The sequence below is a fragment of the Lithobates pipiens genome, unplaced genomic scaffold (assembly GCF_037356315.1).
Source record: "Lithobates pipiens isolate NorthernLeopardFrog02 unplaced genomic scaffold, aLitPip1_a1.2 Scaffold_8, whole genome shotgun sequence".
Classification (NCBI taxonomy): Eukaryota; Metazoa; Chordata; class Amphibia; order Anura; family Ranidae; genus Lithobates; species Lithobates pipiens.
This window is the reverse complement of record NW_027507903.1, coordinates 440,128,862-440,273,040: the sequence shown is the minus strand read 5'-3', so window position 1 is coordinate 440,273,040 and position 144,179 is coordinate 440,128,862. Positions and strand designations below refer to the sequence as shown.

Below are 144,179 nucleotides of genomic sequence, written 5' to 3'. Positions count from 1 at the left end.
CCGATCATGAAACACACTCACACCTAGATCAGGGTTGCCAGCAATCCAGAAATTTATCAACAGCCTGTTAGAAAAACATGCTGACTGAAGCTGTCCAATAAAGTATATTTAAAGTGGTTGTAAGTGGTTTTTAAATTTTAAAATAACAAACATGTCATATTTACCTCCACTGTGCAGTTTGTTTTGCACAGAGTGGCCCTGATCTGCCTCTTCTGGGGTCCCCTGTCGGCACTGTTGGCTCCTCCCCGCATCGAGTGCCCTTAGTTTGGATTGTGGCGCGATGCCCCCGATCCGATGGACGGATCGGCCTCGGGGGGGGGGGCGACATCACGGGCTCCCTGGACAGGTAAGTGTCCTTTTTAAATGTCAGCAGCTACAGTGTTTGCAGCTGCTGACTTTAAAAAAAAAAAATTGGCTGGAACACAGCTTTAATGTATAGAATGCATTAAGGTGAAAAACCATGAGGGTTTACAACCCCTTTAAGTCAATATTTTGCATGCACTTTATGAGTGAACTGTAGGTTTTGCCCTAATCTACAGTGTGATGGTAAACTACCTGAGCATTTATTCTCTCATGCATGTTAAAAATGATCACACTTACAGCATCAATAATGCAAACTTGATATGCATAAAATACACAGGGGTTGATTTACTAAAGGCAAATCTACTTTGCACTACAAGTGCACTGCAAGTGCACTTAGAAGTGCAGTCGCTTTAGATCTGAGGGGAAGATCTGAAATCAAGGGAAGCTCTGCTGATTTTATCATCCAATCATGTACAAACAAAAATGCTGTTTTTTTTTTTCTTGCATGTCCCCATCTACAGCGACTGCACTTCCAAGTGCACTTATATTACAAAGTGGATTTACCTTTAGTAAATAAACCCCATAGTCTTTAGGAGCTGTCTAAAATGACTATTATGTATCAATTAAATGTTTAACCCTTCTGACATTTTTTTTTCGACTGCTCTTTGTGTTCGCATTCCTAAGAATGTATTAAGGAATTGAAATACCGAAAGAGGATAACAAGATACATAAACACAACATGATCTTGCAAAATCAAAACCCTGGGATAGATGAATGCAGAATGCTTGACAATTAAGTATTCTATAGCCACCTACTGGACACTGGGGAAACTGCACCTCTGCCGGGTTAGCCCCCCCCCTCCTCATATCAAAAATCTTATGCAGTTTGTTAGATCTTTGTTAGCTCAGGTTAGATCAACCATTGTTTACGTTAGATCTCACACAGAAGAAGCAATATTAACAGTTATTTGATGGGGGGGCTAAACAGTTAGTTATTTTGGAAGCTATTTGTTAGATCTGGTAAGATCAAGTGGTTTTAACGTTAGATCTCACATCATTTCAGAGATATTCCACATCAAAATAGATATATTAGGTGGTACATATGGACGGGTTAGCCCCCCCCCCCCCCCTTATCAAATTTTCTGGTCAAAAATCATTCAGGCTAATAAATATTTGTTAGATCCAGTAAGATCAAGTGGTTCTAACGTTAGCTCTCACATAATTTCAAAGATATTTCACATCAAAATTAGGTGGTACATATGGACGGGTTAGCCCCCCCACATGCAATTTTCTGGCCAAAAATCATTCAGGCTAATAGATATTCGTTAGATCCGGTAAGATCAAGTGGTTTTAATGTTAGATATCACATTATTTCAGAGATATTCCACATCAAAATAGAGATATTAGGTGGTACATATGGACGTGTTAGCCCCCCTTATCAAATTTTCTGGCCAAAAATCATTCAGGCTAGTAGATATTCATTAGATCCGGTATGATTGGGTAGTTTTACCATTAGATCTCACATCATTTCAGAGATATTCCACATCAGAATAGAGATAATAGGTGGTACATATGGATGGGTTAGCCCCCCCTTATCGAATTTTCTGGCCAAAAATCATTCAGGCTAATAGATATTTGTTCGATTTGGTAAGATCAAATGGTTTTAACATTAGATCTCACATCATTTCAGAGATATTCCACATCAAAATAGAGATATTAGGTGGTACATATGGATGGGTTGGCCCTCCCACATGCAATTTTCTGGCCAAAAATCAGTCAGCCTAATAGATATTCATCAGATCCAGTAAGATCTATTTGTTTTGACGTTAGATCTCACATAATTTCAGAGATATTCCACATAAAAATAGAGATGTTAGGTGGTACATAAAGTGGTTCTTCACCCTAAAGGGGAAGTTCCGCTAATCTTATCCCTCCCCCCCTCCGGTGCCACAATCGGCACCTTTCAGGGGGGTGCAGTTACCTGGATAATCCAGGTAACTGCACCCACTTCCGGCCAGACCGCCGCAGACCCCCGCAGACGCTCCGCCCCCCCCCCCCGTTGTGTTCTGGGAAACACACAGTTCCCAGAGACACAGCGGGGGACCATAAGAGACGCGCAGCGCGACTCACGCATGCGCAGTAGGGAACCGGGCAGTGAAGCCGTCATGCTTCACTTCCCGATTCCCTGACAGAGGATGGCGGCGGTGGCAGCAGCGAGACGAGCGATCGCTCGTCATCTGCCGCCGACATCGCTGGAACCTGGGACAGGTAAGTGTGATTTTATTAAAAGTCAGCAGCTGCAATATTAGTAGCTGCTGGCTTTTAATATTTTTTTTTTAGGTGCAGCTCCTCTTAAGGACAGGCTGGTCCCCCCTCATGCAATTTTCTGGTCAAAAATCATTAAGGCTAATAGATATTCGTTAAATCCGGTATGATCAAGTGATTTTAACATTAGAGATATTAGGTGGTGGTACATAAGGATGAGATTAGATCTCACATAATTAGAGACTTATTAAATGATTAATGAGGGGGGCTGATCCCCCTCTTATCAAATTTTCTAGCCAAGAAATCACCCCGACTAATTGATATTCATTAGATCCAGTAAGATCAAGTGATTTTTAAGTTTGATTATCCATAATAACAGGGATATTATGGATAATTGGTAGCAATGCACGGATATCCATATTAGTGTCTATATTGGAGCCGATAATTAATGAGCATTTTTACGTGTACCAGTGAGGAGTGCCATTGAGCATACCGAGGTATACTGAAATTATGCAGGACATTAATCGACAGGTATGTCCAAGCCCAGTGAAGCCTGAAGCACAGTGCCGGAAGCCAGAGGGAAACTTCAGAGGGCTCTGGTGAAGGAGCCAACTGGGTGCCCATCTACGGTAGCTGGCTCAAAACCAATGACACAAAGAGACAGCAGCGAAAGTCCAAACCCTTGCAGAGGGCCCCCCCCCCCCCCCCCCGTTGTTGCCTCCAAGCAACCCAGTGTCCAGTTTCCTTTAACACATGCTGGCTGGTGTCAGAGAGTCAATGCACACCAGACTCCCAGAACTTAGCGCAGACTTAAGCCTGATCAGAATCTCCGCAGACAGGAGCATGGATACAAACCACCGAACAGGCCAGGGCCAACACTTCCTCTATGCCCCCTGACAAGCTGGTGGGACCTTCTCCTGTTGTTCTCATCCAAGTAAAGGGAGTCTACACCAAGGCCCTTCTGGATACTGGAGCTTAAGTGACCCTTCTCTACAGAGACTTCTATGACAGGCACCTCAAGCACCTGCCTTTGCAGAAGTTGGAAGAGCTGCAGATATGGGGCATTGTGACTCAGAATTCCCCTATGATGGCTCTCTACCGATCAAGCTTACCTTCAATCCCTCCATGGCTAGGAAAGCCGATACTTTTGACACTCAGGCAGTGGTCTGCCCTCGCCCACCAGGGGCCAGTAAGAGTTCTCTCACCATAGGGACCAATACTGATCTAGTCAGAAGGCTGTTGACACCTCTTGTTCTGTAGCCAGGGAAAGCAAAAACAAGTGTGCACCCCATGCTGAGACAAGCTTACCAGCGCCTGGTACAAAAACAGAACGCTCCTGCTGAAGCAGTGGGAAAGATCTGGTGCTTGGACCAGTGTGAGAGGTGTTACAGCCTGGTAAAGTGGCCTATTTACGAGCATCTGTCAAGCTAAATTGAAAGCAACCAGGTCCTTTCATTGTCCTTGAATCGGATGGACAGAGAGAAGACATGGGAGTGGAGATAATTCCCAAGGTGGTTTCAACAAAAGGGTTGCAAAGAAGCCACGGGAAGATCTTGGTTAGTGTCCACAACATAACAGCCTCGCCAGTGAAGATGCCGGCTCAGATGTTGCTGGGACAAGCGAATCTGGCCACCCCAGTCTGATTTTGTGGGGGAGCAAAGGATGGGATCTCTGTGGAGGAGTTCTAACCGAAGAATGCTCCCCTTTTGCCTGAATGGAAAGAAAGGGCCAAGACTCAGCTCTTGAGATGGCAGGCTGCATTCTCCAAGAATGAATTTGAAGTGGGGTGTGCAAAGAGTGCCCTATACCGGATCCATCTCTTCAAGTGCATAAGCCGTTCAGAGAAAGAGTTTGATGTATTCCTTTAGGGCACTTGGAGGCTCTGCGTGAACAACTGGCAGAGTTGAAGAGGGCAGGTATCATCCGAGAGTCCCAGAGTCTATGCGCTTCCCCAATAGTGGTGGTATGGAAGAAGTGGTTCCCAGCCTGTCATGAGCGAAGTGGTTCAGCATGCTGGATTTGAAGACTGGGTATTACCAAATTCCCATGCACTCTGAGGATCGGGAGAAGACCATTTTCATCGCCCCGGAGGGGATCTTTGGATTTGACCGTATGCATCAAGGCCTGTCTGGTGCCCCAGCTAACTTCCAAAGGCTAATGGAGAAGACCGTGGGTGACATGAAACTGATCGAAGTGTTGGTGTACTTAGACAACATCATTGTTTTTGGTAAGACCCTGGAAGAGCAAAAAGAGCTTCTGCAGAAGGTCCTGAAGAGACTCCATGATGAGGGGGTTGAAGCTGTCTCTGGAAAAGTGCCAGTTTTATCAACCCTCAACTACCTTGGCCACATTGTGTCTGCTGACGAAATGGCCACCGACCTCCAGAAGATAAAAGCTGTCATCTCCTGGCTGAGGCCTACCAACGTGACTGAGCTTAGGTAGTTTCTGGGATTCTGCTTTTATTACAGAAGATTTGTCCAGGGATTCGCTAAGATGCTGACCCTGATCTGGCGAAGCCTGTCAGATTAGCTGGAGGGCCCAGAAAACCCAGAGAGTCCATTCAGGAACAATGGACTCTGAAGTGTGAAGAGGTTTTAGGCAGCTGAAGTGAAGCCTAACAACCACTCCAGTCGTGGTCTATGCAGATCTAACCAAGCCATATGAGTTACACTTTGATGCCAGTCGAGATGGGTTGGGTGGGGTGCTATATCAAGAGCATGACAGCCATCTACGGCCTGTTGCCTACATGAGTCGGAACTTGGCCCCCACCGAGAACTACCCAATGCACAAACTTGAGTTCCTGGCCATGAAGTGGGTGGTGGTGAATAAACTGAGGGATTACCTGTATGGAGCGGAGTTCCTGATCAAGATCGACAACAATCCTCTCACCTACATCCTCACTACCACTAAGTTGGACGTCACGGGTCAAAGATGGTTGGCTGCTCTATCAGGGTTTATTTTCAGCCTGAAGTATCAACCGGGGTCGGGAAACAAGACTAGAATGTGTTGTCAAGAAGGCCCCATTGCTCCAGAGACCCTCCAGAAGAATAGGCCCAGCTGACACCTGAAGGGGTACAAGCCTTATGTCAAGGAGCAGAACATCAACCTGGAGTAGGATCCAGGACGGAAGAGGTTGGAGTGCCAGCTGCTGGTGTCCCCAGATATTATTGCAATGTCACCAAGTCAGGGATGAAGGTCTGCCCAAGCTTTCAAAGAAAGACCTGCGGAGGGACCAGTTGGAGGACCCTCCCTGTAGCTTGGCATTGAAGGCTTTGGAGAGCCAATGCCCTGACTTGCTCCTTCCTGACTCCCCGAAGGAAACCAATCTGCTGCACCAAGAGTGGGATCAGTTTAAGGTGCACAGAGGGTTGGTCTACCGAAGGGGTCCCTCTGACGGTTCTGAAGAAAAATGGCAGCTATTCCTACCTGAAAAACATAGGGAGACAGTATTAACTGCCCTACATGACAACCATGGCCACCTAGGGCCCAAGAGGACTTTTCACTTGGTGAGGGACTGGTTGAGGACTATTGCCACTCTTGCATCAGATGTATCCAAAGGAAGACTTTGCCTCACTGAGCTGTCCCAATGGGCCATCTTCAGAATCTTGGACCCATGGTGCTGGTGTGCATTGACATTCTGTGCTTGGAGCCTGATCTGAGCAGGCAGGGAAATATCCTGGTAGTGACTGACCATTCCACTGGGTATGCCCAGGCGTTTCCCACGAGGGAGTAACAAGCATCCATGGTGGCCAAGATCTTCGCTGAGTAATTCTTTGTGCACTATGGTCTGTCCCAATGCATCCACCCTCATCAAGGGAGAAATTTTGAGAGTAGTCTCATCAAGAGACTTTTAGACCTGTTGGGCATCAGGAAGTCTAAAACCACCCCATATCATCCTCAAGGAGATCCTCAACCAGAGAGATTCAACCAAACCCTCCTGGATATGCTCAGAATTCTAAATTCAGAACAAAATCTGTACTGGAGCAAGCATATAGTGGCTATTGTGCATGCTTATAACAGCACCGCCAATGATGCCACAGGTTACTCTCCTATAGTTTGATGTTCGGCCCATGGGCCTGGCTGCCAGTAGACTTGGCCTTTGGCACATCCCTCGACCATACCTCAGCAACTACCCACAGATGGTATGTGGATCGCCTGCAGAGACGTCTGAAAATCGGCTATGATAAGGCTCAAGCTGCCTCATATGCCTGAGGACAGAGAAACAAAATAAACTTTGACCTCAGGGTACAAGTGCAGGACCTACAGCCGGATGACAAGGTACTGCTGAGAAATCTTGGTGTCCCTGGAAAGCACAAGTTGACTGATCACTGGAAGTCACAGCCTTATATCGTTTACAAGCATCTGCCAGGACACCCAGTATATCAAATCCGGCCAGAGGGAAGCACAGGCCCGCTGAAGACTTGGTATCGCAATCATCTGTTGCCTCTGTCAGAAGCAGTTCACGTACCACCACAGCCAGATTTACAGTCCACACCCACGGCCTCTCAAAGATCCCGGCCAGTGACTAGATCTCATTCTGTACCCCTTGCTGAAGATGAAAACAGAGACGATGAAGAGAAAGATTGTCTGTGGCCATCTCAAATGCCAGGGCCTGCCACCCCCCCACCTTTTCTTCTCCACCCAAGGTGACTAAGGTGACTCTCAGGCCAGAGGCTCCTGAATTTGTACCTCAAGTTTTGAAGAGTTGGAAGACACTCAATCTTCCCTGCTGACAACTGATCCCAAAGACTTTCCATCCTTCATTGAGGAAGCTGAAGCTGATATGCAGAAAGACCAGTGTGCCTGTAACCCTAAAGAACAGCGAGAGCGAAGGATTATTCACCCGCCCAAAAGACTAAGATATGATACTTTGGGTGAAAGCTCTGAGGAGGTCGTTCTCATTGTAAAAAGGACTCTTGAAGTAGCTGACCCTTCCACCGCAGATTTGGTGGTGGACAATCCCAACTCACTGTCAGGGCTGGGCTCAGCCTTTCCTTCTCTGAGCTGGCCGCTCAGCTGTCGGCTAATTGTCAGCTTCTATCTCTCCACAGTTACTCAGCTGTTGATGATATCCTGCTCATCAGTCCTGCCTACTTAAGCCATCCAGTCCAGAGGATGTCTGCCTTCACCTTGGTCAACATCACAGAAACAATCTCCTGTTCAAGACTTGCTTTGCTGACATCCCTTCTGGCTCCAGATCCTGCTTGCTGTTCCACTACAATGATTGCTGACTTTTAGCTTGACTGACTTTTTGTTCTTTTTACTTTTATTATTAAACAAGTGTGATTTAACTGTACTTCTGTCTCGGCCTGATTTCTTGGTTTCTGACACTCACCCCCTGGCACAACTAACTGGACCCTTCCTATTAAGGTGGCCTTTAGGCAGGACAACCTCCCCTCCTATGTTAATTGGTTGGATTTTCCTTTGCAAGAACGGGGGCCAACTAAAGGCCTGTTGGTCTGAGGAGAGATCACCATGAGGCAGGGAGGTGTGAGGAGAGACTACAGGCACCCACTGAAGAACCCTCCAAAGACTGTTCCAGAGACCATCCAGAGACGGTTGAAGATGGATGTACCTTCTGTACCACCGAATATCTCTATTTTTATGTGGAATACCTCTAAAAGTATGTGAGATCTAACATTAAAACCACTTGATCTTACCGGATCTAATGAATATCTATTAGTCGGAATGATTTTTGACCAGAAAATTTGATAAGGGGGCTAACCCATCCTTATGTACCTCCTAATATCTCTATTTTGATGTTGAATATCTCTGAAATGATGTGAGATCTAACGTTAAAACCACGTGATCTTAATGGATCTAATGAATATCTATTAGCCTGAATGATTTTTGGCCAGAAAATTGCATGTGGGGGGGCTAACCATCCATATGTACCACCTAATATCTCTATTTTGATGTGGAACATCTCTGAAATGATATGAGATCTAACGTTAAAACCACTTGATCTTACCGGATCTAATGAATATCTATTAGTCTGAATGATTTTTGGCCAGAAAATTGCATGTGGGGGGCTAACCCGTCCATATGTACCACCTAATATCTCTATTTTAATGTGAAATATCGCTGAAATGATGTGAGACCTAACTTTAAAACCACTTGATCTTACCGGATCTAACTAATATCTATTAGCCTGAATGAATTTTGGCCAGAAAATTGCATGTGGGGGGGAGGGCTAACCCATCCATATGTACCACCTAATATCTCTATTTTGATGTGAAATATCTCTGAAATTATGTGAGATCTAACGTTAAAACCACTTGATCTTACCGGATCTAATGAATATCTATTAGTCTGAATGATTTTTGGCCAGAAAATTGCATGTGGAGGGGCTAACCCATCCATATGTACCACCTAATATCTCTATTTTGATGTGAAATATCGCTGAAATGATATGAGATCTAACGTTAAAACCACTTTATCTTACGGGATCTAATGAATATCTATTAGTCTGAATGATTTTTTGCCAGAAAATTGCATGGGGGGGGGCTAACCCTTCCATATGTACCACCTAATATCTCTATTTTGATGTGAAATATCTCTGAAATGATGTGAGATCTAACGTTAAACCCACGTGATCTTAACGGATCTAATGAATATCTATTAGCTTGAATGATTTTTGGCCAGAAAATTGCATGTGGGGGGCTAACCGTCCATATGTACCACCTAATATCTCGAACATCTCTGAAATGATATGAGATCTAACGTTAAAACCACTTGATCTTACGGGATCTAATGAATATCTATTAGTCTGAATGATTTTTGGCCAGAAAATTGCATGTGGAGGGGCTAACCCGTCCATATGTACCACCTAATATCTCTATTTTGATGTGAAATATCGCTGAAATGATGTGAGACCCAACGTTAAAACCACTTGATCTTACCGGATCTAATGAATGTCCGTTAGCCTGAATGATTTTTGGCCAGAAAATTGCATGTGGGGGGCTAACCCGTCCATATGTACCACCTAATATCTCAATTTTGATGTGAAATATCGCTGAAATGATGTGAGACCTAACTTTAAAACCACTTGATCTTACCGGATCTAACGAATATCTGTTAGCCTGAATGAATTTTGGCCAGAAAATTGCATGTGGGGGGGGGGCTAACACATCCATATGTACCACCTAATATCTCTATTTTGATGTGGAATATCTCTGAAATTATGTGAGCTCTAACGTTAAAACCTCTTTATCTTACCGGATCTAACGAATATCTACTAGCCTGAATGATTTGTGGCCAGAAAATTTGATAAGGTTTATGGACTTTTTATTATTACTTTACACAAGGGGAAATTAAGTTTCTTTTTTTGATGTATGGTTTAGCATATATGAGTGTTAGCACCTTCCCCTTTTTTTCTTTTTAGGAGTGTAATTTCTGTCTGCTGCTTCATTTCTCTGCTATCAGCATGAATCACTCTAGTTTTCTAGACACCACAAGAAAAAAAGGTGAAATGGAAGGAACCTCCAGTTGAGTGACAGCCTCAGCTCTGTTCCTGTGTGCTGATGTGTGTGTGTGTGTGTGTGTGTGTGAACATATACAGTTGTGTGAACATGTAATTTAAAGGTGTGATGGAAGATGTCTGAACCCAGAATGTCAGGTGGGTTGAAATGTTCACAGGGTCATGGCTATGTAGAAGAACAAGTAGTCCTCAAAGGGGCCATGCTACATTTGGGGGTTCATCCGGGATATCTTCTGCAGCTGGCCCTAGTCAACCTAGACAAGAGCCATGATCCACGTGAGAGGCAGCTTCTATGGCTGCTGGTGCATTAGGCAGAGCCCAGGGAGCCCGAGTGGAGCAAAGAACTGTCCTAAAGATCTCAGGAATTGAATGCACTGAGAGGGAGATTTGACAGTGGGTGAGAGCTCTAGCTCCAGGTTAGAAAGCCTACATCATGGATGTGGAAGTTGAGTACAACCTGGACCAAATCAGGATACTGTTGGAGTGGCAGGAAGAGATACCTGTGTGCTTCCAGGAAGAAGAGGTACGCCTGGCTGAGAGGGTTACTGCCAGGGGGATCCACCTGAAAGTGGGGAGGAGACTGTGGAAAGGCAGCCATCACAGAGGGCCCAGGAGAGGGGCTTAGGATTAGTTGGGATCGGTGCCCCCCGTTTCCTTCTACATTGATATGAGCCGGCTAGTTGATAACTTAGTTAAGAATGGATCTGGCAATGCAAATCAGAGTTACTGGAGGCTCAGATTTTTCTCAGGGCAGTTGCCGATGCCTATCGGTGAAGATGAGTTTGAGACCTGGATGAGTCAGGCCATTCAAGCTATGGAGGAATAGAGTGTACCCGAGGCTGTGAAATGTCAGCAGCTCAGTGAGAGTCTTCGAGACCCTGCTGCCCATGTAATCCGCAACTTGAGAATGGGAAAGAGAACCTGTATTGCTATGGACTACATAGACACTTTGTATGCTGTATTTGGAAGAGTGGAAACAACTGCAGATCTGATGTATAAATTCAATCACACTCATAAACTGGTAAAGGATTAAGAGGTAGGGAGCCCTGGGAAAGAAAAAGCAAAACGTATTCAGCCTGCAAGCACACTGCACTATTACAGTAAATTTAAAGCCCAATTTTGGGCAGTTAAAAAATTATAAAAGTTATGCCCCCAGCTTTTGAAGGAATTAATGCTTGTTTTCTCAAGAATAATCTGATCTGACACCATGTAAAAGTGACCTAAACTCATGGTCCTGCAAGGATCTCTCCCTATCGGCAGTGTTGCCAACCTACCAGATTGCATTTCACTGACATGACACCCAAAATTTACTGGCACAGACAAGTTTTTACTGGCATTTCCAAAAGTTACAAAATTACAGTTTTCAGTGAAAATTTCAGTATTTACTACAAACACTACAATATGCAATTAACAATGTGATTTAATGTAGATATTAAAGCAAAAAACATATTTCCTATTTTATTTTCGATATTGTAAGTAAGTTGCTCAGGGACAGGACTAAAGGCAAGAAATTAGAATGGGCGGCACACACACACACACACACACACACACACACGAAATTGACTCTCGAAGTAACACTGACAAGAGTGTACAGCAGCATAGATCACCGACACATTCCGTCCTGTGTAAGGATGAGCTCAGGCGTGTTCACACAGTCCATGTGCAGAGCCCGCAAGGACATCGGCACTGCGCTGCACTAATCACAAGCAGTGAGACATTTCCCGATCTCTGCAGCCGTGCCTGGGAGGCTCTGCACGTGGGCTATAATCAAAATATAATCAAAATAAATACAACATCTCTTAGGGCACTTTCACACTCACAGCACCCAGGTTTCGGTGGGAAAGCGCCACTATTTTTAGCGGTGCTTTACCGTCGTTTTAGCAGTGCTTTTCGGCCGCTAGCGGGCGAAAAAAGGGTTAAAAGAGTTAAAAGCGGCGACAAAGCGCTGCTGCAGCAGCAGCGCTTCGGTGGCGCTAACCATTGATTTCAATGGTCAGAGACACTTTAGGAGTGGTGTATACACCGCTCCTAAAGCACCTCAAAGAATCTGCTAGCAGAACTTTTTTTACGTCCTGCCAAAGCACCGCTCCAGTGTGAAAGCCCTCGGATTTTCACATTGGAGTGACGGGGGGAGGCGCTTTACAGGCACTTTGCAGGCGCCTGTAAAGTGCCTCAGTGTGAAAGGGGTCTGATTCATGTAGTTAATATATTCAACAATAGAGCAGAACCAGGCCCAGCAGTTTTCAACAGGCACTTTGCAGGCGCCTGTAAAGTGCCTCAGTGTGAAAGGGGTCTGATTCATGTAGTTAATATATTCAACAATAGAGCAGAACCAGGCCCAGCAGTTTTCAACGCTCACCGTAACAGATCTTTGCCATATGTATCCTGTTTCCCTTAGGACAGAAATATCCTGTAATCTCACATCCTGTTTATTAAGAGGCTGCGTTATTTAGAAACATCAAAATAAAAAAGAGAGTTTATGTAGATATTTGGGGCTTAGTATTCTGTGCCTGAAGGATGTGGAGTTAAATGAAGCAAGACAAAATCTTAAAGACAATTGTATATAACTGAATGTAATACAGATATAAGTAATGCACATTCTCACATTGGCCTTTGCTATGAAACCTATTTAAAGTGGTTGTAATACTCAGACATGAAATATAAACAAAGCATATCCCTTTATAGTGTGTACTTGTCTCAATTAAGAGCACTAAGTGTCATTTCTGAACAAAATAACTAAAGGCGTCTGCTTAATTATTAAATAAAAATGTGAAGCTGCCACCTTTAATCACTTAAAGCGGGATTCCACCCTAAAGTGGAACCTCCGCTGATCGGATCCCTCCCCCCCTCCGGTGTCACAATTGACACCTTTCAGGGGGGAGGGGGGTGGAGATACCTGTCAAAGACAGGTATTTACACCAACTTCCGGGCATAGACTCCCGTGGGAGTCTACGCCATTTCCTGCCCTGCCGCGCTGTCTGCTGGGACACACACGGGTCCCAGTGACAGCGCGGAGATTTCCTATTGCGTGACGCGACTCGCGCATGCGCAGTAGGGAACTGGGAAGTGAAGCCGATTCGCTTCACTTCCTGATTCCCTCACCTAGAATGGTGGCGGCAGCAGCCGAGAGCCAAGCGATCAATCGGCCTTGGCTGCTGGCATCGCTGGAACCCGGGACAGGTGAGTGTCCATTTATTAAAAGTCAGCAGCTGTAGTATTTATAGCTTCTGGCTTTTAATATTTTTTTTTTTTGGTGGAATCCCTCTTTAACCACTTTCAGACCGGACCAATTTGCTGGTCAAAGACCAGACCACTTTTTGCGATTCGGCACTGCGTCACTTTAACTGACAATTGCGCGGTCGTGAGACGTGGCTCCCAAACAAAATTGATGTCCTTTTTTTCCCACAAATAGAGCTTTCTTTTGGTGGTATTTGATCACCCCTGCGGTTTTTATTTTTTGCGCTACAAACAAAAATAGAGCGACAATTTTGAAAAAAACGCATTATTTTTTACTTTTTGTTATAATAAATATCCCCCAAAAATATATAAAAAAACATTTTTTCCCTCAATTTAGGCCGATACGTATTCTTCTACATATTTTTGGTAAAAAAAATCGCAATAAGCGATTATTGATTGGTTTGCGCAAAAGTTATAGCGTTTACAAAATAGGGATAGTTTTATAGCATTTTTATTAATAATTTTTTTTTTTTTTTTTTTTTACTAGTAATGGCGGCGATCAGCGATTTTTATTGTGACTGCGACATTGTCGGGGACCCATCGGACATTTTTGACACATTTTTGGGACCATTGTCATTTATACAGTAATCACTGCTATATAAATGCAGTGATTCCTGTGTAAATGACACTGGCAGTGAAAGGGTTAACCAGTGGGTGGCAGTGTAGGGGTTAAGTGTTCCTAGGGGTGTGTTACTAACTGTGGGGGGGTTGGGCTTTCATTTAGTGTACACTGATCTCTGCTCCAATCACATGGAGCAGAGATCAGCGTCACTAGTTGCTAGGCAGAATGGAAAAATGTTGTTTATACAGCATTTCCTCCATTCGGCCGCTCCGTGAGACGATCGCGGGGATGCCCGCGGCGATCGAGTCCGCGGGTCCTGCGACCGGACTCACGGGGGTCCCGACCAGCGAGGGAGCGCGCCGCCGGCGGCGCACTCCCGATGGCAGGGCGGCAACGAATATTGGACGTACATGTACGCCAATATGCCTGCCCGTGCCATGCTGTCGACGTACATCGTCGTGCGCTGGTCGGGAAGTGGTTAAGGACCAGGCCTATTTTTGACACCTGTTGTTTACAAATTAAATTTTTTTTTGCTAGAAAATTACTTAGCACCCCCAAACATTATATATTTTTTTCAGACACCCTAGATAATAAAATGGTGGTCGTTGTAATACTTTATGTCACATCGTATTTTAAATTTTTTGGGAAAAAATAAATTTTTATGGATGAAAAAATAAGAACAAAGTAAAGTTAGCCCAATTTTTTTCTATAATGCGAAGGATAATGTTACGCCAAGTAAATTGATACCCAAGATGTCATGCTTCAAAATTGTGCCCACTCGTGGAATGGTGACAAACTTTGGCACTTAAAAATCTCCAAAGGCAATGTTTAAAAATTTGAGTTATAAAACTGTTAAACTGGTAAAAATCCCTTGTAATAGAAAAAAGCATGACAGGACCTCTTTAATGTGAGAACTGGGGTCAAAAAGGACAAAAAGTGATATAGTGGCAAATCCACTGAGGAAACCACTTTTACCTTAAAGAGGACCGCCCGTCTTTGAAGAAAATACCAGGGTTATGGCAGCTATCTTCTGCCATAACAATGGTATTTAACATCAAAGGACTGACGTATATTGATGGCGGGCAGTCCAGAAATGCTTAAAGCGAAAACAGCAGGAGTCCAGTGTGTCCCTGTTCTCTGTTTCAGGGATGAATCAGATCTGATTTTTTGCCTGAATTTGGACCTAAAACAGAGTCAAAGATGCACAGGACTCTTGTGCAATCCATTCCGTTTGAGTCAAAAGTACTTTCTAAGTCCGCCGGACTTTACGATGAAAAAGTCCGCTGGAGACCACACACGATCAAATTGTCCAGCATAATGCTTCGATCGTGTGTACGTGGCATAAGTCATCCAGCACCAACACATCGCTTGGTGACCAGTGTGCGTTCTAAAAAATGGAAGTTAGAGCTTGACGTGATGTCACACTGGAACAGGAAGTTACGAAAACACAAGAGCCTCCTACATAGTAATATAAAGGTCGCTAGATTGATGGTGAGTGTGCATTTCACACAGAGTCTGGTGATTTGTGGTGTGACACACCATGGATCTAAATGCACGGTGATGGTTTTCATTGCATGTTTATGGACTTTTTATTATTACTTTACACAAAGGGAAATTAGGTTTCTTTTTTTTGATGTATGGTTTAGCATATATGAGTGTTAGCACCTTCCCCTTTTTTTCTTTTTAGGAGTGTAATTTCTGTCTGCTGCTTCATTTCTCTGCTATCAGCATGAATCACTCTAGTTTTCTAGACACCACAAGAAAAAAAGGTGAAAGGGTCGAACCTCCAGTTGAGTGACAGCCTCAGCTCTGTTCCTGTGTGCTGATGTGTGTGTCTGTGTGTGTGTGTGTGTGTGTGTGTGTGTATGAACATATACAGTTGTGTGAACATGTCATTTAAAGGTGTGATGGAAGATGTCTGAACCCAGAATGTCAGGTGGGTTGAAATGTTCACAGGGTCATGGCTATGCAGAAGAACAATTCGTCCTCAAAGGGGCCATGCTACATTTGGGGGCTCATCCGGGATATCTTCTGCAGCTGGCCCTAGTCAACCTAGACAAGAGCCATGATCCACGTGAGAGGCAGCTTCTATGGCTGCTGGTGCATTAGGCAGAGCCCAGGGAGCCCGAGTGGAGCAAAGAACTGTCCTAAAGATCTCAAGAATTGAATGTACTGAGAGGGAGATTTGACAGTGGGTGAGAGCTCTAGCTCCAGGTTAGAAGGCCTACATCATGGATGTGGAAGTTGAGTACAACCTGGACCAAATCAGGATACTGTTGGAGTGGCAGGAAGAGATACCTGTGTGCTTCCAGGAAGAAGAGGTACGTCTGGCTGAGAGGGTTACTGCCAGGGGGATCCACCTGAAAGTGGGGAGGAGACTGTCGAAAGGCAGCCATCACAGAGGGCCCAGGAGAGGGGCTTAGGATTAGTTGGGATCGGTGCCCCACATTTCCTTCTACACTGATATGAGCCGGCTAGTTGATAACTTGTATCTGGGAATGCAAATCAGAGTTACTGGAGGCTCAGATTTTTCTCAGGGCAGTTGCCGATGCCTATCGGTGAAGATGAGTTTGAGACCTGGATGAGTCAGGCCATTCAAGCTATGGAGGAATAGAGTGTACCCGAGGCTGTGAAATGTCAGCGTCTCAGTGAGAGTCTTTGAGACCCTGCTGCCCATGTAATCTGCAACTTGAGAATGGGAAAGAGAACCTGTATTGCTATGGACTACATAGACACTTTGTATGCTGTATTTGGAAGAGTGGAAACAACTGCAGATCTGATGTATAAATTCAATCACACTCATCAACAGAAGAGAGAGAGCCTCTCTGGATACATCTCCCAAGTAGACAGAATGTTACACCAGATTATCTTTAAAAAGGGCATTGATCCCAAGGATGCTGACCAAGCTTGTTTAGATCGGGTTTTAGAAGGGGCCCAACTGAACCATCCTATTGTCTTAAAGTTACTACTGAAGAGAACCAAGGTGGTACCCATGTATCCTGAGTTGATAAGAGATGTACGGGAAGAAGCTTTACTGGAGGAAAAGAGTCAAGGAATGAGAGAATTGAGCTGCTAAGAGGGAGAAAGTAGCTGCCTGAACTGTCCATGTTGAAGCAGGTTTCTCAGATGAGGACAGTGAAACAGAGTCAGAGCAAGCTGGGTTGGACTTGGACCAACTGACTGATGACCCAGGTAGCTCAGGCCCAAACTCATATGTATTATGCTCTAATGCAAGTAATGGAAACCCAAGCAAAGGTCCAAGAACAAGGATTTCATCAAGGGAAATCAAAGCTTTTCCGAGTGCGAGAGAAGAAATGTTATAGTTGTGGAGAAGTTGGACACTTCCAGGCTGAATGCCCCAAGGCTGGAATCAGTCCACGATCTTACAGAAGCTGCTTTTTCAAAAGCTGGCAGGAAACTCCAAGGAACATCAGTGAAGGAGCTATTTGAGAGTCCCAAGGGAAAACTGTCTACTACCCTTACACCCCCGCCTGTTAAAAGAGAAACTGGACATCCAAGGAGGAAAGACGGATGCCGAAAAATCAATGCACAACTTTCTGATGAAGTTATTAAACCGACTCTACCACACTCAAAGAAGCTGATTAGAGCCCAGACTATAGAGCCACCAGCTAGAAATCTGCATAAGAACTTGGTAGGGCCTTCTCTGATAGTCTCAATACAAGTGGAAGGTATCTATACTCAAGCTTTGCTGAATAGAGGAGCTCAAATGACTTTGCTGTATAGGGACTTCTATGAAAAGTACTTAAAGCACATCCCTTTGTGTAAACTCAAAGAGTTGGAGATTGGGGATAGGTACCAAAAAGTGCCCATATGACGGGTATATCCCTATCAAGATAACCTTTGATACTTCCTTGGAGGGAAAACTGTAAACTTTTGACACCTTGGCTGTTTGTCCTCGACCTCCTGGGGCAGGCCACAATTCTCTGCTGATAGGCTATAGCCAATCTGGTGAGAAGACTACTCACTCCATTGGCCTTGGAAGGTGCTCCAGTAGGGAAGATCCATCCTCAGTTGCAGCAAGCTTTCCAGCATGTGCTGCAGGAAAAGAAGGCCCCTGCACAAGTAAGAAGACTATGGCGATTGGATACACAAGAAAAGGTGTTGAAGCCTGGTGAAAGAACCTGCATGAAGGCTACTGTCAAGCTATCATGGGATCAACTGGGTCCCTATGTGGTAGTAGAAGCTGATCCACTGGAGGAAGATAGAGGAATAGAACTGGTCCCAGAGATCATACCAAGGCCCTACTGAGAAGTGGGGGGAGAATCCCTGTCAGTATGAGGAATGTAACCAGTCATCCAATCAGCCTGAGGCCTCGTTTGGTGATTGGGAAAGTGGGTGCTGCTACCCCGGTAACAGGGAATGATTTAGTCCAGAAGAAAAATGAAAGAGAAACCACTGTTCAGTGCCCAAATCTGTCCCCCAGTTTGAAAGAGTATTAAAGCTCAGTTAGCCAGATGGGAGAAAATGTTCTCAAAGAATGACTTTGATGTGGGTTGCGCCAAGAGTACTCAACACCGAATTCGGCTGAGTGAAGATAAGCCCTTACGAGAAAGAGCCTTACCAATTTCTCTGTGTGACTTGGAAGACTTTGGGAACAGTTGGCAGAACTGTAGAAATCGGGGGTCGTTAAGAAATCCAGGAGCCCTTATGCCTCCCCTATCGTGGTTATGAGAAAGAAAAATGGGTCCCTCCGGATGTGTATTGACTATTGAACTTTGAATGGGAGGACTATCCCAATTCAGTACACAACTCCCCGTATAGAAAAGGCCCAACAATGCCTATCCGGAGCTAAATGGTTCAGTGTACTAGTTCTGTAGAGTGGATATTTTCAGATACCTATGCATCCGGATGACCGAGAGAATACAGCCTTTATCAGTCCTCTAGGATTCTTTGAACTCGACCTCATGCCACAGGGAATAACGGCCCCCACCACCTTCCAGAGACTGATGGAGAACACAGTGGGTGACATAAACTTGATAGCAGTTCTAGTGTATCTGGATGACATCATCGTGTTTGGCAAAACATTGGAAGAGCATGAACCTCGACTGGAGAAAGTCTTTCAACGGCTACACACAGAAAGGCTGAAGTTGTCATTAGAAAAGTGCCAATTTTATCAGACCTCACTTACGTATCTCGGACATGTAGTTTCATCCAAGGGAGTAGCCACTGACCCTCAGAAGTTAGAAGCTGTTACCTCCTGGACTCGCCCCAGCACCGTCACTGAATTAAGGTCGTTTTTGGGTTTCTGCCCCTACTATTAAGCTTTGTAAAGAATTTTTCACAGACTGCCAAACCGAATCGAAGGAGTACTAACCGCCTATCAAGGATTAGAGCACCGTCATAGAGGAGCATCAGGGACCAAAGCCGGAGTACCAAGACACTACTGTGATTTGACACAGGTGCGTAGTCAAGAACTGCCTCAGTTAACTAGAGAAGACATGAGGAGAGATCAACATGAAGACCCATTGGGTAGCCTTCTAAAGAAATATTTGTCGGTTTGGGATCCCCAGATGCTGTTAAATAGTTCCATTGAGGGAGCTAAGGTGGTCTATAAAGAATGGGAACGAATGAGGTTGGAAGATGGAGTCATATAATGGAGAGGCCCATCTGAGTAACCAGAGGGTGTTCATCAACTGTTCCTCCCTGAGAAACATAGATCAGTAGTGTTAGGTGCTCTTCACAATGACATTGGCCAGCTAGGGCCAGATAGAACCATTGGTCAGGAAATTATTCCATTGGGGTCCATGAGGGCTGAAGTAGAGAGTTACTGTCGCTCTTGCATCCGGTGCATCCAGAGAAAGACCTTGCCAATTAAGGCAGCCCCAATGGACCATGATTGATGTGTTGGGTAGAAACTAAATTTCTTCCAAATGCCACCATTTTTTGTTTGTTGGACATTCCAAAAACTTTTTTTTGACATTTTAAAAGCCAAATTTTGAAAATGCACATAACATGTGCTATCTGCCATCAGGGGATATCAATGTATGCGTTTTGTGGGTGCAACCCCTTTCTCGTAACTCTAGTAGGTAAGAGGAAGGGGTTGCACCCCCAAAACATGTCCACTGATCCCCCCATGATGGAAGATAGCACATGCTGACATTAGGCATGAGATCAGGAGGGAAATACCCATTTGACTCCCAAATTTTCAAAATTTGGCTTTTACAGGGGTGACATCACCCCATCTGTTGAAGGCAATATCAAGCCATTTTTGACACTATAATGTCTGATATTACCTTCAGTTTTTCTACGTTGAACTTTGTAAGTTCCAGAGTTTTGTATGTTATGTTTAGAAACATGCGTGTTTATGCAAAAAAAAAAAAAACAATTGTAAGAAAGTAACTAAACTAAAAAAAATTTACATCAAAATTTTATAACGCACATGTGAATGTGCACAGAGTAGAAACTTTGATAACCAACAATGTGTGGCTTCTTCTTTCAATGCTCAATACCAGTTTTTGAAGTAATGTTGTGTTTACAGTGACATTGGGGCTTATTTACTAAAGGAAAATCCACTTGGTGCTACATAGTTTCATAGTTTCATAGTTAGTAAGGTTGAATAAAGACACCAGTCCATCCAGTTCAACCTGAGTGTCTACAATTGTCCCTGTACATTGCACACTCACATTGGTCCCTACCCTCAAGGAGCCCACAATCCAAGGTCCCCATTTATATACTAGGGCCAATTTTTGGAGAGAAGCCAATTAACCTACCTGCATGTCTTTGGACTGTGGGAGGAAACCGGAGTACCCGGAGGAAACCCACGCAAGCACAGGGAGAACATGCAAACTCCAGGCAGGTAGTGTCATGGTTGGGATTCGAACCAGTGACCCTTCTTACTGCTAGGTGAGAGTGCTAACCACTACACCACTGTGTCGCCCTTACATGTGCACTAGGAGAACCTAGGAGACAGCCAAAAACAAACAAGCAATAAAGAAAATTCAAGATTTTATCAGATCTTATTTACACATTGTCTGGCATAGCAATGGCCTCCCTACCCATAATATAACTTACATATTTGTGCCAAATTTCACAGGTGCTTTGGGGTGCCAAACCAGGATGGCCAGTATCCAGGCCTGTCAGGGGATTCTCAGGAAGTCCGGCCTCAGGCCCAACTGAGGCAATATAATTTTGGGCATTGTTCCTTAAAAATTGTGCAATATGCCACAGGATAAGATGATGTGGTTGAATTTGTAGTCCAAAGATTGAGCGACTAGGGAATCCTGCCTCTAATGAAATAAAATTAGCACTCACCGGATATATTGCGGGGGGTGTAATCAAACAAAATACTGATAAAGGACTAGAAAAATAATAAACAAATATGATACACACACCCTAAAGAGTTAAACTACATATATTTTATTCGCTATAAAAGAGCAAAATTACAGAAGGCACCACCAACAATATCCTATAAGCCCTAATAAAAATCCACAAGAAGATCCCTGTTACAAGGGATAATTCTTCAATGGTCATCCAATTCCCCCCAAAAAATTATTAAAACTGTATGATAGATGGGCCAATATTTCTCCTCTCATTGGAGAGTTGATTACTCACACAGTGGGTGACTCCCTCCCTCCCCCAATATAAGGCACCCCCTATATACACCTATAAATACCCCAAGCCACCTAGGGCGAGATCTGATCTGGATAATTCCTAAAGGGTACAGTGTGATTCCGTAACCCCAGAAGTAATTCACACTATTCCTTTCTGAAATTATACAGCCACTATAACCAGAAGGTTAAAAATACATACGTATGTCATTCCTGCAGTCGGTCTATCTATCTATTGTCATTAAAAAAAGCTTGCTGAAACAGTGAATCATCCCGACTGAAAAGAGAGGACAAAAAGAGTGAGAAGGAGAAATATTGGACCATCTATCATACAGTTTTAATAATTTGTTTGGGGGAATTGGATGATCATTGAAGAATTATCCCTTGTAACAGGGATTCTTCTTGTGGATTTTTATTAGGGATTATAAGATATTGTTGGTGGTGCCTTCTGTAATTTTGCTCTATTATAGAGAATAAAATATATGTAGTTTAACTCTTTAGGGTGTGATTTTGTAGTCCGCCATATAGATTGCTATCAGAAACAGGCAGAACCGGCTGGCTATTATCCCAAAGGTATTCTCAATGACTCTTCTTGCTCTGGCCAGCTGGTAGTTAAAAACCCTAATCTCCGGGGTGAGGGTCCTTTGGAGGAATGGCCTCATCAGGTGCTCGCCCAGCCTGAACGCTTCATCAGCAATAAAGACAAACGGGTGTCTGGAGATGTTGGTAAAACTCTGAGCAAAAACTCCTCCATCCGACATCCGGCCATTCTTCCCCACATCCACATAGAGGAACTCATATTGTGCCGACACCACTGTCATTAACACTATACTAATATAACTATAAGGAGTTTAATAGTAAGACCTCAAATGGGGTGGTGGCACAAGGTGGATGTGCTTCCCATCTATAGCCCCTCCACAGTTGGGAAAGTCCCATTGGTCGGCAAAGTGGGATGCCACAGTCTGCCATTCCTGTGGCATTGAAGGAAACTGTGGAGTCAAAACAGAAAAAAAAATCTAATTAGACACAAACCTTCTTGGCTGACATCAGTAACATTTATTTTAAGGAGTATTTCAAGACAAAAATATAAGGTCTGCTTATCAGATTCCTCACCCCCTCTGATGGTCCATTGTAAAAAATTTAAGGGGGTGGGAGGGTTCGAGCTGGGTTTGGGACCCCCCAAAAAAGCCTATGGCGCTCTGCCTGAATTTAAGGACACACATATCATTTGTACACATTTTAAGGGGTGTTTAGGGTAAAGCACTACAATGGAGCTGACAACATTCATTGTTAAGTCACTAGTCTAGGTGTATATGGGCCCAGGATAGCATGCTGGGGAGGTTATTGAAGGCAAATATGCATGTAGGCCAAACAAAGAGCATTAAATGCTTACAGCATGCATGAGGATAAAGGGGACATGCACAGCATATTCCATTCATGGTAATTAGGGAATGATGAAAGAAATACAATACATTAGCAAACTTTAAATACATAGAATGTGATGTTAAAGGAGAAAACTTACCCTAATATAGTCCCTTTGCAGGACCCGAATGATGGCAGAACAGGTCTCTGGAATAATGATCCCCAGAGCCTGGGGGGGATGCCTGTCGAGAACTTGAGGTCCTGCAGACTTCTCCCAGTTGCCAAATACCGCAACGTGGCAACTAGCCTCTGCTCGGGAGTCCTGCTTCATAATATAAGGGGACAGAAAGTGAAAGTTAAACAGACAGTGAAAAACGGGGTCCGTCATCCTGAGAAAGTTCCTGAAATCATCAGGATTATTCTCCTGGATCTCAGGAAGCAAAGGCATATGAGAAAATTGGTCACGCTGGAGCAACCATTTCTTGGTCCTCCCCACCCTGTTCATGGACTGGGCTTGGGTCAAAGTATGAACCCCAACAAGCCCCCACACAGCACGAATGCTACGACGAGTACGTACCCGCAACATGGCTTCAAAATGGTGGGCTTGTCAGAACAAACTAACAGAACACACTGAAGAACAGCCAGGCCTGTGAAGAGCGATCTGAAAATCAGAAACGAACAGACAAGAACACACTGAAAACCAGATGCGAACTGACTACACGCACTGAAAAGGAGATAAAAACCCACAAGCACAAACTGAAGAGCAGTAACGGACTGAAAAGCACAAATCATCTCTCACCAAACTTCTACTAACACGAGATTAGCAGAAGGAGCCCAAAGGGAAGAGCATTGGCTATTGAACTTCCTTTTTCTAGTCCCATCGTACGTGTTGTACGTCACCGCATTCTTGACAGTCGGACTTTGGTGTGACCGTGTGTATGCAAGACAGCTTGAGCGGAATTCCGTCGGAATTCCATCGGAGAAACCTTCAGAGTTTATTCCGATGGCAAAACCACTCGTGTGTACGTGGCATTAGGGACAGCTGACATCCTTCTGAGGAATGCAAGGTAGATTAATGGGCGCCACACACTTCTTGAATGCAAACAGATTTATTGTCTCTTAAACAGAACTGTGGGAGAGAGCTTTAGGGCCAAGACACCCTTTAGTAGTTGGAATGTTAATTTAGCAGACTCCGAGACTTTTATAGGCAGAAAGCCATGCAGGAAAAGGCATCCAGCAAGACACCACATCTGCATAAGTAGGACCGCTGTCTCTTATGGCAACAATCTTCAAACAGTTTCTAACTAGGGATGAGCTTAATGTTCGGGCTGAATATAAGTTCAGCCCGAACATCGTGTATTTGCCCGTTCACCGAAGAGCGCCCCATAATGCACTGCGAGATCACAGTGCATTGCTGTATGATGATTGGCCAAAGCATGCACCTGACCTGCATGCTTTGGCCAATCACAGCACCCTCTGCTAAGACAGCCATAATTGGCCAAAGGCAGGGTGCCTTTGGCCAATCATAGCTCAGGGGGACTAAGTGCATGCCCCACACTATATAAGGCTGCTTACACGGCTCTGTGTAGTGTTGTTGGTGTGGACAGAAGTCAGGGATCAAAGTAGTGGAACAGCAAGCAGAATCTGGAGCCAGAAGGGATGTCAGCAAAACCAGTCTTTAAACAGGAACGCAGGAAATAGTTTCTTGTGTTGTGATCAAGGCAAAGGCAGAGCTCCTCTGGACTGGTTGGCTTAAGTAAGCAGGACTGACGAGCAAGATCATCAACAGCTGAGTAACTGTGGAGAGAGATGGGAGCTGGTAATTAGCTGACAGCTGAGCGGCCAGCTCAGAAAAGGAAGGGTTGAGCCCAGCCCCGACAGTATGCCCTCCTCAACTCCTCCCCCTCGGAGGACCACCAGGCTTGAGGGGAAAACGTCTATGGAAATCTCGGAGGAGGACAGGGGCATGTACGTCCAAGGATTAGACCCTGCGCATCTGCGGTCAGCATGGAGTCTGTACCTATCATTAGCATGACGCAAAGCCTCATGGACTTGTGCCCAAGTAGAACGAAGACCACGGAGATGCTCCTCTAATGCAGGAATACTCTGAGGAACAAAGGAGTCAGGCAACGTGGAAGGTTGGAAACCATAATTGGCCATAAACGGGGACAATCAGGAAGCAAAATTGTAATAGGTCTGACCAGTTGTTATGATGGTCAGAAATATAGCAACGTAAGTATTGATCCAAGGACCGATTAGCTCGTTCTGTGGCCCCATTAGACTGCGGGTGATACGCAGAGGAGAATGCAAGCTGATATCCCAACTGTGCACAAAAGGCTCACCAGAACCGGGACACAAACTGACTACCCCTGTCCAAGACAATCACCTTGGGTAGCCCATGTAAGCGAAAAAGATCTCCCGAGCAAGAATGGAAGTCAGTTCCTTAGACGGGGCAACTTCTTAAGTGGAATACAATGACACATATTTGAGAACCGGTCAACCACCATAAGGATAACTGTGTTGCCTTGGGAGTTGGGTAACTCTACAATGAAATACATAGACAGGTGGGTCCAGGGCCTCTCATTGGGTATGGGTTGTAGGAGGCCCACTGGAAGGTGTTGCGGAGTCTTTCTCTGAGCACACACAGAACAGGCAGCTACGAAGGCAGTTACATCAGCACGTAGCCTAGGCCATCAGAATTGTTGGGAAATGGCCCAAATGAGTTGATTCTTCCCAGGTTGGCCAGCTGCCCTGGGTGGTAAGTCTGGAGCATGGCAGTACAGAGACTCTCTGGGACAAAGCAGCGGTCACAAGGTTTGTCAGGAGGAGCATGGAGAAGGAGAAGTGAGACTGGTGTGAACCTTAGCCAGAATACGATCAGGAGGAATCACAGGAATCGGAACCGACTCCAACTTGGGATAGGAGGAATATTGCCATGACAAGGTGTCAGCCCTTACATTCTTAGTACCAGGTAAGAATGAGACAATGTAATTGAAACTTGACAAGAAAAGAGCCCATCGCTCCCTTCTGGGAGAGAGGCGTTTAGCCTCAGACAAGAATGTAAGATTCTTATGGTCAGTAAGAATAAGAACCGGCACAGTGGTACCTTCGGGGAGATGTTTCCATTCTTTCAGGGCTAAAATGATCGCTAACAGCTCTGTCACCAATCTCGTAATTGCACTCAGCAGGTAACAATTTCCTGCTACAAGTCTCCTGCTTCACATCTGCAGGCACTCGTGTTCCTCCTGGCCCTCGGTTCCCTCTGTTCCACTTCCAGCGGGACCAGGGCTGGAGATACAAGGGAGGCCGACCTCGTCATTTCAGTCTACTATCGGGTACGTGACACATATCCTTCTAGTGCTGGGCACCAGTGACTGACATCACATCTATGAGCCCGACCAAAAATGGTTGTGGCATTAGTAGTGTTTTGGACCGGCGATTCCTATGTGTGATGTGACATCTGAACTACACATCCTAGGGATCCTTGCCACAACCCGAAGAGACTCCTGGGAGGAACTATAAAAGAGTCTGGAGATCCTTGCTGCACTCTCTTCTTCCTGGGCCTTTCTGTGCGGGGAGAGAGGCTCCAAACCAATCAATAAACGCTTATTGCGGGTTTTTGTTTACCAAAAATATGTAGAAGAATACATATCGGCCTAAACTGAGGGAAAAAAAATTGTTTTAAGTTTTTTTATTGTAGCAAAAAGTTAAAAAAATTTTTTTTTTTTCAAAATTGTCGCTTTTTTTGTTTATAGTACAAAAAATAAAAACTGTAGAGGTGATCAAATACCACCAAAAGAAAGCTCTATTTGTGGGAAAAAAAGGACGCCAATTTTGTTTGGGAGCCACATTGCACGACTGCGCAATTGTCAGTTAAAGCGACGCAGTGCCGTAAAATTCTTCCGGGGCTGAAGTGGTTAAAAAATAAAATTGGAAAAAAATTGTAAAAATGAAAAAAAAATAATGTGACACCATCCAAAAAGCATTGTGAAAAATGAAGAAAGAATTAGTAAAAATAAATAAATGAGTTTGCTGCCTTCCTGAAATTAGTTTTTGCAGGTTGGGATGTCTGAGCAGCACCCTAGTGATTAGGAACAGGGCTGCTGGAAAGGTAAATATATTACCTGTTATGTCTTCTCACATTGCTATTTGGTGCATGTAGTATAAAATGTGCATAGAAAACATATGAATGATAAAAATATGGGAGATTGAAATACAGAGAGTGACAGGTTCACTTTAACAAGTTGGTGGGCGGGGCGGAGGAGAACGTAAGCCGATCTATTACGTAACTACGGAAAAGTAAGACGTTCTCCGCCCTGGTCATGTGACCTCGAGGGAGGGGTTCTATGTAAAATGGCGTCGCTTCTTCAGCTGGAGAGAGTGCTGTATTTGGTGCACGGTGAGAAAGAAATTCGAGCGCCGTTATCTCAGCTCTACTTCTGCCGATACTGCAGTGAGCTGCGCTCTTTGGAATGCGTCTCTCACGAGGTAAATAACACGACGCCCTTTTTCCTCTAGGGTGATCCGGCATCTCTGAGAGCAAAGGCTCCTGGAACTAGCCAATAGCGCAGCAGGAAAGACCTACGGCTGCAGTCTGATTGGTTACTTAATGCTGCTAAGCCGCTTTCCCCGCCTTCCTGTGAAGTGGAAGTCTAGGAGGGAATGGGTGGGGTTTTAGTATTCTGTGCGCTGATTGGGGGACTGCGATGTCAGTCACTGTCATGGGCCTTAGAATGATTTGGCATGGGTTCTGGGTGTGCTTTTTTTTAACTAGAGGCCGAGTCCTAAGCGATGATGGTGGCAGTGTACGGATACACTGTCTGTGAATGTAGAGCTGGAAGCTGTACAGTACAAATCCGGCTGTTGAATCTCTGTGCTGAGCTTACGTGTGTCAAAACAAACCTAGGCCTCATACACACAGTGCCTGCCAGATCCGATCTGTCTGAGCACATAGCCATGGTGGACACAGGCCTGCTGGACTGGGTCTACTCTGGTTGTATTCCTGCTGCTTTACACAGCTGTTTATCAATATTGATCATCTAGCAAATTAACATCAGCCCCAAAAGGTTTTACCTCCTTCATGAAGATATTATTATTATTTCATCACTATGCTACTTTTCAAAGCAGTGTTCGGTGCTCCCCCCCCCCCCTCTCTCTCTCTCAAAATGTAAAAGTGAGCATCTGAAAATATTGCAGCTGCTGACTCTTAATATCAGGACACCTACCTGTCCAGGGAGCCCGCGATGTCCTCACCCAAAGCTGATTTCGGTTCGACTCCTGGGTGCTACCGCCGCCATTCCTGGTAAGGGAAACTGGCAGTGAAGCCTTTCGGCTTTACAGCTGGTCCCATACTGTGAATGGGCGAAGCACAACGGCAGAGGAGGGGGACCAACTCCTCAGGGATTGTCAAAAAATGGTTATCTGCCCCTCCCCTGAAAGGTGTCGGAGGGGGGGGGGGGGGCGACAAACTGTGTATGATCTCTCTCTATATATATATATATATATAGATAGATAGATAGATAGATATACACACACACATTAATTTCTAATGGTAATGGATCAGTGACTGATAGTATGGCGGACAATCTGACACGAACTGCACTTTGTGGGAACTGGCTTACACTGATGCTAAAACAGTAGTCCGTGCTAATAATATACATTGACTGGGAAGGAGGTAACTTCTGGGACATTTAAAGTGTTAACTGCCTAACGCTGTGTAAAGTGTTTTACTGTGTGGTGCTTTTACTAAGGGCTAGTTCCCACCATATCTGTTCCAGTGTGTGGTGGGTTTTTTTTTTTTTTTCCTTCCCTCCCTCTTCCTCCTGAGTGGAAACTCGGATGATTCATTCCAAAGCCATTTAATCAGAAGTCCTTTAGTCTATAGTCCATATAAAAATATTATAGCAGTGTGACTTCAAGGCAACTTCAGGGAATGCTTGGGTAATCTTCCTGTAATGTTGGATCTAAATCACAACAATTAAAGAGGTTGTAAACTCTATTAAAAAAATAAAATAAAACCCTGTGAGACAAAGGCATAATGAGCTAGTATGCATCACATAGCTCATTATGAAATGCTTACGGTACCTTAGATCGAAGCCTTCCGACAGCTGATATTTTCCCCAGAGTTTCTTTTGGGCTCCAGTGTTGTAGGGGGCTGGAGCTGAGATGTCACTCCCATGCATTTTCGCGGGAGCCGCTGTTCACGGCACAGGGCTCGGAAGGAATGGCACCTGTGACATCCCGTGTGAGGTCGCTTCTGTGTTTACAATCAGGAGACTGGAACAAAGCCATTTTCGGCTTTGTTCCAGTCTGTCACTAGGCACCGGAAGAGCCGGATCATTGATCGGGTTTCCCGGTGGGACGGGAGGCCTGATCAGAGCGGTGGGAGCAAGCAGCTTTTAGCCGCGTCGGTTGTTATCCCTGGAAAGCCAATCGCCCGCTCTAAACAATGGTACTGGGATGATGCCTGCAGCTGCGGGCACCATAACCCCTGAAAGCAGAGTATGCACATCTGCGTATGTTCGGCGGGAAGGGCTTAAAGTCCGATCGTGTGTCAGAGGCTTTATTATAGGCTTGCCTATACGTGAATATCAGCAGAGGAAGTTTTTATTTCCTCTAAGATGAGGATCTGACTTGGAGCTTGTGTACACTGCAGCTCAAAAAGCTGCTTTTGCAGGCATTTGAGCTTTTTTTTTCAACTTGAAGGTGTTGTGATCAGTGCTATAAAAATGCACTGATTACTGTGTAAATGACACTGGCAGGGAAGTGGTTAAACACTAGGGGGCAGTCAAGGAGTTAAGTGTGTCCTAGGAAGTGATTCTAACTGTGGGGGGGGGGGGGGGGGGTGGGCTTCCCCATCGCATGACCGTGATCACTGCTCTTGATGAGAGGGAGCAGTGATCTGTCATGTCACTAGGCAGAATGGGGAAATGTCTTGTTTACATAGGCATCTCCCCGTTCTACCTCTCCGTGACATGATCGCGGACACAGGTGGACATCGAACACTGTACGAGGCGCATGCGCCCACTAGCCCTGCAGATTAAAGGGGATGTACAGGTACGCACATTTGTCCACCGCTCCCATTGTGCCGACGTATATTGGTGTGCGGCAGTCGGCAAGTGGTTAAAGTGGTTGTAAACCCTTACAGACCACTTTGACCAAAGGTAAGTCTAAATTAAGGCTTACTTGTAGGTTCAAGAAATATCTCCTAAACCTACACGGTTTAGGAGATATTTGCAAAAAGACAGGCACCTCTGTCTATGGAGCATGTGCCACAGACAGTGGCGCACTGAGCTCCCCTATGCACCAATATAGCATTCATGCACTTTCTTTGCAAAAATATCAACGCTTTCCATAAAATCTACAGACAAAAACCTTACTGTCCTCCATCCATGATTCTAAATTTATCTATTGCTTCTGTCTTGCATCCTAACAGACTATAGGTTATGACAGGGGTTGACAAATTTGCTTGGAATCTAGGAGCCAGCTTAAAAAGTTAGGAGCCAGGTCCGTGACGGCGATCCGGACCTGTCCCTGGCCTGACATGGAGACGAGTGAGGGGAAGATAGCAGCGCCGTCGCCGCCCCCCCCGTCTCCAAGTCATTGCCCATAGCTCTTAGAGGGAAATTTTTTTTTTTTTTTTTTTTCAAATGACAATTTTTTTTTCAATTGCATTTTAGTGTAAATATGAGATCCAAGGTCTCTCTGACCCCAGATCTCATATTTAAGAGGACCTGTCATGCTTTTTCTATTACAAGGGATTTTTACATTCCTTGTAATAAGAATAAAAGCGACACAACATTTTTTTTAAAAGAACAGTGGAAAAAAAAAAAAAGTTAAAATAAGCAGAAAAAATAATAATTTTTAAACGCGCCCTGTCCTGCCCGCATATAAAATCGGTGTTCGAACCACACATAGGAGGTAGCGCCGTGATCGGTAGAGCGAGAGCAATAATTCTAGCCCCAGACCTCCTCTGTAACTCAAAACGTGCAACCTGTAGAATTTTTTTAAACGTCGCCTATGGAGATTTTAAAGGGTAAAAGTTTGTCGCCATTCCATGAGCGGGTGCAATTTTGATGCGTGACATGTTGGGTATCAATTTACTCGGCGTAACATTATCTTTCACAATATAAAAAATAATTGGGCTAACTTTACTGTTGTCTTATTTTTTTATTAACTAAATTATTTTTCCCAACAAAAGTGCGCTTGTAAGTCCGCTGCACAAATACGGTGTGACAGACAGTATTGCAACAACCACCATTTTATTCTCTGGGGTGTTAGAATAAAAAATATATATAATGTTTAGGGGGTTCTAAATAAAGGGAAGAAGAGGCAGGTAATATAAAACAGGCAGAGGAAATTTCATTAGCATTGCTGGTTTGTCATACCAACAGCGACCACAAGAGGGCGCCAGATTCCATAAGGAATCGTAGGACCGCAGAAGGCCTCAAAGCCGCGGCCTAAATTTTCGGCCGCCGGCGGAACGGCCCGACGCGATCACGCTGGGGGGGTCCACAGAGACAGGATACCCCCAGCTGTGCTGCCCCAGGCGCGAGGTCGCTATTTCTAGTCGCCAATGCGACCTGGCGCCCGGGTTTTGTCGAGCCCTGGGTTATGAAACAGTAAGGAGTTGACCAGCTGATCCAATTAGCACACATCCTGCATCATCCACCCTCCCACTCCCAGCTGCACTTTGATTGCATTTCATAAAAAACAAAAAAACAAAAAACAGTGGTCACCCTTCTCACTAAATACACTATGCAATCTGATTGTGTATGGCCATCCTTTTTACAAGTACATAGAAGGGACAGGAACACTCATCGACAGGACATCGACCCAATTCTAATGTTTTTGGCTCTATACACCACCACAATGGATTTGAAATGAAACAAGATGTGCTTTAATTTCAGGGTATTTTCATCCAAATCATCAGAACGGTGTAGGAATTACAACAGTTTGTATATGTGCCTCCCACTTTTTAAGGGACCAAAAGTAATTGGACAGATTAACAATCATCCATCAAACTTTCACTTTTTAATACTTGGTTGCAAATCCTTTGCAGTCAATTACAGCCTGAAGTCTGGAACGCATAGACATCACCAGGCACTGGGTTTCATCCCTGATGATGCTCTGCCAGGCCTCTACTGCAACTGTCTTCAGTTCCTGCTTGTTCTTGGGGCATTATCCCTTCAGTTTTGTTTTCAGCAAGTGAAATGCATGCTCAATCGGGTTCAGGTCAGGTGATTGACTTGGCCATTGCATAACATTCCACTTCATTCCCTTAAACTCTTTGGTTGCTTTCGCAGTATGGTTCGGGTCATTGTCCATCTGCACTGTGAAGCGCCGTCCAATGAGTTCTGAAGCATTTTGCTGAATATGAGCAGATAATATTGCCCGAAACATTTCATAATTCATCCTGCTGCTTTTGTTAGCAGTCACATCATCCATAAATACAAGAGAACCAGTTCCATTGGCAGCTATACATGCCCACGCCATGACACTACTACCACCATGCTTCACAGATGAAGTGGTATGCTTTGGATCATGAACAGTTCCTTTCCTTCTCCATACTCTTCTCTTCCCATCACTCTGGTCCAAGTTAATCTTGGTCTCAACTGTCCATAGAATGTTGTTCCAGAACTGTGAAGGCTTTTTTAGATGATTGGGAAACTAATCTGGCCTTCCTGTTTTTCACGCTCACCAATGGTTTACATGTTGTGGTGAACCCTCTGTGTTCACTCTGGTGAAGTCTTCTCTTGATTATTGACTTTGACACACATACACCTACCTCCTGGAGAGTGTTCTTGATCTGGTCAACTGTTGTGAAGGGTGTTTTTCTTCACCAGGGAAAGAATTCTTCGGTCATCCACCACAGTTTTCTGTGGTCTTTTGGTGTTGCTGAGCTCACCAGTGTGTTCTTTCTTTTTTAATGATGTTCCAAACAGTTGATTTGGCCACACCTAATATTTTTGCTCTCTCTCCGATGGGTTTGTTTTGTTTTTTCAGCCTAATGATGGCTTGCTTCACTGATAGTGACAGCTCTTTGGATCTCATGTTGACAGCAACAGATTCCAAATGCAAATGGCACACTTGGAATGAACTCTGGGCCTTTTATCTGCTCCTTGTAAATGGGATAATGAGTCCAGTTAATGTTTGGAAGTTTTAGTCCATCTTTTTTCTTTCTGGATCCAGACATGGGTTAAAGGTTCTGGCAGAAGTTGAAAGCAGCAGCCAGCTCAGGAGAGCACTAAAAATAGCGCCTGAAAAAAGCCTCAGCTGCAATCCCAGTGTGAAAGCCCGAGTGCTTTCACCTGGGGCGCTGCGCTGGCAGGAAGTGTAAAAAAAAAAAAAAAAAAATCCTGCAAGCCGCTTCTTTGCAGCATTGTAGGAGTGGTGAATAAAGTGCCCCTGCCCATTGAAATCAATCAGCGGCCGCTAGTGGGGGTTATACGACGGTAAAGTGACGTTAAAAATAGCGGTGCTTTACTGCCAATGCCGGGAGTGTGAAGATGCCCTTAGAGTGGGCGCCTCCCTTTTTATATTTTTGCAAAAAAAACTACATGAATGCTATATTGCACATAGGGGAGCTAGAATTTAGAAAAAAAAAAAAAGGGGTGAACTTTGCCTTTAAAGTCTATGGGCACAGGTCGGCTAGATGTTGCCTTTAGGCTGGGTTCACACTGCTGCGGGGGGGAGATCCGGATGTGATTCGCACCGCAAATCACATCCGATCTCCGTAGCGATGCGAGTTCAGCCATACAGATAGTATGGCTGAATTCGCAGCGCTCCCGCAGCAAACTCGCACGGGACCCTTTTTTTGGTCCGCAACAGAATCGGATCGCATGGGGGTTCACACCATGCGATCCGATTCCTGTGCGAGTCGGCAGATCGCACTGCGATATGCGGACGGATCTGGGGGTTATATTAACATAACATTGACACTCCCAGCCGTCCGCATAGGGCAGTGTGAACTGCCGGCGGGAGGTGTGCGATGCGGGAAAACGCCGCGGATTCGCGGCGTTCCCGCATCGCAGCGGTGTGAACCCGGCCTAAAAGTTGTACAGGAAACTTTTCTGAAGTTGGAGCAACTTCAGTAGTGCAAGAAAAGACAGCGCTCACTGACTAAAATAGGACATGACACTATTCGTATTGCAAGACCTCGCTCATTAAAATGTAAAAAAAAATAAAAATAGAGAGCAGTTCTGGAAAAGCATTCTTTGGACGGATGAAACTTAAATTAATCTGTACCAGAATGAGGGGAAGAAAAAGTGTGGAGAAGGCTTGGAACAGCTCATGATCCAAAGCACACAACGTCATCTGTAAAACATGGTAGTCAGTGTGATGACATGGGCATGCATGGCTTCCAGTGGCACTGGGTCATCAGTGTTTATTGATGATGTGACAGAAGCAGCCGGATAAATTGAATGAGATCTACTGTCAGCCCAGATTCAGCTAAATGCAGCAAAGTTAATTGGAAGGTGCTTCACAATACAGATAGACAATGATCCAAATCAGACTGCAAAAGCTCTGGAGCTTTTGAAGGAAAAGTGGAATATTCTGCAATGGTCGAGTCCATTACCTGATCTCAACCCAATTAAGCATGCATTGCACTTGCTGAAGGCAAAACTAAGGGCAGAAAGACCCACAAACAAATAACTGAAGACCGCTACAGTTAGAGCATGCCAAAGCACAAAAAGTAATTTAAAAATAATAAAAAATTAAATTTTGGACTCCTCTAACCAGAACACCTTTTTTCCATGTGGCCTCAGAATCTTTAAGGTGTGTGTGTGTGTGTGGTGTGTTTTTTATTTTTATTTATTTTATTTTTTAACAGGGTGGATTTGATTTAAATTGTTTTATTTTTAAATCGTGATTTAAGTCCATTTTAAAAAGCCATTTTAAAGTGTCATCTCTGTCCTGCAGTGGCTCCTCCTCTGACCCGCTGTTGATTCACTGACAGTCTTGTTCACTTTAATGGGAGGGCTGGTGATGCGGCAGTGACGCAACAAGGTGAGGGACATGGCAGCAGCAAGTGAGTGGATGCCTGCTAACAGGCGCTGCCATGATGGACCTGAAATGATAGGTGCTCTTTAAATGTAAGGACTTATTACTGCTGGTAGTTAGAATTTTTAATGTTTACAAACCATATGAAGTATTCCTATTTAGAATAATAAGCTATCAGGTTAGTAAAATGGCGATTTATAAGAACCGATTCAATCAGTTTGTAATGTACATAGATTTGCAAAACAATGGGATAAATGAAAATTCCTGCACTTTGCTTTATCTTATGGTTACTGTGAAATTGTGTGAATGCAATCTCGGCTTGCAGAGCTTGCATTCATTGAATGAGTTTACCAAAAATGTGTAAATATTGTAGAGTATACAGCTTCATAACTAAGATCCGTTTCATGCTGATAAAAACAAAATTCTTAATGTATTTTAAATAAAAAATAAATAAATAAAAAAAACTCTTTAGATAGATGGAGGTGTTGTTTTTTTTTTTTTTTTTTTTTTCTTCTCTTCCAAAAGCATTTTTATTAGAATTTGAGTTAAAATCTGATGTATAATATTTTTTTAACCATTTCCTTCCCTGCCCATAGTCAAATGACGTCCGCATGTCAGACTGACTATGTAGCATGGGGCGTCACAATTCAGAGGGGTGATGAAGATATTTTGGAATTCATAATATATAAGTAATGATTGAATCAAAATCAACTCAGTACATATGGGAATAATAGTAATCCTTTATTCAAACACTGTCAGCTGAGATAGGGTAAATCATCTCAGTCGGTTTTTAATTAATTTATTTTTTATCGACTTTTCCCTGGCTTTTGGTGCTGACAGGATCGCCCACGGCTGGAAATTCAGCAGGAATCAGATGAATGGGCAGCCTTAGAAAGCATGTACAGCTAATGTATCTATTAACGTGTATTTAATACAATTTTTTTTTTTTTCTCCACAGGTCGACTCGCACTACTGTCCCAGCTGTTTGGAGAATATGCCGTCAGCTGAGGCAAAGCTGAAGAAAAACAGGTTTGATGTCTATATTTCTGTTAATTTCCTAAACATAACATGATGTAGGTGCTTGCTTTTTATGGGTACCAGTTAAAAAAAATAAATAAAATCTTGTAAAACCAGACCTTGAGTGTATAGACCACACCTAGCCTGCAGAGAATTAGGCACAAAGCTATGATGCTCATGGCTACTATGTAATGCATTATGTTTTATACAGCTTTCAGAACAGATATTACTGTACAAAAAAAGTTTTTTATTTATTGTGCAAAGCCACAAAAATGAATCGCACAACCTGCAACAGCGCTGTGGATATTTTTTGTATGCCGAATGTCCACTGCCAGTTGGTTGACTTAGCCTTTTGAAAGAGTATTGATGCAGTTAACATTAGAGACATTTACAAGGAATATAATGAGTTTTAATTGGTTTCAACTTGGGGAACAAGCAAGGAGAAATGTAATGTACAATGGGCAGCAGGTCTGTGCATCAGTATTAAAAAAAAAAATGGCTGTGGGGGATGCAAGGGCAGGGAGGACACAGGCCCACAGATTTGACATTGTGTAATCAGACTTTGGTCAAATTGAGCTCTTATATTGTCACGGTTTTAACTTGTTGCTATGGGTTTCTGTGAGCATTTAAGAGTTTATTTATTTTAATTTTTTTGTCTGACTGAATATTTTTTAAAACTATCCAGCCTGCCTGTATAGTACAGAATTTTTAAGTGCGCTGTATAAAGCTTCTATGGAGAGGCATAGCTTGTCTACTCTTAAAGTGATTGTAAAGTCTTTGTTGTTCGTTATGGGGAAAAAACAAACATGTTATACTTTACCTGTTCTGTGTAGTCGTTTTTGCAAAGGGCAGCCTGGATCTTCCCTCTTCTCGGGTCTCTGTTCGCTGCTCCTGGTCCCTCTCTCTCTCCTGTCGAGTGCCCTCACAGCAAGCGGCTTGCTATGGGGGCAACTGAGCTGCAGCTCCATGTGTCCATTCACAGAGCTGCCATTCGGCCCTGCCCCTCTCTCCTGTTTGGCTAACCAATTTTGACAGCCGCGGTAGCCATTGGTGCCACTGCAGTGTCTCAGCCAATCAGGAGGAGAGATGGATGGATGGCCAAGGGACTCGTGTACAGAGATCGGTCTTGGGTAAGTAATAAGGGGTGCTGGGGAGGCTGCTACACGCAAAGCATTTTTATCTTGATGCATTAGGATAAAAAAACCTTCTGCCTTTTTACAACTGCTCTTAAGGTCTCGTGCACTCTGCTGCTCCTAAACTGACATTTTTGGGTCTTTTTGCCTAAGCCCCTGAATGCACCTCCTTGCACACATAGAGGTTGCTTTACTAAAACTGGAGAGTGCAAAATCTGGTGCAGCTGTGCATGGTAGCCAATCTGCTTCTAAATAGCTTGTTCAATGAAGCATTGACAATAAACCTGGAAGCTGATTGGTTTCTACGCAGAGCTGCACCAGGTTTTGCACTCTCCAGTTTTAGTAAATAAAGCTCACAGGTTTTTAGAGGAGTTTAGAGGCAGTCAATGCTCCTTCTCTTGAACGCAGAAGAATCCAGTCTACTTGATGTGAAAAACCATCTGGTCGCCCAACTACTCATGGGTTTATCTGTATGTATTTCTACATTATTTTGGTTAGTTCTGGTCATAATAAACATAATGCACATGCAACCACTATACATTCTCAACGATTGCATTGATAGCTTTGTGGTTTGATTTGTTTTGCAGATGTGCCAACTGTTTTGACTGCCCCTGCTGTATGCACACACTCTCTACCCGGGCCACTAGCATTCCTGCTCCACTTCCTGATGACCCTGCCAAAACCACCATGAAAAAGGCCTACTACCTGGCTTGTGGGTTTTGCCGCTGGACTTCCAGAGATGTTGGTATGGCAGATAAATCTGTGGGTAAGTGTTCTCTTTTCTCCAAGTTTGTATCACGCTTGTCCTGTTACACGTTTATATCACCTAATATCTGATGGGATTGAGTGACACCATTAGTGGTGTGGTCGGTCATCAGTTTGCGAAACCGCTGGAGGATTGGCGCACGGGGAGGGGGGAGTAAAAAATTATGGTGTGCATGTATCAAGGTAAACGTGTTCTATGGCTGTATTTGTATGACTGTTTGTTTTTTCCCATCAAGTAATTATAGGGTACATTTCTACTAAACCCCCCCCAAAAAAAAAGACAGCTTCAGTGTACTTTGACTTACAGTTGATAAAAACCAAAATCATAGAAATCCTTTTTTGTTTTTTAAATCTCATCTCCACGCAATATTTAAAGGAAGTGTCATCTTGGTTCTTTTTTTCAGCTAGCGGTGGGTGGCAGGAACCTGAGACCCCATACACCCAGCGGGTAAGCAGATTATGCCTTAATGCAACTTAACACTGCATTTGACTAATAAAGAATCCTTCAGTGACCTTACACATGCAAGTTGGCACAAAGCTTGCTGTTGTTCTGCGTTTGTGTCAAGATGATGTCATTACCTTATCAGTGTCTATGGTAGACTTGATGTTAAATGTGATAATGTTCACCGCAAGCCATGTCTTTTCTTGATCTAGATTTCTTCTCAGGCTATGCCTTATATGTGAAAATATATTTTCTGTTGCTGTCTTTTAACTTTGTGCATTCTCTACTCTAATTTTGGAGAGTTATTTAGGAGTATATAAATAAAGGGAGGACAAAGCACCCAACTACCTTCCCACACACTACTCTCCTTATTCCCTTCCTTTTTTTTTTTTTTTTTTCAACAATACTGTATTTGTCTGAAAAAGCCCTATGTCTGCACTAAGTTGATCTGGCCAGAGCTTAATAACAATGACTCTCTTCGCCTAGAGGGGTTAAGCTAATCACTTGCTCCTCTCCATGCCTGGAAATACTGTGGGGTGTGTGGTGTGTGTGTTTTTATTTTTTTATTTTTATTTTTTATTTTTTTTATTTATTTTTTTCTGATAGCTGAACAGTGTATAAGCATGAAGGGGAGTGTTATTTAACTCAACTTACTGCTTTTACCACCGTAAAATTGGTTAATTTTTTATCAGGTCTTTTTCCCGGTCTCCAAGACCAGGGAGATCTGAAACTATTTTGTGCTGCAATATGACTGTAAAAGGTCATGTTGATGCAATCTTGTTGCCACTCTGTGCCAAAACATTAAAAGGTTTGCGATTGAATATTAGTTTTCTGTTCCTATAGAGAATTCTGTATGAATCTGGTGACATTGACTTTTTAAAGTGAACATTTGCTTATGGTAGCTAGAACCACCATGGTCACAGCACAAATTCACCTTTTTAAGAAGTATGGGAATGTAAGAATAGGTAGTACATGCTTGCCCTCATACCTGCATTGCATTTATTTTCCTCAGCCTTTAGTTTTTGCAGAATAGTCTTTTTGAAGAGTCCAGAACTGTTTGTTTGCTCTGTGAAATGGGCAAAATGCTATGTGTAGAGCATACCTGTGTATAGTACATAGAGGGAGGCTCACAACTCCCCCACATCTAAAGTGACCCCCCATATGTCCCCAGAGTCTCCTCTTTAATTCCACATACAAATCATCACTCTGGCACTGATCCCAACCCCAGTCCCATCAACTCGCTCCCTGTCATGTTGGTTGAATACTAAAAATGCCAAAAAAAACTATCCCCTATTTTGTAGAGGCTATAACCTTTGCGCAAACCGATCAGTATACGCTTATTGCTATATATATATATATATATATATATATATATATATATATATATATATATATATATATATATATATATATATATATATATATATATATATATATAGAGCACAATATTTCATAGCACAAAAAATAAAAACAGCCGAAGTTGATCAAATGCTACCAAAAGAAAGCTCTATTTGTGGGGAAAGAAAGGACTTTAATTTTGTTTGTGTGCAACATCGCACAACAGCGCAATTATAGGTTGAATAAAGACACCAGTTCAACCAGAGTGTGCGTGTCTAAAATTATCTCTATATGTTGCATGGCATTAAGATGCTCCTCCATTATATATCATTTTTTTTTAATTTGGTACCCATATAGCGCCATCAATTTACACATAGATCGCACGCTCACATCAGTCCCTACCCTCAAGGAGCCCACAGTCCAAGGTCCCCCAACCCACATTCATTCTAATTGTCAGTTAGTGACGCAGTGCCGAATCGCAAAAAGTGCTTTGGTCAGGAAGGGGATAAAAATCTTCCGCGGCTGAAGTGGTTAAAAATGTATTCTTTGCGCTAGAATTTTAGCAGGAAAGTAGAATATAATACACTGTACAGAGCACTATCGCTGACTTCTACACTAACGCTGCTGCTTTCCTGAATGTGTGCTGAGATCGTTCGGTCTGCAACGGAGGGGAGGGGGTGGGAGGACGGGAGCTCTGCGTGTTGTGTAAAGTCTCGAACGAGCAGAGAGCCCAGAGCCAATATCAATCACACAGATGACAGGAAAGGGGGTGGATCCAGACTCCCCATTGTCGGTATGACGCTTCAAGCAAGTCTGTAGACCCTCCCACAGGTAATTTTAACTCTATTTTAACAGGGTGCACTTCTGAGAGGAGAGTAAAGACTTGTACATACTAGCAGCTCATAAGGATTAGGATTAAGCAAAAAAGGGGAAACCCATACTTCACTTTTATGAAGAGCTGCTGCTATTGCCTTTTATTGACCCCTTTTTAAAGGTACATCCCTACACTTCTGTCACTTGATATGTACATGCTTGTGTCACATCAGTTACCCCTGAAATTGTGTAGAGAAGATAAAGGTAAGCATGTTATCAAATCTAGTCTACAGTGCCGACTTCAACCACTTCCCAACTGCCTCACGCAGATATACTGCAGCAGAAGGGCACGTACAGGCAGATTAATGTACCTTTACATTTCCCTTTAAGAGGCGACATGCGGGCACACGCCAGCCAGGAGCTCCATGATCATGGGTCCTGCTGACTCTATGTCCGCAGGCATACTTGCAATCGTCTCACAGTGAGGAAGAACGGGGAGATGCTAATGTAAACAAGCATCTCCCCATTCTGCCTAATGACACTGTCACTGATCACCGCTCTCTGTAAACACACAGCCCCCACAGTTAGCATCACTCCCTAGGACACACTTAACCCCTACAGCGCCACCTAGTGCTTAACCCCTTTGCTGCCAGTGACTTTTTTTTTTTTTACAGTAATCAATGCAATTTTTTTTTTTTTTTTTTTAGCATTGATCGCTATATTAATGCCAGTGTTCCCAAAAATGTGTCAAAATTGTCCGATGTGTCCTCCAGAATGTCGCAGCCACGATAAAAATCACTGATTGCCACCATTACTAGTGGGGGAAAAAAAAAAAAAAAATTTTAAATAAAAAAAAATGCCATAAAACTACCCCCCCCCCCCCCCCCCCATTTTATAGATGCAATAACTTTTGCGCAAACCAAAAATATGTAGAAGAATATGTATCGGCCTAAACTGAGAAATTTTCTTATTTTTGGGGATATTTTATTATAGCAAAAAGTAAAAAAATAGCGTTTTTTTTTTTTTTTTTTTATAGCGTAAAAAATAACCGCAGAGGTGATCAAATACCACCAAAAAGCTCTATTTGTGGGGGGGCACGTCAATTTTGTTTGGGAGTCACTTCGCACGGCCACGCAATTGTCATTTAAAACGACAGTGCCGAATTGCAAAAAGTGCTCTGGTCAGGAAGGGGGTAAATTCTTCAGGGGCTGAAGTGGTTAATACATCTCATTTGAGCAGTTTTGCCTTTAAAATATATTTTGCTTGTGCTCTAAAATGTATTTTATTATAAATGTTGTTGTGTGTTTTTCTTTTTTTTCTTTTTTTTTCTTTTGTGGTTCTCATTGAAGATCAACAAACTTTTGGAGTATTACCAGCAACTGGCACAGAAAGAGAAGATTGAACGTGACCGTAAGAAGCTGGTGCGACGTAGAAACTACATGCCCCTGGCATTTTCTGTAAGTGCACCTTTCATTGGGTAAAATAATTGAACAAGGAATGATGAGCGTGGTTTTGCTTGAGATTGTGGTCACAGCTGACGTTGCCTTTTTTGGTGGATTATTTTCTAGGCTGGCCATACAAAGGTAGAGATGTGGAAAGAAAAAATTGTTGCATTCTAATGTTCTATTAGTTTCCCATCCCCTCTTATCTATAAAGTCAGGATGTACAAAAAAAAAAAAAAAAAAAAACCCACATGCCTGGCTAGCCATCAGTGTTTTCTAGAGATATGCCACGTCACCACAGCATGCTTGGTCCTGTGTCACCAAGGGGGTGCTTCACTTTCTGGCTGCAAAAAAAACGAATAGACAGCAAGCCCTTTGGCGGTGTACATGCACCATAAAAGTACCCTATGGCCTCCTGGAACATGGGTATCCCAGGAGGCTGTGGGCAATGTACACATGGGAAGAGGGGTTCCCAGACAAGTTATTCCCCCTAAGCTGTCGGTGGATGGCCAGGAAGAATTTTATATAAAACTGAGTTGGGTAAAGTACTTTAGGCATACCCAATTAACTTATTAAAAATTGTACAAAAACGCATGCAGTTCTGGAATTTTAAAACCAATGTTTCTGCATTTTGGGGAGAAAAGAAACCTGTAAATTTTAAAATTTACTGAAATGCACGCAGTGACTTGTATTGTTGCATGCAAATAGATGTACATGGGCCTTTTAATCTCACTAGATCAAATATTTTGCATCATTGCTTGGCCAGAATTGAGCATTTCAGACAGTGGTTTCATAATTTCCTGAACCATACGCTTTCTGATTGGTGCAAGCTTTTCTAGCATTGGGTGTTGGCTGTTGTATGGCTAGCCTAATCTAATAAGGCAAGGATTAATGTGCAGGATGGTATCTGTCTGTTTTTTTTTTTTTTGTATTCCTAGCTGTTTTACTGAAGGACCTCCATCTCTATAATTAATTTTCAGAAACCAACATTATCATGGCTTTCATGACAAATTCAGAAAATTAGACTGTGTTCTCACTCCTCCTTCCCTTTTTTTTTTTTTTTTTTTTTTTTAAGCAAGTTATAACTGAGCAGATCTAAACATGTAATGGAACTAAATAAATCTGCTCCCATAAACCAATAGGATATTTATTTCTACAATTCATGTATCGGTCATGTTGATGTAGTATTGGAGGAAACTGACCCAGTATGGGTTCTTCTGTCTACTTGCTGATCTTAAAGTGAAGCTGTGTCCAGGCGATGACCATCCAAGTCTTTGATTATTATCTTTAAAACAAGCCCTCACTGACCTCAACTGCAGACTTTGTGGAACAGTTCTTGAAGTTGTTCTATCAGCATTGCGGCTTACCCTGATCCCTGTTACGGATTGAGCCAGTGTGGTCACTAACCAGCCCAACTATGGGATCACTCACCCAGATGTCTTCTCACTCCCAATAGTGGCAGTTGCTATTTGTGGTGGTGGGGGTTGAGCTGCAATACGCTGAAATTCTGCCAGTTTAGCAGGGACCTGCCAAATTTCCAACAGTGTGTAGGCAAAAGGACACATTGGAATTTTTATTTTTTTCTATTTAGGACACCATGTCATAAATCGCTGAGTAAAGAGAGTTATGAACTTCATTAACATAGGTGGGAGTTATCCTTTTTAATGTGCCTAATAGCTTGATGAACCCTTATGTCTTCAGCAATGTTACAGTTCTTTTGTCTGTCTGACTGTCACTCTTTTTTGTTTTTGCCTTTAATTGCATTCTGGTTAATGTTGGAACTACTATACAGCAACACACTATTCATGTAGCGGTAAGTTTCAGGCCTTCTCATGTCTCAAAGTTTCGCTATCTGCACCAAAGCAATGACCAACATACAGCTTTATTCTAATATTTCAACGATAACAATATCTACTTCGGAGAATGCTTTTTAATCTTGTCATGGCTTGTCTTGCATGGTTGGCATACATTAATGTCACATGTTCTGATGCTGTGCCACTAAAAGTATCTGCCACTTACAGGACAAGTATGGCCGTGGTACGAGGCTCCAGCGTCAAAGACCAGGAGTTCCCATCACACCCCTATCTGGGCTGACGTAAGTAAAGAACTATTGTTGCACGTATACTGTGCAGTTTCCAAGGTAATCTAATAATGGTGCACTGAAATTTTAAAAATTTTGGTACCGCTCATGAAAATTCAGGATGCACTTGGCCGAAACTGAAAATGACAGTTTTAAAAAAAATATATGTTCTAAGATCACTGCCTTGCCACATCTTAAATTTTAAGTTTGACAACAGAAGAAACCATTGAGTTGGACTTTAAAGGCAAATTTGACCCACGTCATTTTTATATAAAAAAATAAATAAATAAAATCTAAATTTTATTTATACATAGTATTTGCACAGACAAAAAAAAACAGCATTTCAGTTAAAACCATGTAGTCACATATATGCAGAAATCGGCCGATTTCTGCATATGTGAAATGCATGGTTTTAATTGAAATGCTGTTTTTTGGTCTATGCATTTTCTCTTATTTTATGTAAAGAAATATTTTTATATTTATAAAAAAAAAAAAAAAATTTGCAAGAAAAATGCATCCCTTTTCATTTCTATGTACACTATATTGCCAAAAGTTTTGACTTAAATCAAGGTGAACAAATATCTGCTCTAACTCAAAAAGCCAAAAAAACAGCAGCCAGCACAGTTTGCTGATTCATCAAACAATAATAAAAGGTCCAATAGTGTAGCGCTGAACAAAAGTTTTAAATGCGATTGTCCATATAAAACAAATGTGAAAAAAATCAATAAAACATTAGACGTGATTGTCCATATGAAAGGTGACGTGAATCCTCCACCAAGATTCAATGTGCATATATAAAGCGCAGCACACCCACGTGCTCTCAATCCGCTTACCAGAATTTGAAAACAGGCATATAACCATGCGATTCAAGTGGTAAATGGTAAATTTGGATGGCACACTCCAAACTTGATAGATGGATCATAGTTAACCAGGTACATCAGTTTCAGATGGAGCATAAGAACTCACACCAGTGTATGGATTAAACAATCACCAGAACATACACAAAATAAAGCAACAATATTGACTCCTGTAAGAGTAAAACACTTGAGAGTTTATTGTAGTCTACTTACAGGACAGAAACAACATCAAGACCTATAAAAAATCCATGGTTCACAACGTGCTTGCATCAGCCAGCCCGACGGGCGATTTTTATTTTATTTATTTTGTGTTTGGGTCTAGAAGAAATGAGACTTAAAGTGGAAGTTCATACTAAAATGCCTACATCTATAGACACCCACGATCTAACACTAACCTATCTAGCCATGTAAAGAGAAAATAAGTATGCATAACTTTTTTTGAAGCCGATCTCCAGTGGCAGAAGCTCTGCAGAGGCCACGGCCGACAACGGCTGTGAAATGAATGGGCAGTGACATCATCCATAAACTTACTATGGGGCTTCTGTTGTCGGATGTGTCCTCTGCACCCGCCCATACATAGAAGCCGCAGCTAACAGCTGTGTGTGGGACCGGGTTGGCTCAGCTTCAGAAAAGGTATGTATACTATGGGTGGTGGGGGGTTTTTTTTTATTTTTTTTTTTTATTTATTTTTTTTGTGCTAGATCATGTGTGTCTAATAGATGATGGGATTTTAGTTTTTAGCATGGACTTATTCTTTAAAGGATAATTTTCACCTTTTGGGGTGAACACATTTTTAGCAGCTGCTCCCCTATTTATTCTTTTTATCTTTAAACCCATTCAGTAAATTTAACTATGTACAGCGTTGTGATTAGAAGTTACAAGATAATAGTTTGTGGCGTCTTCTCTTTCCAGTCTGAAGGAAGGGGAAGATCAGAAGGAGATAAAGATTGAGCCAGCACAGGCAGTGGATGAAGTGGAGCCTCTCCCTGAAGACTATTACACCAGACCTATCAATCTAACTGAAGGTAACAGTTTTGCTAGATGGTGGCATGTTTAGGAATATCGGGCTCAATCAGAAGGGATCAGATCTCCAATTTAATGAGCTGTTTATATTTTGTGTTTGGAAGGTAAAACCGTTCATGATGTTTCCATTGGTTTATGTGCTCAAGTCTGCAGAGGGATGTATGAACCAGCTACATCTGTACTTGTACAGTCCTGAGATCTGCCTTGAGCATTAGATATTGCCAACATTTGGAAGCTGTGCTAGTTCTGGTGCAGACACATCATGGGGTATAATTCTGCAGAGGTGCTGTCTTTTCCTTCACAGCAGCATTCACACTTGGAGAGGGAGGGACAGCTAAATATGCCAATCGGGCTTTGAAGTATTCATGCATGCTGGCAGGAGCAAATTCCTTATCAGTGGGTTTCTTCTCATTATACCACTGTATTTCTTTTACTAATGGGGAACGTGGTGTCACCCTCCTGGCTATACTGTTTTTGCAGACCTTTAGCACAAAAGTGGCTGGACAGAATTAGAAATCCATTGTCGGACAAGATTTCACACATTTTAAACTGTGTATTTAGCTTTTTGCCTGCAGTCCGTTTAGGGCAAAGTGAAGGTGTCAGCTGATAGCCCTTCCCCATCAAGCTGTACTCATCAGTCCCTACCCCTCATGTGAGCCTTCTCTCCATTGCTATAGTGTGTGTGTGTGTGTGTGTGTGTGTGTGTGTGTGTGTGTGTGTATCCTGGTTATGGGGGGAGCATGCAACCTCCTTGTGACAATGCTCATTAACCAATTGCCAATCACAAACGCTGTCACATGGGGGAAGGAAAGGAACTTCATTCCACTGGGTAAGCTGCAACACCACCAAGGGCTTTGGGTAGGAAGTGTGGATTGGTGATTATCCCCTTACCAGCAAGTTGTCAGCAGACACTGTTATGCTGCCCTTAATGGGTAAAGTGACAGCGTCTGTCATCCTCTCAGATGTCCTCTGTGTAAATGTTGACTCTATAGTGATGGCTTCCTCGTCTTAGCCACAGCTCACTGTCTTTACTTCACACAAAAAGATTCTCACATTATACTCCTCCTTCTTGTGGTAGTTACTACGCTGGACCAGCGCCTGCTACAGCCCGACTTCCAGCCCATCTGTGCCTCTCAGCTTCACCCTCGCCACAAACATCTCCTCATCAAGAGATCTCTCCGATGCCGGGTATGTCAGTCCTGTAGTTAATCCTAACATGGGAAGAAGGAGAGTGCCTAGAAAAATTGTGTGATTAAATGTTATTTTGTCACCCTTGTGTCTTCCAGAAATGCGAGCATAATCTGAGCAAACCAGAATTTAACCCCACATCTATTAAATTTAAGATTCAACTGGTGGCAGTGTGAGTATCTGGATACCTAGCTGGACAATAATTGTGTGTGTGTGTGTGTGTGTGTGTGTGTATATACATTTTTGACCACTTTTTCACTACAACTAGCCTAGAGAAAAATATTTGTAAATTAAACTAGTCTGTATTTAGCCTTTGTCAGGTCAATTATTCTGATGTCAAATTTGGTTTTAGTCAGTCTTTCGACTAAAATGCAATTTTTAGTCATCTAAAATCTCCAGTACATTTTAGTTGCCAAATCTTCAGTACCCACCTGAACGTCCACATTCCGCTCTGTCAAAGCGCCAGCCCCCTGACACTATCGGCAAGCTGTATTGATGCAGGCTCTCTGCCTGCTGCCTAGGAGTTATGGGACACTGCTCTGCAAGCCATAGAGAAGGAACTCCTCCATTGCATTTTTGTATCTGGATTTTTCATGGTGAATATTTCCCCTCCCAGCAAGTTAGTGCTTAGCACTGTGTATAATACCAGCCTCCCCAGAGCTTCCAGTTTGCCCTGTGCACTCCCTCACTCCCATTTACTTCCCCATCCTCACTTTCAGCCTACCATTACAACCCATGGAGTGTACAGGGTTTTTTTTTTTATTTTATTTTTTTTTTTTTTTATTTTTTTTTTTTTTTATATATGTTAAAGTTGTACTTCTGTTTGTTAAACTAATATATGTGTGTGTATATATTATATTTATTTAAAGACATATATCACACAGTGGCAATATCTGTGTCTGTTGTGCATATTCACAGCCTAATACCATAAATGTTCGGGGGTGTGTTTTTTTTTTTTTTTTTTTTTTTTCTCTCTCCAGGATTATACAGTGGTGAAAATAATTATTCGATTCCCTGCAGTTTTTGTAAATTTGCCCACTTGCAAAGAAATAAAAGGGTTTTATCATTTTTGTCATAGGTGTATTTTAAATGAGACAGAATATCAACTAAAAAACACACAAAACAGATGCTATAAATTTTGAGTTGCAGTTCAGTGAGTAAAATACGTATTTGTTCCCCAAGCAAAACATGACTTTGTACTTGGTGGAGAAATCCTTGTTAGAAAGCACAGAGGTAAGACGTACGTTGTAGTTGGTTACGAGGTTTGCACATATCTCAGGTGGGATTGTGGTCCACTTTTCACAGATCTTCTCTAAATCCTTGGTTTCTTGGCAACTCAAATTTTCAGCTCCCTCCATAAATGTTGTATAGGCTTAAGGTTTGGAGACCGACTAGGCCACTCCATGACCTTTTTAATGTGCTTTTTCTTGAGCCACTCCCTTGTTGCCTTGGCGGTATCATGCGGAAAGACCCATCTTCAGTGCTCTGTTTGAGAGCAGAAGGTTCTCATCCAAGATTTTACAATACATGGCCCTGTCCATTGGCCCCACTCAATGCAGCGAAGTCAGCCTATACCCTTAGCAGACGGCCCCAAAGCATAATGTTTACACCTCCTGTGCTTGACTGTAGGCATGGTGTTCTTGGTGTCAGTCTGCATTTTTTTTTTCTTCCTCCAAACACAAGCTGAGTTAATGCCAAAGAGCTCAGTTTTGGCCTCATTTGACCACAGCACTTTCTTCCAATCCTTCTAATGACTGTACATGTGTCTTGAGGGAGGGGAAAAATATCAGTTTTCCATGAAATCTAGTCACTTTCTTTTTCTTGTCCTAATCCAAATTTTTATTAGTAATGTCTTTTCTTCCTCATCAGAATTTAACGATCACCCTGCTCACTAAATACACAATTTGATTGCATAGTGTACAAAGATGTTAAGGATTTAGGACTCAATGTATAACATTTGTATTTTGTGTGTGTGTGTTCTGTATGTTTGGTTTGATATTCTGTCTCTATCATTTAAAATACACCTATAACAATTCTAGACCCTTCATTTCTTTGTAAGTTGGCAAATTTACAAAATCTACAGGGGATCAAGTAACTTCCCCCCCACTGTAGAATGAATTTGGAAATTCTAGAGACATGCTTAAATAATGCATTACAGTTTAAACCCATTAGATTTTAGTTGACTAAAATGTATTGGAGATTTGTTGGCTAATTGAAAATTACAATTCTTGTGTTTTTTTTTTTTTTTTATTTTATTTTTTTATGTCAACTTTTTATTTATTTTTTTAATTTTCGGCACTGAAATCATGCAGCTGACAAATATATTTGCATTGATTAAATTAACTAACCCTGGTCAGTTCAGTATTGACAAGTTTTGTGCAGTGTTGTTGGCAACAGGTGCAAAAAAGCCACAACATTGTTTTGTTTTTGTAAAATATATTTTTGAGACACCGATTACAGGCAGTCCCCCAGTTACAAACGACTCCTTGAAGTTGTCAAAAACAGAGGGAAATAACAGGAAGTGAGGAAATCTACACCTAGGAAGGGTAATTCACTCCTCTTGGCCCTTGTACACACGGTCGGACATTCCGCCAACCAAATCTGTCAGATTTTGTCCGAAACTGTTGCATACACACAGTCGGACAAAGTTGTCAGAAAATCCGATCGTACTTAACGTGATGACGTTATTTCGTTAGGACGGGACTACATTCAGGCTAGTAGACAATAGCTTTGGTTTAGGAATTTGATCTGAGCACACGTGGCACTTTGTCCGATCGGAATTCTCTACACATGATTGGACGAAGTCCGATCGGATCCTGTTGTCGGGGAAAATATAGACAAGTTGGAAAACTTGGTCCGTCGGATACTCCAAAGGAAACAGTCCTATGGAGACTACACACAGTCGGATTATCGGACAGCTTCCGTCGGAATGTCCGACCGTGTGTACAAGGGCTAAGAGGTATCGTGGGAGAAAGGTGTCTCTACTCAAGATCCATCCTTGTTTCCACAACAACCCAAAACTTTCAAAATCCATATGTCATAGGGACAGAAAATGAGGTGAAATGTTCTGAACTGGGGCACAGACAGCAAAAGAAATGTTACAGGGGTCTTAACCCTTCCAATGCTATCTAAAGAACGTAAACCTTATTTTTTTGACTGATGTTACACTTTAAAAATGGACCTGTTCCAGCTTGTATACAAACTCAACTTGGGCTCTGTAGGTTTGTTCTTGTTTGTAACATGGGGACTGCCTGTACAGAAATAAAGCGCTCCAAATTGTATTTTACTTTTAAGTTTATAGCCTTTAGTATCTATCATCCTAATTTGTTGACTATCATTGATTTATGCAGGAGCTATGTGCCAGAAGTGAGGATTATGTCCATTCCAAACTTGCGCAACATGAAGGTCAGTATTGCTTTTGAGTTCTTGATGTACTATTGAATTTTCAAAACTGGAAAACAGTGAAGACCAGTAAAAGCAGAACACCACCCAAAAGGGGAAGTTCTGCTTTAAGCACTCCTCCTAGCCCAAGGGCGCCCCCACCACCACATTTTGTATATAATTTTTGGGGGAGCTTCCGCTTGGATCAGAAGTTCTCCTCTCCCCTTTCTCTCCCTGCACTCTTCTGGGACATATCACAATTTCCAGAAGACTTCCGGACTACCTTCGTTTAGTTGTACTTGCTCCCACCACCTTCCTTGCCTAGACCACAATTTATCTACCCTTGGCACATTTGCCCCACATTCAAACACCTGAGATACAGGTCATATAGGCTACGGAATCTGTCTCTGTGCAGTATGGGGAAGCTGTGGGTGATCTGAAAAGTGCCTGTCAGCTCCCAAATGCATGATGGCGGTGCAAAGGATTGGAAGCCTTGAGAAATATCTGGTGCTTGGAGGACCGTGCTGGACTTGGGCTAGTGAGCATGTGTTAAAGTGGTTAAAAACCCCTTTTGTCTTTTATCTATAGGCAAGCCTAGAATAAGGCTTGCCTATAGGTAGTGGAAATGTCTCCTAAATGTGTGCCATTTAGGAGCTATTTCGCTTGTAGTGTGCAAATGTCATCGGCGCGTGTGCTGTAACTGATGTCACATGGCTCCGGCCAGTCAGAGCCGGAGCCCATGGCCTTGGAAGGAAAAGGGGTGAAGATGGACACGGCCTGCACAGGGGACATCACAGGCTTCGTTTTGCAGGTAATTTTTGCATAATGGGCTAGTATGCGATGCATACTAGCCTATTATGCTTTAAATTTGCAGGCCTTGCGGGGAGCAAAAGAGGAAGTAAAACCCATCGGGGTTTACTTCCTCTTTACAAGTCAGTAGCTACAGTACTTGTAGCTGCTGATTCTTTTCCTCAAAAGCCAGATGAAGTTCCTCTAAAATTGACCAGGCATTTCTAGTGTTACTGGCGTAAGAAAGCATCCATTGAACCCCAGTAATCATGTAGCTAATGTTCCTTAAAGCGGAGCTCCACCCTAAAGTGCAACTTCCGCTCATTGGAACCCATAGTACAGGTATTTGCACCTACTTCCGGCATAGATATCCGCAGAATCTGCAGATATTTACGGCACTTCCTCCGGGTCCCCCGCTGTCTGCTGGGAAACGCGCGGATCCCAGAGACAGCAGGGACCATCCTTATTGCGCAGTGCAACTCGCGCATGCGCAGTAGGGAACCGGGAAGTGAAGCCGCAAGGCTCCACTTCCTGATTCCCATACCCAAGATGGCGGCGACAACACCCGAGAGCCGATCGAGAGATCGGCTTCGGGTGCCGACATCGCGGGCGCGCTGGGTGGGTAAGTGTCCTTATTTTAAAAGTCAGCAGCTGCAGTATTTGTAGCTGCTGACTTTAAAAAAAACAAAAAAAAAGGCGGAACTCCTGCTTTAAAAATATAACAAACACTAACTCCCCTCCAATGTGAGATGGACAGGAATGCGGTGACGATTAGAGGCCTCCTTACCTTAGGAAGAAGGCAGATCAGGCAGACATTTATCCTTGCTGCAGCTCCTGTCTTTGGGGCTGTTGCTTCTCCAGGCCGAACAGGAAGTGGGTCCTGACTAGGGCCCAATTTTGTCCGGGAGTTCTTAATAAAAATGCCATAAAACTCCCCTATCTTGTAAACGCTATAACTTTTGCGCAAACCAATCAATCGCTTATTGCGATTGTGTGTGGTGGTTTTTTTTTTTCTTTTACCAAAAATATGTAGAGGAATACGTATCGGCCTAAACTGAGGGGAAAAAATGTTTTTTTTTATATATTTTTGAGGGATATTTATTATAACAAAAAGTGAAAAATAATGCGTTTTTCATTTATTTATTTTCAAAATTGTTGCTCTATTTTTGTTTATAGCAAAAAAAATAAAAACCGCAGGGGTGATCAAATACCACCAAAAGAAATATCTATTTGTGGAAAAAAAGGACGTCAATTTTGTCTGGGAGCCACGTCGCATGACCGAGCAATTTTTCAGTTAAATCGACAGTGCCGAATCGCAAAAAGTGGTCTGGTCTTTGACCAGCAAAATGGCCCGGGACTGAAGTGGTTAATTGGCGCCCCCTACACGTTGTTCAGTCATGTAATTTAATGATATAAAAAAATTTACTTTTTCCTTTTTAATTTGCAGCGATGTTTCTGTAAACTGCAAATGCAATATGGCTACCTGGAGGTGTCATGTATGCAGATGGTGTACAGAACACCCCCCTGAAAATGTCATTTCCTGCTTGTGTGATTTGGCTTGCTGGGTTTTTTTTTTTTTTTTTTTATTTATTTTTTCCCCCAGAATACTGTACTAAAATATAAGTCAGATTTTGGGAATCTCCTTCAACAAGTTACATTTTTGGTGAGATAGACATCTAAAGGGATGTAGACCATGCCAATTTCTTAATGAGCCCATGTGCAGGAGCTGATTGCTAATTATAAAGTTACTCCCATACAGATTCATTCTTCAGAATAAGAGTTAGGAATCTGCAACAAAGTTTGTTAAAATGTACATAGATCTCCCAGAGGAAATTCTGTTGCACAAAGCAAGTATAGACGTGTGTGTTTTATTTTTTATTTTATTTTTTTAGAAAAAAATCCTTTTAGAATGTTAAATTGCACACTGCAGAGCTGAGGCTGACAATCACAACTTGGCTGCTGGAGATCACCCCCGTCGCCATATATTTCTCTTGGTGTCCGGAAAACTTGTTCGAAGTTATTCATGCTGATAACAGAGGAATGAGACAGCAGACAGAAATTACACTTATCGCTCTTAATTGAGACAAATGCACACTTGGAGGGATATGCTTTGTTCATAATTCATGTCTGAGGTTTACATCTAAAATTAAATATAATTTTGTCAATGTAAACATTTGTGTTGCAGGAGAGCCAGGTTCTGCTGACGCTGACTAACCCAGTGGAGAACCTAACACATTTGACACTAATGCCATGTGAAGAGGGGGATCCCCATGACATCAACAGTACCGCTAAGGTATACTCTAAGTAACAACTTTTTATGTATTTTTAATGCTATAGATGGTACTTAAAAGAAACTATGTGGTCATTGTGGCATTTGAATATTTTTTTTATTTTTTTTTTATTTATTTTTTTGCATAGAATTAAAGTTTCCCACTGGGGTTTTCCCTTGACTTATTGTGGCACTAACCTGCAGTGAAAGCATTTTGTTAGAATGGGTAAAGGATAAATCCCCTGTCTTGTGGGTTGGGTTGTAGGGTGTTTTTTCTATTTTAAATTTTTTTTATTTTTTTTTGATGTCGGAGATTTAATTTTGAGATTGAGGAATTGAAAATTGTTCAATCCTTCCTTGTGACTTGCCTTCAGCCTGTCCGGCTGCCCACTCCTCTGAACTCTTCTGGGTTGAAGTGCAAAGCTCCCTCAAAGATCATCTTCTGTATTCAGCGGCTCTAGGAGTGTCAGATGTTGACACCCCTTCTGCCCTTTTTCGGTTTTCTCTGCCAACCCTTACGTCCCTACAAGACGCAGCTGCCAGCAGAAGGAACCACAATGCACAGCAGGGAACAAGGTGTCTAGCACATTGCAGGAAGCTTGCTGAATGCAGATCTTTGCGCCAGCTTTATTCTTTAAACCAGAAGGTTTGGTTATGAGGGCAGAGGGACTAAGCTGGCTTTCTTTTTAAGAATGTCTTCTTTTTTATTTTTATTTTTTTAGATTCAGTTTACACCTGAGTGATTTGAATAACTTTTATGTAGAAGTGCTTCAACACTTAATATAGGATTCCCAATAGATCCCTGGGTGCCTATCACACCTGAGTGCTATGTTGCTTGAAGCTTGAAAGAGTATTTGAGGTGGTTTGGGGTCGAGTCATGTGTTTTTGGTACCTATGGACTATATTGGGAGAGCCACAAAAATGAACATGGTGTGTATTTCACTCAGTTTCTAGCTTCACCTTCATATAGTCTCTAGCTTTTTCTTTTGGGCAAAACCAAAAAACGGTAAGGCCTGAAAAAATGCATGTAGGAACGTGCATTAAAAAGGCTCTAAAAATGCTTAAAGAAGCTCAATTGTAAAGCTAACCATAGGGAGTAATGCATTTCAGCTTTGAACATGGCGATTCAGGTGCTTATGGTATATTCTGTTGGTATACAGAAATGCATAGTACAGCCTTTTTTGCCATTTGCAGGTGGTTGTACCTACAAAGGAGCTGCTCCTGTCTGGAAAAGATGCCGCTGCAGAGTATGATGAATTGGCAGAGCCGCAGGATTTCCAAGATGACCCAGAGTAAGCGACCCTGTTAAATTAATCTTGACTGTCTAATATCATGATCTACTGGTCAATGTTCAGCCTCTCCTAAAAGTTATACTTTACATTCAGTCTTGAATATGTATTCTGTATTGTTACATGACTAACAGCGATTTATTTTCTGCAGTGTTGTCGCATTCAGGAAGGCCAATAAAGTGGGAGTATTTATAAAGGTTACCCCACTGCAAGAAAAAGGAAGAGTGATAGTAAGCTTTAAGCTTAAGCATGACTTCAGAAACCTGGCTGCTCCCATCCGACCTGTAGAAGACAATGAGGCCACCTCTGAGGCTGTGTGGCTGACGCATCATGTAGAGCTTGACTTGGGACCTGTGGTACAGACGGCTTCCTAGAATCAGCAGTGTTTTGTTTGTTACAAGAACATGTTCCTGGGGTATATGTTCATCTCCACCTGGAGGCCACATGTGGAGAAAGAGCTAAATGGTGCACTTGTGCTTGGAGGTTGCTGGCTAGCTCTGTCTGTAAGCAGTTATTGTGGGAATTCACTACTAGGTCACCCCTAATCGCTTTAACACTGAAACAATAGATAAAGTAGCTGCGAAACGCATAATCTGTATAATGTACTAGAAAAATGACAGTTGGGTAAGAATATTTGGTGTGGCTCAACATGCTACTTCTAACTAGAGCCAAAATGCAAGTTTTGAGCTGACTTGTCTTTTTAATTCAAGTCCTTTGTAGTAATTTGTATTTTGGTGGTTGAAAATTCTGTGCATAGTGCAAAAAATAGCGGTCGACTGTAACTCATGACATCCAATCGGACGCTGACTTTCATCAGATTGACTAATGCAGGGGAATCTTTTTCTGATTGGCTGCTGTGGGATACAGTACTCTATTGCTACTTGTGTTATGCTCCATTCTTTACAAATTAGTGCTTTTACTGTTGTGCATCAGTTTACACTTCTGTAAATTTTTTACAGATAATTGTGAGAGAAACAGGGTGTTAAAAGCCTCGCCATCTGTTTGTGTATGCCATATTTGTAAGGCAGCGCAAACAAATGAAAAGCCATTTTAACACGGACACCACATTTGTTGTTGTCCATTATACCGGACTATTTTTGTAAATGCTCCTAATATATTTTAAGCGATTTTGTTGCATTACAATTATTTAGTTTTTTGTTCTCCCACTAAAAGGTGTGGAGGGTGTTTTTATGCAGAGTGGGTAAGAACTGGAAGATGATGATTCCTGTGTATTGGGGTCTTTGAAGGAAAAACTGTCTAAACATTTTACATTCCCCCTTTCTAGCAGTGCAATATGAAGGAATGAAAGAAAAACCTAGCAACTGTTCAATTCATTCTTCACACATTTTTGCATTTTAGTAAGTTATGTCTGAGCTAATTTCAATAGTCCAGGATTGGAGATGTCCTCAAGCTCATCTTTTGAATGTTTTCAATGCATTTCCATTGCAGCAGCCTTTTTATTTTATTTTTATTTTTTTGTGCCTTGATGCCTGCTTGGAAAGGGTAGTACTGAGACAGGATTATGACCATTTAGTGCCACCTTTTCATGTGCCGTGCACTAAAACCATGTCATTACTATTCAAATAAATAAAAGCTGTTCCCATGTTTAGTAGTTTCAGTCAGCAGAATGGCAATGTGCACTTTATGACTTTAAAGTTCATCTGCATGGTTTACGGAGGTCATGTTGGGTTGCGTTTACCTTGGACCGAGAAAGAGAAATTACAAGCGATCTACAATACTTGCAGTTTTTGCCCTGATGATGTCGTTTGTCCTTAGATATTATTATTTTTTTCATAGTGGGTTGTCATATCACATATATGAAATGCGGTCAGCCTTTCTGCACCTTTATAATAACTGTCCCTGCGTTCTGTAGTTAATTAATTTGCAGAACTGTGTGATTGAATGACACGGCCATGCTGTTTTCAAAAAGTGACAGCTAGTACTGGGGAACTTCTCCCCATACTGCTGTCACGGGGATGGGAATGGGGGGGCTAATCTGTCTAATCCATATAGGGCACATGGACTCCCACAGTTCACCATTTTGGTGGCTGACCTTACTTGGCCCATTTGCTGCATTGCAGCATTTTTTTCTAGGAAAGGTAAGCGTTTTTTACTGTTGTGCTCCCTTATTCATCCCAGCAAGACTGAACATAGCTTCTTGTAAATTTTGAAGCATTGGTCCAAATTAATGATAACCTCGAGCTTTACAAACCTCAGCTCCTGAAAAAAAAAACACACTTCAAGTCTGTGCACAATCGTGCGTTAAAACGCACTTGTATTGTGTGAACAAGGCATATAATGAACAGTTGTCTTTACATTAAGAGTAGATCCGGACACCTGGTGTGAACAAGCCCCAATAGATTTTAAAGATAGGCTTGCTGGAGATGGTATTTATTATTAGAGTAGATGTTTGCTGGGTTGTTCTAAAGAATATATTCTGTACATGGGGAAGTTAAAGCAAACCTAATGTATTGAGCAAGCTCACAGTATGGTAGAGCCTACTGAAATGTTGCAATTGCCAAATAATTGGTGATAGAAAATTGTCTGGTTTTGTTACCTTCTAATTGGATCTCCAGCTCTAGAAAACATGGCTCCATAGAGGTATGAGCTTTTAGCATACATGTTGAGAACATTTAGTATTGCTCTGTAATGTAAATCCAGTCCTGAACTGACTCTGCCAAATATATTACCTTAACTGAAAAGTGAACTGCTGCATGTCCTTGAGCTCTTTTTTTTTTTTTTTTTTTTCCTGATAATAGGTTACCCTTTATTTGTAGTTTATTATCCATGGTGTTAAGGAGAAGGGGTAGCTTCTTGGTAATGATTGCCTGTTCCCAGCCATATTATGTTTACACTGTCACCACACCTACAGCATGACTTGCAGGATTAGCCTATATTTATTATGAGATAATAGTATTAAAAGTGTCTGCAGCCTATATTATGTCGGCACACAACGTTCTGCTGTGGATTTTTTATTTTTTTTGGGCTCTAGAAATATATAATTACTGTATGGGTCTGTGAATACAAGTCTACTCTGGATAAGCAGTTTTTTTTTAAGGGCTGTTTATAATATCACACAAAATGTTGTAAAGTCACATATCATTTTGTCATGGGAAGTCATTTTGATGCTGATTCTCTTCTGAGATCTTTATATCTTTTTTTCCTAATGACATTTCACAAAGACATTGACTTTTCAATGCTAGTATGGATAGAAATGTATACAGAAGGCATTTCACAAGCTTACTGTACAGTGTATTTCAGTTGCTTTATTCTCCCCCCCCCCCCCCCCCCCCTTTCCTTCTTCCTTTTTATTTTTTTTTTTGTGATCTATTTGCTATGTAAGATCTTATACATTGGGCTAAGCAGTGCAGTGCAACAGTGGGCTAAAGACTGAACCTCAAATGGTATTTTAATTTAAGTGAAGGTTGGCTTTTTATTTACAGACCTACCAATCACCAGACCAAAAAAGGGGAGGGTTTACTAGTAGTAGACCTTTCAGAGAAGCAGAAAAGTACTTTTGTAGTGAACCTATTCTTTGCCCATAAAGTAACAGGCTAATTTTAATGTTTGGCTCCTGTTTCTTTGGCTCTATTTATTACTGCGAGCAGAGACCATGTTTGGTACATTCAGGTATAGGGATCATGTGACTTCCTTACTTCAATAAAGATGTTCAAAGCTTATGGAATGCTGTGCTGAAGGTTTGTAAATGCTCTCTGTAGATATTGTTATTCAGACTAGCATTAGCAGGTTGCGGTTCATCTATCAGCCTATAACAAAGAACACTTTGCACTTGCATTCACATTCTACTGAATAATTAGCAACTAGGAACATTTCAGAGACATATTGTATATTGTATGATTCACCACGCTTCCATGTAATGTTGTGACCGTACAGTGTCAAAAGTAATAAAAAAATAAAAAAAAAGTGTGTGCTTCCTTTTTCATAAGTGAACTGAAAGCAAGACGTTTCATAAAATCTCAGAGCTTTCTCCTGTGGGCTGGGGAGGCATTTCAGTTTTCTGATTTGATCATATCTTTTCTTTTGGCTAGCCACCAATGCTAGCTGTCATTGTGCAAATAAATTTTTTTTTTTTTTTATATAATATATAGATATTTAAAAAAAAAAAAAATATATATATATATATATATATATATATATATATATATATATATATATATATATATATATATAATTTAACTGTTAGCTTCTGAGCATTAATGCCAAACTAGTCAAGCAAATTTTCCTTGATGTGCTACATGTTTGACAGAAGACAGATTTGTGGATGCTCTTTTATACAGTGAATCTGGAAAGTATTCATAGTTTCATTCTTTCCACATTTTGTTACAGCCTTATTTCAAAATGGATTATATTTTATTTTTTTCCTCAATTCTACAAACAATACATGTTAATGACAACGTACAAGAAGTTGTTTGACATCTTTGCATATTTTATACATAAGTATTCTCAGCCTTTGTTCAATACGTTGTTGAAGCACTTGTTGGCACCAATTGCAGTCTCAAGTATGATGCTGCAAGCTTGGAACACCTATTTTTGGCAGTTTCTCCCATTCTTCTTTGCAGGACCTCTCAAGCGCCATCAGGTTGGATGGGGAGCTGTGCACAGCCATCTTAAGATCTCTGCAGAGATTTTCAAGTCTGGGCTACTCAAGGACATTCAGAGTTGTCCCATAGCCACTCCTTTTATCTTTGCTGTGTGCGTAGGGTCTTGTCCTATTGTAATATTGAACCTTTGCCCTACTCTGAGGTCCAAAGCACTCTGGAGCATGTTTTTATCAAGGATGTCTCTGTACATTGTTGCAATCATCCTTCCCTTGATCCTGACAAGTCTCCTGGTCCCTGCCGCTGAAAAACATCCCCACAGCATGATTCAGTCACCACCATGCTTCACTGTAGAGATGGTATTGACCAGGTGATAAGCTGTGCCTGGTTTCCTCCAGCCATGATGCTTGTCATTCAAGCCAAAGAGTTCAATCTTTGTTTCAGCAGACCAGAGAATTGTTTCTCGTGGTCAGTCCTTCAGGTGCCCTTTTTTGGGCAAACTCCTGGTGGGCTTCAATCTGGCCACTCTACCATACAGGCCTGATGGGTGGAGTGCTGAAAATATGGTGGTTCTCTCCACAGAGAAATGCTGGAGCTCTGTCAGTGACCATTTGGGTTCTTGGTCACCTCCCTGACTTAAGCGCTTCTCCCCGATCGCTCGGTTTGAGCTGGCAGCCCACTCTAGAAATAGTCCTGGTGGTTCCAAACTTCAATTTACAGATGATGGAGGCCACTGTGCTCATTGGGTCCTTCAGTGCTGCAGAATATTTTCTGTGCCTCAATAAATTCTTATCTCAGGTCTACAGACAATTCCTTGGACTTTAGGGCTTGGTTTGTGCTCTGACATGCACTGTTAACTGTGGGACATTATATAGACAGGCATGTGCCTTTCTAAATCATGTCCATCTGAATTTACCACAGGTGGAAGCCAATCGAGTTGTAGGAACATCTTAAACCCCCCCCCGGCGGCATTCCCGAGTCTGGCTCAGGGTGGAATTTTTATACCAAAAGCGGTAACCCCCGAGCCAGACTCGGGATCGCATCGCTGAATGCAGGAGGACACTTACTTACCTTGTCCCCTGGATCCAGCGATGTCCCTCCGCTCGATTTAATCACGGAGCTGATCTCCGTTCCCTGCGAGCATTGCGACACATGGGGATGGAGATCGGCGCCAAATTCAAAAACTGAAACACACAGTATAATGTAATCCTACAGATTTACATTGCTGTATACAATTATTTCACATCCCCCTATGTTCCTAGTGGTCTGCCCAGTGTCCTGCATGCAGTTTTTTTATATTATAAAACTGTTCTTTATGCCTGGAAACTGGAGATTGTCCATAGCAACCAAAACTGTCACTTTACATCAAAAATGATTTTAGGCCAGCTAGAAAACAGCGATAATAAATTGGAATCACTCGCAGAATTGAGTGATAGCGATTTGTGGGGAGATCCGTCATCAAATACTGAAAAGTAATGACAGTGACAATTCTGCAACTGAGCAAATTTCAGTGTTTTTGATTTGATTACATTATTGAATAATTTTTATTATTTGGTATAATTATTATATTATGATTTCATTTTTCAAACTTTATCATACCCGGGATGTCTGCTAGACTCTGGTTTGGACAGATTTAAGTGAGTTATTGCTAAGAATTACAGGACTACAATATAAAACACCAAATTTTCATGCAAAATAATTGTACCGCTTTCAGCACCTAAAATCCGAAATCGTACCGCCAGGGAGGTTAAGGATGATCAGTGAAGACTGCCATGACACTCGAAATTGAGCTCAGGTGCTAAGTCTGTGAATGTACATATTTTTTTATTAATTTGCTAAATTTTCAAACTTCTTTCACTTTGTCATTATGGCATATTTTGTATAATTTTTTTTTTTAGGAAAATTATTAATTTAATCCATTTTGGAATAAGGCTGTAACATAACAAATTGTGCAAAAGCGTGAAGCAATGTAAATACTTTCTGGATGCACTGTAGTTGGTGAAGTTTAGATACACCTTTCTGATAGTGTTGAACAACTTGGTGAGCTCATTTTGGTTGAGGAAACAAAATCTGTATGGCCCGTTGCCGCTATATGTATCCCCCCCCCCCCAAAAAATGGTCTGTTTGCTCCCCAATATGTTGTATTGGGGGAGATCCTTGTTAAAAAATTGAGCATGTTCTATTCTAATGCAGCAATGTAAGGTAAAAGGAAACGTAATGTATTTTCCTTCCACAATGGCCACTGTGACGTTGTATGGCTGCAGCCCATCAAAAAGGAGATGTAGTACACAACTTTTTAGGACATTAACAGACCAATGAGAAGCCAAACTTGTTTTGGAAATGTGGTGCCACAGCTCCATGGATCCACTTAATTTTTGGGAGGCAGCCTGGAAAAATTCCAGGAATGCAAAGAGCTGGAGAAGATAGCCCTGGTTTCATCACTGTATGTGGAACTACATGGCCCCAACTTTTCACCCCAAAAAAGATCCACGGAAGAGGTTCTCAGATTTATTGGAACCTTTAGCCCCCAAGATCGGGGACTGTGCTGCAGGAGAATTTTAGTGGACAACCACCAAAAGTGACAGTTGGTTTTCCTTTTCCCATTGGTTGAGTTCTGTAAGGACAGAAAAGGAATGTTAATCCATTATAGCTATGTACTAGTTAGAAGTTGGCTGGACAACTACAACATGTATGCTGACATGTTGGTGTCTGTCAACGACCATTTACTGTTACCGTGGGCAAAAAGTTTTAGGCAGGTGGGAAAATTGCTCTAAATTAAGAGTACTTTCAGAACTAGGAAGTGTTAATCGTTTCTTATTAGCAAAATGGAAAGTAAATGAACAGAAGAAAAATCCAAATCCCAATCAACATTTGGTGTGATTACCCCTTTTTGGCTTCATACTGACATCCAATTCTTTTAGGTACATTTGCACATAGTTTTTTTTTTTTGAAGGCACTCAGCAGGTAGGTTGTTCCAAACTTGGAAAACTAACCACAGATCTGTGGATGTAGGCTGACTCGAGTCATTCATGTAATCAGACACCATGATGTTGAAATCGGCGCTCTATGGGGGCCAAACCCTCACATCTAGGACTCCTTGTTTATCTGAAGATGTTAATGAAGTTGGCAGCATGTTTGGGCTTGTCCTGCAGAATATTTGGAGGGCCAATCACATGCCTCGCTGTTATAGCATACCATTGTTGCAAATCATATGCTTATGGCATAAGTATCTACCTGTATTTGTCAGAATTGAGGACACCATTTGATCTCAACCAAATATCCAACTCCATTTGCACAAATGCAGCTCCAAACTTGCAAGAAACCGCCACCATGCTTCACTGTTTGCAGAGAATCATTGTACTGCTCTCCAGCCCTTTGGCGAACTAACTGCTTCCGGCTACAGCCAAATATTTCTCATTTTAACTCATCAGTCCAGAGCACCTGCTGCCACTTTTCTATGCCCCTGTTTTTGTTTTGTGCATAGTTGAATCACTTAGCCTTTTTTCCATGTTGGAGGTATAGCTTTTTGCCTGCAGTTCTTTGGCGCAACCCACTTCTTTGGACAGTAGATGTGTGTACCTTGGTGTCCCACTGATTTCCAGCAGTTCTGTGCTGATGGAGATCAAAATATGGTGCAGCTCTGCATAGAAACCAAATAAGCCTTCTGTGTTTTTGTCAAAGCTTAATTGAACAAGCTGAATTTAGAAGCTCCAGTTTTAGTAAATCAACCCCACTGTGTCTCTTATCTGCTGCATTTATTTTCTTTGGCCAACCACCGTGTCTACAGTCCTCAACATTTCCCTATCAATGGTGTCTTCACTGCTGAAAAATACAGGTACATACTTTCACAAAGATCAAAAAAATATTCACATGGTTTCTATTGACAAGGGTCATCGGGTTGGTATTTTGCTATTAAGTGAGAAAAGTGCCAAAAATCTGGTCCAAGATCCTCTTCCAGGCTGCAACACCCCACCACTGCGGTTGCTTCAGTTTTAATACTGGAGAAACCAGTCACCGGAAGCTCTCCTAACCGCCATTCATGACGGTAAAGAATTGCTGTGAGCCCTGGGTGAAGCAGCATTTACCAGTTCAGGCATGGATTCAGGTCCTATTGAGGATAGGAGCCCTGCTGAAGATGAGCTTGAAAAGTGGCACTTTGTTAAACCTTACCATAGTTATTGTGAATAATTTGAGGTGTATTAAAAAACTGTTGCAGGCAGGGCTCCATTTATTTAAAAGATTAAAATGGGCAATATAATCACGGCTTCCTGATGACACATGTATGTATGTGAAATGCGTAGAGGATTCTGGGTAATTGCAGACATCACTTCCTGTCACAAACCCGTACCAGATTGAGGCTTGGAACGTACGTCGAACTTGAGGAACAAAGCTGCATAGCGGAACCCTAAAACAAACTGCTGGAAAGACTTAGTGCTGGTCCTAAGGCACTTTAAATTGTGAGTGCACATGTTATACAATCTGGATATTAACTTATTGGTCAAAATTAATTTTATAGAAATATGTTGTGCAATGATGGATGTTTAATTCTTATGACGTACCGAGACTGACGTGGAAATATGAATAGCACCTAGTGCAGGGATATGCAATTAGCGGACCTCCAGCTGTTGCAAAACTACAAGTCCCATCATACTCTGCCTCTGGGTGTCATGTTTGTGGCTGTCAGAGTCTTGCTATGCCTAATGGGACTTGTAGTTCTGCAACAGCTGGAGGTCCGCTAATTGCATATCCCTGACCTAGTGGTTAACTAGTTGGAGGAACGCCAGGAAAGTGGAGTGGTTATCCCAATATGAACCAAAGGCAAAACTTTTTTCTAGGCTCTGGTGAGTGCCCATTTCAGAAGGTGGTGGTGGCACATGAAGTGGTGAAAAGTTTCTGTTATAGAGCATGGATGAAAATTGGAGCATACCGTATATACTCGAGTATAAGCCGAGATTTTCAGCCTCTTTTTTGAGGCTGAAAGTGCCCCCCTCGGCTTATACTCGAGTCATCGCCGTCTGCCTGCCCGATCAGCGGGTCGAGCAGACAGACGGTGGCCATTCTACTATTCAAAAGCCACGCCTCCCTCTCTGTGATAGGCGGAACACTCAATTTCCCAGCAGTCAGTGTTCCGCCTATCACGGACATCCGCTCATTCTCATACTATGGACGAGGATGAGAGGATGTCCGTGATAGGCGGAACACTGACTGCTGGGAAATTGAGTGTTCCGCCTATCACAGAGAGGGAGGCGTGGCTTTTGAACAGAGGAATGGCCGCCGTCTGCCAGGAGGAGAGCGTGGCACACAGAGGCTGCAGATTGGCACAGGTAGGCAGGGATGGACGGACAGCACAGGGACGGACGGGACACAGGGACGGACACAGGGACGGACGGGACACAGGGATGTCTCACCCTCGGCTTATACACGAGTCAATAAGTTTCCCAGTTTTTTTGGGGTAAATTGGGGGCCTCGGCTTATACTCGGGTCGGCCTATACTCGAGTATATACGGTAATATGACCGTTGAATGTATATGTTTAATGGAATTGGACTTTGGGGATTACTATAAAATACCTATGTTCTGGGCAGGGCTGTCTTAATAGCATCATGGGCCCCCTGGGCAAAGTAATGCTCTGGGGCCCCTACAATGGAGACAGCACGGCTAAACAGACATCAAGCAGGGAGGAGGCTGATCAGCGGAGCTTCCCCTTTTGGGTGGAGCTCTGCGTTTAACTACATGAACAACCATTCTGTACAGCAAAGAAACAGTGAGAAAATACTACATACATAAAGTAGCAACAAAGCTGTCCTGTGTATATAATATATCTGCTAGACTGATGCCTCCCCAGCTCTCTGACCCCTCTACACCCCAGATATCCCCCCAGCACTCTGACCCTCTACACAGTGCATGTAAACTTTTGGCTATGTCCCCAACTCCAGCACTGGACTCGACTATACCAATCAAGCAGGCAGATGGAGGGGCGGTGGAGGAAGCATCCCTCCGGGCATTCCAAGCCCTTCGGTGCAAACAGTGCTGGACAGCTGGGCTCATCATGACACCATCCACAATGCTACTTCCGCAGGCAGGCTCTCAGTGCTGCTGACTCAGCAGCTTCTACCCCGCGCCCTCCGATTCCTGAGCATTCAAGCTGCATGGGATGGGGTCAGAGCATCACTGGTGCTCTAGGCCCGCCCCTCCCTGCTGGCTGTGAAATAGGTATCATTCTGTACAGCACGGTGCACCACTGCCAGTCTGCCTCCCCTGTGTATCCATCACTCTGTGCCATCATGGGGCCCCCAATTTTGGGGCAGCGTGGGCTCAAGGACCAGCTGCTTTGGGGAAAGTGCAGGGGCCTCCCATGCTGCTGGGGCTCCTGGGCAGTACCCACTGATTAAGACAGCCCTAGGTTGTGATATTTTGCACTTTATAATTTGCACACTATATTGATCTATTGACACATTGCACTTTATAATTTATAGTTTTTGTTTTTTTTACTGTTAAAGTGGTTGCAAACCCTTACAACACACTTTGACCTACAGGTAAGCCTAGATTAAGGCTTACCTGTAGGTCCAAGAAATATCTCCTAAACCTACAAGGTTTAGGAGATATTTTCTGAAAGACAGGCACCGCTGTCTACGGCGCATGCGCCGTAGACAGTGGCGCGCAGGCACACTGAGCGAGGCACCCTATCAACGGCGATATGGCGCGCGTGGTGGCTCCCGTGCGCATGCACAGGAGTGACGACATCGTGGCTTTGCCGAATGACAGCAGCGGAGCAGCGAGACCCACCGAGAAGATGCGCCAGACTACAGGGGACAGCGGTGACATCGCTGGCTCCTGTGTCAGGTAAGTGACACATAATGGACTACTATGCGATGCATAGTAGTCCATTATACTTTACCTTTGCAGGGAATGAAAGAGGAAGTAAACTCATCAGGGTTTACTTCCTCTTTAAGGCTGGCATATAAGGTATAGACACCTTATCAGTGGTAATATTGCACTAGCTCTTTTTGGATCAGTGCAGTTACACTTTTTGAATATACTCAGTCATTTAGAAAAAAAAAAAAAAGGCTCATCCCAAGTCTTAAGAAAGGAATGACCAGAACCACTGTGCATGCCTCCAGATGGACTGGTAATATGTCACTAGGGCCTGCTCATGTGATTTGAGAGTTCCCCCTCCTCTTCAGAGGTGACTGTCTGCTTCAATCTGTGCATTGTTGTATACCAGGGATATGCAATTAGTGGACCTCCAGCTGTTGCAAAACTACAAGTCCCATCATGCCTCTGGGTGTCATGCTTGTGGCTGTCAGAGTCTTACTATGCCTCATGGGACTTGTAGTTCTGCAACAGCTGGAGATTTGCTAATTGCATATCCTTGTTATATACCATCTATTTATCAGAGTTATGTTCACTAGCTTCACCTCCAATTATTATTGAGGGTCCTGGTTAGTAGTACTGGTAGGGATACTTAAGATATTGGCTTACAGGGCTAGCTATTATCCAGCCATCAAAGGTACATGTCTACAACGCTGTACTTTCACATCTTACAAAAAACTGAACTGTACAAAGGATGATACTGCTCCTATGCTCTTAGGCTGGAATGCACGCTGTGTTTGATATCCAGAAGTGCCACTTGGCTATGCCTTCCAACTGTCACTTCTGGCTCTGGTTCATTGTAGTGAAAGTTCCAGCACATAGAAGTCTATAGCAAGCTACCACAGAGCTCATAAAGGCCGCAAAGCTTTTGGCTGGGTTCACTCATATGCAGCCGTGGGTTTGTGCCTGGGATCCGGTGCGTCCTGTTCAGGTACGCATCAGGGACATATTTTTGCCTGAATTTGCACCTGAATCTGACCCAAAGACACACAGGACCCTTCTTGAATGCGGACCGCGTTCTGCCCCAGACCTGTGTGAACCGGTTCCATTGGGAGCCTGTCATGCGAATTGGTTGCGGGGTAAACCCGTATCAAATGCGCATATGTGTGAACCCAGCCTTAAGCCTCGGTTCACACAGTGAAACGCATGTGAATCAGACAGGAACCGCACCAGGTTCATGTGCAATTCACCTGCTATTCAGTGTGCTGCGATCTGGGCCCATTCATTTTAAATACATGCACCAAAGAGGTACATTCCCCTTTTTTTTGGTGCTGCACTGCATCCAGATAACATGGTCATTTTGTTCTGCTTTAATAACGCTTACAAGAATTATCCACCCTAGCCAGTGATAGGTTCGTGAAGGAGAAGTAGCACTAATAAGCTCATCTCTACTCTTGTTCTATACTCGCTAATCTTGTCCTGGGAGCCTGTTCCTTGTCAGCACATTTGCATGCAGCACACTTGATTAGTGCCTAGTTTTACCTCCTCTCCCCAATATGAGTGACGCTGAATAGGGGATAAGTGAGCAGGGGTGCAGGAGATCTAATTTTAAGGATAGGATCATTTTAAGGGTTGTAAAAAAAAAAAAAGGCTTGGTAGGCTTTTACAAATACACCGAAATAGCCTCCAGTCCAACATCCTTGTATGTCCTATTAATGTCCTACAATATTTTACGATGCCTGCTATAAAAATCCCCTAACCAAAATGATTTCCTTCCAGTAGGAACAGCATTGCTATGCTGTCAGGGAATATAGTAATAACTGTAGTCTGTATGTTTAATCTTATGTGTTATTGGTTAAAACAGCCTGGAAGGCATGATAAAAAAGGATGTAAAAATTCCAAGTGATACTGAATTAGACATAAGGGCCAGTGAGGTGCAAAAGAAGTTTTTATTGCGCTTTAAAATAAGATTTAGGTGTGTACATACAAAAATAAGGTGTTAAATGCAAGTGTTGTACGTGATTTTTATTTCCAATGGGTACCCTCGGTGAATGCAGATTAAGCATAGATATAGCTTTGAGTACAAAAATAAAAAAATGTATATCAAATGCTATGCCTTGGAATAATGTTATAAAAGGCTGGTGTTTTTTTTTTTAAACACATTTCACAACAATGTTAGAAACTTTCTCTACAGTAAAGTCCTATTCACAAAGCTAGCCTGGCCAAAGGTTTAAAGGAGAACTATTTAAGCACTCTATAATTTCAGACAAACGGCACTGGCTTCTGTTAAAAATATTGGATACTTTCCAACTGAAAACCACACTTGCGCAGATTAAAATTTTACAATCTGTGTGTAACCTTGGTGGGAGGGTATGGTGAAGCTCTAGGCCAGAGCTGAAGTTGGATTTAGCTGAAACTGAGCCCACTGTGTGTGATGTCTGTGGTTGTGACATGGACATTAGATGATCATTTTCTCTGCCGCACAGACTGATGTTAATGGCTGGTCTATGGAGGAGGAGGGAGCAAACCCCTGAGCACCAGCTTATCTGTAGTGATAATCACTTAATAGTGATTCGTTGTAATAATCCATTTGAGAAATGATTTTGTCCCCCAAAAGTGCTGAGACAGGCCCAGTAAGGAGAATTCAATGAGAATCTACAGCTATTAGATTTTAGTTTGACCATAACTGCCTAGAATGATCCTGATGATCAGAACTAGAGCCAGTCTTCCTCCTGGTGTATAGGACAACTTGAATGGTCATTACCGAATCCATTAGGAACATCCTCTGTAACTGATACAAAAAAATATCAGTTGCCTAAGTCTAAAGCCTCGTACACAGAGTACAATTGTTGGCAGGAGATTGTTGACAGACTGTTGTCCTAAAATCTTACTGTTAGTATGCTTCTTTTAACAATTGTCTAATTTTCCGCCAGCAAATGTTGGGTGATAAGCTAGTAAATTTTTCGGCGGACAATGGTTTGACATCAGATTATCGACTGGTCAGTACACAAATCACACAAAAGTCGAAAGTACAAACATGCATGCTCAGAATCAATGGTCATCAAACATGAAATTAGCAGAAGGGGCCCAAAGGGTGGCGCACAACAGCTGCAATTCCTCGTAGTACATCACTATGTTCATGTTTGTGGCACGACAATTGTGTACCGTTAGTATGCAAGACAAGATCCTGGCACACTCCCTTTTGACAAATATCAGATGCTCGGTTGGCCAACAATCATACCGTGTGTACGGGGCTTAAGACTTATTGATTTTGTGGTCTTCAAAATCTAAAGTTATTTCCAGCATCATGTTACTTACCAGCAGAAGAACCAATAGAAATAAGCAATATAAATGCAACATAATGTCAAGGTAATATCCTTCACAGAGTTGAAGCATGTAGTGAAAGGGAGAAGCAACGCCGCTCCAGGTGAAATAATTCTCCCTCTAATGACTGGGCGCTGGTCCAGTCTGCGGTCTGAGCATAGAATCCAATGTGAGAGACAAGATGACCGCACTCCAGATTATAGAGGATGAAAAACTTTATTCCATAAAACCCTAAAAGTTTTTCATATCAAGACATCATGATACAGACAGCAGCAAAGGTTTATGCGTTTTATGAAAAACTTTGCTTAATCATAAGGTTATGACTAAGTGATATGCACCAACTCTTGCTGCTGTCTGTCTGTATCATGATGTCTTGATATGAAAGACTTTTTGGATTTTATGGAATAAAGTTTTTCATCCTCTATAATCTGGAGTGTGGTCATCTTCTCTCTCACATAATATCCTTCACAAGCAGCCTTACAGACCACATACCATGGCTGTCATCTTCAGCCTCTGGCTCACTGCTTAAAGGGGTTCTGCACTCAAAATACAACATTTGCCCATTCTGTTGCCTATAGTTAATATATCTCATAATGCCACCTGTTTTTTTTTTTTGATTCACCTACCTTTTGTAATCTTCAGTACTTTATTTTAAACCCCTGCGGCGATGGGCGGTCTCTTGCGGCGATGGGCGGTCTCTTGCGGGGATCAGCGTAATTTCCTGTTGAAGCCCGCACTGTCTCCTGTGATCTCGTTCGTGTAATCCCAGGAGACATTGCGGCTAATGCACCCGACATCTCGCGAGATTTCGGGTGCTACAGCCAACATCTCGCGTGATTTTGGTAATTACAGCCGAGATCTCGCGAGATCTCGGCTGTAATTACCGAAATCACGCGAGATGTCGGCTGTAGCACCCGAAATCTCGCGAGATGTCGGCTGTAGCACCCGAAATCTCGCGAGATGTCGGGTGCATTAGCCGCAATGTCTCCTGGGATTACACGAACGAGATCCCAGGAGACAGTGCGGGCTTCAACAGGAAATTACGCTGATCCCCGCAAGAGACCGCCCATCGCCGCAGGGGTTTAAAATAAAGTACTGAAGATTACAAAAGGTAGGTGAATCAAAAAAAAAAAACAGGTGGCATTATGAGATATATTAACTATAGGCAACAGAATGGGCAAATGTTGTATTTTGAGTGCAGAACCCCTTTAATAAGTTAATAACCAAGAATAGGTAAGCAAGCATTTAAAGGGAATATGTCATTGTTTACTTTAAAAAGCCACCCTTGCCTTTGATATATTCTCGATCAGTGATTTGTCTAGCAAAGGTAAGAAAATGGTAGATTCTTAAACAAGTCAGTATTATCACTCATACCTGTCATGAAAGGTTCATATTCTTTTATCTCCCTTTGTTTCAGAAACCTTCATTTCTCATCACCGATTGCATTTACAGTGGAATATTAGCATTAGTCATATTAATAGTGTGGGACCTTAAATTGATACTAAACACACATGGTTTAATTTTCATTGTCTCTTCTATTTCTTTATATGGTTGATGGCACTGTAATTCTTAAAATAATAATAAAAAAAAAATCAAGTACCTTTTTCCTAATCAATATACAGCTCTCACATGACCCAGATCTTTCCTAGCTTGCCTGCAGAGAAACATAAGCAGGAGGAGCTTCTAGTCCGCTGCTGCTGGTCAAATGTAAAAAAAAAAAAAAAAAAAAAAAAAAAACTTTTGGAATAAAAATAAATAATTAGAATTAATAAACTGTTTTCAATTGCCATACAAATACATATTTAAAACACATCTTTATTATTTAGTAGAAATTATATGTGTGGATGGATTTCTGCCAGTCACAGGCTGTGTCACGCCCCACCAGCCTGTGTTTTAGAATTTGAAGGAGGTGAAGCCACCATTAATCTACATGTAATATCCTGCCCCATTGTGATTAGCTGGTTATCGTGCTTGGAGGAGGAGGGAGGGAGTGGGCTGTCATTTACAACTGTGTATACACCCACATGTGTGACTTTATAGTCACATGGGCTGCTCAGATGTGATGAGAGGAAATGCTCAGCATAGAAACTCACTAAAAGCTGAGCATGTGCGAAGTTTCCACCACAGCTGCAAAATCCCTTGCTTAGTGTTTCTCAACTCCAGTCCTCAAGATGCCCCTACAGGTCATGTTTTCAGGATTTCCTTCAGATAAAATTGCTGTGGTAATTACTAAGGCAGTGAAACTGATCAAATCACCTGTGCAAAATAATGGAAAGCCTGAAAACATGACGTTTTTGGGTGCCTTGAGGACTGCAGTTGAGATTAGGGACATGAGCAGCAGGATCAATTCGGTTTTTTTTTTGTTTGTTTTTTGCAGAATACAGAAAACAAATAAACAGCATGTAATACACCATTTATGGTAGTGTTTTTATCATGAGGGCTTAGTGACATTTTATGTGGCTGTATGATTCCTGGTAGCATTGCTCTTTAAAGATTAAGTGCTGCTAAAATCAAAAACATAGCACAAGGGACATGAATATAAAGGGGTGGGTCCTGCGCAAATCGTGCCACTCAAATAAAATACACAAATTCAAAATAATATAAATATGTGCATACATACAATGCCGTGAAAAAAAATATAGTCCAAAAAACAGCACGCATAAAAATATATAAAAAATATATAAAAAAATGGAAAAAAGGTTTAATGATAGAACAATAATAAAATGTCCGCTACTCAAGGCTCCCAGAACTCTCACCTTTAAACGAAGTGAATAAGCAAATCAAACAAACTCCAGGATTCTCTTATTTCATTCATAAATAATAAATAATAGCCATCAAGCAATCCAAAGGAGGGATGCAATGATACAATTCCGCCACTAGAGGGCCAGTCCCAGCTTCCAGAATAGCTGAAATGGATCTTCACTTCTATTTCACAGTGTATGGCTCAAAATAAGAGAGAGGAGGGGGAGAGAGAGAAACAGGAGACTTTAAACGAAGTGAATAAGCAAATCAAACAAACTCCAGGATTCTCTTATTTCATTCATAAATAATAAATAATAGCCATCAAGCAATCCAAAGGAGGGATGCAATGATACAATTCCGCCACTAGAGGGCCAGTCCCAGCTTCCAGAATAGCTGAAATGGATCTTCACTTCTATTTCACAGTGTATGGCTCAAAATAAGAGAGAGGAGGGGGAGAGAGAGAAACAGGAGACTTCCATAGTGTAGTAGTTTAAAAAACAGCAGGTAAATTTATTAAAAAGCAGTAAAGACTCTCACATTTTAATTGCAAAAACAAGCACAATCAGGAAGAGGGTATAATGACAACTTCCTCCCGCCTTACTCTACTTCCGGTTCGTCCTCTGGCCAATCCCTACGCGTTACGTCATGTGACTTCTTCATGGGGATGCATGGGGATGCAGCATCCCCATGAAGAAGTCACATGACGTAACGCGTAGGGATTGGCCAGAGGACGAACCGGAAGTAGAGTAAGGCGGGAGGAAGTTGTCATTATACCCTCTTCCTGATTGTGCTTGTTTTTGCAATTAAAATGTGAGAGTCTTTACTGCTTTTTAATAAATTTACCTGCCGTTTTTTAAACTACTACACTATGGAAGTCTCCTGTTTCTCTCTCTCCCCCTCCTCTCTCTTATTTTGAGCCATACACTGTGAAATAGAAGTGAAGATCCATTTCAGCTATTCTGGAAGCTGGGACTGGCCCTCTAGTGGCGGAATTGTATCATTGCATCCCTCCTTTGGATTGCTTGATGGCTATTATTTATTATTTATGAATGAAATAAGAGAATCCTGGAGTTTGTTTGATTTGCTTATTCACTTCGTTTAAAGTCTCCTGTTTCTCTCTCTCCCCCTCCTCTCTCTTATTTTGAGCCATACACTGTGAAATAGAAGTGAAGATCCATTTCAGCTATTCTGGAAGCTGGGACTGGCCCTCTAGTGGCGGAATTGTATCATTGCATCCCTCCTTTGGATTGCTTGATGGCTATTATTTATTATTTATGAATGAAATAAGAGAATCCTGGAGTTTGTTTGATTTGCTTATTCACTTCGTTTATAGGTGAGAGTTCTGGGAGCCTTGAGTAGCGGACATTTTATTATTGTTCTATCATTAAACCTTTTTTCCATTTTTTTATATATTTTTTATATATTTTTATGCGTGCTGTTTTTTGGACTATATTTTTTTTCACGGCATTGTATGTATGCACATATTTATATTATTTTGAATTTGTGTATTTTATTTGAGTGGCACGATTTGCGCAGGACCCACCCCTTTATATTCATTATTTGATAGTTTGTGCTCACTATTTTGTCCTGCTGCATTTTTTAGTTAGCATTTGCACTTTATATCACTCAGGCTCTTTTTCACAGCATCTGTGTTTCATTATATCTGATTTTGGATTTTGTTCCACTTTAGTCACTTATTACCACTTAGCGGCGCGAAGGCTGACCACTTTTAGCACAAGGGACATAACTTAGTAGGATGCATCCCTTGTGCAGATTCCTCTTCTTTTAGTAGAAAGCACCCCCCTCCCCAATCGATCATCTCCCATCCTCAATTATTGGTTTATGTTCCATTCGTAGAAGCTGTAGTATAGAAAGGGTGAGCTCCCTTAATGAGACCCTGTGACGCCCCCTTATTTATGTCCCTTGTGCTGATTTTTCTTCTTTTTTTATTTTGTCTGCACTTTAACTTTAGGCAGGGTTCATACATATGCGAATTGTATGCTGGTTTCCCCACATCCAATTTGCATGACAGGAGAGTGTGACCAGTGCTCAATGGAGCTGGTTCACACAGTTTTGGGGCAGTCCGCATTTAAAAAGGGTCCTGTGCGTCTTTGGTTCCGATTCAGGTGCGAATTCAAGCAAAATTCGGACCTGATTTGAACCTGAATTGGTGAGCAGGAATGCACAGGACCCCATGCTGTGAACCATGGCTGCACATATGTGAACCCAGCCTTAAGCAATATTCTGTGTATGCCAAGATGCTCATGCTTGATGGGAGAACTGGGGAGGGGATGGTGGCAATAAGGCATAGGCACCACAGCAGGCCAGCACTAGTAAGACATGTTGGGTTGGTAGTCTGGAGTGGAGATCTTTCATCAAATTGCAAGTGCAAGAAGGAGGACTTGCTGCAGTGGCTCCTTTACAGTTGTCATATGAGCAATGCATAGCGCTACCAAAGAACCTGATTATGGAACATGTGAAGATGTGTCAAAATAAATAATTTTATCAGTCCTTTAGGAATGCCCACCTATTCCCATGCCCTTCATTTAATCCAGTACTGTAACCATGTTGCATTGTTCTTTAACCCAAAATAATCTGACTTTCCAGTGAAAGTGCTAATTGGTTGTGTTGGCCTTCCAAGGCCAAATGCTCCAAGTCCTTCCCTGATGCTTTACTGTGTTTTGGTAATATCAGCGAATAGTAATTATAAAAGAAAATACAATTCTTGTAGGGAAGCACTAAATTTACAATATATTAATGATAAAATATAGTGCTACAGCATAAAATGCACTGCATATGGTCGACGGGCACCCTCTGATGCAACATTGTACCCAAGGAAAGCCCTATAAACGCTGGATTCCTGAGTTTAAGATAAATACGCATTTCTCCTCCTCTACTGAAGACTTATCACAAGGCCAGGACATTGTCACATGAAGAACAGAAGGCATAACTAGCCTTATAGAAAATATTCTAATAGGTGGGCAGACTCTCTGTAAATATACCATGTAGCACTGAAGGGTACCTGCCAACCAACTGCAATGTTACTTTGCTTTTTAGTGTCATACAGACATACTTAAAGCACAGTCTGAGCATTTGAGTATACATACTCATCAACTAATGCAAATATTTGTATCTGAACTACTTTTAAGCAAAGCAATGTGAAGCAATCTGTACACATTGTCCTAACGCCTCAATTCAATCTATAAGTCTGCTGATTCAGGCACAAAGGCCATCGCCCACCCCCGAGGTGCTCGGTTGAAGCTGGGTCTTTGGAACATGAATTGTTGTCCGCTGGGTAATTCTTCAATTTGAGCTTGAATTTCCTCATAATTATAGGGAGCTTCTCCGCCATTAACTACAGATAGACTCCCAAAGGGTAATGGAGCTCTGAAAGTAAATAAGACATAAACCTTTTAAACAAAAATTGTTCATTTCTTTTGACATGCATATTCACAAATCCAAAAAATTAAAATTTGAAAAAAATAGAAGTGATTATGACCTGCTGTACATGGCAAAATAACCCTTGAGCATTTTTTTGCAGCCCATCAGGTTCCTTGTAATGCAATAAATACTACTATCTGTAATTTCCCCCTAGACTCCTATTTTATATGACCTTGTAATTGACCACATTTATTTGTAAAATTATTTGGACCTCATGTAAAATCCGGCATGTTTCTGATGCCTAATGCTTGGTGCTGCTTTTCTTGCCACAAGACAACCTACGGAGAGGAAGTATGAGGCTTCTATAGTTGACCTCTCTTTGTAAAAAGTTTTTTGGCTTTCATGCTAATTGAATATCTCCAGTGCTTCCCATGTCACTAAATTGGAACAAGTATTCAGGTTAGGAATTTTGGCTTCACTCTAATTTTAAAAATCTGTATGCTTGTTCTGATTTATTGTCCTAAAGCCAGAGACAGACATTAAGCATCTTCCAAAGGAAGCTGGCAATCAAAGTCACATCATTTCTTTTAGCACAAATTTACGTTAACATTCTCCTGATCCAAAACTTAATTTTTTTTTTAACAAGAACTTTATTGAAAAATATTTTTGGAACAAGACTATACAATAATAGTGCTATTACAAGAATCAACCTAACTTTTAACCTAGCCCTTAAAATGAACACTTCAAGTACTAGAGTGACACTAAACTCTGGTTCAAAATTTTTTATTCAAGTATGCATTCTTAAAAAAGTACTTTCTGTTGCCCTTAGCCTCCTCCAAATCTTCAAATCCCTTCTTTTTGCTGTCGTGATCCCTGCTAAGAAGAGTAGTTACCAGTGGTGGCCCAACCATTAGGGGTGCCCGGGTGCAGCCTCCTCTCTCCACTCCACCCCCCTATATGGTAATGGATACATTCATGCATAGTATTAATCTATCCGTGGCCACCCTCTGTTCATGCGTCCGGCCCCTTTTAGGGCACCGGGTGCATGAATTACAGTGGCAGGGTTTTTTTTTTTCAGCACCTGATTAGAGCCAGAGTGTCAGGGCTGGCTTAGCCCTTCCTTCTCTGGGCTGGCCGCTCAGCTGTCTGCTAATTGCCAGCTCTCTTCTCTCCCCACAGTTACCAGCTGTTTCCGATGATGTTTGTCTGATCTGCCTACTTAAAGCCTTCCAGCTCACTTCACCTCTGCCTTCGCTTTGGTCACATCACAAGGAACCATCTCCTGCTGTTTGTTTCAAGACTGGCTTGCTGACATCCCTCCTGGCTCCTTATCCTGCTTGCAGTTGCTCTACTTGGATCCCTGACTTCTGGCCTGGCTTAGTACGCGATCTGGTTTTTGAACTTTGGACTGGCTGACTACCCAATCTGGTTACTGGACTCTGGCTATGCTTGACTACGCTTTTTCTATTTACCTTTTTATTTTTATTAATAAGCAAGTGTGATTTAATTGTACTTCTGTCTCAGTCTGATTCATGGTTTCTGACATAGAGGCTGTAATAGGCTTCATAATTGGGTGGGCTCGGGATGCAGAGGAGGCGATCTAATCCCACCCAGGTGTGTTACAACAGTAAATTAATATTTGCTGTTGAAACACTGATCCTCAATCGGTCCATTCAGAAGCAGATGTAAGATCCATTTTCCAATTGGAGGAAGGAGAAGGGAGGAAACGGGATCTGCCATAATGACCCGGGGAACGAGAGGCTGCAGGAGAACAGCAGGAGAACTGGAGGATGCCAAGCAGGGGAAGGTGCCGGTGATGGATAAGTGCCAACTGACCGACCCGGGGGGGTGGCATACTGTTGCCGCCCCCCCCTTAAAAAAATTCCACCGGCTGCTACCGGTAGCTACGTGTGTTCTCCATGGACTCAGTATCTTGCTAGCTCCTGAGATGGACTAGGGACTATTGACTAAAAGATGTGTAGTATGCATAGGGCACATAACTGCAACTAACGCACACTGCTCAGTCCAACAAATAGAAATGGGGGCAGGAGCTCACAGAGAACATTACAAGGAGGCAGAAATACACAATAAGATACAATTTAATTTAAAAAAATATTACACGGCCATTAAGTGGGGGATATGCAGAGATTATTTTTGGAGAATAAAGATGGTGTCAATTTATAGTATATGTTGCCAGGTGCTGGACTGCAGAAACATGGGGAAGGAGACATTTCCCTCTTTACAATCAGTTTACTTTAAATTTCTGCTGTTATGCTGAATGTGATGTTGCATTATCCCCTCCAGTCAGCAGATGGAGAACTATAGCCAGAAAAAAAAACCTATGGAATCATATGAACAATGCTGAGGATCATGGGATTTGAAGTCCAGGAAATTAGCCATATTGTGGAGCTTATGGAACCTTTGCAATAAACTTTACAAGAGGCAGTGAAGCAAAGGTTTGACTGTGGAACTGCTTTTCTGAGGCTGGCTGGTTTGGTTCCCTTGGTGCCAAGAGGAAGAACTTATGAAAGCACATGTGCTGCATATCTGACCAGACTTCTGAGAGGCCAAACCAGTGGAGACACCCAAGTCAGCACAGCACAGACTGCAACGTTTGCATCTGCTCTGTTGCCGCAGGGAGACCAGAGCACCCTCTTCTTCCCACTGCTGAATCTCCAGAGAGACGGAGGGCCCCACCTCTTTCTACAGTGAGAGATCACAGCCACACCACAGGAACTGGTGAGAGGGCACTGTACATTGTTCACAATGCTAGCAGTTTCTGGAGACAGAACATTGAGTATACCACACCTATTCTACACCTATACTGCATGCTGGTTTATTGAATCTGTTATTAGGTGCACTAATGCTTCTTAAAGGGCCCCAATGATAGCCAAAGGAAAAACAGCATAAAGGACTGCCCCTTCTGTAAAACGATCCTGTGAGACCCCTTTGTTTCCTTTTCCCCTTTCCTTCATTTCTATGGACAGTGCACATCAAGTTGGTCTATACATAGCATAGTCACCATTAATGCATTTTGGCAGTATAATTCCTGTGTTTGGTAAATCAAATATTATTACTGCTTACTGCTGCACTTTAGGTGACCTTGCTACTGTTTATCCACTTGAGACCCGCACTACGTCTATTGACGTCATGGGGTTTTGCTGGTTATATCTAAATGATGCCTGAGGCCACAGACATCATTCAGATATTGCCGTTTTCAGCCGGCGGGTTCCCTACACCATAAGAATGATCATAGCGGCTTGATCGTTCTTACGGGCGGCGGGAGGGGACGCCCCCCCTCCCGCCGCCCTCCGGTGCTTCTACCGACTCACCGTTTCCATCGGTGAGTCGGTCACAGGATCCGCCGGCCCCAGCAAGTGATAATAGAGATTTCCGGCGGACTAGATTGTCCCCGAAGTCTCTATGATCGTTCGGAGGCCGGGCACGATGTTATGACGTCACGCCCGGCCTCGGTATTCAAATTAACGGCGCCGATCTGGCTAGGAAGCCATGATCGCTTTTTTTTTTTTTTTTTTTATTCTTCCCAGCCTAGAGGTGAGATATGGGGTCTTATTGACCCCATATTTCACTGTAAATAGGTCCGATCGCGCCATATTCCTATTACAAGGGATGTTTACATTCCTTGTAATAGGAATAAAAGTCATCAATTTTTTTTTTTTTAAAGTGCCCCTGTCCCCGTGAGCTCGCACACAGAAGCGAACGCATACGTAAGTCCCGCCCACATATGAAAACGGTGTTCAAACCACACATGTGAGGTATCGCCGCGAACGTTAGAGCGAGAGCAATAATTCTAGCCCTAGACCTCCTCTGTAACCCAAAATATGTAACCAGTAAAAAAATTTAAAGCGTCGCCTATGGGGATTTTTAACCACTTAAGGACCGCCGTATTGCCATTATACGTCATCAGAATGGCACAGGCAGGCACAAGCACGTAGATGTATGTGCCTGCCTTCCAGCGGGTGGGGGGTCCGATCGGACCCCCTCCCGCTGGATACCGCGGTCCGTTTCCCTCCGGGAGCGATCCGTGATGAGGGGATGGCCGTTGGTTCACATAGGTACACATAGGTACACAAACCCCCCCCGATCCCCCCCCGATCGCCCCCGATCCCCCCCGCCCCCCCTCCCCCCCAGTCACAGTGTCACTGATTGCATTGATCATTTCTTTACTGATCAATGCATTCAGTGTCAGTTGTAAAAGTAAAAACTGTCAGGGCAGTTAGTGTTAGGTCCAGGGTAGCCCCCTATCACCCCCCAATAAAGATTTAACCCCCTGATTGCCCCTAGAGTTAACCCTTTCACCCCCTTTTGCCTGTGTCACTAAGCGATAATTTTTCTGATCGCTGCATCAGTGTCGCTAGTGTCGCTAGGTAGCTAGTTATTTTTTTAGGTTCACCGCCAGGTTTTTATAACGCTAGGTACCCCGATATACTACCCAATAATGGTTTTAACATCCTGATTGCCCCTAGTTAACCCTTTCACCCCCTTTTGCCACTGTCACTAAGCGATCATTTTTCTGATCGCTGCATCAGTGTCGCTACTGTCGCTAGGTAGCTAGTTAGTTTTTTAGGTTCACCGCCAGGTTTTTATAGCGCTAGTTACCCCGATATACTACCCAATAATGGTTTTAACATCCTGATTGCCCCTAGTTAACCCTTTCACCCCCTTTTGCCAGTGTCACTAAGCGATCATTTTTCTGATCGCTGCATCAGTGTCGTTACTGTCGCTAGGTAGCTAGTTATTTTCTTAGGTTCACCGCCAGGTTTTTATATCGCTAGGTACCCCGATATACTACCCAATAATGGTTTTAACATCCTGATTGCCCCTAGTTAACCCTTTCACCCCCTTTTGCCAGTGTCACTAAGCGATAATTTTTCTGATCGCTGCATCAGTGTCGCTACTGTCGCTAGGTAGCTAGTTATTTTTTTAGGTTCACCGCCAGGTTTTTATAGCGCTAGGTACCCCGATATACTACCCAATAATGGTTTTAACCCCCTGATTGCCCCTAGTTAACCCTTTCACCAGCGATCACAGTATAAGTGTCACTGGTGACGCTGGTTAGCCAGTTAGTTATTTATGTTCCCCATCAGGTTTTTATATAGCGCCAGGGACCCCCATATACTACCTAATAAAAATTTGAACCCCCTGATTGCCCCTAGTTAACCCTTTCACCACTGATCACCGTATAAGTGTTACGGGTGACTCTGGTTAGTTTGCTTTTTATAGCATCAGGGCACCCACCATTTATTACCCAATAAAGGTTTAACCCCCTGATCACCCGGCGGGTGATATCAATTAGGTTTTAGGGTCAGGGTCTGCGTCGCCCCAGGCAGCGCTAGGTTAGTGCCAGTACCGCTAACACCCACGCGCAAAGCATACACCTCCCGTAGTGGTATAGAATCTGAACAGATCAATATCTGATCTGATCAAATCTATACTAGCGTCCCCAGCAGTTCAGGGTTCCAAAAAAACGCATTGTTAGCGGGATCAGCCCAGATACCTGCTAGCACCTGCGTTTTGCCCCTCTGCCCAGCCCACCCAAGTGCAGTATCGATCGATCACTGTCACTTACAAAACACTAAACACATAACTGCAGCGATCGCAGTCAGGCCTGATCCCTGCGATAGCTAACAGTTTTTTTGGTAGCATTTTATATTTAAATCCGGAAGGCAGTGCTTGGTTTTCGGGGTCCCGTACGTGGCTAGGCTCCCAAAAAGTCCCCCACATGTGGTATCCCCGTACTCGGGAGAAGCAGCAGAATTTATTTTGGGGTGTAATTTGACTTCTGCCCATAGCATGTGTGAGCAATATATCATTTAGTGACAACTTTGTGCAAAAAAAAAAGTTTGTAATATTCCTGCAACTTTTGGCAAAATATAAAATATTCCATGGACTCAACATGCCTCTCAGTAAATAGCTTGGGGTGTCTACTTTCCAAAATGGGGTCATTTTGGGGGGTTTTGTGCTATTTTGGCATTTTATGGCCTTCAAAACTGTGATAGGTAGTGAGGAGTTAAATCAAAAATTTGCACCCTTAGAAATCCTGAATGTGGTGATTGGTTTTCGGGGTGCCGTGCGCGACTAGACTCCCAAAAAGTCCCACACATGTGGTATCCCCATACTTGGGAGAAGTAGCGGAATATATTTTGGGGTGCAATTCCACATATAACCATGGCATGTGTGAGCAATATATCATTTAGTGACAACTTTTTGTAAAAAAATATTTTTTTTTATTTTTTGTCATTATTCAATCCCTTGGGACAAAAAAAAATATTCAATGGTCTCAACATGGCCCTCAGCAAATAGCTTGGGGTGTCTACTTTCCAAAATGGGGTCATTTGGGGGGGTTTTGTGCCATCTTGGCATTTTATGGCCTTCAAAACTGTGATAGGTAGTGATAGGTAGTGAGGAGTAAAATAAAAAATGTATGCCCTTAGAAATCCTGAAGGCGGTGCTTGGATTTCGGGGTCCCGTACGCGGCTAGGCTCCCAAAAAGTCCCACACATGTGGTATCCCCGTACTCAGGAGAAGTAGCAGAATGTATTTTGGGGTGTCATTTCACATATGCCTATAGCATGTGTGAGCAATATATCATTTAGTGACAACTTTGTGCAAAAAAAAAAAAGTTTGTAATATTCCCGCAACTTGTGGCAAAATATAAAATATTCCATGGACTCAACATGCCTCTCAGTAAATAGCTTGGGGTGTCTTCTTTCCAAAATGGGGTAATTTTGGGGGGTTTTGTGCTATTTTGGCATTTTATGGCCTTCGAAACTGTGATAGGTAGTGAGGAGTTAAATCAAAAATTTGCACCCTTAGAAATCCTGAAGGTGGTGATTGGTTTTCGGGGTGCCGTGCACGACTAGACTCCCAAAAAGTCCCACACATGTGGTATCCCCATACTCGGGAGAAGTAGCGGAATATATTTTGGGGTGCAATTCCACATATAACCATGGCATGTGTGAGCAATATATCATTTAGTGACAACTTTTTGTAAAAAAAAAATTTCTTTTTTTTTTTTTGTCATTATTCAATCCCTTAGGACAAAAAAAATAAATATTCAATGGGCTCAACATACCCATCAGCAATTTCCTTGGGGTGTCTACTTTCCAAAATGGGGTCATTTGGGGGGGGTTTGTACTGCCCTGCCATTTTAGCACCTCAAGAAATGAGATAGGCAGTCATAAATTAAAAGCTGTGTAAATTCCAGAAAATGTACTCTAGTTTGTAGACGCTATAACTTTTGCGCAAACCAAAAAATATACGCTTATTGACATTTTTTTTACTAAAGACATGTGGCTGAATAAATTTTGCCCCCGATGTATGACTAAAATTTAGTTTATTCGATTTTTCTTATAACAAAAAGAAGAAAATATCTTTTTTTTTCAAAATTTTCGCTCTTTTTCCATTTATATCGCAAAAAAAAAAATCGCAGAGGCAATCAAATACCATCAAAAGAAAGCTCTATTTGTGGGAACAAAAGGACGCAAATTTCGTTTGGGTGCAATATTGCATGACCGCGCAATTACCAGTTAAAGCAGCGCAGTGCGAAATTGGAAAAAGACCTCTGGTCCTTAAGGTGTTTATTGGTCCGGAGCTGAAGTGGTTAAATACCAAAGTTTGGCGCCATGCCACGAGCGCGTGCAATTTTGAAGCGTGACATGTTGGGTATCTATTTACTCGGCGTATCCTCCTCTTTCACATTATCAGAAAAAAACACGTTCGAAAATTGCTGCGCAAATACCGTGCGAGATAAAAAGTTGCAATGACCGCCATTGTATTCTCTAGGGTCTTTGCTAAAAAAACATATATAATGTTTGGGGGTTCTATGTAATTTTTTAGCAAAAAGATTAGGAATTTTACATGTAGGAGAGAAATGTCAGAATTGGCCTGGGTCCGAAGTGGTTATGCTGATCTTATGCCTAGTCCTCATCACTAATCACCCAGTATACTAAATTGTGCTATTACCATTGTTAATCTATTTCTAATCTATTTCTAATCTATGGTTAATCTATTTCTGTGCTTACTTTGGTACAAACCATATCAGGTGACAATATATAAAATTTTCCTTTACTAACTGGATCTGTGCCTGTTTCTTTTAAATATTATATGTACTGGGTATATTATATGTACTGGGTACTAAGTATTACTTAGTGATTTTCTGTGATATTGCATTCTTTGTACACCCAATCTAGTGTATCAGAGGTGCTAAAGTTCTTCAGGAGGTTGAGGACCCATCCTAACCAGCGACTCCTATGGAGGTAGCGCTACATACATCTTATGTTTTTAGATTGGGATACATTTAAACTCGTGTTTTTTTTTTTTTTGTTTCTTTTTTTTTTTTTTTTTGCTGCTTGTGACTTTGAATGGTTTACCATCATATCCTGCCCTGGAGATGCAACAGTAAGAGGAAATCTTGAGCAAGATTGATGATTCTGCACCCTAACACTTATACCGCATACACACGGTCGGATTTTCCAACGGAGAGTGTTCGATGTGAGCTTGTTGTTGGAAAGTCCGACCGTGTGTATGCTCCATCGGACATTTGCTGTCAGATTTTCCACCCACAAATGTTTGATAGCAGGTTCTCAAATTTTACACCAACAAAACTTTGTTGTGGGAAAGTCCGATCGTGTGTACACAAGTCCGCGCACAAAAGTTAATGCATGCTCAGAATCAAGTACGAGCCGGAAGCGATTGGTCTTGTAAAACGTAGCATTCATAATGGAGATATCACATGACTACTGAACTTCCTTTTTATATGCTTGTCATACGTGTTGTACGTCACTGCGTTCTCATGTTCGGAATTGTTGGCCTACATTTGTGTGACCATGTGTATGCAAGACAAGTTTGAGCCAACAACCTTCAGACAAAAATCCACGGTTTTGTTGTCAGAAAGTCCGATCGTGTGTACGGGGCATTAGGCTTAATGTACACGGGATGTTTTTACAACCTCTCCTGAACAATTTAATTTGACAGATAATAACCCATGTTTAAAACGTCCATTTTGCCACTTTTATATGTTGTGTTTAGCGGCTTTTTTGCCACGCTTGTGTTTAGAAGCGTTTGAGAAAAAACAATATATATATTTTTTTCAAAATAGTCAAAAATGAAAAACACCTGTAAATAAAACTCATGTTCAGATGCGTTTGGTGTCTTAAGCGTTCGAAACTTCGGCGTCTGAACTCATTTTTTTGCCTTCAAAGAAAAGCCTCTAAACGCAACTGCCTAAAAACTACATTAAACAATAAGATAATATTGGATGAGTTCAGGGGCAGCTGAAAAACGCATCCAACTGCCTCTGAACTTCCGTTTACCAGCAGAAGGGATGAGCTTCGAGTTCGAGTCGAACTCATGTTCGACTCGAACATTGCCTGTTCGCCTGTTCAGCGAACAGTGAACAATTTGGGCTGTTCGCGGCAAATTCGAAAAGGCGGAACACCCTGTACAAGTCTATGGGAGAAATCTAAAGTGCTAATTTTAAAGGGTAATATGCAGGTTACTGTCCTAAAAAGTGTTTGGGGACCTGGGTCCTGCCCCAGGGGACATGGATCAATGCAAAAAAAGTTTTAAAAACTGCAGTTTTTTCAGGAGCAGTGATTTTAATAATGATTAAAGTGAAACAATAAAAGTGTAGTATTCCTTTAAATTTCGTAGCGGGGGGGGGGGGGGGGGGTTTCTATAGTATGCCTGTGAAGGGGCGTATGTTTCTGGTGCTTAGAACTGTCCCTGCACAAAGTGTCATTTGTGCAGGAAAAAAAGTCTTTTAAAATCACTAGCGGCTATATTGTCGGCTCCCCGTAATACAGAGAACACTCAAATTCATTCATTCATTCATTGATAAAAAAAAAAGCGTGGGGGTTCCCCTAAATTCAATTACCAGGCCCTTCAGGTCTGATATGGATATTAAGGGGAACCCCGTGTCAAAAAAAAATAAAAAATTGACGTGGGGGTCCCCCTAAATATCCATACCAGACCCTTCAGGTCTGGTATGGATATTAAGGGGAACCCCGCATCAAATTAAAAAAAAAATTGACGTGGGGGTCCCCTTAAAAATCCATACCAGACCCTTTATCCGAGCACGCAACCTGGCAGGCCGCAGGAAAAGAGGGGGGGATGAGAGAGCGCCCCCCCTCCCTCCTGAACCGTACCAGGCCACATACCCTCAACATTGGGAGGATGCTTTGGGGGTCTGTGACCCCTCAAAGCACCTTGTCCCCATGTTGATGAGGACAAGGGCCTCATCCTCACAACCCTGGCCGGTGGTTGTGAGGGTCTGCGGGCGGGGGGCTTATCAGAATCTGGAAGCCCCCTTTAACAAGGGGACCTCCAGATCCTACCCCCCTGTTTGAAATGGTAAGGGCCTACCATTTCACAAAGAAAGTGTAAAAATGGTTAAATAAGACAAACACACTTGAAAAATTCCTTTCTAATGACGTATGGGTGACCCGCCCCCCTCTGATGTAACGGAAACCTGCCTTACATCAGAGGGGGCGGGGTCACCCATACGTCATTGGGGAGCCCCTGGCTTCCCTCACCAGCGTCAGAGGGGCGTGGTCAGGTGACGGGTGGCCCCACCCTCCTAATATAAGAAACGTCAGCCCTGGAATCCCCGCAGTGTCTCCGCAGTGGAGACAGAAGACGGATGTATGGACAGCGCTGGACTGAGAGATCCCCCGTCGCTGGATATGATCATCCATCGCTGGACCCCGGAGATTCGTCGCTGGATAGCAAGATTGGATTAGCACCGCTGGAATCTTTTTTTTTTTTTTTTTTTTTTTAATAAAGGAATTTTTAAAAAGTGTGTTTGTCTTATTTAACCATTTTTACACTTTCTTTGTGAAATGGTAGGGGTACCCCCTTACCATTTCAAACAGGGGGGGGCGGGATCTGGGGGTCCCCTTGTTAAAGGGGGCTTCCAGATTCTGATAAGCCCCCCGCCCGCAGACCCTCATAACCACCGGCCAGGGTTGTGAGGATGAGGCCCTTGTCCTCATCAACATGGGGACAAGGTGCTTTGAGGGGTCACAGACCCCCAAAACATCCTCCCAATGTTGAGGGTATGTGGCCTGGTACGGTTCAGGAGGGGGGGGCGCTCTCTTGTCCCCCCTCTTTTCCTGCGGCCTGCCAGGTTGCGTGCTCGGATAAAGGGTCTGGTATGGATTTTTAGGGGGACCCCCACGTCAATTTTTATTTTTTATTTGATGCGGGGTTCCCCTTAATATCCATACCAGACCTGAAGGGTCTGGTATGGATATTTAGGGGGACCCCCACGTCAATTTTTTTTTTATTTGACACGGGGTTCCCCTTAATATCCATGTCAGACCTGAAGGGCCTGGTAATTGAATTTAGGGGAACCCCCACACTTTTTTTTTTTATCAATGAATGAATGAATTGTTGGCTAATACAGAGAACACTCATTGAGTGTTCTCTGTATTAGGGGAGCCGACAATATAGCCGCAAGTGATTTTAAAAGACTTTTTTTCCTTGTGAAATGACACTTTGTGCAGGGACAGTTCTAAGCACGGGAAACATGCGCCCCTTCACAGGCATACTATAGACACCCCCCAGGTACCACATTTAAAGGAATATTACACTTTTATTGTTTCACTTCAATCATTATTAAAATCACTGCTCCTGAAAAAAACTTCAGTTTTTAAAACTTTTTTTTGCATTGATCCATGTCCCCTGGGGCAGGACCCGGGTCCCCAAACACTTTTTAGGACAGTAACTTGCATATTACCCTTTAAAATGAGCACTTTAGATTGTGAACGTTCGAGTCCCATAGACTTTAATAGGGTTCTAAAGTTTACACCAAGTTTAGGTCTGTTCGCAGGTTCTGGTGCGACCCGAACAGGGGGGTGTTTGGCTCATCTCTAACCAGCAGCAGTGTACATGAGGCCCCCACTTAACACCCTGCTCAGTCTTCTGAAATGGGTTGACTTATGCTCCCTTTTCTGCCTAGGCATTTGAACATGTGATTTCTGCTATAGAGGTGAATCAGCAAATCTGAACTTTGATCCTTCATGTCAATGTGGCCAAATGCCCAGTGTTTTAGAAATGGAAGAGCTGGAAAGTATTTCAGCCTTGCTTACGCACCTTAGTTGTATATCCCAGCAAGATTCTTAAAACCTTTAGGCCGGGTTCACACTGGAACCGGCTGTGGCTCGCACAGGAGCGCTATGCATCCCTGTAACCCATTTCAGGGACGAATCAGGGCCGAATCTATGCCTGAATTCGGCCCTGAAACGGAGCCAAAGACGAACAGCGTTTCTGTGCAGTACACACCGCAGCCGTAATGGAGATATGTGAACTGGCTCCATAGGGAGCCAGTCACATTCTCCTGCTATGTGAATTGGATGTGGGGAAAGCACATCTAATTCGCATAGGTGTGAACTCGGCCTCAAAGGTAGTATTTGGGCATAGGCCCACTTTGAAGCAACCTTTTAGGACTCTCATAGTGAAGAATCATACACTTACCTGTTATGGGTTCGGTGTGTGACATTTAGTGGTGTTTTTGGAGGTGGTGGTAATGATTCATCACCGGGTATGACATGCTCCACTGAGTGGCCCTCAGTCCAAGGGCAATAGTAAGGGATGGCTGTGTTGTTGAACTTTTCATATGGCACTCCCTTTAAAGGTCCAGAGTAACCTGTTATTAGACAGGCAGGAACTCAATATACATCATCATCAGGACATTTTTAAACAAATTAAAAAAAAAAATTGCAGAAGAGGAGCCAGAATATTACATGCATGCCAACAGGACCCTAGTGTTTCTGTGATAGAGCAGTTGGAAAAAAAATTAGCAGCATGGCCTCACAATCTCCAATGCTGGGTAATGTAAGAGCCCTTTTACCCCTCACAAACCTTACTTCCATTCTAATAACACACATTAAGCAGATGCAACAGTGCTGAAGTCATTTGTCTCTGACACCAACATTTTTGCCCCTCTAGGGAGGGGGACCTGTGTTCTTCTCTGTTTAATTGACAGACATGTTAGACAATCAGAGGATGAGAGGTCACAGTACACTTCCCTTAACTAGAGGGGAGCTGTACATAAGCTTGCCATAAAAGAGAGGGGGCTTACCAATGCTGGGGCTTATTTTAGGGACCACTGTAGATGACAGTAGGGAAGAGGTATGAATATTTGGGAGTAGACAGGATCTTTGGATGTAGACAGTGTCAGGTGCCATGTGGATCTGTGGCATGGTTAGATCAATCCGTGCTTAGAATATGCATATCATACATTCTGCACCTTCACCTTTCACTCCTAATGAAAGGTGCAAGGCCAACGGAGACACTGTATAAATATATGAACTGAAATCACCAGTACACCAAAAGAGTAGATCTAAAGATTTTACTGAGATCTTAATTGCAAAACAGCATGAACTGTGTTTTGCTATTGAGGTCTCAGGAAGAAAATGCGATCTACTCTTTTTAGGCGTGGTTGCCATTTTTTTTCCTGTTTGGAGCCAGACTTGTTCAATGGACCCATCCGCATTTATTCACTCTTACCTGGAGCAATCCCTCCTGGATTCAACTGCATCTTCATCTGCAAGACCTTGGCAGATTTCTTAGGGATATTTGGTGGGGTCTGATTTCCTCCTGGGACTATGTGTATCTCTGAGCGGAAGTTCTCTTTCCCATCAACCCCCGCTGAACCAGAGAGGCCATTGACAGCTGTTTGATCAGCATTCAGGGCATGCACATTGCTACCTGCCTGATAAATGAAGAGTCATTTTATTATGCGGATTCAGTAATTCCAAACAAAAATTACCTTATGATATTCACAAACATTTGTGTACATGTATAGTAATCCAGACCTACATAGTACTGATATAGGTGGTGATTGTCATTTTGCTGTGCAGTTATTCTGTGTTAGCTGCCATGGTAAGTAGTGGAATGCTAAAAACTAGCAAATCTCGTGTGGAATAACATGCAGTACTGTATGCTCATTGGTGGATAAGGGTAATTTAATCTGAGAATAATCCCTTGCCACCATATCATACATTTAAAATACAATTGAATTTAGTTTATTAAATCACTGTGTATCATAAACTACTGCCATGTTCTTATTTTTTTTCCATTTCAAATAAAATAGTTTTTCCCCTTTTTGCCATCCGTTGCATCTCAGTTCTGTTGATCTATTGTAGCCTCTTTGAAACCACTTCCTGTCAATATACCTTCCAGCAACTGCTGGATGCCATCTCTAAGCATGGGTTTCCATTTGGTGGTAACAATGGACCATGGCTGTACAATGTGCGGCAGCAATATCACCACCAAGGGCAACTGTAACAGATTGATAACATGTGCCTAATTCAGGGACAGGCACAGCATATTGTCTGTCACCCTCTTACTAGAGATTTTTCTGACTAGGTTTATATATATCATAATATTAAGTACAGACCTTATATGTGGGGGATGGTCTTCTCATTGCCACAACCTGTCCAGTGCTAAGCTACAATGCCTCCCTGGAGGCTTGTGTTATGTTATTAACTTTTCATAAGCATAAGTGGCTGTTAGAAAGCATACATGTTTACACATTAGGGGGTACCTGACCTATACTGTCCAGGAGGTACTTGTAGTGATTTGTTATAATAAGGGTACACAATACATTAAACGTTAAACACACTTGCTTCTCCTTGCACTGTCCCATTACATGCTGAGAAGGGACAATACCCGTAAGCGTTGCCTAACTTAACATAGAAAAATCTGGTCTTCTGCCTTGCCAGACATGACTGTACTATGTGGCAGAGGTGCAAATCTTAGGTCTGGATGGACAAATTCTTTTTCAGGTAAGGCAACTCTGTATATTTCATCATCAAATGTATTTGTTTGCTTGCAGTTCAGCTTTTAGAGTTTCCATAACATTAGAAAGGTTAACTTACATGGACATGATCTGATGGGTATTCAAATGTAAACCTCTGAACACGCTTTTGACGCTCCAAGTACATACAAGAACCACGATTGCGTTGTAAAGTGAGTTCTTCCATCATTACGTCCCTTGGGATGCTGACCTTCTTACCCAAGTCCAAAGTTGGACCTACAGCAGCAGAAACATCAAATTAGAAGACATGCACACCTCTCTGGTTCAGGCACACTAATCACACACCTTAAACTGTAGCTAGTACTGTTGGGATTTTTCGTTTGTTGGGTTTTTAAAATCCAGCTTGTTATATTTTTAGTGTGTTGACCTACAGTTTACCATGCAAGTCAAATGACAAGTAGTCCTCCAAAAACAGAACCCAGTAGTTGTAAATAGACATTTACAGGCAGGGGCCAGCACAGAGGTGGGTGGAGAAAGAGGTGCAGGCACCAGAGCAGAGTAGATGGATGACACTCAGAAAGGGTATTGGAAAATCCCAATAAGTACGCCTTGTTGCGTGATATTGGGGAAATCAGTCAGGGACCTGCACTGCTGGAGCAGAGTGACGCTCCTATCTGCCAGGGGAAAAACTCCTCCAGTGAGGGCAGGGGTAAAGCCAAGGGAAAGGAAAGACAGATTTTGGTGGTAGGGGACTCAATTATTAGAAGGACAGATAGGGCTATCTGTCAAAAAGACAGTAAGTGCCAAACTGTATGTTGTTTACCGGGTGCTTGGGTTTCGGCACATTGTGGATATGGTGGACAGATTATTGGGAGGGGCTGGGGAGGACCTAGCTGTCATGGTACACATTGGCACCAATGACAAAGTCAAAGGAAGATGGAGTGTCTTAAAAAACGATTTTAGGGACTTAGGAGCTAAATTGAGGAATAAGACCTCCAAGGTAGTATTCTTAAAAATACTACTGGTACCTCAAGCCACACCAGAGAAACAGCGGGAGATTAGGAAACGTAACAAGTGGCTGAGGAGCTGGTGTAGAAAGGAGGGGTTTGGGTTCCTGGAGTACTGGGCTGACTTCTCAGTTGGTTACCGGCTCTTTAGCAGGAATGGACTGCACCTAAATGGGGAGGATGAAGCTCAGCTTGGAGAGAAGATGGCCAAAATTTAGAGGGGCTTTTAAACTAGGTGAAGGGGGGGTCCAGATGTAGATAAAGCCAACGTGGAACAGGGTTCAGTGGGTAGTATTGGGGGCATTAGCGGTAAGGAGACTAAAAAAAATCTCCTGATTGGTTGGCAACAATCCAGGGGTATTCCTTATATTGCAGAGATAGGGAGGGTAAAAAAGAGGGGGGGTTATGCCTGCACATCAAGAATGATGTGCAAGTGAATGTGAGAGACGACATCACATCTTCAAAGGGAGGAAACTAAGGGGAAAATAATATTGGGGATATGCTATGGCCCTCTAACCCAAGGGAGGAGGGGGAGGCGAACCTCCTATCACAGTTTGGAATGACAGCAAGGATGGGTAGTATCATTATAATGGGGGATTTTAATTATCCAGATATAGACTGGGTGGAAGGAACAGCGCATTCATCTAAGGCTTGCCATTTCCTAAATATCTTGAAGGACAATTTCATGGGTCAAATGGTGAATGCACCAACAAGAAACAATGCGTTACTAGAACTACTGATTACTAACAATACAGACCCGGGATGTGGAAATAAGGGGCAAACTAGGAAACAGCGACCATAGGTCAAGTAGTTTCAGTATAAATCACAGAAATAAGAAGCACAAGGGTAATACAAAGACCCTGAATTTCAAATCCAACTTCCCTAAACTGCGATCTTTGCAAGATGATATTTAACCACTTCCCGCCCGGCCTATAGCAGAATGACGGCTGGGTGGTGGTTCAGTTATCCTGACTGGGAATCATATGACATCCTGCAGAATAACAGCTGCCGCGAGCCCGTAAGGGACCCGCATCGCGGCAATTGGTGGTGCGGTGTGTCAGTCTGACACACCGCTACACCGATCTCGGTAAAGAGCCTCTGACGGAGGCTCTTTACCACATGATAAGCCATGTCCAGTCACGGCTGATCATGATGTAAACAGGAAGAGCCGTTGATCAGCTTTTCCTCACTCGTTTCTCATAGACGCGAGTAGAGAAGAGCTGATCGGCGGCTCTCCTGACAGGGGGGGGTCTGTGCTGATTGTTTATCAGTGCAGCCTCCCCCTTGCATGCCCACACTGGACCACCAGGGAAGCACATAACATGTGGAACAAATTAATTCAGTAATGCCCAGCAGTGCCACCCACCAATGTCCATCAGTGCCACCTATCAGTGCCCACCCATCAGTGCCACCTATGAGTGCCCATCAATGCCGCATACCAGTGCCACCTCATCAGTGCCCGCCATTGAAGAAGAAAACATACTCATTTACAAAATATTTTAATGGAAATAAAGAAAAACATATTTTTTCAAAATTTCTAGTCTTTTTTTATTTGTTGCGCAAAAAATAAAAATCGCAGATGTGATCAAATATCACCAAAATAAAACTCTATTTGTGGGAACAAAATAATAAAAAATGTGTTTGAGTACAGTGTAGCATGACCGCGCAATTGTCATTCAAATTGCAACAGCGCTAAAAGCTGAAAATCGGCTTGGGCAGGAAGGTGTATAAGTGCCTGGTATTGAAGTGATTAATGGGATAAAATCCTAGGAACAAAGAACATGGAGGAAAAATGGGAGTGTTTTAAGAGCATACTAAATTAAGGTAGTGGGCAGTGCATTCTAATGGGAAATAAATTTAAAAGAGCTAATAAAAATCCTTGATGGCTCAACTCCAAAATAAAAATGCATATAAAAGCAAAAGAAAAGGCCTTAAAAAACAAACAAAGCTGAAGGGTCATTGTCAGCATTCCAACTTTACAAAGAATGCAATAAAAAATGTAAGGGTGCCATCCGGGCGGCTAAGATAGAACACGAAAGACACATAGCAGAAGAGAGTCCAAAAAAATTCAAGAAATTGTTTAAGTATATAAATTGTAAGAAAGGGAGGCCAGATGATATTTGCCCCCAATAAAGGATGATGAAGGGAATCTGGTTACAAGAGACGGAGAGATGGCAAAGGTTTTTAATAAATTCTGCTCCTCAGTCTTCCCAAGGGAAATGGGGGGATACAGTAGCCTAGACTGTAATGTTCATTTTCATATCATGACACAGAAAGCACTCTCTTGGTTAAAAGAGAACAGGATTAGAAAATGGAACTCAGTCAGGTGATAGCCAGACCATTGTTCCTAATTTTGTGGACAGTTTACTGACTGGAATGGTACCAGCTGATTGGAGAAAAGCCGAAGCACCAAAAAAGGGCCGGGATTTATATATAAGATATATCCCAGGGGAACTACAGACCAGTTAGCTTAACATCAATAGTCTGCAAGCTATTGGAGGGGATGATAAAGGACTATATACAAGATTTTAGTAATGAAAACGATATCATTAGTAGCAATCAACATGGAGTCATGAAAAATCGGTCTTGCCAGACCAATCTATTAACCTTCTATAAAGAAGTAAACTGCCATCTAGATAAAGGAAGGCCTGTGAATATGGTGTATCTGGATTTTGCAAAGGCATTTGATACAGTTCCAGGCAAACGTTTACTGTACAAACTAAGGTCTGTTGGCACGGACCATAGGGTGAGTACCTAGATTGAAAACTAGCTACAGGGGCGAGTCTGGGCAAGTCTGAAGGGTGTTGATAAACGGGGATTTTTTTAACCAAAATGATGTAGAAGAATACATATTTGCCTAAACCGATTAATATATTTGTTTTTGGATGTGTGATAACAGAAAGTAAAAATTTAGCTTTTTTTTTTCAAAATTGTCGCTCTTTTTTTTTATTTGCTTATAGCGCAAAAAATAAAAACTGCAGAGGTGATCAAATACCACCAAAAGAAAGTTCTATTGTGGGGAAAAAAAGGACATCAACTACTAATAGCCTTTTTTAGCATTTTTTTTCTAGGAACTGCAAAAAATGCTAATAAAACGCTAACGCTCCTAAACGCTACTAAAAAAATGCCATTACCAACATTTTTTATGCAGTGTTTTTTTTTTAGCTTAAAAAAAACACTAGTGTGCCTGGAGCCCTACACATGAGGTCTAATGTAAGCAAGCTCTTCTATACACTAATCAAACAAAACACAGTCTGATCACTAGAGGGCAGTATTTACCTTGCTAAAACACAGTTGTAAGCTCCATTCCAGGCTGAACAGAACAGCATATATCCTAAGTAAATGATTGTTTCAGTCAAGGCAATAAATGTCATGCCTCCCTGAATTTAACAGCACCCTCTGAAATTTGAAGGGGTCATCCCAAATTTGGTGAACAAATGTCTTCTTCTGTGCAGGCCCATGTGAAGAAGAACGTCTTTGTGTCAAATAAATATGTATTTTCCTGGCTTTGCTTGTTTGAAATGTTGCTGGTTGGGTTAGATATTTATATCATGTTACGAGAAGGAACAATTTTGTTATAGTAAATAGAAATGTCTTGGACATACAGTATATAATGGCAGTATTATATAATGCAAACTGTACCTCAAAGTGCAAAGAACTAAATAATCAACCGCTGACTTCTAATTGCATTATTGTTAAAGATGATATGCTATAACACTTTACAATACATATTGTAACATTTGCACCAGTACCTATCCAGTGCCATTTAATGTACAAACCATGTATTCATTTCAAATTACAATATATGAGCATTTACACTTTTGGTAGCTGCTGTTAATGTCTTTTCCTGGCTCTACCTCAGCTCTAGCTCACAGGACCACCTCTTTCTTGCTAAATAAAAATGTTTTGGTCATGCTCCAGGCCACCTGTGGATTGCAGCTGGTAAGTACTTTGGTTGCTGCAAGGATATCCTCCCCTGCCAAACCTACCTCTCCATGTTCAGCCTCTCATGGAGTTGGAAGACCCTGAATGTTGGATGGTAGACCCTCCTAAAACCTTGGTGCCCTTTGTGCTCTGCCTTGGGCAATGTTGCTTAGCTAGCACCAATAGTGCACAGGTGTGGTATTACTAAGCTCTGCAATGTCACCATTGGGGTTTTTCCTGTGTTGTTTAGGCAGCATGCCAAACTGGTCTCCTGGCTTTGTATTCAGTCTTTGAGTGGCAGTGGATGATGCCACAGAGGGCAGGGAGATGGGTGGCGTGGGGCAGTAATCACCAGTCACCAAGCAGCAGCTTAAACAGTTTTGGAACCGGCAGAGGAACTGGGTTCTCTCCCTCTCTCTGCAGTCCAGACAGTTTTCTCCTGTGCGGTAAAGACTGTTGCTCCCCTGCTGTGCTGTGTTCCCGGTGATTAGACAGTCTGACTGGTTTTGTCTTAGATTCTGGGTCTCCTGTCTGCCTCTGGAAGGCTGCCTGATCTCCCCTGCTGCTGCTTCTGTAAGTGGATGGAAGCAAAGGGACAGTATACCAGTTTTTCTTGGTGAGAGAATTATGATTTTTTTTTCCATATTTTTTTGCATGAGCTCACCACACCTGTCAGTGGCACAGAAGACTAGCAAAAGGTAGGCAGAGGCAGCGTGGAACATGTTTTTAAAAAGAGTGCTCAAGGAATGCAAAGTATGGTGTAGGCTTTTTGTAACATTCTTAATGGGAGGTTGTTGTTTGGCAAAACGCTGGACAAAGGGAGTGACAGATGAAAGGTCCAGAATCTAGTGACAGAAGAAATGTCCACAGACCAATAAGAGGAAGTAGCCATCGTTTAGCTCAAGTTGGCCGATCTTCAGAAAGCTTCAATGGATCAAATCTTATAGGCCAGGCTGAAATTTACCAGATCACAGTGAAAGGGGCTCAAACTTTCTGTTTATATGGAATCAAATCCACAGCAGGCTGCTAGACATTTGTGAACTCTTTGAAGGTGTGCCCAAGCAATGTCTTCCAGTGGGAGCCAGGATAGCCTCATGTTTTGGAGGATTTTGGCGACAAACATCAAAGACAGCTAGCTGAGAGTACAATCACCAAATCCTTTTATTCATGACCAACAATTCTCAAGAATGAAAAAAGGGGACACATTATGGGTCCACTTTCTTGAGATTGTGGACTCCCCAACCCCCCCCCCCCCCCCCCCCGTCAGCTATTATAGATTAGTGCAGCTAGCAGGACAGCAGGGGTTAGGATATTTGGGTGAGGCCCCTTTAAGAAGGTGATAGCATGGTTTTAGGGAAGGACCAATCAGGTTTCAGGTTTAAGGGAATTTGCTGGAAGCTATCCTGTGGCTATATAAGACTAACAGGTAAAGGGAAACATAGGAGAGTGGATAACGTCAAAGCGAAGAAATTCGCAGTGACCAGAGTCTGTGGATGTCAAGATTGGTACTGTTTCCTGGGTCACAGGACTGGAGCAGGGTAGGGAGCCATCAGCCAGATGAATCTGAAGGTGTTGTTTTTTAGAGCAGAGGGGAACGTGCAGGCTCCGAGCTAGGGTTATGTCCATAAAGCAACTGCAGGCCCCAGAGTCAATGATGGCTCCCAGGCGAACCTCCTCTTCCGCCACCTGTAATAAAACCGGGAGGACAAGGTGAGACCGGGTGGAAACCGCAATCTGAGAATTCACAGCAACACGAGGTCGGCACTTACTGGGTCTCACAGGGCAGCTGCGTAGGAAATGGCCCGCTTCACCACAATATAGACAAAGGTTGGCTTGACGCCGACGGAGTCTCTCATCAGGGGTGAGTGGAGCCCGGACCAAGCCCAGCTGCATGGGTTCGCCATCAGTAGAGGAGGTGGGAGCTGGAACAGGTGCGGGTACCGGGGGTACCCGGGGTAGCATCCACATGGATCTAGGTGACTGGAGGCGTTCGGAGCGACGCTCCCGTAGACGTCGATCAAGTTTGGTAGCCAACTGGACCAGATCTTCCAAGGATGTAGGGGTGTCTACTCGGGCTAGTTCATCTTTTAAGGTCTCAGACAGGCCCAGACGGAACTGATACTTAAGGGCAGCCTCATTCCAGTTAGTGTCCCCAGACCATTTCCGAAATTCCATAATGTAGTCCTCTACTGGTCTCTTTCCCTGGGTTAGGGAATGCAGGATGGCTTCAGCCGTAGCGGTGCGCTGGGGATCGTCATATAGTTGTGACATAGCTTCAAAAAAAGTCTCTACCGAATCAAGAAGGGGGCTCTTCTGTTCTAGGAGGTTATGGGCCCAGGACTGTGGCTCATCGGATAGCAGGGAAATGATGAAACCCACCTTTACCGATTCAGAATGGAAGGTCCTGGGCTGCAAAGCCAAATACAGGAGGCATGCATTTTTAAATGACCTAAACTTTTTCCGGCTGCCCGAAAAACGCTCAGGAGTAGGGACCCTGGGTTCCGGAAGGGTCATGACTACCGCAGGTGTAGCACCGCCTTGGGCTTGCGAAGCAGAAGGGCTGCTGGCTGTGGACGGTGAAGAATCTGGTAGACTGGGAGAGATTGCCAAGTGCTGAAGGTGGCCCTCAATCTGGAAGTAGCCATCTTGGAGTCGCTGCACCGCCTGGGTGAGGGCTGCAACCTGCTGGCAGAGTGCCTCCAAACCTCCAAAGGTGAGCCAGCCCTGTCGGCCTCTGACATGGCTGGTTTGTACTGTCAGGTACTCACCAGGGGCCGAAGTGCTGAGAGCGGCTTCCCTTGCAACTGGTGCACAGTACCCCTGAGGGTGGAACAGCGGGTACAGGGCACGAAGGGGCACGGGTTGCCAGCAGGTGACTGTTCTGTGAAGTCTTCTGAGAGAAGAGATGCCCGTGCAGATGGCCTTGGGATGTACTTGAAGAGAATGCCCAGCAGAGGTTCTAACACCTGACTTGTGTGAAGGTCTGGAACAGGGCTTGTGCAGGAACAGGCCGAGGGTCGAACACAAGTAATCAGTCCGGGAGCCAGCAAGGCTGAATGTAGAGGATAATCCAGAGGCAGGCTGAGGGTCAAACACATGTAATCAGTCCGGGAGCTAGCAAGGCTAAATGCGGAAGACAGAGGGTATTCCAGAGGCAGGCCGAGGGTCAAACACATGTAATCAGTCCAGGAGCCAGCAAGGCTAAGAGCAGGAAGTCCGTTAAACAAGCCAGGGATCAGGTCAGGAGAGAATCAGAGTAGTCTTCAGGCAATCCGGGTCACAACAGGAAGTGGCAAACAGGAACAGGAAGCAGAGGAACACAGGTGAGCTGAGGAGACAAACCAGCAAAGACACAGAGCAAATGGTTGCCTTTTATAGGCCTGCCAGAGTGATCAGGTGATGTGCAAACCCGCCGTATCGTGCACCCGTGTGCGCCTCTGCGCTGGTCTACCACGCAGGCGCACAGGGAAGCACCGACGTTGAAGTCTGTTGATCCTCTGACAATGATTCATGCGGGCCGTAATTCATATACAACCACCAAGGAAATTCTTGTTCCCTTCATGGGACTTAGGCTTGGTTCTAAAAGCACTAGTTCAGGCATCCTTTGCTCCAATAGCTTCATTTCAATTGCAGTTCCTAGTGGTAAAAGTAGTTCCTCTGACAGCAGTTGCTTCAGACAGGATGATTGGAAATTGCAGCACTTTCCTGCAAAGATCCCTTTTGTGTCTTTTTACCAGAAATAGTTATCCTACCTGAGGGCAATCCCTCCAAACATTCACATGGAGTCATTGAGTCCACAGCAAAAAGACCAGGTCTTTACATAAGTTGCCAACAGTGTACATGCAAGGGTCAAAGCAGCTGTGCATGGCAATCAATCTGATTCATTGTTAAAGCTTAACTGGATAAGCTAAAGATAGAAGCTGATTGGTTAGTATTCACAGCTGCTCCAGATTTTGTCTGCTCCAATGTTAGTTAACCAACCCAATGAGCAAAGTGGTGTCTCTTCTTTAAACCATGACCTTCAGGGGCTGAACAACCAGTTCACTACCACTAATACTAGATGGTTTGAAGGTATTGGTTGCCCATAGCACAATTTAGGCAGAAGAACTGTTACTCTACCTGTACTTTATAGGGATTTAGGAGGAAACAAGGAAATTTGGATAAAAGCCATATAAACACAGGGAGAACATCCTGGTAGGAGATGATTTCAAATTGTAGGTACAGTAAAGCCTAAGATCCTCTGGGTCACATGTGAGCCAGGACCCAAAAGCTCTTCTTATGGTATTTTCAATACTCATAATTGTTTTACACAAAATAATCAGCAAATATGAAAGCCTTTCTAGTTTAAAAGCACGTCATGATGCTTCCATTGATAAAGAGAAAAAACACCCAATAATTCCTGTTTTGAGATCAGATGTGGCTATGCAGAGTCTAAACCAATGTATTAACATTTTCTTCTTTATCACATTTTAAGGAAAATACAGCCTTTTTAAAAAGGAATCAATATGTTAGAAGGCACCATAAAATCTGGGTTGCTAAACCACTTCCCAGATGGTGGCCCACGGTTCCACTTTGTAGGGACGACAAGCCAAGGCTACGACTACACCCTGCCAGCTCTTCATACAAGCTTAGCTTGCATGTTACATTAGCCCATAGGGTATAGTTCATAGGGGGATCCCTTCTAATACCTTGGGCCCACAAGACACGTATCCAGATGGCGAATGTGTGCACTCGGGAGAAGATTTTTGGCCACTGACGGACCCTCCACTAGTAAACCCCCACCCACACCTGTCCTGAACTGGCTACTAAATTCACTCTCCCCAGGTATTAGCTACACCGTTGACTTCTTTGAAAGAATTTGATTCCAGTCTTGCCTACTCGCTTGCAGAAAAGACCATTTAGTTTATTTTTTTAACAGGTACATCTACAGGGTCTCTCACAGTAGGACATATTACATGTTACATATGTTTTAACAGTGGAGGGCACAACTACATTGTGGTCCAGGAGTTCCTCAGCCTTATAGGAGTTCCACGCCTTCTAGTCTCCACTCTGCTACTCACCTCCTCCCGCCACCTGCTCCTGTAACCCTGGCACTGCTAGGGTCATGGACAGAGGCTGGCCAGAAAACCATGCGTGGAACACCTACATAAAAGTTAACTTACATGATTGCACAAGTGACAAAAAAACAATGTTGCCCAGAGGTACTTGAAGGAACTACAACAAGCATCTTTATACATGTTTAACAATAGTGTCCTGACACCTTGCTACTTCCTTCTACTCCCTCCCCCTCCCAAATCTAGGCACAACCTTGTGCCTGCTTACCTCACAACACAATTTTTGCATTGCTAATACTATAGACCTATTTTAAGTACACTCAGAATAATAACAATAGCTACAACACTTGTTGCTGTTAACAATGCTGCATATACTGTTAAATATATGGCTTTACACACAGTGACAAAGGTAAGTCCACTGAACCAGCTGACTCCAGGAGAGACGCCTCAACCCCTTCTGTGGTGTGAGAAGCAACCCAATCCTTTGACATGAAGATCAAGGTCTCTAGCCCCCTTCACGGGCATAGGGAAAAACTCACTCGGCAATGCTAGAGCTACAGAATCTCAAAGATATATAGATATCCTGGTTATGATCACCCGGTGAGATAATAAACTGACATAATTCACATTCTCAATGAACTTCATGAAAATTTGATAGCAATGGCAAATTAATCCATTTCTATCCAATCTCCTTTAAATCGACCAAATCTAGTGTAGTACCCTACCTAAACAATACAGTCCATTTGAATCTAGTCTGATATCCTTTTGTCCTGCATAATTGTCTGTACATCTCAAAAAGATTGTTCAATAGGATTACAAGGTGCATAGCCAGGCTACTACCAGTAGCTAGGTTGCGCCTGTTATATCCCATCATTTGTTACACATTCAGTACCATGATTGTGATAAACGGAATTATTAGGCCCTAACCTCTTTGATATTCAGACACACTAGACATAAATAGTACACTTGTTTGAACAACTCTTTAAGAATTCACAAATAAACTCAGTTTGCTAAATGCTCACCTTCCCCTCTTATTTCTCGTACTATTGCAGACGCCAGACCTTTCCTCTCCTTCACCAGATCTGCATACGTGGGAAACATTCTCCTGGCTAGGAAGAGAAAAGAACAATTATACCACAAGGATTTCATGTAATCCCCCTTTTTTTTTCTAGATAATTTAATATTTCAACTACACATCTGAGAGACTTAGACGGAGAGATTGGAAAGGAAAGTTAGCTGTTTATGTCTCTGCTAGGCTATAGGTCAGATATTTGTATAGTCTCAGACTGAAGACTGGAAGCCAAGTGAGAAAGAAAAGCATATTAAAGAATAAATGTGATAATGTAAAGAGGTAGTTGAAGGATTACACATGTTCTACTTATACACTAAAAATTCAAAAGGGATGTTTTTCTAATCTATTCTGCCAAAGACAGCTCTTACTGTACCTCTATTGGGTTTAAATAAACTACAATTTATTTGTTTTTAAACAATAGTCATGTAAAAACTTTGCATATGTGTTGCCATTTTTTCCCCTTAGTTTTGGATGGAGTTTAGAAGGATTAGAAACCTTGGCTGGTTTTAAAGCTATCTGGGGCTCTGTTAGAGAGATTTGTCTTTACTTTCTTCCCTTCTTGCAATGTTTTGCCAAACAGGAAGTGAGGGAAATTCCACAGCAGCAACAGACAGAAATGATCAAGCAAACAGAGCAGAGTGTGCAGACTAAGTGTAGTAGGTAGCATGCCATTTATTGAAAAAAGACAATTAAAATCAAAGTAGCTTATCAGATGGCTTTCACAACTGGAGAGACCCCTGGAGGAGGGCTGTCAATATGGATACCATGGTAGTGGTCCTGATGTTTCCTGCAATAATCAGACAGCAAGGGGGTGCCAGACTCCGTGCAGTAAGAGAAGAATTGACACAGCACAAAAAAGGAGGCCACTAGAAGGAACTGTGAGCTCCAAGCACGTAACCTGCATTCCTCATCTCCAGACATGACTTGCATCCCTTCCAGTGACGTAATTACCGCCCGTGCATTCCATGCTGGTTCGGCGTGAGACTTCCTGTACTCACAGGGGCCTCTGTGCCTCCAACCATCTCCTTCCAGGGACGTGGGTGATACAGGTGGAGCCTGCAGGACCGTGGGACCCCCCAGGGCTGGGTACTATTGATGAGCATTTTTACAATTTATACCTTGTGAATGTTTTTAATCCTGTGATAATAAAGTCTGTACCTAAATACTACACTCAAGTGGCTCCTCCCCCTCTCTATTCTCTTCTCATATCTTTTCAGAATTGGACACACTCTTAGGATGGCTGCCACCAATCGGTATTTTGGATTGATGGACGTATGGACTGAGCTGGTCTCCTTGTATTCATAGCCATTGGTTTAGAGACTTTCTCCACTTTTGGCATACATCCTCTAAGCACTGGATTTCTCCTGTTTTATTCCATACTTCCTTCTTTGAGCACAAAAATTTGGCACTCAAATTGTGTAGGCAAGCACGTGAATGGCATGCTAAGGTGCCAGTTTCATGTACACCTGAAGCTTGTGGTAAAATTCCAGGATCCCAGGAGGGCGCCACTACTATGGGAGTTAAGTTGGATGGCCAGGGCAATGTCTCTTTTTCAAGCCAGTTGGCTTAAAAAAGAGGCTCTAGCCTCAAAATACGTAGCCCTACTCTCTTTGACGTCATTATGTTGACTACCCAACTCCACCCCCACTGCAGTGGTTCCCTCCTGGGATCCTGAAATTCTGCCACAAGCTACATGAGTACCTGTAACTGACACCTTAGCATACCATTCGTGTGCATGCCTAATTTTAGTGAGTTACAAATTTTGTGTGCTGCATCCATTCTTATATCGTACTGCACTTAGTCTGGTACTCCCTTGCTGTCTATCTAATTACTACAGGAAACATAAGGACCACTATCAGGGTATCCATATTAACACCCTAGAGGGATCTCTCATGATTGTGAAAGCCACCTGAGAACTATTATAATCTCTTTTGATTTTACTAAGGCCTCTTTCACACGGGGCGGATCAGTAATGATCCGCCCCGTGATGATCCGCTCGCTCAGCGGGGATCGCTCCGTTGTCCCCGCTGAGCCGGCTGCGGACAGGGCGGTCTCCGCACACTTTGCGGGGACTGCCCTGTCAGCTCTCCGCTCTCCTCTATGGGGATCGGATGAGCACGGACCGTGTGTCCGTGTTCATCCGATCCGCTCTGCAGACGGATAGAAAAATAGGATTTTCCTCCGTCTGCAGAATCGGACTGTTGCGGAGGTGGAGGAAATCGGGTGTCTGCGGATGTTCATCCGCAGACACCCGCTATCCCATAGGGATGAATGTATGCCCGTATTTCATCCGCAAACGGATGGATGAAATACGGACATATCATCCGCATGTGTGAAAGGGGCCTTAATGTGAGTTAATTGTCTTTTTCCAATAAATGTCATGTTACCTGCTATACTAAAGCCCCATACACACTATCAGATTTTCTGCTGATTTTTTCCTTCAGATTTACCAAAACCATATAATATGAGGTCAAACCTTAGGAGTTTCAATTTGTATGCAATCAGGCAGGCTCTTGCACTACATGGTTCTGGTAAATCTGAAGACAAAAATCTGCAGAAAATCTGATAGTGTGTATGAGGCTTTAGTCTGCGCACTTGGCTGTGTTTGCTTGTTTACCTAAAGATCTCTTCAGTCTCCCAGAAGTGCTAAATCAAATTTGCTGGTTTTGGATCCATTACCAAATCAAAGGCCATTTCCTGTGGAATATCCACCCAAACTGCCCTGCCAGTTCGCTTACATTGATCCAACCCAGTCTGCACCTATTAGTGCCATATTGAATATCCTTCCACAGACATAAATGAAAATTGTTTTTATTTCGCAGAGTAGGAAAAGAAAAGAACGCCTGTCAGATTTTTACTTTTTTGAGGAACAGGTAGTTCTAGAACCATGGAAATGTCCCATTTGCATTACTATTCAAAAGTATTGCAGTGGTCTTCATGTAGGGGTCATGAAACTAATGAAGGGCATGAGGTTTGGTCTTTGAAACCCATTGACATTCTTGTGTACCTAATTTTACATTGGAATACAATTCTATCAGGGCTATAAACTTGTGGAGTAGCGCTTCAATCTCAAATTTTTATTTCTGTCTCGGTCCTTCTTGTATATTTCACCACACTTTCTGTCTGGTGAAACCTTTGTCAGCAAAACAGAAGTGTGGGTAAATCTCTTTAATGGAGCCCCAGATAGCAGCAAAAACCCAATAGGGATTCTAATCTTTCCCCACTCAATGCAAAACTGGAAAAAAATAAATTTCTTCGGCTTGACCTACTGTACAATTTAAGGTGGCGATTTCACAATTCTGAAATATAACCTGAAACATTTCCAAGATATATACAAATACAAAATGCAGAACATAGACCATTTACTTGTCTAGTTTATAGTTGCAATAAAATAACGTCCTTAAATATTTAAAAAGAAGGAAATCAGAATAGAATTACAAATTACATCTGTGATTGTTTCCAAAAGAACGGGCATTTTTCTTCCTGTTTTTGGCCTGTGTTTGCAACGTACAAACAAAGTCTGCAAAATCCCATCAACTTTAAGGAGCAATACACATAGCAGTTTAGGTGCAGTGTTAGCCCTTGTACACACGGTCGGAGATTCCGACAACCAAATCCGTCGGATTTTGTCCGACGGATTTTGTCCGAAACTGTTGCATACACACGGTCGGACAAAGTTGTCGACGGGACTATGTTCACGCTAGTAGCCAATAGCTTTGGTGTAGGAATTTGATCTGAGCATGCGTGGCACTTTGTCCGATCGGAATTCTCTACACATGATCAGAGTATGTCCGATCGGAGCATTTTGTCGGAAAATTTTACCAACAAGTTGGAAAACTTGGTCCGTCGGATACTCAGACGGAAACAGTCCGATGTAGACCACACACAGTCAGAATATCCGACAAAGCGGTCCGATCGGACACATTCCGTCGAAATCTCTGACCGTGTGTACAAGGGCTTAGACCTGCTTTACATTGCACTCTGATACTTTGACCACAGCATGTCCTATTGAGTTGCATTCAAACTGCAGACAAGGCAGGTCAAACGCAGCCTTTTCTTGTTCTATGCTACATTTTGTGATCGAATGTGAATGTGCTCAAAGGGAAATTGAAGCGTTTGACAAGAACTCCTATCAACATAATCCCTTCTAAAGCGATGTAGAAAGCATGTTGAAATTAGAGACACATGACCTTCTTGCTTGGCTTTGAGGAACATACATTTTGTGACCAGAGAATTAAAAGTACAGCGTCTGCAGCAGAAGTTGCTCCGGGCTATCTGAGATACAGAGACATCCACCCCGATCTCCATTTTTTCTAATGCTTTGCATATGAATAGATTATGAAGAATGGACAGAACTGACAATGGCATGATCATTGGATTTGGGCATTTTCAAGTCAATGGAGGCAGAATGTGGGTGATGAATGTGGGAGTTAGACTACAAGTACAATTCACCAGCATACATGTAACATCACAATACAGTTGTGGTTTATAACAACCATATTACTTTTAAATGTTTAGTACAACAACAGATGGCATTGAAGATGCTTCTCCTTTCAATGGGAATCAACCAAAAACTGTTTGCAACGTGCTAAAGAACATCAGCGTTTGACTACCGACTAACAAAGCAAATTACTGTCTGCTGTAATTGCACCTCTGTGATGGCAGACTCCAATTGTGTCACAATGCTTTTGGGAAGCGATTGGATGGGGGAATGTAGAAGGGAATTTTATTCTTGAGCTGCATATGGTGCACTGATATTGTATACTGTATGTGTGTGTGACCCTTTGTGGAGTTGATGACATACTGCGGCAGCTGTTATCAGTGCTCGGGGGAATCCAACCATATACTAAACATGGGATCAAATTTATTTAATCTTTCTGTGCCTAATATAAGTGTCTCATCCCATCTTTACTGGTTGTTTTTATAAATTCTAATAACATCAAATTATATGTAGAACCAATTTTTGTTTTAAAAACTTTAATCCAGTAAATACGAAATGATACATTTAGTAGGTGGTGCATTCAAGATAGTTCTTTATGCTAAGTGGGTTATATTTGATCTCCCGCTGTTTACCTTTATTCACAATACACAGTGCTGCATAAATCAGAAGAGGGACAAAGCCTGCTCTCTTGCCGATAACATATGCTCTGCAGCCCTGCATCATTATTACATCAAGACCATGCATGCCAGACAAGCAAAGCCACGTGTGCCCATGATGTAGTAATGGTGTGCGACAATATTTATGCCATCAAACAGGATGGCTCCCCCGTGCGAATCTCCGTAGCTGTACGGTGGCCGCTTTAAGGGGTATTGGGGGCCCGAGCACGCCCGCCGTGGTACTGAGGAGCTGATGCACGTGCGGTGAGCACCCCCGATCGCTCCTGACAGAGCCAGAACGATGATCTGTGTGTGTAAACACATAAATCCATGTTCTGTCAGGGGAGTGGAGACAGATTGTGTGTTCCTAGTATATAGGAACACCAAACTTTATGCTTTGTGCACGTATTCATTATTCACTGATTTACAGGTAGATAGAAGTGAACCACGTCTAAAGTCTAGTAGACACGGGCCTGATTATGGGATGGTATCAGCTGGTTCAATAGAAACTGGCCAACATTTGGCACATGTGCATGGCAGCTGGCTTATTTCAAAGGGGCATGGCCAAAAAAGGTCTGCCAATTGGCATCCGATCAGCGCTCTCACTCAATGGCTAAGAGTGCTGATTGGGGTGTTCTGGCAGAGGGGTAGTCCCCCTGTCAGAACACAATAGCTCAGCATGGGAGATCACTGTACTAACATCGCAGTTAGTACAGCAACTTTGTTCAGCCTGCTGGTTTGAATGGAAAAAAAAACGAATGGTATTGTAACTGTACTGTCTGTCCTCATGTTATAAAGCGCTGCCCTCATGTGTACTAAGCTTAAATCTATTAAATAGCTGAAGGGTTCCAGCATTTGATCCACATTTGTTTTTTTAATCAAATTTTATTTAGAGATGTTTTCTTTACAAGTACAGAATAACATAGAGACACACTGCCATACAGAATAAAATAACTAAAAATAGAAAAATGTAAACAAAATAGCAACAAAAGAAAAAAAATTGCAGCACTAAACCCACAAGTTGCCATTTAATAAATACTGTATATCAAGTTGAGTTTATACTGGCATTAAGAGCAGGCATTTGAGAGTTAAAAAGGTCCCTCAAACGCCTATGCACAAGATGCAGTAGACTGCACATAGCACTGTTCACACTACGCCTTAGCGTGGCGTTGCTCTAAAATTGAATTGTTGAGTTTGAAGCCTTTCAACGCTTCCCATTCAAGTCTATGGTAACGCCTCGCTAACGCTTGGCAGGCCTTTTAGGCACAGCTTTGGGGCGGTTGCAGGGCATTCAAATCTGTCACTTTCCATTGTGGAGCAGTTTTAACGCTCATCAAATACTACCAAACTGTGCATAGGGTGTTTAGGGAGCATTTAACGCTTGTAAAACGCCCCGTTTTAAAGCTCATTGACGCCTGTCTGACGCTCATACTAACGCTTTACAAACGCTATAGGAGCGTTTTTTGAGCGTTAGTAATTTAGCAAGTGTGAACAAGCCCTTACTGTAATGGAATAGGCAATTGTGGAACAGTTTTAATGCTCGTCAAATGCTTCAAACCTGCCCATAGGGCATTTTGGAAGCATTTTGAACTCCTAATTAATGCTTGTAAAACGTCTAATGCCCATACTAAAGCTCATTGACGCCTGTCTACACCCATACCAATGCCATACAAATGCTATAGGAGCGTTTGTTGAGTGTTAGAAATTTAGTCAAGTGTAAACAAGCCCTAATAAATATTCCACATGTAACAATGAGAACAACTTTCTTAACAAAGGGTAATAGACAGGACCATCACGTCTATCCAACTAGACCATATTGCTGTGAACTTATATAGACCATTGCGAGAGAGGTACGTATGTTTCTCAAACAGAATATATTTAATCACTTTGGATTTCCACTCATCTACTGATGGCAGAGCTGAGGATACCCATCGTGAAGCAATCAGTTTTTGTGCAACAAAACGAGATCTTAAAACTGCAACAATTAACTTTGAGTCCAATGTATTGGAATCAGCATTTCCCAGGATACATGAAATAGGATCAAGGGCTAGGGAAATACCATATGAATAATTTAAAGTTGAGATAACCCTCTGCCAGTAATGCCTAAGCTTTGGGCATCTCCACAGTAAATGTATAAAATTACCATGTGGATGGCCACACCTAAAACAGAATGAGAGTTCTTCCTGCAGCCTATCTTATACAAAATTTCCGGTGTATGATACACTCTATGCAAAATAAAGAGCTGTGAAAAATCGGACTATTCTGCAGCACCTCGTCCCAAAGCTCATCCAGAGCTTCCACCCATCTGTGCTTACATGGAACTGGAAACTTAGGAAGAAATTTCGACAACTGTGTGTATGCCAATGAGATGAGCCCCTTAGTAGTCTCAGCCTGGGCAAGAATATCAAGCAAAAGCGTTAAGGCAAAGGAAGTGGATGGGATCAAGCGCTTTCCATGAAGTGCATGACGTAATTGTAAATATTGATAGAACCAATGCCTTTCCATATTAAATTCTGAACGCAATTGTTGAATAGATTTTAAGGTTCTATCAAAATAAAGCTGAGACAGAGCTGTGATTCCTGCTCTCTCCTCCCACCTCAAAAAGCCTTCCAGCCGAAAAAGTTCCGCCAATGTATCATTGAACCAAACTTGAAAATTCTGGTGTATCCAACTATTTCTAAAGGAGTTTTAACTGTTTGCCATACCTTATGCATAAAATTTTGTGTAGGATGTGCAGATTGCAATTTAAGAACACTAGGAGTGTCTATCATCTGTAATGGATTTTTACCTTTTAGGTAAAAAAAAGAAAAAAAAGAATGTTAACCACCCTGGCGATATGATTATACCAGATTTTTGCATTTCAAAGTGGTACAATTGTTTTGCATAGACATTTGGCGTTTTATATTGTAGGCCTGTAATTATTAGCAATAACACACTTAAATCTGTCCAAACAAGAGTCTAGTAGACATCCCGGGTATGATAAAGTTTGAAACACAAAATCATAAATTATAATATAATAAATAACTATAAATAATTATAAAAAAAATAAAAAAAAAATAATAAAATTTATTTCCTCAAGATTCACTATCGCTCAATTCTGCAAGTGTTCTAATTTACTATCGCTGTTTTCTAGCTGGTCTAAAACCACTTTTGACGTAAAGGGACACTTTGCAGGACATTGGACAAAGCACTAGGGACAAAAGGGATGTGAAATGATTTCATACAGTAATGTAATCTGTAAGATTACAGTGTACTGTATGTGTTATGAATTTTCTATTTTTCAGTCATTACAAAGATCATCTTGATCATCACTATGATGCCTAGTACAATGCTGTATGCTGTGCCCCAGAGGGCATGCAGATTGATAAATGCCAATTGTAACAAGCCCCTGCTCGCTCGGTTCCACTCTCCTGACGCTCCTCTGAGGCTATTGAATCAGATTGCCGATTGCAACATCTGATGGTTTGGTCACCCGATGCTCCGGGATTCGAACTACAGCTATGTGCCGTACTAATCCAGTTGTGATAGCTCAGAACAAACACCAGGCAGGCTGTATGCAAGTTCAAACAGGAATCTCCCTTTTATTGGATGCACACAACCCACTTTTATACATAGCAGTTTGAACACCCAACCCCAACAACTACTTTCCTATTGGTCAATTGTAAAGTACACTCTAGTTTTCACTTAGGTCCTCTTGGCCATGCAAATGAGGACTTGAAACAGGGTCAGCAGGGATTGGTCCGATAGCTTGAATAGGAGTGATTGATATGTGTAATGACACAGAAGATAAGCCCCAAGGGGTAATTAAAGTACATAAACAAACGGTCAAACACAGAACAATGCATTCCTTTCAGACCATGGAGCTGTCTGGAGGGGGTTAGCCTTAGGACAGGGCAGAAGACCCCCCCCCCCCCCCCCCACTGTGTAATAGAATCAAAGGAGAAATACTTCAGTATTCCAAGCTTCATGACACCAATATTTGTTCAAATGTAATATTTTAAAATTGTATTTTAATTATAACTTGGCCAGTGCCTTCTAGTGACTAAGAGAGTGGGAAGAATTGTGCCCCATCATTGGGGTCAATGTGAGGAGTTGTGCCCAATTATTGGTGTCAGTGGGAGGAATAGTGCCCCATAATTGGTGTTCTTTAGAAGAATAGTGCCCCATAATTGGTGTCATTGGGAGGAACAGTGGGGGTACATCTATTAAGGTCACACAGGCACCACCCTCTCTCTTCAGCCGCCCCCCTATATGAATAATAGGTAGATTCATGCATAGTATGAATCTATCCATGGCTGCTGCCGCCACCCTCCATAGGCTTTAATAGGCTTCAAAAAAGGTGAACTCAGAATGCAAAGCATTGCTTTCAGAGTCCACCCAGGTGTTTTAGAAAAGCACATGAATATTCCCTATTCTAACACTGAATCGCCTCTCCACCAATCAGGTAGAGCAGGTCTGATATCCATCATCTGATTGGCTGAAAGGACAGGCGCTCCGATTGGACGCATATAAGGAGGAGGGGAAGACACATGAGCCGCTGTCTGAGCCGCTCGCCGCTGTCACCCGCTGATAGAGTAAGTATCAGGCAGACAGCGAGCAGGAGGGGGGGGGGGTCACAGTGGCAACTTTAGATGGGCACAGTGGCAGCATTTGATTGGCACAGTGGTGGCATTTGATGTTTTTTTATAGAATTTTTCAGTTTGTTTGCGCCCCCCTCAAAAAATAATTTGGAGCACCAGCAGCTAGTGGGGAGGAATAGCACCCTATCATTGGTGTCAGTGGGAGGAATAGTGCATCATATCGGTGAAAGGAAAAGGGCCCCAAGGGCTGAATAAAGGCAAGCCAAGGGTCACATCCGGCCTGCAGGCCGCAGTTTGGAGACTCCTGGTCTAGCCTTATGATAGTCCATGTATTTCTGCATTTGCATTGTACTGTACTTTTTATTTGTTTGTGGCATCATACTTATTTTATATACATTTCCTATTGTTGTTTCCTATTGTTTTTAGTTTTACACCCCCCTTGCATGTTTAACAAATCTTCACACTTCATCACAGTCTCAGTTCTTGATCGCAGGGAAAGAGTTTACACTGTCTGTAAGGCTGCTAGATCTGGGATACAGTAAACCAGTAGCAGAACACTATACTTCTTTTTAAGTACCAGTAATCGTACAATCTGCATGTAAGGTTGGGGGGTTACCTTTAAAGTATAACTAAAGGAGACTTTTTTTTACCTTTTTTAATTTTAAATTTTATTTTGGATAGAGTGGAGAGCTTTAGAAACATCGGCCAAGTTTTTATTACTGTCTGTACACGTTAGGCATAGTCACCTTCTCTATTTGTCCTTTTAACCACTATCACCAAAAGTGATAGAAAATCCAAGATTTTGAGTTGTCACAAGAAAAGGAATAGAGGGGAAATCTTAAATAGATAATAAAAACCTCAATGCTCATTAATTGGAAATAACACTGGTAGGTATCATCCCTACAACTCTAGCATACCACTGAAAAACCCCAAAAGGCATTCCTTCAGTTTGGAGGGATTACCCCTCACTTCCTGTTTTTGTTGTGGGACAGGAAGTAAAGGAAAATCTCTCCAATGAGTCACAGATAGCAAAAAAATAAATACTGACAAGGTATATAACCCTCCCTTTTGCCTTTAGTTCCACTTTATGTACTGTATAGTGCTTGCTTGTTAAAATAAGGACTTTTTGCATTAATGAACCATTGGCTGCAGCTTTAAGAGCTTCTCTGGGGGTGAAGGGCATTCAAGTTGGTAGCATGGTAGAAAAAAACAGCCCTATATGCAGATTATATGGTCCTTTTTCTTCATGATTCTGACACCTCGTTGTCTGTCGCTCTCACAGCAAAGTACATTTGCTGTGTTTTCTGGACAGTCTCAAGTCCTGCCACTTAAAGCATCCTTTCCCACTTTACGTGTCTTGGAAAATTGCCCATTACAATGGGTTGGTAAGGTTAAATATTTGGGTATTCATATATCTAGCTCAGTTTCTGATTTTATTCCGCTAAATTTTACTCCGTTGCTTTAAACGCTAAAACATAGACTTCTGGCCTGGCAGAATCTTCCCATATCACTGATCAGGAAAGTTAACATCCTTAAAATTAAATTCATCCCCCTTTTTCTGTATATTTGCAGGAAATCGGCTGTGTGGATCCCAAAGACTATATTAAAGAGTATAGATCGTTTTGGTTCAGCCATTTTATGGTGTGGGCATAATCCTCTGATCAAACTTTAGTTACTTCAGCAACCCTGGCAAACAAGGTGGGCTGGCGTCCTTAATTTTTTTCTCTATTTTCTGGAGGGTCAGTTGGTCTTTTTCCACAGATGGCTGACTCTCCCAGAGGATGATGCGGCAGTGGCATTGGTGGCAGCTATAATTGCTTCCTATGAGGCAATGACTCATTTGGTGTTTTAGGGAGGTAGGGCTCCATATCCTATCACAGCTTTCATGCATGGTACTGTCAGGGCCTGAGAGGTGGCTAGGAAGGCAGAAATAGGAGATGACCATAAATAATCCCCTCATACACCATTGTGGAAGAACCCACTGCTACCCAATTTGTATACTTACCCTGATCCCATCAGATGGACCAAGTTTGGTGTTAAAAAAGTTGGTGATGTAGTGCAAAATGGGGTACTCCTCCAGTTTGATGTCATGATTAGGGATGAGCCGAAAACCCCCCTGTTCGGTTTGCATCCAGAACATGCAAACAGGCAAAAAATGTGTTCAAACACAGTTAAAGTCTAAGGGACACAAACATCAATAATAAAAAGTGCTAATTCTAAAGACTTATATGCATGGTAGTGTCATAAAAAAGTGTTTGGGGACCTGGGTCCTGCCCCAGGGGACATGTATCAATGCAAAAAAAGTTTTAAAAACTGCAGTTTTTTCGTGAGCAGTGATTTTAATAATGATTAAAGTGAAACATTAAAAGTGTAATATTCCTTTAAATTTCATACGAAGGGGGGGGGGGGGGCTATAGTATGCCTGTAAAGGGGCACATGTTTCCCGTGTTTAGAAAAGTCTGACAGCAAAATTACATTTCTAAAGGAAAAAAAGTAATTTAAAACGAATCACGGCTGTAATGAATTGTTGGTCCGACAATACACATAAAAGTTCATTGATAAAAACGGCATGGAATTTCACCCACAGAGGAACCTCGAACCAAAATTTAAAAAAAAAATGCCGTGGTGGTCCCCCTCAAAATCCATACCAGACCCTTCAGGTCTGGGATGGATTTTAAGGGGAACCCCGCGCCAAAAAAAAAAAAGGCATGGGGTCCCCCAAAAGATCCATACTAGACCCTTACCCGAGCACGCAACCTGGGAGGGGGGACAAGAGAGCGCCCCCCGAATCGTACCAGGCCACATTCCCTCAACATTGGGAGGATGCTTTGGGGTAGTGCCCCCCCAAAGCACCTTGTCCCCATGTTGATGGGGAGAAGGGCCTCATCCCCACAACCCTTGCCTGGTGGTTGTGAGGGTCTGTGGGCGGGGGGCTTATCAGAATCCAGAAGCCCTCTTTAACAAGCGGACCCCCAGATCCTGCCCCCCGTGTGTATTGGTAATGGGGTACAAATGTACCCCTACCATTTCACAAAAAAGTGTCAAAAGGGTTAAAAAACACAAGAGACGGTTTTTGACAGGTCCTTTATTAATTTCTTCTTCTTTCCGCTTCTTCTTCCATCTTCTTTCTTCTGGTCTTCCTTCGGTGTTCTTCTTCTTCACCATCTTCTTCTCCATCTTCTTCTTTCTCCGCTCTTCTCGTCCCGCATCTTGCTCCGGCTTCTTCTCCGCTCCGTCCGCACAATCCGCCTAAGTGGGAGTCTTCCGCCGGGTGATGCTTCTGTTCTTCTCACACTTGTTATATAACAGAGGGTGGGGCCACCCATTGATCCCGCCCCTCTAACGCACTTCCCTATGGCTTTCCCCTGTGATGTCAGAGAGGGTGGGATCACCCCGTTTACCCCCACGCCATTTTTTTTTAAATTTTGGTGCAGGGTTCTCCTTAATATCCATACCAGACTTGAAGGGCCTGGTATGGAATTTAGGGGGACCCCCACGCATTTTTTTAAATTTTGTTTCGGGGTTCCCCTGTGGGGAAATTCCATGCCGTTTTTTTCAATGAACTTTCATGTGTATTGATTGTTCTAAACACGGGAAACATATGCCCCTTTACAGGCATACTATAGACACCCCCCAGGTATGAAATTTAAAGGAATATTACACTTTTATTGTTTCACTTTAAGCATTATTAAAATCAGTGCTCCCGGAAAAACTTCAGTTTTTAAAACTTTTTTTTGCATTGATACATGTCCCCTGGGGCAGGACCCAGGTCCCCAAACACTTTTTATGATAATACCATGCATATAAGCCTTTAAAATTAGCACTTTTAATTTCTCCCATAGATTTTTAAAGGGTGTTCCGTGGCTTTCAAATTTGCCGCGAACACCCAAAATTGTTCGCTGTTCGGCGAACTAGCGAACAGCCAATGTTCGAGTTGAATTCATGTTCGACTCGAACATAAAGCTCATCCCTAGTCATGATATCTCAATATCACTTACCTAACTCTCACTTTTCCCATTACTTGCAAATCCACCCTGCTTACCATGACCACTTTGGATCCTCTGCGATTACTAGCTGAATGGGGGATTTATCTGTGAGGATACCTTAGCTAAGGCTTTGTCTAATATACTGTATACTGATACAGGCAAGGTTCTCGCACCTTGTAGAAACACCTGGTTGGTTGACTTTCCTCAGCTGGATGGGGATAATTGGGAATATCTCTGGGAGGTTTCCTTTTCCAGATTGGTGTTAACCATCTTATACAATACAAATGTATACATAGAATATACCTCATCCCCACCAGTTTGGCTAGGATCTTTCTCACTCAATCTTCCAGCTGTTTGTGGTGTGCCTCATCCAGGAAAGATTGTATATAAATATTTTAGGAATGTATGAAAAACATTTTTGTGTTCGTTTTGGACAAAAGCTGTGTACTAACAATCAGATTATCATACGATCGATTCAAATAGAGTTATTTTTTGTATGCTTTTTAGATTGTGTGTACATGCCTTAAAGTGAAGTTCCACCTAAAAGTGTAACCCCCCGATTACCAGCCTCCTCCCCCCTCCCGCACCTTTCGGAACGGGGCAGCAGGTACCTGTTTTGACAGGTACCTGTCCCCACTTTCGAGAGATCTCACCGCCAAAATTCTTCACCTCCGGTTTCCTTACTACGAATGGCGGCAACAGCACCCGAGAGCCAATGGAAACATCAGCTGGGGTGCCCACATCGCTAGATTCCAGGACGGGGGGGGGGGGGGAGGAACTCTTCGTTAAGGCCTGAAGACCTTTTTTATTAACATTTTTGACAATATGACAAGGTAAGCACCACAGCACCCCCTTCTGAGTAGTGTTTAGAGGGACATTAAGAGTTCATTAAGAGGCATGTTATAGAAATGACATTATACTTTTTGGACTCATTATCACCACATGTTTGGGACTGAATTGTACACAGTGCAATTGAACGTTTGTGAGCTGTTTTAATAAGCTTTTGGTAAAGTTTCATTAAAGTCAATGCAAAACCTTGTTACTAACAATGGATGCAAGGACTTAACCATAAGTGATTTTATGCAGGAAATCGCATGTATCTCTTGAAGGTAAGATGTGCAGTCAATACCTGAAGAGTGTATTTTTGGAACCTGACTAAAGTCAGGAGTAGGTGGTCGTCTGGAGACAACATCTCTGAAAGTGGTGTGCTTGATAGTTTTCATGGATTCACTCACTATAATGTTTGGGCTAATGCAATACAGTTCTCAAACATGGTGCAGAGTCTGCCTAGGGACCAGATATGAGACCACTAGAACAATTTAGGACCTTGAGAATGTAAAGTATTTAAGTGTTGGCCCTGGCCAGACCTTTAAATGCGATGTTTCTGTCACGCTGGCATGTGTAACGTTTGGGTGGGATGCGGCTGGGCTTTCCTGCTCCTTCCCTGCAAGGCTAAGTGGGTGACTAAGCAAGGAACTGACTTAACAACCCAGGCCCTGTGTTGCCATTCTATATGTAGGTGTTGTCTATATTGTGGGCCCATGGCTGGAGACACGTGACTACAGCTCCCCAGCTAGGGGGCGGCACATAAATCTACCTACAGCAGGAAATTAAATGAATCAGCAAAATGTGGCTGCTTCTGTGTGATCATGAAGACCAAGTCTAGCCAAATCACTCAAAGCATTTTATTTCACTAGTGAGAAAACATTTTTACAGGTTAAATTGTTTTTGATCTGTAGCTTAACCTGAAAATTTAGTCTAATTAGAATTTTCCCATTAACTAATGATTACTCTTTTGCCTAGGCCTGTAAAAGATTTTTCTCTGAACCTGTCAATCTGACTGGAACCTGCATGCTTCCAGAGTTGCCGTGCTTGGTGAGACATTAAGAATGTGTTTAGCACTGCTCAGTGACGTCCGGTGGTCTTCTTCATTACACCAGAGCATGGAGTTAAATCAGATTACTGTATCTGAAGCATGCATAAGTTACAATGTATAATTCCTTAAAATAGACCACCATTACAGCTGCCAGGATTTAATATCAGCTTCCAGAGAACATTAGAGGAACGTAAGAAATACTGAGATCTCTGTCGTTAAGCAACAGCTCCTCTTAGATCTGTGCAAGTTAGCATTTACAAGACAGATCAATTATGATTAATGTCAGATTTGTGGATAACATCAAATACAAACAATTCTAAATGTATCTAAGATTTCTTCATGAAATATTAAAAAGATATTCGATAAATCACTACCAAAGCTGAAGTGACACTCAGTTCTAAAACACCTGGGGTGTCAAGGTTCGCCATCACTGGTCTAGTGGAACTGTTCCTGTCCTTTTACAGAGAGAGGGTGCCGTGAGACTGTCCCTGTCTTGTGACAGAGAGAGGACCCAGTGAGATTGCTTGTGCCCAGTGAAAAGGAGGTGGGGCCCAATTCGGGTGATGTGTGCAGATTAGGGATGAGCCAAACACCCCCCAGTTCGGTTCTCACCAGAACCTTCCAACGGACCGAAAATTCGTACAAACTTTAGAACCCTATTAAAGTCTATGGGACTCGAACGTTCGAAATCAAAAGTGCTAATTTTAAAGGCTAATATGCAAGATATACAATAGACAACACCAGCAATAAGGGGTATCTTCAGGTGTATACTGTGCTGGAGGCACACAACATCCACTTTAACTCCTGCAGATGCCTGTATTAGAGAACACCAGCAATAAAGGGCAGATACAGGTGTATACTGTGCTGTGCTGGAGGCACACAACACCCACTAACTCCTGCAGATGCCTGTATTAGAGAACACCAGCATAAAAGGGTAGATACAGGTGTATACTGTGCTGGAGGCACACAACACCAACTAAATCCTGCAGGTGCCTGTATTAGAGAACACCAGCAAAAAAGCATAGATACAGGTGTATACTGTGCTGGAGGCACACAACACCCACTAACTCCTGCAGATGCCTGTATTAGAGAACACCAGCAAAAAAGGGTAGCTACAGGTCTATACTGTGCTGGAGGCACACAACACCCACTTTAACTCCTGCAGATGTCTGAGAAAAGAACACACTGTCCCTGCCTATCTTGCTCTTTCCCTGCATGCCGGAACACACTACACAAGGCCGCCGCGCTGGCAGCCTTATATAGTGTGGAGCGTGTACTAAATCCCCTGAGCTATAATTGGCCACAGGCATCCTGCCTGTGGGCAATTATGGTTCTCCTCACAGAGAGCGCTGTGATTGGCCAAGCATGCGGGGTCACAGTGCATGCTTGGCCAATCATGAGCCAGCAATACACTGCGATGGCGTAGTGCATTGTGGGCCTTTTGTGCCACACGAATTTGGTGCGAACGGTCCACAAAGTTCTGAATTCGCCGAACAGACGAACGGCCGATGTTCGCATCGAACATGCGTTCGAGTCGAACACCGAGCTCATCCCTAGTGCAGATCAGGGGATCTGTTCTATATACCAGGGATCCATTATGTACCAGAGAGATAATGACTCTTCAAGATCCGAATGTGCTGTACTTATCTTCAGGGAGGAGTGTGATCCATAATCCAGAAATATATAATGTGGCACTATGATGGGGCACAGTACATGTAGTCCTGGTGTCATATGGGGGTTCCAGTGCTCTGGGGATTTTAGTATTGGTGTGGTGGTCTCTAGTAATGATGTGGTGGCTGATAATCTATAAATCTAGATGTGGTGTAGAGTTGGTGAGATGGGGTGTAGTATTGGTAGTCTGTAATATTGAGTTAGTAGGGTGTAGTATCTGTTGTGGTGTAGTATTTGTGTCATGTGGTGGTCTGTAGTATTGGTGTGTTGGGTTGTAGTATTGGTGGGCTATTGTATTTGGATGATGAGATGTAGTAGTGTGTGTAGTGAATTACTGGTGTGGTTTTCTGTTGTATTGGTGTGGTGCAGTGTAGTAGCCATGCAGTGTGCGGTGTAGTAGCTAGTAAGTGTGTGGCCAGTAATAATTGTGTAGTCGTCCACAGTATTGGTGTGGTTGTTTTTAGTATTAGTGTGTTGGGGTGTAGTATTGGCGGGCTATAGTATTGTTGTGGTAAAAGCAGAATAAGCTCAGCTTTATCCCCCAAGCATGTGCACGGTGAATGCCCAACTCCTCTGCCCAGCACAAAGTGAGGACAGGTTCCATAAGCATGCACATGGGGTGTGCCCAGGGAACATCCTAATTCAGGGGTCGACAGCCCGTCAGAACCTGCTGGAGAAGAAGGATGGCAGGTGCAGCATTTCATTTAACTGATGGGCTGTATTTTCCTCCTGCATCTGACCACTTATACTCCTCTCCCTCTAGCCGATATTTAGCTGCTGCAGGAGGAAAATACAGCCAATCGGTTCCCCTAAATGCCAACCCCCACTTCCCCTCCTCTCCAGGTTCCCCTTCCTCCTGCTGCCTGATGCAGAGGGGGGGAAAAGGGCTGGTAAAACTGTGGTTACTATGCTTAAGTTTACAAAAGCACAGGAAGCCACTCAGCACAGAGCACTTCCCATCCATCCACTGCCCGGTGCACCTGAGGCTGCAGAGAAAGGGACTGAGGAATCTGACATCAGGGGTCTGTTTAGACTCTGATATTTCACCAGAGCCCCCCCCAACAAGGCTGAGTAAGACTGTTCCTGTTTGGTAACAGAGAGAGGGCCCCATGAGAATGTTCCCATACTATGACAAAGAGAGGGCCCAGTGAGATTTCCCCTGTCCCGTGACAGAGAGAGGGCTCAATTAGCCTGTCCTTGTCCTGTAACAAAGAGAATAGCCAGTAAGAATTGCCCCTATTCTGTAACAAAGAGAGGGCCCAATGAGACCGTCCCTGTCTGGTGATAGAGAGAGGGCCCAGTGAGACTACCCTTGTCCTGTGACAGAGAGAGAGAGACCAGTGAGACTGTCCTTATTCTGTGACAGAGAATGGGTGCAGTGAGACTACCCTTGTCCCATGAGAGAGAGGGGCCCTTTGACACTGACTGAGTCCTGTGACAGAGAGAGAACAATGACACTGTCTAGTCCTTTGTGAGAGAGAGTCTGGTGAAAGAGCTCCTGTCTTGTGTGAGAAATAGGAATCTGTTGTAGAGTGTTGCAGTGTGTAGGACACATGGGTGATTGATTAAATATGTCTTGCCCTGTAAGGGGGTCTAGTAAGAGTGCACATTTCTTGTGATTGTGCAGAGAGAGTGAGCTTATGAAGTGGTCCTGTGTAAATGATCACATCTGCCATGCAGAATTGCATAGGAACATTCCCACTCGCTTTGGCCAGCCCACAAGGACACCGGAACCAGAGTATCACCAACTGTGTCACATGGCTTCCTGGGAACAAAGGGGGGAGTTCATTACATATCTCTAAATAGCAGGTGACGCGATTGATTTTTTTTCCTTCTGCACTTGCTGGACCCCAGGAAACTGGCAACAACAACCATTCCCAGTGCAAAAAAATCCACATTCATCTTTTTAATGAGCTGATCACAATAAAATAGCATGGACACATCATAGTTAGAGTGGTCATACAAAGTCTAATGTAACATTCAAATGAAGACCACTACTCTTGGGGATAATTCAACATTGGAATCGCTCATACGGAGCAGAGAAATCCAGGTTATTGGAAATTGTGTACACAATGGGACCAATTTTTCCCTCTACATTAGAAGAAGGTAGTAGTATACAGTAGTATCCTCTAGTCTAGATGACTAGGTGTCACTTCCTGTCATCGTGACTAGAGGATCAGTCTATGGAAGCTACCATGCTCGGCACATGCATTTTTTAAAATCTCTTCTCATGTAAGTGCATTACTTTAAATAAATCCTGTTGGAAAAGGTTTTACACGCTAATTGGTGTCACAATTGGATTAAGAGGATTCATTGTTTTTCCAACAGACTATTTGGAGCTGCATCTCCTACATATCCCATTTGGATATCTTAACGGAGTTGGAGTGTCCTATACACAAGAGCCCTTGTTGATCTCCCGTAATAGGGGGTCAGCGCTCTCTCGTAAGAGCACATCTTCATCATTGGTGGTGGTTCGATGAACCAAGTGCAGGCAATTGGTGACACAACAGTCAAGAATTTGTTTACGTCTCATTTCATGTTGGTTACTCTTGGATTCGCTTTGATGTTTTGTTTTTTGCTTTTGTTTTCATTTAGCGCAACACATTTATTTTGTAGTTATCAAAATGAATCAGATCATTGTTTGATATTTGCAGTGCTTATTATGAGTTGATGCTGCTCTAGACACTTATGGCATGTTCAATAAATGGTACAAGGGACAATATGATTGGTTGCCCTCTCCTTATAGCACTTTACTCTTTTGCACCATTCTGCGCTCAAACTCAAGTTCACAATGCATATTACATGAGATCTCTAAAAAAAAGTATTCAGTTTAACACCTCTTCTCTTTTAAAGTGAACATATTATTATTTAGGGCAAAGTAATGCATTATCTTGATAGTTCACTTCCTCTGCCAATTGACCTTCTTTTGCTTTGCTCCTTTACCGCCATGTTATCCTGTTGGAGCCGTGAATAAAATGTCTAATGTTGCTTTGTGTTGGTCTATGTTGGAACTTACAAGGACCTAAAGATCTTCCCTCATTGGACAGTGCTGTGGCTTGGAAATTGGCCACTCAAGAGAAGAAAGAATGAGGGGTACATGTGCCCCAATACCCAGAAGTATCAGGTAGGTCATAGTGCTTTGGCTGAATAGTGGGGTAGCAGTGCACAGGGGAAGATATATCCAACAAAGGAGGAAAGTGCTCAGATAAACTGGTTGCTTTACAGTGAATTGGAAAAGTGATAAATTTTACTTCACTCACTAGGAATTAGTGAGTAATTAGACCTTAAGAAGCTCTTTTTCTCCCCTAAGGTATATTGTACAAGTATTCTAGTGTGAGCAATGCCATCCAATATATGCACTATAAATATATAACAAAAAAGAAATGGTTTATTATTTCCATCCCAAAAGATCTCTTATGCCCCGTACACACGAGTGGATTTTCCGTTGGAAAAAACTTGGATGGTTTTTCCGACGGAATTCCGCTCAAGCTTGGCTTGCATACACATGGTCACACCAAAGTTCTCTGAACTTTGGACCCTCAAGAACGCGTTGACATATAACACTACGACGAGCCGAGAAAATTAAGTCCAATGCGTCCGAGCATGCAACGAATTGTTTCCCAGCATGCATAGGAATTTTGCGTATCGAAATTCCCGATCTGAACTTTTTCCGACCGAAAAATAGAGAACCTGCTCTCAATCTTTTTCTAGCTGGAATTCTGCCACCAAAAGTACGATGAAGCATACACACGGTCAGAATTTCTGACCAAAAGCTCACATCTGACTTTTGCTGGCAGAATTTCTGTGTTAATTCCTGCAATACCATAGTCCGAAAGTTATTATTTGTAATCGCTACCTGGTAAAATGACCATACCAAAATGGTTTCCTAGGACATTAGTAGCCAAATTAGTTGATTAAAGAACAATACAACATTTAGATAACTATATTCACACTGCCCTTCGGCACATGCCTGGATTGGGTACATGGGAAGCTCAGCCTTGTGCATTTTAGCATATATTTGCTCACCTTTTAGAAAAACTTGAGTCTTCAGGCCTTGAATTTTCTTATTTATGTATCTTATGTTCTTTTTGCTTTTGTCTTTTTTTAGATGCCCGTTTGTGCTGTTTATTGCCAAAAATGTTCTTTATCCCAATTTCTCTTTCGAAATGCAAAATATTCTGCCTTATCTTCTCATGTGTGACTTCCCACCACCTGTTTTTATGTCTTGCATCTGTTTCTGTCTGTCTTTCTTTTCCCAGCTTCCTTTTTTTGTTTTACAGTCAGGTTTATCTTCTTCCACACTCAGGTTGTCTATTCCTCACTGTTTTCTCACTTCTTCTGGTAGTCCTCGTAGTCTAGCTCTCTCCCTCCAGACTTGCTCAGTCTCAGAATAACTGTGCTGGGTCTTCCAATGATGACATAATGTCACTATTACAGGCTAGAGGTTAAAGTTAGCACAGACAGCACACCAAATGTAAAACCCATTAGGGATCTCTCATACCCAATGTCCTGTAAGTAATATTTACAGTGTGTCAAGCAGTGTTGCTAGGAGAAATTTGTTTGTGTATAGTACTGATCTAAATCTCTGCAAGCAATTATAAGGCAGAGTATAGGTTTTTTAGATAAATTTTCTTTCATTTGTCACATAGGTATTGACTTCTTGTCTTTACTGTGTATTAAATGAGTATCACCTTACTGTGAAAAAACAGCAGCTAAAATCCTTCACCATCCTAATAAGATTAAATGTTATATAAAGTCTATATCGGTGGTTCCTGAAAGAGGTTTATGTCCAAGAAACGCGCTGAGCCGTAAAGATTATTATACATGAACATATTACAGTATTAATGCTGACCTTTTTGGGTTAATTTTGTATTTTACTATTATGTACCCTTGTTGTGCAATAAGAATATATATTGATGTTTTTAAAGAAATATAAACAATAAAATGTATTTTCACAGTAAAATGAATGCCTTAAAAGTCCCATGCCAGTACCATATTTTAATTCCAATGAAAGCTCCATGTGGTATTTAAAAATGTAAAAACTTTGATTGGGTTTGTCACAGGCATGCAATCTTATTCAGAATTTGTAGCCAACAGGTGGATCTTTATGCTTCTTGATATATGTTTACCAGACTAATCTTAACTGCTTTGCTGAAAAAGTCTGTTCACCAAGCTTGGTGTCTTAATGCGGAGCTCCACCCAAAAGGGGAAGCTCCGCTTCTTCGCACCCTCCACCCCTCCAATGCCATATTTGGCACTTTTTGGCAGGGAACGTGTACCTGGTTTTCACAGGTACTCGTTCCCACTTCCGGGTAAGATCGCTGCACAGCAATCTACGACATATCTGGCCCCTCCTCTTTACCCCTGGTGCCCGCTGGGACCTGTGTGTGTCCCAGAAGATGGCAGGACCATTCAGAAAGCACAGAGCGACATGCATGCGGTGTAGGAAACTGGCTGTGAATCCTGAAAACTTCCCTGCCAGTTTCCTTTAGTTGCAATGCCAGGGCCTGCACCTGAAGCCAATGGGCAAATCACCTTGGGGTGTCAATTTAGTGGGATCCCTGGACAGGTGAATGTCCTTATATTAAAAGTCAGCAGCTACAGTATTTGTAGCTGCAGACTTTTATTTATTTATTTTCAGATGGCGCTCCGCTTTAAGCTCAAATCACAGTTAAATGAGTAAGTGGAGTAAACACTCCCATTGCCTCTTCCTTCTGCTCTGTAATGTTACTACAGGCAATCAATTAGACAGACAAGGTCTGAATGCAAACAGTAGACAACTTGTGATGTTCTGTGAAACTCGTTTAACCGCTTGCCGACCACCTCATGCCAATATAACGTCGGCAGAAGGGCTCGTACAGGCAAGCTAACGTACCTGTATGTGGCCCTTTAAGAGGTGGCCAGCGGGCACATGGTAAGCTCCATGAGTTGGGTCACAGGTCCCGTTGACTCGATCGCCACAGCGATACCTGCGATCGCCTCACGGAGATGCTAATGCAAACAAGCATCTCCCTATTCTGCCTAGTGACAGTGTCACTGATCTCTGCTCCCTTTGATCGGGAGCAGAGATCAGTGACGTGTCACATGTAGCCACGCCCCCCCCACAGTTAGAAACACTCCCCAGGGCACACTTAACCCCTACACTGCCACCTAGTGGTTAACCCCTTCACTGCCAGTGCCATTTGCACAGGAATCAGTGCATTTGTATAGCACCAATTGCTGTATAAATGACAATGGTCCCAAAAATGTGTCAAAAATGGCCGATGTGCCTGCAATTATGTCGCAATCATGATAAACATCGCTGATCGCCGCCAATACTAGTAAAAAATAATAATTAATTAATAAAATGAATAAAAATGCCATAAAACTATCCCCTAACGCTATAACTTATGCGCAAACCAATCAATAAACGCTTATTGCAGTTTTTTTTTATCACAAATATGTAGAAGAATACGTAATGCCTAAACTGAGGAAAAAAATATTTTTTTTATATATTTTATTATATATTTATTATAGCAAAATGTAAAAAATAATGTGTTTCTTTCAAAATGGTTGCTCTTTTTTTGTTTATAGCGCAAAAAATAAAAGCCGCAGGGGTGATGAAATACCACCAAAAGAAAGCTCAATTTGTGGGGAAAAAAGGACACCAGTTTTGTGTGGGAGCCACGTTGCACGACCGTGCAATTGTCAGTTAACGCGACGCAGTGCCGAATCGCAAAAAGTGCTCTGGTCAGGAAGGGGGTAAATTCTTCCGGGGCTGAAGTGGTTAATGAGTGCACCTTTTATTGATGTAATAATAGGATATACAACATCAATGTTAAATAGATAAATGCAAAGCCAAAACATTTTTTCTTTCAGTTTTGGATAGAGAAGAGAAAGGTTAAGATATTTTTGGGTATTTTTGGCTTCCTGTGTTTTGAGATGTTTCATCACATCCTGTTTTGGAGACACAGTAGGAAATTAGAGAAAATCACTCCAAAGTGAACAGACTTTCTTAGAAAGTTGTCATAGAACAAAGTGTCCTCATTGTTGAAAAGTTAGCATACTTTGATGACAACTTTCATTCCTTCCCGCCCGGCAAATGATAAAAAAAACAACACAAGATACTAGCGCTTTAAAAGATACTGGTGTGTCTTTTTCAGTTCAGTCTGTATCGTTCATTAAAATAAATTCAAAAACAGTTTTTATCAAAGCAAGATGTTTTTTTTTTTAAAGTTATCTGAGAAAACACTACTGGCCGGGGGGCACTGTTTTTCTGGGAGGATGTCATATGACGTCCTCCCAGAATGCAGCGGAGCAATCTGTCACTGGCTTTGTCCTCCAGACACACTGCACTGGCCCTCTGCCAGTGTCATGTAATCGCTGTGACCAATCACAGCAGTTCACATGACTTATGTAAACAATGGATGGCTTCCTTTCATGCCATCTATTGTATACAATTGTGTTGCTAACCATGATTGGTCACAGTGAACACATGGTACAGACAGGCCAATCACAGCCAATCTGTACTATGTGATTAGCTTTGACAAATCACAGATACCGTATTTATCGATGTATAACATCCACTTTTTTCCCCTTAAAATCAGGGGGAAAATGCGGGTGCATGTTATACGCTGTTCCTCCAACATTTTGAGCCTCTGGGTGCCTTTCAGCCACCTTCGGCCCTTCTCAGTGGCTTTTGGCCACCTTCGGCCGTTCTCGTCGGCTTTCGGGCGAGAGCGGGCAAAAGCTGACGAGAACGGCCAAAGGCGGCCAAGAACTACCGAGCGCCGCCGAGATACACAGGACATCCGGCTCTGTATCTCGCCGGTGCCATTTAAAAAAAAAAAAAGCTTCAAATAAACTGACAAGGCTGCAATTGACATTGACAAAGGCTGCATGACAAAGCTGCAATGATGAACAAGGCTGCATGACAAAGCTGCATATGACACTGACAAGGCTGCAATGATGGATAAGGCTGCATGACAATGCTGCATGACAAAGCTGCATGACAAAGCTGCAATTATGGACAAGGCTGCATGACAAGGCTGCAAATGACACTGACAAGGGTGCATTGATGGGCATTTAAATGTAAGTTTTTTTCCCTTAAACTTCCCTCCTAAAAGTTTTTTCCTTAAAATTCTCTCCTAAACTTGGGGTGCGTGTTATACGCCGATAAATGCGGTAATTACAATCACAGCTAATTACATTGCTTATATCAATGAAATTTATTGGTATAAGCAATCATAATGTGTTCAAAAAATCCTGATCACTTACCATGGTAACATTGTATTGCTCTGGTCACAGTGTTTTAAAAAAAAAATCTTAAAAATTTCTTAAAAAAAAAAATAAAAAAATAAAGAAAAGAAAAGAAATTGAATAATTAAAAAAAAAATAAAGAATTGTTAATTTTTTTCTTTTTACATACTGTCACTGTCACAACAGTTATATGATAACTATACTGCACTGGTGACAGTATGTAAAAAAAAAATAAAATAAAATAAAGTGTACATTTTATTTACATTTCTTTCTTCTCCAAATAATTGTGAAAAAAAATTAAAACTTCAAAAACTCGCCATGCCTCTTACTAAATACCTTGGACTGTCTATTTTAGAATTTATTTAATTTGTGGACTCTAAACCTTCCTACAGACAAAGTAATATACACTGATTTGGGTTATTTTCACCAAAGAAATGTAGCAGAATACATTTTGATATTTATGAAGTAAGATCATTTATTTGCAAAATTTTATAGCAGAAACAAAAAAAGTGATTTTTTTTCAGATGTTTTTGTTTATTTAACAAATAAGAAAAAAAAACAGTGGTGATTAATCACACCAGCCCCCCTTCATGAGCAGGCTATTTTTAAAATACGGCACTGTGTTGCTTTAACTGACAATTGTGCAGCATTTTGCCACGCTGTACTCAAATAAAATTATTGTCCTTTTTTTCCCACAAATAAAGCTTTCTTTTGGTGGTGTTTGATCACCTCTGCAGTTTTGTTTTTTGCGCTATAAACAAAAAAAGACCAACAATTCTGAAAAAAAAAAATCTTTACTTTATGCTATAAAACATACCCAATAAAAATTTAAAAAAAAAAAATCTAATGTTTTCATCAATTTAGGCCAATATGTATTCTGCTACATATTTTTCGTAGAAAAAAATCCCAGTAAGTGTATATTGATAGGTTTGCGCAAATGTTATAGTACCTACAAACTATGGTATATGTTAAATGGAATTTTTATTTATTTATTTATTTGTACTAGTAATGTCGGCGATCAGCAATTTTTAGCAGGACCGTGACATTGTAGCGCACAAATCTAACACTAAGTGACACTTTATGGGGACCAGTGACACCAATACAGTGATCAATTCTAAAAAAAAATGGACTGTTACTGTACAAATGACACTGGCAGGAAAGGAGTTAACATCAGGGGCAATCAAAGGGTTAAATGTGTCCCTAGGGGGTTCTTTCTAACTGTGGGGGGTGTGCTTTGATTAGGGGAAAACAGAGATCTGTGTTTGTAATTAGCAGAAACCCAAGATCCTCATTTTTCCCTCCTGCCTCAACTGAGAATGTTCAGTGGGTCCAGGCGGACATCGCATCGACTGGACTCACTGATTGGCTCCTGCTGTGTCCAATCACAGTGGGAGCGGGTCGCCAGTGGCGTCCACCCCTGACCCCGTGCATGAAATCCCGTTTAGGTGCGTGATTTTGCACAGAAAGGCTGCCCTGCCGCAGTATATCTGCATGGGGCGGTCCAGAACACAGTACACAAAAGAAAGTTCTATTTTTGTAAAAAAATATAAAAATTATAAATGTCTTATGGGTACAGTGTTGCATGACCACGCAATTGTCATTCAAAGTTTGACAGCATTGAAAGCTGAAAATTGGCCTGGGCAGGAAGGAGGTAAAAGTGCCTGGTATTGAAATGATTAAAATATGTAATACCCTGTCACTTTCTTTCTCAGTTAAAATGGCTACCAGAAAATAAAGAGGAGTGAATAGTGATAAGTGAATATGCCTGGGTTAGATAGTACCCAAACCCTGATGACATCTACAAAATGTGTAAGTAATTCTTCAAACCCATCATCAATTCTGAAATTGAAAACTTTAACCACCTCCCACCGTATTGTAAAATGGACGATGGAGTGGCACGGCTCTCATTCTGAGCCGACATCACATGACGGTGGCCCGTTCAAACGGCACATGCACATGTTCGGGAGACAGCGGTGCAGCGATGTTGATGGCAGCAGGATACAGCTCATCACTGACAGTGATAAACAGCCAGTGACCGTGGCTGTTTAGTACATGAACAGCCATGATCCATTCAAGGCTGATCACAGAGCGGTAACTGGCTGTTACCGGGTCTTCTCTCCTCACAGACCGTTTCCAGTGTGAGGAGAGAAGAGCCAGGATCACTGAGTTACTAATCTGTGTCTGTTCTGTACTGCACCAAAGCAGCTGAATCAAGGAGAACCTGTGACATCGTCCCATCAGCAGTGTACCAGTCCTCATCAGTGCCCAGCAGTGTTAGTGTTGCCCCCCCCCCCCCCCCCCCTGTGCACCTGTCACCCAACAGTCACCACATCAGTGCCCATAAATTGCACCTGTTACCATCAGAGTTTCAGAAACTTCAAATTAAACATAGTCAAAACAAGCCAGAGTTCAGGAACCAGAACGGATAGACAAGCGAAAATGTCAGGGAGCCAGAGATGAGGGTAGTAGAACAGCAAGCAGAGCCAGAAGGAATGTCAGCCAAGCAAGTCTTTAACAGGAACACAGGAGAGCGTCTCTAGAGATGTGACCAAGACGAAGGCAGAGATCATCTGGGCTGGACGGCTTAAGTTGGCAGGACTGACAAGTAGGATATCATCAACAGGTGAGTCACTGTGGAGAGATAGGAGTGGCAATTAGCCGACAGCTGAGTGGCTAGCTCAGAGAAGGAAGGGCTAAGCCCAGCCCTGACAGTACCCCCTCTTAAATGACCCCTCCCCCTTGGAGGATCACCAGGCTTGAGGGGAAAATGTCTATGGAAATCACGGAGGAGAACAGGGGCATGTATGTCCCAGGATGAGACCCAAGAGCGTTCCTCTGGACACACCCTCTCCAATGCACCAGGTACTGCTTGCGCCCATGGAACCTACGGGAGTAAACAATGGACTGAACTTCATACTCCTCACTGGGTTAATCCTGCGAAGAATACGGAAAGGCCCAATAAACCGAGGTGCTTGTCGCAAAGCCTCCTGGACTTGAGCCCAAGTGGAACGAAGACCACAGAGATGCTCCTCTAATGCAGGAATACTCTGTGGAACAAATGAGTCAAGCAACATGGAAGGTTGGAAACCATAGTTTGCCATAAACGGGGACAATCGGAAAGCAGAATTCAAGGCTCTATTGTGAGCACTATTGTGAGCAAACTCTGCCCACGGTAAGAGGTCTGACCAGTTGTTATGATGGTCAGAAATATAGCAACGTGGTAATTGCTCCAAGGACTGATTGGCTCGTTCTGTGGCCCCATTAAACTGCGGGTGATACGCAGAGGAGAAAGCAAGCTGAATTCCCAGCTTTACACCAAAGGCCTGCCAGAACTGGGACATAAACTGACTACCGCTGTCCGAGACAATCACCTTGGGTAGCCCCTGTAAGCGAAAGATCTCCTGAGCAAAAATAGATTCAGTTCCTTAAAAAGGGGCAACTTCTTAAGTGGAATACAATGGCACATCTTTGAGAACCGGTCAATCACAATAAGGATAACAGTGTTGCCTTGGGAGTTGGGTAACTACACAATGAAATCCATAGACAGGTGGGTTCAGAGCCTCTCTCCATTGGGTATGGGTTGAAGGAGGCCCACTGGAAGGTGTTGTGGCATCTTACTCTGAGCACACACGGAACAGGCAGCTATGAGTTACATCAGCATGTAGACTAGGCCACCAGAATTGTTGGGAAATTGCCCAAAAGAGTTGATTCTTCCCAGGGTGGCCAGCAGCCTTGGGAGAACAGTAAGTCTGGAGCAGTACGGAGACTCCCTGGGACAAAGCAGCAGTCACAAGGTTTCTCAGGAGGAGCATGAACCTGAGCAGCAAGAATTTTGTCATCCAAAGGAGAAGTGAGACTGAAGCGAACCATAGCCAGAATCAGGCATGTACTGGCCATAGGGACTATAGGGAGTTTCCCGGTGGGCCGATGGCTCAGTGGGCCGGTTTCAGTGACAGCCAGTGGCATCGCTGGGGGGGACTTTTGGGGCTATAGCCCCGAATCTGGGGCCCATAGCCCCGAGTCAGTCCAGGAGTCCCCAACCACAGGGCCCACTACCTGCCCTCTTTCTGGTGACCCTGATGTAAGGAGGGGCTCTCTGTGGATCCGGATGTAAGGGGGGGCTCTGTGGGGACACGGAAGTAAGGGGTTGGCTCTCTAGGGACTCTGATGTAAGGTGGATGATCGCTGGGGACTCTGATGTAAGAGGGGCTCTCTAGGGACCCTGATGTAAGGGGAAGGCTATATGGGGACCCTGATGTAAGGGGAGGCTCTCTGGGGACTCTGATGTAAGAGGGGCTCTCTGGGGACCCTGATGTAAGGGGAAGGCTATATGGGGACCCAGATGTAAGGGGAGGCTCTCTGGGGACCCTGATGTAAGTGGGGGGCTCTCTGGGGACCCTGATGTAAGGGGGGCTTTTTTGCGCAATTGCGTACAGTTTATATACTGTTTTTTGCATGTTTGCAAAATTAAAGTGGGCTGGTCTGGATGAAGTCCAGGGCCAAATTTTTGTCCCAGTCCAGCCCTGGCCAGAATACATACGATCAGGAGAAATCACATCTTGGAAGTGGAGGAAAACTGTTGTGACAAAGTGTCAGCCCTTACATTCTTAGTGCCAAGTAAGAATGAGACAATGTAATTGAAACTTGACAAGAAAAGAGCCCATCGTGCCCTTCTGGGAGAGAGGTGTTTAGCCTCACACAAGAATGTGAGATTCTTATGGTCAGCAAGAATGAGAACCGGCACAGTGGTACCTTCGAGGAGATGTCTTCATTCTTTCAGGGCTAAAATGATCACTAACAGCTCCCTGTCACCAATCTAGTAATTGCACTCTGCAGGTGACAATTTCTTGGAAATGTAGCCAAGGGGATGCATAGCCAGGGGCGGACTGACCATTGGGATACTCGGGCACTGCCCAAGGGCCCCATGCCACTAGGGGGCCCCATCAGGGTTGCCAGCCTCAGTAAAACCAGGGACAGTATGTAAATCCCGAGATTATAGCTGCCCCACCTCTCCAGTACCTTCTCAGCCAATAGAAACATGTCTGTGTGTACTGTGTGTGTGATTGTATACTGTGTGTGTGTTTGTGTATACTGTGTGGCCCCATAATCTCTGATTGCCTGGGGGCCCCATAATCTCCTATTGCCCGGGGGCCACATGAGTTGTCAGTCCGCCCCTGTGCATAGCGCTCTTAGAGGTAGGACGTTGAGACAGAAAGGCGCCAATTCCAGTCTCAGAAGCATCAACCTCAAGGATAAAAGATAATATAGGATCAGAATGTGCCAACACAGGAGCAGAAACAAAGGTAGCCTTGAGACTCTCAAAGGCCTTAAAGTGGCTGTAAACCCTTACAAACCACTTTGACCTACAGGTAAGCCTAGATTAAGGCTTACCTGTAGGTCCAAGAAATATCTCCTAAACCTATACGGTTTAGGAGATATTTGCCATCTACGGTGCATGCGCCGTAGACAGCGGCGCGCAGGCGCACTGAGCGCGGCATTTCCAACAATGGAGCTGCCGCGCGTGTCGGCTCCCGTGCGCATGCGCGGGAGTGACGTCATCGCGGCTCCGCTGAATGACAGCGGCGGAGCTGCGAGATCCCACCGAAAAGATGGATGCGCCGGACTACAGGGGATAGCGGTGACATCGCTGGCTCCTGTGTCAGGTAAGTGACACATAATGGGCTACTATGCAATGCATAGTAGTCCATTATGCTTTGCCTTTGCAGGGAATGAAAGAGGACTCCGGAAGACCAACACTGTGGGTTACCGTCCTTTCTGGTCATATCAGTCAGAGGCTTGACCAGAGACAAGAAGTTATGAATAAACTTCCGCTAATAGTTGGCAAAGCCAAGAAAATGCTGTAGAGGACGTAAACCCATGGGTCTGGGCCACTGTAGGACTGCTGAAATTTTCTCTGGGTCAATCGAAAAAACAGCAGTGAAAAATGACATAATCCAGGAATTTAACCTGTTCGCGATGGAATTCGCACATCTCCAATTTACAAAAGAGATTAAAGGAAGCCACAAACTCATGTTAACTCAAGAGAACAGGTTTTTGAGTCTCCCATAGAGGGTTTGCCCAGGCCAAGGTTCTCTCAGAAAGCAAAGATATCACAAACTCTACTTTGCTTCTGTCCATGGTAAACGCTTGGGGCAGCATCTCAAAGTATATCACAATCTGGTTGAGAAACCCCCTGCATTGGAGTGGATTGCCCCCAAATCATTGGGGAAGCAGAGCGGAACCGGACATACCTCCTATAGAGGTAATACTCGAGGGAGTTCTCACAGTCAGATTCCAATTCCGATTCCTACTCTGAATCCAGTTTAGAGTTTAAACTGATTGAAAGCAGTGGAAGAATGGGTCCTTCCTGAAAGGGTACGGTGCTCTGGAAACCAGGCAGCTTTCAGCATTAGATCTCAGGGTGAAATGCCCAGTACCAGTGCTGAAGTATCACCCCCAAGTTCCAGCACAGGGATTTCAAATCCCCCAAGTACCAGCAATGAAATGTCACATCCCAAAGAGTCAGGGACACTACATAACTCCCAGATGCTTTGCCAAGCCAACATGGCTGCCTTCCAACTCAGGATCAGATAGCATTCCCCCTTTCACCATACAGCCAGGTGTGCAGGCCAATACGAAAAACTTTTCTGAAATAGATTTTTTAAATATATGTTTGCTCAACGCTTTGCGTCAATTTATTGTGGACCAGACAAATCTATATGTCCAACAGTATATTTCTAACAACCCACAATCATCCTTTGCCTGTCAATATGAGTGTTTATGGGCCTCGCCCTTACCATATAGCTTACAAAAAAAATTAAGGACATGCCTACTGATCCACCAACCTCGTCCACCACATGCCCATTTATTCTGTCCAGGTCCCGATATGAGATGATTATGTGTTTCCTTCTGTCAGGTCACCTAAAGCCAGGTGACAGATGCACCCCGTTGGGGTCAGGAGTGCACCGCTGAGGTAATGGATCCTACGGCTTACTGCTGCTCGTGGTGCTCTGGGTAGTTCAGGAAAGCAGGTACCCTGGAGCACCAACACGGATTACACTGGGAGCTAGGGAATGAGATTTCCCAGGGCGCGGAATCTAAGAGCCAGCGGGTGTTCACCCCAGGGTCTCCCAGCTCACGCTCATGGTAGACTACTGGAAGATAGAAAGGAAGCAGCAGACCGGGACAACAAGGATAGTCAGGAGATAAGCCAAAATGTCAGGGCAACAAGCAGATAGGGATAGTCAAAGAACACGCCAAAGGTCGGATATGAAGCAGATGAGGACAGTCAAGAACAAGCCAAGGTCGGTAAACAGGATCAGGCGTACGACACACAGCAATGAGCACACGGAAGCCAAACACACAATATTGATCAGCAAGGCTTGGCTTGCAGTGCACAGGTTAATATAGTGTTCCTAATTAGAGGCTGGGGTGGAGCTATGCTTGAGGGAAGATTACTTAAGCATACAGGTGAACAGCGACTTGCCTCTAAGCTGAACACAACAGAAAGTTAAACAAACAGACATGGACACTACTGCAGAGTCATGACAGTACCCCCCTCTTACAAGGTCTCCCCCTCCCCGTGTGGGCCCAGGCTTGGAGCGAAACCTCAGATGAAACCTCCTCAATAGACGAAGTACAAAAACATCAGATGCAGTGATTCAAGACCTCTCCTCAAGACCAAACCCTTTCCAATGCACGAGGTACTGAAGAATGGTTTTACAGAGCCAGGAATCCAGAATTTGAATAACCTCATACTCCTGATTATCATCAGAAACCGGGGCCGCGGTAGGGAGAGGACGAGAGAAATTATTGAGGACTAAAGGCTTTAGAAGGGAAACATGGAAGGAGTTATAGATTTTTAGGCTTTTAGGAATCTGAAGTTTGGGCCATTCACAAAGCACAGCGTGCTTCGTGCATGCACAGTTGGCAACCGGCTGTGAAGGCTTCACTACCAGTTTCCTTTACAGGCGGCAGCACCCAAGAGCCGATTGAAACATCAGCTGAGGTGCCAGATTCCAGGACAGGTAATTGTCCTAAAATTAAAAGTCAGCAGCTACAGTATTTGTATTTGGGGAGCTAGACCTCCTCTTTAATCTGTCTTTGTATAAAGTTATGGCTGATCGGTAAAAATTTAAATTAATTTGACCAAAAAGTGTAGTTTTCCTCTAGGAAATAGTTTGTCATTTTTTTTTTTTTATCTAAACTTTTATCATCTGAAAAGGATACACATATATCCTACAGACCCTGTGCTCTTAGACCCTAGGCACCCCACTGCTGGAATATCATACAGGACCTTCCTGTGTAGATAGTATACTGACTAGGGATGAGCCGAACACCCCCCGGTTCGGTTTGCACCAGAACTTTCGAACGGACCCCAAATTCGTATGAACTTTAGAACCCCATTGAAGTCTATGGGACTCGAACGTTCGAAATTAAAAGTGCTAATTTTAACGGCTAATATGCAAGATACTGTCCTAAAAAGGGTTTGGGGACCTGGCTCCTGCCCCAGGGGATATGGGTCAATGCCTAAAATGTTTTTAAAAATGGCCGTTTTGGCAGGAGCACTGATTTTAATGACGATTAAAGTGAAAAAAAAAAAAGTGAAATATTCCTTTAAATATGGTGCCTGGGGGGGTGTCTGTAGTATGCCTGTGAAGTGCCACGTGTTTCCCGTGTTTAGAACAGTCCCTGCACAAAATGACATTAAACGTAAATAAATTAATTTAAAACTGCTTGCGGTTTTAACCACTTCAGCTCCGGACCAATAAACACCTTAAGGACCAGAGGTCTTTTTGCAATTTCGCACTGCGCTGCTTTAACTGGTAATTGCGCGGTCATGCAATATTGCACCCAAACGAAATTTGCGTCCTTTTCTTCCCACAAATAGAGCTTTCTTTTGATGGTATTTGATTGCCTCTGCGATTTTTTTTTTTTGCGATATAAATGGAAAAAGAGCGAAAATTTTGAAAAAAAAAGATATTTTCTTCTTTTTGTTATAAGAAAAATCGAATAAACTAAATTTTAGTCATACATTGAGGGCAAAATTTATTCAGCCACATGTCTTTAATAAAAAAAATGTCAATAAGCGTATATTTTTTGGTTTGCGCAAAAGTTATAGCGTCTACAAACTAGAGTACATTTTCTGGAATTTACACAGCTTTTAATTTATGACTGCCGATCTCATTTCTTGAGGTGCTAAAATGGCAGGGCAGTACAAATCCCCCCCAAATGACCCCATTTTGGAAAGTAGACACCCCAAGGAAATTGCTGATGGGTATGTTGAGCCCATTGAATATTTATTTTTTTTGTCCTAAGGGATTGAATAATGACAAAAAAAAAAAAAACTAAAACACTAAATGATATATTGCTCACACATGCCATGGTTATATGTGGAATTGCACCCCAAAATATATTCCGCTACTTCTCCCGAGTATGGGGATACCACGTGTGTGGGACTTTTTGGGAGTCTAGTCGCGCACGGCACCCCGAAAACCAATCACCACCTTCAGGATTTCTAAGGGTGCAAATTTTTGATTTAACTCCTCACTACCTATCACAGTTTCGAAGGCCATAAAATGCCAAAATAGCACAAAACCCCCCAAAATGACCCCATTTTGGAAAGTAGACACCCCAAGCTATTTACTGAGAGGCATGTTGAGTCCATGGAATATTTTATATTTTGCCACAAGTTGCGGGAATATTACAAACTTTTTTTTTTTTGCACCAAGTTGTCACTAAATGATATTTCTTGATCATACATCACGGGACACAGGAGCTTCATTACATAGTGGGTTATATAGGCACCTCTGGTGATTGGACACTGGTTGACCCAATTAAGAGAATTCCTCCCCTATATAACCCCTCCCATCCGGGAGGCACCTCAGTTTTTTCGCCAGTGTCTGGTCGATGGTCACGTAAAACTTAGCTCTATGCGGGTCCCGGCGAGGGCCGAAGGGCTACAACAAACCGGATCCATACCTCGGGCCGATAATTGACTCCCAAGATGGTATGGTACCCGGGCCTCGTCTGCCGAAGACACGAGGTTTTGCCTGTAAGTCCTCTCCATTGGAAGACTGGACTCTGGGACAACCAGACTTGGGGTACTGTTTACTCAGGGCGCCCGTAAGTTTCTGGCAGAGTTTTTTACAAGGCCCAGGTAGGAGGATCTTTTCGTAAGAACCCCAGATACGCCTGAAGGTTGGCTAACAATACCCGCCGTGATGGGTGAAGGCTGGAATTGGTCTGAACACAGCAATTCCTGCGGCGGGGAACAGGTATGGGAAGTCATCCTATATATTTAATATATGAATGGATTTCTTCATTGTGAGTAGTTGTATGTCTTACCTGGTTTCCACCACTTGAGGGAGTAAGAGCAAGCCTGATGCATACTTACATGCCTTTCAAACAAACACGCTCAGTGAAATGCCTGGTCCTCCCAGCTACTCACGTCTCCTTGCAGTCCCTGCCACAATAAAGGTAAAAGAGGGGTCCCACGCAGATCAGGGGGTCCCATGTCACTCCCTTTGGGTTCTCCTCCCCCCCCCCCCCGGATCCCGCGGTCCTCGTGCACGTGCGCGGGCGCGTGCACGCGCGCCGGGCGCGCTCCCGGCCTAATGGGGAAAGGGGGGGGGTGTGGTTGCCAGCTGTGCACAATCAGGTGCTCTATGCTGCAGTGCAGGCGCCAAAACGGCCGTTTTTAAAAGCCCAGAGCGTCAGGGGACTGTAAGGTGAGACACAGGAGCTGTGGGCTGTAAGCATCCGTGGGATTGGATCCAGGCGAACCTTAAGACACCTACTCAGCATCATATTGTGCAGTTAAGCTAATATTGATTTATTGTGAGACTTTAAGCACAAACAAGTGATTGCATTTTACATTAGTAACTCTGCTTTGTAGCTCAGTACTATGTCTCCTCGTAAGAGGGTTTCAGGGGCAGGTAGCAAAAGCACTGGCAGGTCACCGCCTAGGTCCAGGGGTTCCAAAAGTGCATGCAGATTACCATCCCCCTCTGCAAGAGTGGAGCCTGCATCTCAAGACGAGTCAGTGCCCCTTTCAGGCTTTGCAGCCTCTCCTAATGTCGCAGCCCCGGTCTATGTCACTGAGGACTCCCTTAGGGCTACATTGGAGAGTTTTGAAGGGAGGATAATGAATTTTATTTCTGCTTCCCTAAGAGATAGCAGAAAAAGGGGTAGATCCCCTCCCTCTGCTGAAATCCCTCTCTCAGACAGTTGTTCTGAAAATGAGGAGAGATCCCTATCTTTGGATAGGGATCATGAGCAGTCGGATCAGTCAGAGGATGAGGAGTTAGTCCCCTCCTCCCAGGCACTCAGAAAGCAGGTGCAGTATTATACTGAATTGGTGCGTACCACATTCAGAATGCCTGCTACTGAAGTCGCTACATCCTCTGTCTCTTCCCTGGGAGTCAGGAAAGCCCCACAGACTGCCTGTTCCTTTCCAATTCATCCTTTAATGGCTGACTTGATGTATAAGGACTGGGGACATCCCGATAAACTGTTTTCTCCTCCCAAGAGGTTTTCTATGTATTATCCCGTGGAGGAAAGTTTCACCAAGAAATGGGGGGCCCCATCTGTCGATGCGGCTATCTCTTGTGTGAATAAAAACCTAACTTGTCCTTTGGATAATGCGCAGGTATTTAAGGATCCAGCTGACAAAAGGCTGGAAACCTTGTTAAAAGCCTCCCTTTCCATGGCCGGCGCTGTGGTGCAACCTACAGTCGCAGCCGTGGGGTTGTGTCAGTTCCTTAAGGAACAGGTTAAACAGATGTTTGAACTCCTTCCCAATAAGGAAGTAGAGAAATATGCAGAAATGCCTCACATCTTATGTTTCATAATTGATGCGATTTTGGATTCTGTCCAACAAGCATCACGTTTGTCCCTCATGTTGGTACACATACGAAGGGCTCTATGGCTAAAGAATTGGGCTGCTGAGATGTCATGCAAAAAGCATTTGGCTGGGTTCCCGTTTAAAGGGGAATGGTTGTTTGGAGAGGAATTAGATAAATTCGTCCAAAATATTTCGGGAGGTAGATCTACACTCCTTCCAGTCAAGAAGAGTAAACGTCCTTCATTCAGGCGTACTCTTTCTCCCGAAGCATCAAGCTCTAAACAGTGGCGACGGCCTTCCCAGCCCTCCTCGGCTGGAAAGCCTCAGGGCCGAGCCCAGGGACAGAAAAAGACTTGGGGGCGGAAGCCTGCCAAGCAGACCTCCAAGACCTCCTTGTGAAGGGGCGCCCCCGCTCGGCCGAGTGGGGGGAAGGCTCCTGCAGTTTGCAGGCGCCTGGCGGGAGGAGATTCAGGACAGATGGGTGATCTCTTCAGTGTCTCTGGGCTACAGGCTAGAGTTTCAGGAGATTCCACCTTCTCGTTTTCTAAGGTCAAGGATCCCCAGGGATCCGATAAAGCAGAAACCGCTATTTCTGGCCTTAGATCAATTACTATCCCAGGGTGTGATAGTAGAAGTGAGCCCGAAAGATCAGGGTTCAGGTTTAATCGAATCTCTTCACCGTTCCAAAACCAAACGGAAGTGTCAGACCTATCTTGGATCTGAGAGACTTAAACCGGTTTCTACACATCCAGACCTTCCGGATGCAGTCAATACGCACTGTGGTTTCCTCCCTACAAGGAGGAGAATTCATGGCATCAATAGATATCAGAGACGCATATCTTCATGTGCCAATGTTTCCCGCACACCAGAAGTTTCTGAGGTTCGCGGTAGAGCAGCGCCATTTTCAATTTGTGGCCCTGCCGTTCGGCCTAGCCACGGCCCCCCGAGTCTTCACGAAGATTCTAGACCCTCTCTTAGCAATCTTAAGAGTTCAGGGCATAGCCGTCATGGCTTACCTAGACGACTTGCTTCTCGTAGAGAGAACTGCAACATGCCTAAGTCGCAGCGTCACCAAGACGCTAGAACATCTGGGCCACCTAGGTTGGATTATAAACCTAGAAAAGTCGTCTTTACAACCGACCACCAGGTTGGATTACCTGGGTCTGATTGTCGACACCGCTCAAGGCAGGGTGTTCCTTCCAAAGCCAAAGGCCTTGGCCATTGGAGATCTGGTGCGCCTGATTCTGGGCAGAAGATCTTCCTCCATTCGGTTGTGCATGAGACTGTTGGGAAAAATGGTCGCCTCTTTCGAGGCCGTTCCATTCGCCCAGTTCCACTCAAGGCCCCTGCAAAGATGCATCCTTGCGATTTGGAACAGGAAGCCCCAATCCCTGGATCTTCCTATGCGTTTATCCCCTCGGGCACGCAAAAGTCTTGTCTGGTGGTTGCAGACCGAAAATTTGCTGAAGGGCAAAACCTTTCTTCCCCTCTCATGGAAGATTGTCACCACGGATGCCAGCCTGACAGGCTGGGGAGCCGTGTTACAGGGAACATGCTCGCAGGGAAAATGGTCTGCGACCGAAAGTCTGCTGCCCATAAATATCTTGGAGATTCGGGCAGTTTACATGGCACTCAGAGAGTGGTCTCACAGACTGCGAGGTTTCCCGGTTCGGATTCAGTCCGACAATGCCACCGCAGTGGCTTATATCAATCACCAGGGCGGTACCAGAAGTCTGGTGGCCCAAAAGGAGGTGAATCGCATACTTGTCTGGGCAGAAGAGCATGTTCCGTGCCTCTCTGCAGTCTTCATCCCAGGAGTGGACAATTGGCAGGCGGATTATCTCAGCCGCCAGCAGTTGTGCCCAGGAGAATGGGCTCTGCACCCCGATGTGTTTCAGGACATATGTTACAAGTGGGGCACTCCAGACGTGGATCTGTTTGCGTCCAGATTCATCAGGAAACTGGACAGCTTTGTATCAAGGACAAGAGATGCACTTGCTCAGGGGTCAGATGCTCTGACAGTTCCCTGGGATCAGTACAATCTGATCTATGCCTTCCCCCCGAGCCCGCTGCTATCGAGGTTCCTGGGAAGGGTCAAGAGGGAGACGAAGCCGGTCCTTCTAGTGGCCTCGGCTTGGCCCAGGCGACCATGGTTCGCAGAAATCATGAAGTTGGCAGTGGGCAGGCCATGGACCCTCCCTCTCCGGCCAGATCTGCTCTCACAGGGCCCAATTTACCATCCTGCTTTACGCAGTCTGAATTTGACGGTCTGGCTGCTGAGACCCACATTTTGAGAGGCCGTGGTCTTTCGGGGCCAGTCCTTTCCACTCTGGTCAATGCCAGAAAACCGGCCTCCAGGCGTATCTATTACATGATCTGGAGGACATATGTTTCCTGGTGTGAACCCAGGAGATGGCATCCTAGAAGGTATGTCATTGGCAGAATCTTGGCCTTTCTCCAGTCAGGCCTTGAAATGAATTTGGCCATAAGCACCATCAAGGTGCAGATTTCGGCCCTATCGGTCTTTTTTCAAAGATCGCTTGCATCACATTCCCTAGTACGGGCTTTTATCCAGGGGGCTATGCGGATGAGACCGCCAGCCAAACCTCCGGTATGCCCTTGGGATCTGAATTTGGTTCTCTCGGCCTTAGAAGCCCAACCATTTGAACCTCTGCATCTGGCTTCTTTAACTCTCCTGACAAAGAAGCTGGTGTCCCTGGTAGCCATATCCACGGCTAGAAGGGTATCAGAATTGGCAGCTCTTTCCTGTAAAGAGCCCTATTTAATTATCCATAAGGACTGAGTGGTCATGCGTCCCAACAGGTCCTTTCTACCTAAGGTAGTTTCAGGTTTCCTCCTGAATCAGGATGTAATCCTACCATCCTGTTTTCCAAATCCTCAGTCCACAGAGGAAGAATCCTTACACACTTTAGATGTGGTTAGAGCAATCAGTGTTTATCTTCAAGCAACTGCTCAGATAAGGATAACTGACTGTTTATTTATTCTGCCAGAAGGCCCTAGAAGGGGTAAGGCAGCGTCAAAGTCCACTCTCTCAGGGTGGATCAGACAGGTTATTTCTCAGGCCTATGACTTAAAGGGGAAGATTCCTCCTTTTCAGGTGAAAACGCACTCTACTAGGGCTATAAGTGCTTCTTGGGCAGTGCATCACCAGGCCTCCCTGGCTCAGATCTGTAAGGCTGTGACTTGGTCATCAATCCACACATTCACCAGATTCTATCAGGTGGATGTCAGAGGGCAAGAGGATATCGCCTTCGGGCGCAGTGTACTGCAGGCTGCAGTTTAGGTCCTCAGGTCCCTAGCGGTCTATGCTTATGATCTGTGTCTCCCTCCCCTCAACCTGAGCATTGCTTTGGGACATCCCACTATGTAATGAAGCTCCTGTGTCCCGTGATGTATGATCAAGAAAATGGGATTTTTATATACAGCTTACCTGTAAAATCCTTTTCTTGAGAGTACATCACGGGACACAGGGCTCCCGCCCCTCTTGGGTTTTACGTGGTTCTTATTGCTTTGCTACAAAACTGAGGTGCCTCCCGGATGGGAGGGGTTATATAGGGGAGGAATTCTCTTAATTGGGTCAACCAGTGTCCAATCACCAGAGGTGCCTATATAACCCACTATGTAATGAAGCTCCTGTGTCCCGTGATGTACTCTCAAGAAAAGGATTTTACAGGTAAGCTGTATATAAAAATCCCATTATTGCTCACACATGCTATGGGCATATGTGAAATGACACCCCAAAATACATTCTGCTGCTTCTCCCAAGTACGGGGATACCACATGTGTGGGACTTTTTGGGAGTCTAGTCGCGCACGGCACCCCGAAAACCAATCACCACCTTCAGGATTTCTAAGGGTGCAAATTTTTGATTTAACTCCTCACTACCTATCACAGTTTCGAAGGCCATAAAATGCCAAAATAGCACAAAACCCCCCCAAATGACCCCATTTTGGAAAGTAGACACCCCAAGCTATTTACTGAGAGGCATGTTGAGTCCATGGAATATTTTATATTCGGGGGGGGGATCGGGGGGGGTTTGTGTGCCTGTGTGTACCTACATGTCAGTGTAGTGTTGGTGCACACTTACTATTAGTCTTCTCCTCGTAGTCCGTTCAAAAAGACCGCCCCGAGGAGAATGACATCACTTCCTCCTTCCTGTGTAAACAATACACAGGGGAGGAAGCTTCTCATTGGCCAGGAGCGATCCAGAGGGGGTGGCCGAAAACCAACGGCCATCCCCTCATCACGGAGCGCTCCTGGACCGAATCGGACCGCCGTAAACAGCGGGAGGGGGTCCGATCGGACCCCCCACCCGCTGGAAGGCAATCACGTAGATGTACGTGATTGTGCCTGCCTGTGCCATTGTGCTGACGTACAATGGCAATACGGCGGTCCTGAAGTGGTTAATGTTATATCTGGTTCCTGCAATATGGTTGAAAATCATTGAGAAAAATGGCATGGGTAGCCCTCCCTGCCCATTACCAGCCCCTTTGGGTCTTGTACGCATATTAAGGGGAACCCAGTACCCATATTAAAAAAAGGAAATGCGTGTGGCCCCCAGGCCCTATATACTCAGAACAGCAGTATACAGGCGGTGCAAACAAGACAGGGACTGTGTAGGTTTGTTGTGTTAAGTTGAATCTGTTTGTAATTTTCAGCTGGTACATTTTTAAAGTGTAGCTCCAGTCAAAAAAACAATTTTTAAGCTTTTCGGAAAACATAGGGAAGGGTTATCATCCCTGTATAATTTGCTTTGTCGTCCATCTTTTTTCATCTCACTTGCTGTTGTCTCCTTCCGTTTGCAAGTAGGAGATGTTTGTAAGTTGGATGTTTGAAAGTAGGGGCCTGCCCTATATGCTCTGCAGAAATGACGGAACAAGGTGTTGGTTTTGCCACAACATTGTAAGCCCTGAAAGTGACTCTTGGTGGGCGCTGGAGCGCCCTGCTGTGAACGATTATATCAAGAATTGTAATTACATGCCATTGTTGAACAGTGGTAGAAAAATTGACCTTTGGTGGTTGTGGTGCTGGTGCCACAACACTATAAGTCCTCACAGTTACTCTGGGTGTACACAGGAACGGGCCCTCCTGTGAAATATTATATCAAGAATTGTAATTACATGTCCCTGTTAAACAGGGGCAGAAAAATTGGGCCTTAGGCACTGGTGCTGGTGCCACGACACTGCAACCTCTCCCATATACTCTAGTTTTATTGCAGGAATTAGCCCTGCTGCAAAGCATTGCATCAAAAATTGTAATTAAACGCCCCTGTTAAACAGGGGCAGAAAAATTGGGCCTTAGGCACTGGTGCTGGTGCCACCACACTGCAACCTCTCCCATATACTCTAGTTTTATTGCAGGAATTAGCCCTGCTGCAAAGCATTGCATCAAAAACTGTAATTAAACGCCCCTGTTAAACAGGGGCAGAAAAATTGGGCCTTAGGCACTGGTGCTGGTGCCACCACACTGCAACCTCTCCCATATACTCTATTTTTATTGCAGGAATTAGCCCTGCTGCAAAGCATTGCATCAAAAATTGTAATTAAACGCCACTGTTAAACAGGGGCAGAAAAATTGGGCTGATGGCATCACCCAGAGCC

At 43.2% G+C, this 144,179-nt stretch overlaps 2 protein-coding genes across 3 annotated transcripts; one reads left to right on the top strand and one right to left on the bottom strand.

Moving 5' to 3' along the window:
- The first annotated feature begins 27,084 nt into the window (after positions 1–27,084).
- Positions 27,085–57,546, top strand: DCTN4 (dynactin subunit 4). 2 transcript variants are annotated; one of them, XM_077468308.1, is made up of 14 exons: positions 27,085–27,264; positions 35,738–35,808; positions 37,517–37,695; positions 38,099–38,142; positions 41,637–41,744; positions 43,522–43,542; positions 43,751–43,824; positions 45,579–45,691; positions 46,768–46,877; positions 46,976–47,049; positions 50,228–50,282; positions 53,233–53,340; positions 54,511–54,608; positions 54,757–57,546. In XM_077468308.1, the coding sequence occupies exons 1-14, from the start codon at positions 27,130–27,132 to the stop codon at positions 54,977–54,979; spliced, it is 1,413 nt and encodes a 470-aa protein (XP_077324434.1). In that variant the 5' UTR covers positions 27,085–27,129; the 3' UTR covers positions 54,980–57,546. The 2 variants fall into 2 exon arrangements, with proteins under 2 accessions (XP_077324434.1, XP_077324435.1); XM_077468309.1 differs by lacking the exon at positions 43,522–43,542.
- Positions 57,547–73,639: 16,093 nt separating this feature from the next.
- MYOZ3 (myozenin 3) lies at positions 73,640–122,612 on the bottom strand. The gene is made up of 6 exons (XM_077468307.1): positions 122,502–122,612; positions 101,216–101,302; positions 90,330–90,484; positions 88,957–89,161; positions 87,922–88,093; positions 73,640–75,429 (listed from the first exon to the last, which is right to left on the bottom strand). The coding sequence occupies exons 2-6, from the start codon at positions 101,292–101,294 to the stop codon at positions 75,243–75,245; spliced, it is 798 nt and encodes a 265-aa protein (XP_077324433.1). The 5' UTR covers positions 101,295–101,302; positions 122,502–122,612; the 3' UTR covers positions 73,640–75,242.
- Positions 122,613–144,179: the final 21,567 nt, after the last annotated feature.

Excerpts from the sequence above, each read along its gene's own strand:
- DCTN4 (XM_077468308.1), top strand. The coding sequence starts at position 27,130 with ATGGCGTCGCTTCTTCAGCTGGAGAGAGTGCTGTATTTGGTGCACGGT. Across the intron at positions 35,809-37,516 it reads GCAAAGCTGAAGAAAAACAG|ATGTGCCAACTGTTTTGACT; the intron begins GTTTGATGTCTA and ends TTTGTTTTGCAG. Across the intron at positions 45,692-46,767 it reads ACCTATCAATCTAACTGAAG|TTACTACGCTGGACCAGCGC; the intron begins GTAACAGTTTTG and ends TTCTTGTGGTAG.
- MYOZ3 (XM_077468307.1), bottom strand. The coding sequence starts at position 101,294 with ATGTTTCCCACGTATGCAGATCTGGTGAAGGAGAGGAAAGGTCTGGCG. Across the intron at positions 89,162-90,329 it reads ACCCATCAGATCATGTCCAT|GCAGGTAGCAATGTGCATGC; the intron begins GTAAGTTAACCT and ends TTCATTTATCAG. Across the intron at positions 75,430-87,921 it reads ACACACCGAACCCATAACAG|AGCTCCATTACCCTTTGGGA; the intron begins GTAAGTGTATGA and ends ATTTACTTTCAG.